Source organism: Camelus ferus, chromosome 10, assembly GCF_009834535.1.
Source record: "Camelus ferus isolate YT-003-E chromosome 10, BCGSAC_Cfer_1.0, whole genome shotgun sequence".
Lineage (NCBI taxonomy): Eukaryota > Metazoa > Chordata > Mammalia > Artiodactyla > Camelidae > Camelus > Camelus ferus.
Genome location: NC_045705.1, coordinates 34,417,493 through 34,560,841, shown reverse-complemented (window position 1 = coordinate 34,560,841; position 143,349 = coordinate 34,417,493). Strand labels below are relative to the sequence as shown.

The 143,349-nt window shown below is 42.7% G+C and overlaps 4 protein-coding genes, 1 long non-coding RNA gene, 7 other non-coding genes and 1 pseudogene across 12 annotated transcripts; 7 read left to right on the top strand and 6 right to left on the bottom strand.

The window, feature by feature from the left end:
* Positions 1–6,956: 6,956 nt before the first annotated feature.
* On the bottom strand, positions 6,957–8,088 carry LOC102518342 (annotated as a pseudogene).
* Positions 8,089–22,463: 14,375 nt separating this feature from the next.
* LOC102518090 (olfactory receptor 10V1) lies at positions 22,464–43,023 on the top strand. The gene is made up of 7 exons (XM_032490500.1): positions 22,464–23,393; positions 26,672–26,728; positions 27,075–27,138; positions 36,204–36,437; positions 38,190–38,256; positions 39,138–39,291; positions 42,784–43,023. Exons 1-7 carry the CDS (start codon positions 22,464–22,466, stop codon positions 43,021–43,023), a joined length of 1,746 nt encoding a protein of 581 aa, XP_032346391.1.
* Positions 42,978–69,769, top strand: PATL1 (PAT1 homolog 1, processing body mRNA decay factor). The gene is made up of 19 exons (XM_032488734.1): positions 42,978–43,145; positions 45,110–45,221; positions 50,877–51,094; positions 51,402–51,482; positions 52,076–52,270; positions 53,204–53,305; positions 53,770–53,859; positions 54,074–54,291; positions 55,549–55,638; positions 57,296–57,476; positions 57,979–58,102; positions 58,573–58,670; positions 59,227–59,286; positions 60,299–60,447; positions 61,767–61,926; positions 65,324–65,479; positions 67,501–67,592; positions 67,703–67,852; positions 68,173–69,769. The coding sequence occupies exons 1-19, from the start codon at positions 43,131–43,133 to the stop codon at positions 68,192–68,194; spliced, it is 2,313 nt and encodes a 770-aa protein (XP_032344625.1). The 5' UTR covers positions 42,978–43,130; the 3' UTR covers positions 68,195–69,769.
* Positions 69,770–84,213: 14,444 nt separating this feature from the next.
* On the top strand, positions 84,214–113,397 carry OSBP (oxysterol binding protein). Its single transcript, XM_032488733.1, is given in 15 exon segments — positions 84,214–84,816; positions 89,173–89,381; positions 91,623–91,792; positions 91,794–91,874; positions 96,511–96,709; positions 96,967–97,069; positions 97,396–97,450; positions 97,636–97,767; positions 101,380–101,625; positions 101,909–102,029; positions 107,845–107,948; positions 108,958–109,053; positions 109,713–109,894; positions 110,771–110,991; positions 111,081–113,397. Coding segments are annotated over 15 exon segments (2,436 nt in total). The 5' UTR covers positions 84,214–84,442; the 3' UTR covers positions 111,224–113,397.
* Positions 89,923–90,067, top strand: LOC116666715. Its single transcript, XR_004323617.1, has one exon. It is a non-coding gene; the product is annotated as a small nucleolar RNA SNORA48 (small nucleolar RNA).
* On the bottom strand, positions 106,224–106,295 carry TRNAT-GGU. The gene has a single exon. It is a non-coding gene; the product is annotated as a tRNA-Thr (tRNA).
* Positions 113,398–117,289: 3,892 nt separating the features above from the next.
* Positions 117,290–120,479, bottom strand: LOC116666391. Its single transcript, XR_004323211.1, has 2 exons — positions 119,864–120,479; positions 117,290–118,773 (listed from the first exon to the last, which is right to left on the bottom strand). It is a non-coding gene; the product is annotated as an uncharacterized LOC116666391 (long non-coding RNA).
* A 400-nt stretch (positions 120,480–120,879) lies between these two features.
* Positions 120,880–120,952, top strand: TRNAK-UUU. Its single transcript has one exon. It is a non-coding gene; the product is annotated as a tRNA-Lys (tRNA).
* Positions 120,953–123,160: 2,208 nt separating this feature from the next.
* TRNAF-GAA lies at positions 123,161–123,233 on the top strand. Its single transcript has one exon. It is a non-coding gene; the product is annotated as a tRNA-Phe (tRNA).
* An 843-nt stretch (positions 123,234–124,076) lies between these two features.
* On the bottom strand, positions 124,077–124,149 carry TRNAK-UUU. The gene has a single exon. It is a non-coding gene; the product is annotated as a tRNA-Lys (tRNA).
* A 5,357-nt stretch (positions 124,150–129,506) lies between these two features.
* On the bottom strand, positions 129,507–129,593 carry TRNAR-UCU. Its single transcript is given in 2 exon segments — positions 129,507–129,542; positions 129,557–129,593. It is a non-coding gene; the product is annotated as a tRNA-Arg (tRNA).
* A 284-nt stretch (positions 129,594–129,877) lies between these two features.
* On the top strand, positions 129,878–129,950 carry TRNAV-UAC. Its single transcript has one exon. It is a non-coding gene; the product is annotated as a tRNA-Val (tRNA).
* An 8,409-nt stretch (positions 129,951–138,359) lies between these two features.
* On the bottom strand, positions 138,360–139,301 carry LOC102517598 (olfactory receptor 4D11). Its single transcript, XM_006193641.1, has one exon. It carries the CDS (start codon positions 139,299–139,301, stop codon positions 138,360–138,362), a length of 942 nt encoding a protein of 313 aa, XP_006193703.1.
* Positions 139,302–143,349: the final 4,048 nt, after the last annotated feature.

Below are 143,349 nucleotides of genomic sequence, written 5' to 3'. Positions count from 1 at the left end.
ATACCTTGGGAAGCACTGAGATTGAACCTCTGAGAAACCACCCAGCACTGAGGGAAGCACACATCTAGATACCATTCGTCCTTCCCCACTGCTTCTTCTCAAGGGAAGAATGTGGGACTTTGGGACATGCAGAGACAGAATTCTGGGCTCTCTCTCAATTCTCACCCCTTCTCATCTCATTTCTGGAGAATTCCCTGCCTACTTTGGTTCAGCAAAGTCCCAAGAGGCTAACTTAGCTTTTAACTTGACTGTCCCCTGTAGGTCAATGCTGGAACACAAACAGCAATTGTTTGGGGACATGGTATTCTAAACTGGTTTAACTGCTGCTAGACTTAGCTATATTTTAATTATTGCCTACATTTTTACTCTCCAACAAAAAAAAAAAGAAGAAAAAAAAACAAACAAAAAAATTAAAAAATTAAATTTATTCTCTAAATTTGAGGTCGTTTAGGAAGATACACAGTTTTAATTTATCCAAGTAGAGGATAATTTTGTTCACTTAGGCAAATTCTAAGAATCCTTCAAAACTCAGCCAAGTGTTACCTGTTACATGAAGTCTTGTTCTGATGTACATCGTCCCCCACCCTCCTCCAAAAGGGAAAAATCACTCCCTGCCCCATGCTCCATGCTGGCTTTGTGCCCACCCCAGCTAATAGCACTTCTCACTCTCTATTGTGTTTATATTACTCATTATTTCACCCCTGCTAGGCTAGGTCCTCAGTGGGAGCAGCTAACTCAAGTCAACTGCATCACCTTGCCCCGTGTGGAGCGAAGCACCTAGCAGGTGCCTGGCATTCACCGATCGCAGGATGCTACAGCATCCTTTAGGTACTCACCAAATATTGTCCAACACCCGATCACACTCCCTATAAATGATGTGTTTTACGCCAGCAGCTGCTAGTGATTCTGGTCAAGGCCATTATAAAACGTAGAAACAAAATTTTTTCAAACTTTGGCCATTCACTAACACCCTTCATAATTCATGTTCTATCCGAGTTATCAGTATTATTAATGTTTTTCTTGACTTAAATTAAGCTCATTCACTTTTTTCTTAACAGTAACAATGTCATTTAACTGGTTATATTTTTTTATCCCTCACTTTTAAATAAATACAAAAAATGTTTAAATGCTCATCTGTGTATCACCTAAAACTTTCATTTCAAGGATGAGTAGCTCTGAAAACTCTGGAAAATTTTTTGAAATGAAAGCTTGTGTATGTGTGTGTGAATGAGAGAGAGAACTTGGCAGGAGTTTGTCAAAGCAAACTTGAAAGAAAAATGCAAAATAACTCCAGAAGAATCAATCACCAGCCCCTTGAAAGAGTAATTGTATATATGCTGAGCTGGAACATATTTCAGAAAGCTTCAGTGGTCCACTCAGAGCAGAATAAACAAAAAACCCTCTTGTCTTAGAGCAGAGTTTGCAAGTTGCTGACCCACCAGCTACCAACCGGCCATGGATGGCGTTTCCGATGGGTTGTGTTCAGCAATTCAGTTACACCGCTCAGCACTTTAGGACACAGCACAGCAGAGCAGCTGCCCTGCTCGAGCTGGAACCCAGCTTATTTGGAGCCTAGACCGTTTCCACTGCAGCCAGAGCCACGGTCATCTCTGAGTGACACTGCAGACCATGCTGGGCGGTATACTTTATTATACCAGCCACACAAAACATCTTTAACCTCTCTTCTCTAAGTTCTCCATTTTTATCTCCCGCCTCCATTTGTATTTCTTTCTCTTTTTTTTCCCTATTCCCCTATGATTTTCTACTTGCTGAACTTAATGTTCCTATACCTTATAGTCGCTAAGTAAATATTTATTTTTTAAAAGCTGCAGGGAGAAAAATCTACCACCTCTGAAACCGTGCCCATAGGGTTAACAGAAACTGGTGACTAAAAGAAACTCAAAGCTTGTCCTATAGCTTGCTAACACCCCCCCCCCAACTCCCAGCTTGCCTTCACTGAGCTAATTTGCCTTAATTATTTTGTTGCAAATCGTATACCTTTCAAGCTTCACATAGCCTAAACAATAAGATGTTTGCCCAACAGTAAGATGTTTGCCCGAGAACTTGGAGTCACCTGTGTCTGGTCTGGCTCAAGCCAGCTAAGACTACTTGGAACCACCAACCCTAAAACTGGGTCTGCACAGGGGTCTGATGAATGACTTTTTGATGCCAGAGGTCCAAAAACTCCACCTTCAGATCCTGCTAAGCACTGCCATTTTTGAACATACAGCCCATGAAGAAGCACGTAACTCAGATGCGCCTGCACAGAACACCAATTACCTCAGTTTTCCTGTACCTGCAGTCACCTTTCCCCATCCCTGAGACCACCCAGATTCTGCATCCCATGAGTATCTCAAGCCCCTGGCCTTCAGGGAGGCAGATCTGAGGCTAGTTTTCCCATCTCCTCACTTGGCTGCCTTGTGAATAAACCTTCTCTTTGCTGCAAACCTTGGCGTCTCAGCGTTTTGGCTTGCTGCATTTTAGGCAAGCAGACCTGGTTCAGTAACAACGCCTTAGCAGGTAGCACCAGCTGCTAGTCATCCTTCTAGAATCAGACTCCAGGGAGTTTGGAAGAGAAAGTGACTGTACCCAATGAGGCCGGGAGGCGATTTCAATGATCAATGCACCATTTTCTTCCAGGGTGCTCTCTCCACATTCCCCACTGGCTCAGAGTCCTTCCAGCTGTTACGGAACCAAAACTTGGGTCTGCTCGCCCACGCAGTGAAGTCAAGCTATTGACACTTGGCTGTGGTGAAGGAAAGTGCAGGATGTAATGTTAAGGTGCCATACAAGGATTCTGGGACAGCTGATGCCCACAAAGCCCAAACTTCCCAGTGGATTTCAGCAAAGCCTTTTTAAAGGCAAGGCAGGGGACAGGAGTCCCTAGATATGTGATCAGCTCGTACACAATTCTCTGGTTGGTGATGAAGTAGCAGGATGTCACAGAGTTATTATATTTTATTATTATTATTATTATTATTATTATTATTATTATTATTATTATTATTATTATTATTGTTATTATTATTATTATTAATTTCCCATAGCCATGAGGCAACATGCTCACGGTCATCAAGCAGGTAATTTCTTCCATTTGGTGAGGGTTTTAGCATCTGTCAAACTCAGGAAATGTGCATCAGATACTGTTATCTGGGTACTTCAGAGAGGACATGGGGGAGGGTTCTGTCCTGGCAAGGCCCCCTAGGATCCTGCCCACTTACACAGCTGACCCCAGCATTCAACCTGGTTCTCCCCAATGCAATTGCAAACCACAGTGGACATAGCTGGCAGGTAAGCGCAGTGTCTCTGTGGGCAAAAGGGGGCCAGCGAATCCTGCTGTTCATAGGTGAGGCCTTGACCTTTATCTTAACCCATATCTCACCTCTCCAGGAAGAGTAAGCTTCTGCTGTGTGGCCCCAAAGATCTTTGTTTTCCTTGCTAAGAGGAAAGAGCTATAGTGGCGAGCTCTGAATGTCACTACAAAAAAAAAAAAAAAAAAAAAATCACTAAATCATTTGGTTATTACTCTTTGTTCCTGAAATTTTTTTTAGTTCCCAGGTCAAACTTAGCTGGTTAACAATCAAATCTTAAAATGTATCTAAAGGGATTTGTATTAAGTAATAGGAAGAGGGTGTGGGTCTAACGGCTGCATTTTCAGTTTGTTCACGTGTTTTTCTTTCTCATAGCCTGGTTTCTGTTACAACACACTCAGTTCATCAAGACCCTGAATGACTGACTGTGTAGTGTCTTCCTGAAAGACGTGCTTGCCAATCAGGCTCCAACAGTTTAGGTTTATTCCCTAAAATCGAGTCAGAAAACTGGAGAGCTGTATTCTTTTGTTGACTGCGATCATCTCTTCCAGAACAGCTTGAAGTGACTTGACCATCAGGGCCACACCATCGACTTACATTGAGAAGTAGCCCTAAAGTTTCATTTCACATTTACTGTGTGTTATAGTGGTTAAGGTCACAGGCTGTGGAGTGAAACTGTGCCAGCACTTACTAGCTGTGTGATCTTGGGAAAACGACTTAACCTCTCTTAGCCTCACTTCTTGATGTGTAAAATGGGGATAATAATGGTACCTACCTCATAAGATTTTGTGGGAATCAAGTGAGTTAACATTCACTAAGCACCTGAAGTCAGGGCTCAATAAATGATAGTGTTAGGATTATAATTGTTGGTATGTTGTTAAATATGTTGTATTCTCTGTTGAGAAGTGGTGAGAAAAGATTCTTTTACATCAGAGATTTAACCCCAAAAGTGTTAGATTTCTCCATATATCTGTAAATTATTACATGACCTCTGAAATTCTCCAAATTAATTGTATTTATTCTGTACCTTGGCTACTAGGAAGCTCAGATACCTCTAGTGAACACAATACAAACTGCAGAGAAGCATATGGTTTGCATTTCTGCATAGAAATCTTACTATTGTGTTCTTCATAATTTTGCCTGAATCTTTTCTTAACCCCAATCTTCTTGACTATGTGCTTTTAACTTTTGTGTTTAACGTTATTTTTAAGCCACTTGACATCTTTTGTGGAAGGATATTGGGAATAGAACAATTTTAAATAGTGAGAGAAGTAACTTGTTAATTTCAGCAAATATCGTTATCAATAAAATATTTATTGAATCTCCACACCAGCACTATTCAAAACACTGTATGCCCCTGTACTTCTTAATGTTGCTGCCTGGCCAAGGGCAGGGCCCCAAGAACTCTTGCCATCAGGTTCCCATATTGTTTTTCCCCGTTCTCCTCTTTCTTGTATGTAGCACAATCAATAATGGAACAGAGTGGGTTTTATCATCTATTGCATTTGCAACATCAAGACAAGAATGCATTTATTTTCTTTTTCTCCTTTAAGGATAGTATCTTGGAAATGTATTTCCCCACTCTCAATCCTCCTTCTGGTCCTCTCCACCAATCTCCATGACAGCCCTGCTCATTGCCCGTTGCAGCTTTGGGATTCTCCTACCAGGGTCACAGGAGCCAATCTCCTGTGATGACAAGCAGCTGACTCTACTCAGATAGGCTGGGACCTGGGACCCTTTATTCGACTGCTTGCTCCTGGATAAATGTCTCCTTGAGCAACAGGATACAAAGAAACAGTAAGGGATGAAACATAACTGCAGGCAGGCACAGTTGGGGCAATTATGAACAACAGGATGCAAAAAGGCCACAAACCAAGTGCCAATTCTGAAATGCTGGGAGCAAAAACAGTCTGTGCATGATCCCTGCACACAACACCACCAAGGAGGTGAGCAGACCACCTAAGCTACGCTCCTTCCCAACCGATGCACCTGCCCCCACTGTTACCGCATTTAAGGACCCAAGCAGCTCTTTTCCGGGGAACGAGCAAGGGCACCTGTTACTTGTTTTCACTCCGTAGTGCTGCAGCACAAGCCCAAATAAAGAGTTGCCTGAAATTCTCATCTAGCCTCTTATCAATTTCCGTTGATTAAAGAGTCCAAGGGTCTGCCTGGTCAGTATATAATGCTATAACAGAGAGAACAAACCTGACTCCCTATTGGATCTATTCTTTTAGCTCTAACCCTTGTGTCCTGTTGCCTGTGCTCAGTTATGCTGGCTCTGTAACTTTGTAAAACAATGTTACCTATAGCCTGAAATATACATGATAGCCCAGCCTCAAAGCTCTGCCTCCCAGGTTTGACCTTGAAAAGTGTAACACTTTTTATTCCTATGGAGATTAAAAAATTACAGAACAGAATAATATTTGTCTTGTTGGAGGTTTACAGGAAAGTTATGACTAGACCTATATAAACAGTTGCAAGAACAAAGTATTATCACATCCACTCCAGGGTCTGCCTGGCACCAAGAAGTCTGCGACACCAGCTACCTCCCCTCCTTTTAGTATAAAAGAAGCCTGAATACCAACTACAGTAAGATGGTTCTTTGGGACACTAGTCCACCATCTTTTCGGTCTGCTGGCTTTCCAAATAAAGTTGCTATTCCTTGTCCCAACACCTCGTGTCTTGATTTATTTCTTTATTGGTCATGAAGCAAGCAGTGGGAACTTGGACTCTGGACTTGGTACTACTTCTTTGGGAAGGGCCAATATGGCCATCTGGAAGGCAGGATTTGAACAACTTAAAGAAAGCTGTTCAGTTGGAAGTAAGTAAGGACTTAAAAGAAATAAATATATGTCATGGCTTATTCTGTGCTATTACATTTGTACATATCCATCATCTCATTTGACCGTCGTTCCAACCCCTTGTCATAGGAAGGCAGCTGTTATTATTATCCCTTTTTAACATAAAGGAAAGATTAGGGCTCGAGTTTGTGTCTTGAGCCTAAGGCTAAGTATTTACTATATGCCCAGCAAACACAGGAATGCCAGAAAATACAAAGAAAAAAGAATCCATTTCTTCTGCTCCAAGGGGCTTTTGTAGACTTATTACAGAGGCAATACCAAAACATATGAAACTCAGTCATGTAACAAGAAGTATGATTTCGTGAAAAGAGAGAGATCACCGCCGGATTGTCTGGCCAGTGATTTCAAGATTTTAAGGCTGTGGGGCTTGAACAGGCTTTAAATGACAAAGAGAAAAGCCAAAGGACACCTGGATGTGTGAATCCCTTGGGCCTGCATGCCTTCAGGTAGACAGCCCTTAAAACAGGTAACAGGATGGCATCCACTGTATCAACCACCGTCATCATCTTACCCATCCACTCACTCATTTTTTTCTTCACTGACATCCTCGTGCTAGTCCTTATTCTAAGCACTATGATGAGAGAGAAGGCTGGTGACACAGGTAGGGACCAATCCAGGATTTCATCTTTGGAATCTGACTTAAAAAGTGGACGAATTAGCACCACTTAGCATTTCACAGGCGAGACAGCCATGGGACAGTCATTTCTCCATGCCCTCCCTTTTTCCTTTTGAGCATCCTGTCCTTCAGATCAGGTCCCTACTTCTGGTATTGGGAATATTTTTTTCAAGGAAGGAATAGTTCTGGTTCCCTGAACCAGCACATTCCTGCCATGAGTCTCCTCACTGCATCGGTCACTTCTTGATTCCTTATGCTGTAGATCAAAGGGTTCAGCACTGGTGAGAAAAAGGTGTAGACAACAGACAATGCCCGGCCCTCTTCTGGGGAGTAGCTGGAGCTGGGGCGAAGGTAGGTGAGGGTGCAACACCCATACTGCAAGAGAACAACCATGATGTGGGAGGAACAAGTGGAGAAGGCCTGGCGCTTTCCCGAGGCCGAGTTTATCCTCACAATGGTGGCCACGATGCAGCCATAGGAGATGCAGATAAGGAGGAAGGGGATGGCCACAGCGGCCACACCGATGACATAGAGGGCTGCCTCATGCACGTGAGTGTCTGCACAGGCCAGGCGCATAACTGCAGGCATGTCACAGAAGAAGTGGTAGATTTCGTTGTGGCCACAGAATGGAAGGTGGCAGATCAGAATGGTCAAAGGCAATGCCAACAGGAATCCCAGCCCAAAAGAACCTAAAGTCACCCTCCCACAGAGCTGCCAGCTCATGATGCGGCTGTAATGCAATGGATGACAGATGGCCACATACCTGTCATAGGCCATGACAGCAAGCAAGACACAGTCAGATCCTCTGAGAAGGATGAAGAAGAACATCTGAGCCCCACAGCCAGGGAGAGAGAGAAGCAGCTTCCCCATGGAATGGACACCAGCCAGAGTCAAGGGAGCAATGTTGGTGGCGTAGCAATCTCCAGCATGGCCAGTGCAAAAAGGAAGAATTACATTGGAGTGTGGAGGGAGGGATCTCGCCAGACTGTGAGCCCAATGGTGATGTTTCCAGTGAGGCTTCCTAAGTACAGCAGCAAGAAGGCCACGAATATGAGGGAAGCCACTGCCGGGTCTGTTGAGAAGGGGCGGAAGTGGAAGCACACCACTCCCGTCTGGTTTCGCTCTTCCATCAGCGCTGGTACGAGGAAGGAAGTCATGGGCAGAGTGACCGTCCTGCATCCTTGAGCCTGGCGCAGGTCCAGCTGTGTTAGAAACAGTCTGCAATCGCTGAGTCCCTACCCTTATTGCTTCCTTCGGAGTTGGGTTAACATTATCTTTCCTCCCCCATGACTTAACCTACTAGCCGTGTGACCTTTGACAAGGTACAGATGTCAGCATTCTCCTCTTAGATGTGGGAAGGGGGTGACACCCACCTTGGAGAGCTGGTGTCTGAAAGTGCCAAGCCCCACACCAGCCCTGCAGTAGGTTCTCAAATGGGTTTCCTTTCAATTTCATTTTTCGCTTGATCGCCACTTCTCTTTTTTTTTTAAGCAAACCCACCTGACCATTCTCAAACCTCTTCATTCCTATGAATGTCCAATCACCCCTAAGAACACCTTAAAAGTACGTATTTGTACAAAGAACCTATGATTCTCGTATCGAACCTGGAAGGCTGGCAACACAGTTGTTTCCTTTACCTGCTTTAGAAATGTGGAAACCAGAAGCCCAGATGCACTGCTATTCGCCCCATTCCCTTAACTCACAATTTTGGTATCATCTTTTTTTTTTCTTAAACCTTCAACTATCCAATTTTGTTCTGTTCTACCATATACCGACCCTACTCTTGTTTCGCTTTTCTTTCACATATCCGCCTTCATTTGCATTATTACCGTGTTCACCCTAAATAATGCCTTCATTCCCTCACATCTGGTTCACCCTTCCCCCTCCCCAATTTATCATACTTTTAGATTAACCACTTTTAAATACTTTAAAAATCATATTACTCTGACCCTAAACTTAAAAAAGCAAAGGCACCTCAACTTAAGTCAATTATTCCTCAATAAAGCTGAAACAAATTATAAGCAATCTCTTATTCTAGTGATATGACCTACAATTATCACAAAATATTTTTATAAGTGAAACTAACACAACTCGCCTGAGGTATAACTTCAGGAAATCCCTCAACAACCATGCTCCACTGCCCCACCTCAGCCACCCCAGCTTTGGTCTAAGCTGCTCAGTCCTTATGCACATGACCCTTAAATTGTGTTGTTTTAATTTGCTGCAAGGTAGACACAACTAGAGTCTTGTGTTTGTAGATTACCTTTTCAATGACGTTCAAATGGCCAAAGGTAGCAGCCTGCAGAAGGGTTTTTGCGTTGATCTCCTGGGGGGGTTCTCAGAGAGGCCAGGCCATGACAAAAACACTTTCCATCTTAAACAGAGGGATGGAGCCAAAAACGTGCAAATTGAAACATTCAACCACCATTGTTTTTTGGTTTAACAAGTGAACAAGTTTTAACATTGTGTTTTCTTTTGGTTTAATTTTTAACAATGATCCTCAGCACTGGCAAAGTCGTGGAGAAAGGAGCAGCGCCAGGCTCACTGGAGGAAAGGGGAAAGGCTCAACGCTGTAGGAAAATAATAATCTTTTTCAATGCTCACATTTTGTCAAAACTGATAGTTTTCCAGGCTGAGTAATGCATATATAAGCGTTCATTACACTAGCCTCTTAATTTGTGTACATTTGAAATTTTCCAAGTAAAACATTAGCGTTTGACTTTAGTTAGTAAACTTCAGGAGTCTAAAATTAGAAATGAGTCTAAAACAGAATGACAATGACAACAACAGAAATCTTTATACACAACATAAAAATCACAGCATAATTTTAATAGGTAATGTGAATGGAAATGAAAGAAATAATGAATAATAGGGAAATAATAGGGAATAATGAAAGATAATGACTTAGTAGAAAATGCTCAATTCAGTTAATGAAATAGTATGCAATTGTTTAAAATTATATTTATAAAGACAATGTAATCACATGAAAATATTTGTGATGTAATTCTAAACAGAAAGTGAGGTTTAAAAAATTACAATCACCATACTGCAGGGAAAATGTTGTCTTTGAGTGACGAGCCTGAAAGGTTTTTTACCCTGTACTGTATTTTCTAATATTCTTTATGTATATATTTTTTTATTGAAATGTAGTCAGTTTACAATGTTGTGTCAGTTTCTGGTGTACAGCATAATGCTTCAGTCATACATGAACATACATACATTCGTTTTCATATTCTTCTTCACCAAAAGTTACCACAAGATATTGAATGTAGTCCCCTGTGCTATACAGTATAAACTTATTTATCTATTTTATGTATATTATTTAGTATCTGCAAATCTTGAACTCCCAATTTATCCCTTCCCACCCCCTTCCCCCACTGGTAAACATAAGTTTGTTTTCTATGTCTGTGAGTCTGTTTTGTAAACAGGTTTGTCTTTTTTTTTTTTTTAGATTCCACATATAAGTGATATCATATGGTTTTTTCTTTCTTTTTCTGGCTTACTTCACTTCGTATGACAATCTCCAGGTCCATTCATGTTGCTGCAAATGGCATTATTTTGTTCTTTTTTATGGCTGAGTAGTATTCCATTGTATGACTATACCACAGCTTCTTTATCCAGTCATCTGTCAATGGACATTTAGATTGTTTCTATGTTCTAATATTCTTTAATAAATATCAATATTCTTACCATTTTAAAGTACAAACTTATAACATGATATAAGCAAGCAGTGTTGCTCTCAAACTGTGGAATACAATATTTTACAAATTTTTAGAGCAAAGTAAACAATTTATACAGAATCTTTTCTTAAGAAAAATCTTTGTCTAATCCCTCGATCACTATATTTTCAGTAAGAAAATTGTCATTCCAAGAATGCTAAGTTAGTCCTTCATTCAAGTAACTTATAATCAATCACTCCTGGAATGGAACTGAAGGAAGTCTGTTTTTCCAGCCAGCCTGCTTTCCCTGAATACCCACTGCAGCGCAGTCCCTGCACCAACTATTCTATGGAAGCATCTGAACCAAAGCCATCGTGGCCAGAAGCGCCACGCACCTCAAAGGAAAGTGCTGATTTGGAAGCTTGAAACTGGCTCTTTCACACTCGTAGTCAACACATTCCTTTCATTCTGCTCTATTCACTCTTGAGTTATTTGTGTATATGCCATCTCCCTGGCTACACAATACACTTTTAGGATCTTTGAGGGCAGCGTCTATATTTTGTTTGTCTTTACACACATACTCACACGTAGTTTCCATTTAGTAAATGCAATTCAATTTTTAAGAAAATTATTAAGCTAACTTGACAAAGCCAAGTATCCTGAGTCGCCGCAGGGGAAACTTGAAGAAAGAATAAAATTAAAATATTAGCTAATGTGTATTGAGTGCTTCTTGATGCCCACTGCATTACAAATAATAATAACATTTATTGGGTTTTAGGTATTTTCCAAGCACTTTATGCCAATTAACTAATTTGCTCCTCAAAATAAACTTATGAGGTAGGAGCTATTATTGCCCTAATTTGACAGATGAGAAAACCAAAGCACAGATTCCAGCTCTGGCCAAAAGACTGCAGATTTCACGCTCTTAATCACTACTCTGCGCTGGCTTGCCATGAGTATGTCCTCATATTTGTCTCCTTTGCATGTTTAAGCTTTATATATATGGTCTTGTGGGAAAATAATGATTTGCCACATTCTATCTATAAGAGACAGGGCATCGTCTCCTAGCTGGGAATCTTAAAGAAAAAATATTAGGCACTTAATATTCCTACTGCTGGGAATTAATTCTAAAGAAGCAAGTCAAAAGGAGGAAGAAAGTATTCCTATCAAGCTATTTCTAGTTGTATTGTTTCTGTAGCTAAAGGAAAGAAGCAAATTATATAACCTACAGGGAACAAAAATGTCTAATTGTCCAAGAATAATCAAATCATCTGGTGTATGAATTCAGTGTGCTAAAAGGTCTTCACCAAGGATCAAGAAGAAGTGGGAAAATACAGGAAGTGTAAATAGAGGAATGTGAAAATACGCAAAGCAAAGGAGGCTAAATCCTCTGCCCACCACCATCACAGCAACAGGAAACGTCTTTATAACCAGACCAAAGCAAGACCATAGACGGTTATAAATATGTATTAAGACAAATGAATATTTTTGCATGTTTTCTGTCAGCTTTTTATACATTTGTTTAATTGCCTAAACAAAAAAAATAGGAAGAAAAAAAAAAGGAGGGAACCCCTCAACAGAGAGGCTTTTTCTAAACAAAAGCCAAAACTTATCTCAGGCTCATTGAAAATCAGAAGGAGGCTAAGTTAGCAGAGTGATCTTTAAGCATTTATCTCCCTCAGAGCTTGAAAGCATCACCTATCATTTGGGGACCAGAGAGGCAGGGCTGCTGGAGTCTCCTGAAATTTCTCCTCTCTGAGGGATGCCAAAGCCTGACATTAACTGCATCATGTCCTTCCTTCACAAGGATCGCCATCGAGTTCATTTACTGAACATTTATTTACTGAGTACCTACTCTGTGTTGCTGACACTGATGTAGGGAGTGGAGACAGCAGTGAGGAAAAGCCCTAGACCTGATGATGCTTACGTCCTTGTGAGGAAGAACAGACAAAGAATAAAACAATAAATAGAATCATATAATTTTAGGTAGTGATAAGTGCTATGTGGAAAATAGTGTAATAGAGGGTGGGGTGGCTAACTTTAAAGGAGTGGAGGATGACCTTTCTGGGAAAATGACTTTTGAATAGAGGTCTGAAAAGCATAAATAAAAAGAGGAGGGGCAAGTATGTTCTGGAGATCTGCTGTACAACGTCATACCTGTAGTTAACAACACTGTGTGGTACACTTAAAAATCTGTTAAGATATTTCTTCTGTGTAGCACAGGGAACTGTATTCAATATCTTGTTATAACCTTTAATGAAAAAGAATATGAAAACGAATATATGTTTAGACATATGCATGACTGGGACATTATGCTGTACACCAGAAATTGATACACTGTAACTGACTGTACTTTAATTAAAAACATTTTTTGCTAAGAAGCTAGATCTCATGTAACGTGTTCTTATCACAATAAAAAGTAAAAATAATTTTACAAGGTTTCCAGAATGTGTGTATATGTATATACATATATATATGGAAAGAGCATTCTCAGGGGAACAAATTCGGCATGTGCAAGAGTCCTGAGGCAGGGATTATTTGGCAGGTTTAGTGAATCACAGGAAGAGCAATGTGGATGGAGAGATGGAGAGGAGTAGGCGATGGGGCCAGAGAGGAGGTAGTGGCAAATCATGCAGAACCTTAAGGACCATGGTTAGATGTATGGATTCCATTATAAGTGTTAAAAGTTTCTGCACAGCAAGGGAAACAATCAAAAAATAAAAATAAAAAGGCAACTGCAAAATGGGAAAAAATATTTGCGAACCATATATGCAATAATGGGATAATATCCAAAACATGCAAGGAAATCATATAATTCAAAAGCAAAAAATACAAATAACCCCATTTTAAATTGGCAAAAAAACTGAATAGACAATTCTCCAAAGAAGACATGCAAATGGCCAAAAAGTATATAAAAACATGTTCAACATCACTATTCGCCAAGAAAATGCAAATCAAAGCCACAATGAGATATCACACCTCATACCTGTTAGGACGGCTATTATTAAAAAGTCAAAGGTAAGTCTCGGCAAGGATGTGGAGAGAAGGGAGCCTTTGTACACTGGTGGTGGGAATTTAAACTGGTGCAGCCATGATGGAAAGCAGCATGGAGATGCCTCAAAAAAATTAAAAATAGAACCACTATATGATCCAGCAATCCCATTTCTGGGTATATATCCAAAGGAAATGAAATCAGAATCTCAAAGAGAGATCTGCATTCTCATCTTCATTGTAGCATTATTCACAGTATCCAAGGTATGAAATCAACTTAAGTGTCTATCGGTGGACAAAGGATAAGAAAGTTTTATGTATATACATACATATAAAATGGAATATTAGCCTAATGAAGAATGAAATCCTGCCATCTGTGACAACATGGAAGAACCTGGAGGAGATTATGCCAAGAGAAACAAGCTAGGCACAGAAAAACAAATAGTGATATCACATCCGTGTGGGAGCTAAACCAGTTGAACTTAGACAGTAGAAGGCTCGTTACCTAGTGTCAGGGAGTAGGGGAAATGGGGAGATGCTGGCCAAGGGGTACAAGCTTTCAGTTATAAGGTGAATAAGTTCCAGAGACCTAATGCACAACATGGTGACTAAAGTCAATAAAACCGTATTGTGTGCTTGGAATGTTCTAAGCAAGTAGATATTAAATATTCTCAACAAACAAAGAAAGCAACTATATGAGGTGAAGGATATATCAATTATCTTGATTGTGGTAATCATTTCACTATTATATATATATATGTATGTATTACAAAGCACCCCATTGTACACCTTAAATACATACAATTTTTATTTGTCAATTATACCTCAACAAAGCTGAAAATAAAATATTGGGAATGAATATCTGTAGTGGAAGTAAGGTTGAATAAAGTCAGCAGCTCTCAAGATTCTCTGTATGATACAAATTTTACAATGTTTTCTCCATAAACCCCACAATAATCATTGTAAAGCTAATAAAGGTTAGGTAACATGATAAACACCGCAGATGCATCATCTCATTCAGTCTCCACAGCTGTTTTGCGAGGGGGGAGCAGTACTATCATTGCCACTTTACAGACAAGGTAACCAAGGCTTAGAAAGTTTAACTCACACAAGGACACACATACAGTCAGTGGCTGAGCCAAGGTGTGAGTCCAAGTCTGTCTGAATTAGACCTACTCTTTTAACCATTCTTATATATTGCCTCCAACCTCCAAATTCTGAAAACTACTATCTGCCTAATGCTATCTTTTAAACAAACAATAGGAAAAAAAAAAAAACCCAAGTAGTGGTAGTAGTAATAATTATAATACATGTATAAAATTATTCCAAGAAAATATATGATATAAGTTAGGGCTTTTGAAATAGTAAAAGTACATTGAAAACTCCATTAATTTTCTTGAAGGCCCTTTGAGATATGGGGATTCAAGACGATGGCCACTAGACAATCTCTAAAATCCCTTCCAACTCTGTGATTTCATGAATGACCTTTAAAAAAAAGAAAAGAAGTTCTAGATGGTCCCTCATTTTCCCAAGGGACACTGAAAGAAAACCACCTCTTCAGATGTTCTATATGAAATTGAACAAAGAATTAGTTTCATTAATTTCAACAAATAATACTAAGAGATTACTTAATGCCATTTGCATGAACATGGATGGACCTAGAGATCGCCACTCTAAGTGAAGTAAGCCAGAAAGAGAAAGCAAAATACCATATGATATCACTCATATGTCAAATCTAAAAAAAGAGAGAAAAAGGCACTATGAACTCATCTATGAAACAGCAACAGACTTGCAGACATAGTAAACAATCTTATGGTTACTGGGGAAAGAGGGTGGGCAGGGATAATTTGGGGAGTTTGAGAGTTACAAATGTTAGCCACTATATATAAAAATAGATTTTAAAAATTTCTCCTGTATAGCACAGGGAACTATGTTCAATATCTTGTAATAAACTTTAATGAAAAAATATGAAAAAAAAAAGAGACTACTGTCAGGATTTGAATGGTCCAATACATAACACCAAGTAGATGGTGGGAGAAAAATTCTGGTTTTGATCTGCTAGATGTGAGATACTTAATTAGTAATTCAAACAGAGATTTCAGGTAGACAGTGGATATACAAATCTGGAGTTCAGGGACACAGTTAGGCTGGAAATAACATATTTGAGAGCTTTCAGCCTGCTGTTTGTATTTAAATCCAAACAACTAAATTGGATTGCCCACCAAAAAATATAAATAGAAAAGAGGACCTGGGACCAAAGACCCAGCTTGAGCGGGAGTTAGGGAAAGTAGAGAGGCCAGCAAAGTAGACCAAGAAGGAATATCAAAAATGTGAGAAGAAAGCAGGAGGAATTAATTTCCCAGAAGCAGAGAGAGAGGGGGATATTACAGAAAATGGAAAAAAAAAAAAGCAAACAAACAGCAAATGATGCTGAATGTGGAAATTTTCTTTATCTAAAAACGTGAGTTCCAGGTAAATCAAATGAAAATAATAAGTTTTATTTCCCCCAACTGACCCCATCATTAAGTTCATCAACAAGTTACTAAAAATATAAACCCCAGGGGAGGTAGACCAATGGCGTAATCCCGACGCAATTTTAGCTCTCAGGAACACTGTATTCAACCTTGTTGCTTCGTGCTTCCCAAGCAGACCTTCCCAAGTCATCTCAGGGGACCAAGGATGACACTTTAGCCAGCTTAGTTATCATGAATGTCATTATTTGGTGTTAATTTCAAGTCTGAATGTCAAGGGAACTTCAAAGGTAAGTTCCAGGCTACAGAGGAATGACAAGTAAAGCTGGACAGTACCTTATTCAAAGAAGAAACAGGATGGAACACAAACTCTCAGTCCAAGAGTTGATCAGAAAGGAGTCAGGTCTAGTTTGAGAAGTGCTTTACCACAGTGCCCTGAATCAGTGAGATACGTGAATCTAGAAGCGGTCAGCATGCCAGCCCGGAGATCCTCTGAGGACTGAGCACTGGGGTCCTCCGCGTTTAGCAAAGGATCCAAGTAAAATGATGATGGCTTGCAGTCCACGTGAGTCCAGTAAAAGGTAAGACTCTCCTTCTAGACTCTAGATTTTGGAAGAGGAAGGAAATCCCTAGCTTGTAACTAGGTCAAGCCTTGGGGTGGACATTGGCCAGGGAACAGAAACTAAGTATGGAGCTTTAAACAGAAAGAGTCAAAGATCAGTTTTGACTCAGAAGCAATGTCCTGTCTAGATCTTTTAAGGGGGAACTCAGGAATACATTCTGTGAAGTCCAGGCTCTTCAAATCGATGACCTGTAATAGGAGGTTCTGTCCAAGATGGTGAAGGGTCATGCTCTAGATCAGAGTAAATGAGTTCAGTCCTAACTAGCCTTGAACTACAGAGATAGTCCTTTCAACATTTCTCCAGTTTAAAAAAAAAAAATCCATCGTCACAAATGTCCAACTAAAGAAGTTGAAAAATTAGAAAAAGTCTACTTCTGTTATAAAATTAATGGCTAGAAGTTTCCTTCTCATTGAGACTCCCCTGTATGCATTAAAAAATAATTCTAATTGCCTGCTATTTTTCAACAGGCATTATTGCAAAAGGAGAGGATATGCCTTTGCTTTTCTAGTACACTGTCCTTTTATAACAGCCCTTAGTTGAATTTGACTTGTATTCTTCTTATTAAAACTATATTTCTTATCAGTTTTGAGATCTTTGAGCATTGACACCCTCTCTCATTCTCTACACTTTTTCCTCTTCTCCCAGAAACTAGAGCTATGCCTTACATGGAGTAGGGTCTTAATAAATTATTTTTTAAAGATTTATTATTGATTAAATGAGTAGTTGGTGAGAGAGGAAGAAAAGGAGTAAAAAGGAAAGAGAGGGAAATTACAAATTAGGGCACTGAGCACTGACTTTGTAATGACCTGAGAAAGGCTAGTGGTACCTCACTATTCAGTGAAATAGTCTGTTGATGAAGGACGTAAGAATGAAAGGATTTTGTCTTTCTGGGACACCCATCTTTCAGCCTTACACACAACACATTGCTCGGTAAGGTACACTTTATTTTAATGATGGAAGTTCAGACTTGCTTCAGACTGACCTAGGAAGTAAGTGTTACTTTGCCACTTACTAGCTGGGCAAGTTGGTTAAATCTTTAAGCCTGAATTTCTTCATCTGAAAAAAATATAGACAATAAAGTTACCTGTTGTCTAGGACTGAGGGATCACTCAAGTGAAAGGATGCTTGTAAAATGATGGGCACAATGTATGGTACCCAATAAATGTTACCTATTATTGTGCAGTAAGAGAATAATAACTTTTTGTTGAGTGTCTTAATACTTCCATTTTATATACTCAAAGTCTGCTTGTAAAAGTATTATGTTGAAAAGAATTATGTGAGATTGCCTATATGCAACCATTATTGACTTTCAGATGATTCCACAGTTTAGCAGTAGAGGGACACAACTTTGTCTTGCTTTCTTTTTGGATGCTTCTGACAGAAAATACTCTTAGAGTCTCTTTTAGAATGTAAATTGTCCCTTCAAAATATATCATCTCTTCAGATATACAGACATATGTAAAATTTGAATTTCATTTTATGAATTAATTTTATGAATATTTATGAATTCATAAATTTGTATATAAAATTCATTGTCCTATAGAAAATGTGACTCAAGAACATCTTGTAAGGACAGATATATCTTTTGTCTGGGTAAGTCTGATGTTGGAACATTTTCCTTGAATAGGCGGGAATACATCTTCCAGCTGGTATGAGTATCTCCAGAAGCCACCAATACCTGTGCTCCAAGCAGGGTTTGTGCCCTCTGAATGATGGTTATAACATTATTCTTTCCTCCCTGTTTATCCCACAGTCAAAACTCCCAAGTGAAGATTTTATGTTCCCCTTCTGGTGAGTCCAAATTTGATATAACACAGAGGTCAAGCAGGCCATGTAGATAAACCTAAAGTCAGAACATCTTATATAAACTATCTTCTAATGGTAACAACTAATTTATAAGTAGATGAAACAGTGGTCATGCTTCACTCTACTTAAGGAGGGATTCTGCAATATACGGTGATGTAAGAAACTAATGGTAGAGCCAGATGTGATGACAAAATTTCTCCCAGAAGACACTGGATAGGCCTGCCAGGCATTCAATCCACTCAGCAATATAAATCTTTTTCAGTCTCAGGGTAGATAATGAAGGAATCGATGAATCATTATACTTTATTGAGCAGTTAGTATGTGCCAGACATTCCTGTAGGTTCTCTTGTGGCTCTTTTTCATTTGCATCTCACAATCACCTTGTAAAGTAGTAAGGTGTTGTTCTGAGCAAATGGGGTCTTCAAGAGGACAAGTCAGCTAGCAAGTTCACAAAATTAGTAAGTAGCAAAAAGCTGGGATCTGAATACACATCCTTCAATTCCAACATAGCCTACCTTCTACCATCTTTCTTTCTCAGAATCGTCATCTCCCCCCAAATTTCTACACTTTTTCACATGTACATTCTCCTAAAATCAGATTGTATAATCAAAAAGACAGTTTATTGACTTAGTTAAAAGACCACCTTTTAACTACCCTTTCTCCCTTGTTATTAACATTGTCTACAATTTAAATTGAGAGAAACTGACAAGAGAGGGTAGGAAGATGTTGCAAACAGAACAAGAGTAAGGGAGGATCTGTCTGACATTGTCCCTATGACTCCATAAAGAAGATGGCATCTCAATCATCTTTACATCCCCTATAGTACCTTGCATATTTAAATGATGAATTTGAAAATGACCCATTTGGGCAGCCTTGGACACTCGAGGCAATCTCTTTGGAAGAGATGGATCAGATAACTTGGCAGAGCTCTCGTCTGTGGGTGTCTGCAATCTTCTCTGGCCACTAGTCAACTTGTACAGGGTTTCCTTGAAGGACAAGGAACTCACAAAGCTTTGTTCTTGGTCACATAATGGTAAACAGCCTCAAGAGATAATAAACCAACTTTCCAAAGACTAGCTATCTCCTGGGTGCTTTCTCTGGGCCATACCTATCTTAGAAAATGTTGACTACTACTTTAGTTGCGTTCTTTGCTATAATAAGAGAGGAACTGTTCCAAGTCAGGATTTTATATTTAGGAAGTTTGAGGGATTGTATTTTCCAGTGAGTAATAACCAATCTAGGGTCTAAATCAGCACTTCTAAATCTCTTCTATTTAGGTACTCTAGTTAGCACAAGAGACAATTTACATTCCTAAAGGACTTGGTGATCAGCCACCAAGAAATCTCTTGGAAATCTCTTGTCCTTCAAAATTCATGCAGATCTTTTTTTTTTATGTATACTATCTCCACTTTTGTCTATATCCAAATATTTTCAAGTTAAAATGGACTTTTTCAAAACGCTGTGCCATGTTGATACAGGACTTTGTCCTGATCACAGCTTTGTACCTTCTAGATTCTAGAATATATACATTCTAGTTCAGGAAGCACACATGGATCCAAGTAACCTCTACCATCCTTCCAGATTTACATAAAGAATGAAGTAAGCAAAGTACTCAGTTATTTGTTTTCATGATGCCCAACATTTGGCTCAATATTTTAGCATCACACAGAACAAATATCTGAGTGTTCTAGACTATCTTTTGAAACATGTGTCTGGTTAGTTTCTTATTTGCAATAGCAAAAGCCCTTCATGTAATCTAAAGGTGATAAGGTGATATAGCTTCCAGATAAAACCTAACTTCCATCCTTATCTTACCACAATAAAGAAACCACAATTAGTGAGAAACTTTTTTCATAAAGAAGTTAAGAGAATGGTTAGACGATGTAACGGATAATGTAATGCTTGGATTTCCTATACAGTACCCTGGATTTCACAGTATTTCTCTGTGTTTTATTTCCTCTTCCCTTTTCTAGATCATGTAATGAAATGAAGCCAATGCACTGAGAAAATTGAGACACAAGTGCTTTGAGGAGATTAGGTGGATGTATGCCCAAGAGGTAAGGTGGACTTTCTGAGCCCAAGGATGTGGTAACTAAGAAGAACACAAACACAAAGCACCACTGGGACTTTTTATCTCTAGTGTACTTATGAATTGAGTAACTCATTTGTATCACTGCATAGGCTTTGTTCAACCCAAAGCAACCCTCTTGGTTTAGGGGCTGGACTCTAAGCCATCAGGAAGCAGATTAAAACTGCAGGCACCTATGAAAACTCTTTGGGCTCACTCAGTACCTCAGGTCCTGGGTCACAGAGGATTCTGCCTTTTCTTTGTTCCTATAGTCTCTTTCATGAAGGATAAATTAAACCACTCCCCATCCATCCTCACCCAAAACTAGTTTTTAACCAAAAGGTTTCCCTCTGCTCCTTATAAGGGAAAGAAGGGAGATTTTGTTGTTGTTGAATTGGCAAGGGTGGCACTTACTAGATAAGCCACAGTCTGGATTATAATTATGCCTCAACAGTCCGGAAATACTGTAATCCAACATTTTTGGTCTCAGATCTTAGGTGCTCTTTTCCCAATAAGAAAAGAGCTCCTTAACCCATCTAGGGTTCTACCTGTGGCTGAACTATAAGAAATTAAGTAACAAAGCCACTTAGGAGACATAAAGTATAATGAGAGGCAGCGTAGTATAAACGAAGATTAAGCCCAAGAGTTCTGTAGTCAAATAGACTCTATTCAAATCCTGGCTCTCCCACTTTCAACTTAGGTGACTTCAGAACACTTTTTAATCTTTTTAAGCCTATATGTCTTCATCTATAAAATGAGGATGGTAATAGTGCATGCCTACGAAAGTGATTTTATGGATGAAGTAAGCTAACACATACCACGCACTTGCAGGATGTCCAGCACTTAAAACGGAATAAATGATCATTTGTCATAAGACAGAGAGACCCTGTCCTCCAGGAACCTAGACTGTAATTTGGGACAGAACACACAGATCCAGGAAAGACAGTGTATTAGCTCTAAAATCATAATGCTGTGAGCAACACAGAATTTCAGAGAAAGAAGAGAGAGATTTAGACTGGAATGACCTTAGATGGGGATGGTCTAGAAAGATTTCGCAAAAGAACATAACCTAGAGTTTTTAAAGTGGGCAGAATCTGAATTAGGCAAAAGAGAGAAGACAAGATTTCTAGCTGGAAAGAGAACAGAATTATATGAAACAGGACAGAGAAGATGGATAAGAGGCCAGTGAGCAGACCATATGGTACATAACAGGATAACTGAGGGCCACAGTGCAATTAGCCTGAAAGAATCAGACCCAAGAAAGACTGAAATAATCAGTAGAGGAGTGTGAAAGCTGACATTTAATAAATAGAAAGGCATTGAAAAAATGTTAAGCAGATAAATAATATGATAATGGAGAGCAGGATGAATTACAGAAGGAAAAGAAAGGAAATAGGAGATTTGATTAGATAGGAGAGCATAAGAATCCAAATGTAAGAAAACAGTGGACCAAAGCAACAGATAGAAGAAAGTTTTGAAGGACAAGCTATCAGTATGTAGGGAAAAATTGGGTAAAGCAGAAGAAGCAGAATGAATCAATAAAGTGTCTAGGTTTTGAGCTAAATTGCAGAGTTTGCAAGGCAGTACACGATGTACCACCAGCTCAATTTTCTCTAAATTATGATGTATACTTATGACATTCCTAAATTTTTTAATTTCAAGCTTCACATAATGAATTGATACCTTACTTTATCCATTTTGTAACTTTAAATTGACTTTATTCATTAATTCAATCAGCACATACTTCTTGGAAACCATTCCATACCAGGCATTGGGCTAGGCTCTGGAACTAAAGCAAAGATGATCAGAATTCCCACCCTTGAGGATTTCTGAATCTTCAGTACTTGAGGGTAAAGGAGGAAAGGTGAGGGAGGAGGTGGCAAATGAATAAATTGTAATATCACATGATCTTCTCTAAAACGAGAGTGTGCACATAACTGCTGACTTCAGAAAGTGCTCAACGCTGAATGGAGGAGTTGAGAAAGCATCCTATTAAATGAGAGACACCTAGAGAGACGTGTGTCATCTTTCCTTTAAATAGATCCAATGCAGTGCCCATGGAAGAAACAAATAAAACTGCAAGGATACAATTCTTTTTTCGTCCCTTCTCAGCGGACCCTAAGGTGCAGGTGGTGATTTTTGTGGCCTTCCTGGTGATGTACCTGGCCAGCCTCAGTGGAAACGCCATCATTGCACTGACTGTCCAGATCAACCACTCCCTCCGCACCCCCATGTACTTCTTCCTGGCTAACTTGGCACTTCTGGAAATCTCCTATACCTCTTCCATCGCCCCGTTGGCCTTGGCAAACCTCCTTTCAATGGGCAAAACTCCTGTTTCCATCACCGGATGTGGTACCCAAATGTTTTTCTTTGTCTTCTTGGGCGGGGCTGATTGTGTCCTGCTCGCAGTCATGGCTTCTGACCGGTTTGTAGCAATCTGTTACCCACTACGATACACCCTCATCATGAGCTGGCCCTTGTGTGTGGGGCTGGTGGTGGGGTCCCTGGTGCTGGGGTTCCTGCTGTCGCTACCGCTGACTATTTTAATCTTCCATCTCCCGTTCTGCAACAACAACGAAATCTACCACTTCTACTGTGACATGCCCGCAGTCATGCGCCTGGCTTGTGCAGACACACGCGTTCACCAGACCGCGCTGTGTATCATCAGCTTCGTCGTCCTAAGCCTCCCCCTCTCACTGATTTCCGTCTCCTACATCTTCATCGTGGCGGCTGTTTTACAGATCCGGTCAGAAGGAGGGCGCCACCGAGCCTTCTCCACCTGCTCCTCTCACGTCTTAGTGGTCCTCCTGCAGTATGGCTGCACCAGTTTTATATACTTGTCCCCCAGCTCCAGCTACTCTCCTGAGATGGGCCGGGTGGTGTCTGTGGTCTACACTTTTATCACTCCCATTTTAAATCCTTTGATCTATAGTATGAGGAACAAGGAATTGAAAGACGCCCTCAGGAAGGCGCTGAGAAAGTTCTTTGTAGGATGGTTCTATAACTTATTTAAATCAGAACACATGTGAGAGCGGACGCTAGTAATAATTATGCTGGGATGAGCTGCATGAGCCAGGAATGTCCTCAGCAAACTGAGACCTGGCTCATTATTCAAGGAAGTGAACACTACTGTCTAACTGAAATAAAGCTACATCACACAGGGCAACGTGATGTCCTGGGCATGGGTGAAGGAGCATCAACACTGACTGGACATCTGCTAGGTACCAGGTGCTGTGCGTGGGTTATCTCGCTTAGCCCATAACATGTATCACTGTCTTCATTTTTTTAGAAACGAAAACTAAAGGCTAACAAAAGACATTTCTAGGATGAGAACACAAGTATTTAAAAATCTAAAGACTAAGCTGTCTTCACACAATGCCCCTCTCCTTGTTCTAGGCTCACTCTGCCAGGGGGAGAACATGTTACCTTGTGCAAGTCTGGTCTCCCTAGGCTTCAGTTTCCTTATTTCTGAAGTGGCAAAGCTGAACTAGAAAATTCCACATGTTCCTTCCAAGGTCGTAACATTATGTCCTAAATATTGGCCAAATAGACCCTAAATGGGGGAGGAAAAAAGAGGCTTTGCAATTAGCCAAAGGAAAGAGACTTTTTTTCTTTTTTTACATTTCCTGTTTTGTTAGCCCAAATGAAAACTCGTGATTCTGTTCATAACACTTAAGCACAAAAAGGATAGTGGTAATGGAGGAAACTGTTACTTAATTTAATAAGGGAAAATCTAGGAAGGGAGGAAACTGGGCATCGCTGAATTTGGATTCCTCAAGAATCTCTTCCACAGCATGTCAGAGAATATTCCAGACTCTGCTTGAACTTCCAGGGAGAGAGGTCATTAACTTGTAGGACATTCCATTCCTTGTTGGACAACTCCAGTCGTTACAGTGCTGTACCTTTCGTTCAGCTGAAGTCTACAAACCCTCCCACTGATCCTATTTCTACCCTCTAGAGCTTTCTTCTACATGACAGCTCTTCCCAGGTGTTAAGACAGATGACGTACCTTCTGTTAAGTCTTCAGTCTTCTTTTCTCTAGAGCAAGTACTCCATCAGCTTTTCCTCCAGGAGATTATATTTGAACCCTCTCATCATATCAGCCACTTTCTGGATTTTCCCTAGCTCCATAACCTTCTACAAATTTTCACCTAGAAATAAACACAATACACTGGGAATATTTTGTTCTGGGGAACTATTACTTTTACCTGTGAACTATATTTGTATTAGTTCATCTCAATCATTTTAGCCTCATAAATTTGGTATCAGATAAAACCTCCAGATAGTTTCCATATGACTCTCAGTGCCACCTGACCATAATTTATTTTACTAATATGCATGTAGGACTTTTCATTTAACACTGATACATTGTGTTTTTATTGGTTTGGGCCAAAGTCATCTTCAGGATTTATATTATTCATCCTAGGTTTACGTTACGGTCAAAATTGCAATTACATTTCATTTCCTTTGTCCTAGTCCTTAACAAATATCCAGAAGCAGACAGGGTGATGAATGCAGCATCTATGGACGTCCTTCTCCTTGGGAGCTGTTGTCCAACTAGATGGAAATCTGCTCAGTTAATACCATCTGTGGTACTGTCACGATCATGACCTCCCCAGTGGAACCTACTGTCCTGTATCCACGCCTTTAGGTGGCCCCCTTCCCCCATGGCTATGTGACTTGCTTTGGCCAATGGGACATTAGCAAATGTGCTGCAGGCAGAGGCCTACCCTTACCTTTTGGTGCCTGTCCTCTCCCGCTGCCCTGAGACTGACATGTGAGGAAGGCAGGGCTAGGATGGCCCCTCTGGAGCACAAACAGGATATCTAGCTGAGCTCCCTCAACTAGCCCTAGTCAGTCCACCAGATGACTGCAGCCACATCAGGGACCCAGGGAAGACTGGCAGAAGAACTGCCCAGCGGAGCTAGGCCAAAATGCACAGAAACCTGGGCAAATAAAATGATTCCTATTTCAATCCATTAAGTTTTGCAGCAAAAAATAATCAGTTCACCATCCAACGCATAATAAACCATCTCTCCCAGAAGGACATAATGGGAAGCATATCAAATCCTTTCATATGATCAAAATACACCACAGCTCTTATCTAAACTCAACCATTTAGAAACCTTATTTTTTTTAAGTCAATTTTTAAAATTTTTTTTCTTGGGAGAAGATAATTAGATTTTACTTATTCATTTATTTATTTTTTGGAGAAGGTACTGGGGATTGAACCCAGGACCCTGTGCATGCTAAGCACTCTACCATTTGAGTTATACCCTCCCCTCTAGAAGCCGTATTTTTAAAGTGAGGTACATTTGGCATCATTTATCTTAAGTCACTTCCTATGGGCTCTTAGTATCCCCAAGTTATCTGCCAATTCATGCATTTCCAGAATTTTACAAGGGATTGGCATTGAGATCACGATCTTATTGTTTGGGATCCCACTAGTGGCTTATAATTTTTTTTTTTTTTTTTGGTATCTGTCGGTTCATCTGGACGGGGAAAGAAACATTTCAGTCGTTGTGAGTGCCCTGGGAATGGAGAATGTGGCATTCATCTTTGTATTCCGAGTACCTTGTACAGTGGGTAGCACTTATTAGACTCAGATGATTCACTGTTAAGAGACAAATTACATCTAGGGAGGTGTCTTGCCTCTCATAAAAATTGTACAAGAGGCCTTGTTTCATCCAAAGGGATCGTGTTTTATCCTTATTTCTAACACTTATATTCTTCACTGCTCCTTTCACAGTGATGGTACTTCATAAATATTTGTGGAATTGAATGAGACTTTCTTTGGAGATAACTTCTTTCTGGTTTTCAGATTTTTTAAATGCTATTAATAAATGTACATGTTTATTAAAGACCTTATTGAAGCATGTATTGCTAACACTATTTTTAATGTTTTATTCGATTCTATCTGTAAATCCTACATTCCCTAAGAACTACAGATAATGAAAAATACAAATGGGAACCATACAATATCCATTTCAAGGAAGTGAGCGCTATTATTCTTGCATATTAAAGAAAGATCTTATACTTTGCCATATTTAACCCAATTTTAGCAAGGATATTTTCAAACTTCAACCACTCATAGAGAATGTTGAATTTTGTAACTTTCACTTGCTGCAGAGTTGATGTTAATTGCTGTTGCTCCACTTTATCCCCAAAATTCTAGAGCGCTAAATGGACAGGCATACTCTGCAATTACACCCAGAAAAAAATCCCAGACTCTCGTTTATCTTGTTGTCCTTTTATGGTGTTGCAGTGTTTAGAAGCAGACAAGTTCTATTATCCAGAATGGAAAAGGGATAATGAAGAAAAGGTGAGTCAGAAGACACCAGAAAAAACAAATCAAGTGAGGACACGGGACAGGGCCGACAAAGGAAACCAGGATATTCGAGGAGTCTCTGAGACTCTGAAAAGATGAGGCGTTACGGGTGTTTGCAACAGGCAGCAGGGACTGGATCAGACATCAGAGGCCCCACCATCGCTTGTCTGGAAGGCACATCCTGAGATCCAGGAGACATGGTTTCTAGGGCTTTCAACTAGGAAGGCCATTTTCATCCTCTAATCCTCAGCCTCAGAATCTAGAAAACAAGAGGATTAAACTTGTTAATATCAAGCACTGACTTTGCTTCATCACTTCTCCCGTTTCTATTTTCTTCTAGCTACACTCTGGCCATTTCTTCTCACATTGGAAGCCTCACATTGTGCTGCTCTCCAACCACGACGGTAAGTTTCTTAGCTGCTTCTTAATCAGCAGGTGAAACAGAACAACTTGGGTGTGAACAAATGGGACACAGTCACCCTTCTCTTCTCCCAAGTAGGACAGAGAGACCAAGTGCTAGGACTCTGTGGGCGTCTAACTTGGGAAACAACCCCCCCCCGCCCCACGCTCCAAAGTGGTTTCAGCCTGAGGTCTTATGAAAGTCAAGCTGTTGCCCTGTGACTTTCTCATTATTTAAAAGAAACGAGTATTCACTTTACAGTACATATACTAAAAGAGGAACAAAGCGCTCCATGTTTTTAAAAACAAAAAAGCAAATTCACAGATACAGAGAACAGACGGGTGGTTGCCAGTGCGGGGGGTGGGCAGCAACATGGGTGCCCTAAGAAGACTTCACAGAAGATGTGGCATTGCCGCATCTGAGGAAAGATGAACTGGAGTTTCCTGGGGTGGGGGGGATGGAGATGAGCACTCCAGAGAGAGAGAGGTCGGCATTTGGACTGCCATGAGGAGCTAATAGAGTTGTTTATTTTACCATTGGGGGGAAAAAAGTGTATTTACTCTTCCCAAGGCATCAAGACTACAAGGAATAAAATAACCAAGATACTAGAGCTTTGTCAGACATGTGGAAGAGGGAAAAGAATATGAACTGTACACAGACTTAAAAATGAGTTGTGCCAATGCATGAAACAAGTAAATATCTCGGAACTACTGATCCCAATATTTGGGAACTGGCATCCTTTATTTAGATGTGTGCTGAGTCTTTGTTTCCAGTTATTATCCGAGTTCTCTTCGTTAACTTAACACAAATTCAATTTTATTCTTGAGTCTGATGATTATGCCTTAAGGTCACACTGTGTCATTTGAGCATTATTATAACATGCCCACATATATATCCCTAAAGGTTCTAACTTCATTTAATAGGGCTCAGGATAATGAATCTGAGTGGATAATTGCTGAACTGAAGCCCTGGTCTCCTGACAAATCTCTTGCTCCAACGTCAACATTCAAAACTCCAGCTTCCATTTCTGGTTCTTGTCCAGGTTTTGAAAACTAATTATTTCTTTTGTTTACTTTTTTTTTTAATACCCATAGCCTTTGTTTTTTTTTTTTTTCCTTTACCAGCTACATTCATTAAGATGAATAAAAACAGGCAATGCTATACTTCCAGAATACCTACCCCTTTGACCATCAGAGTGGAGACTTTGCATGTGTACAGTACTTTTATGTATGCAAAGCTCTTCAGAGAATATTATTATTTTTATCCTTTTAACAGAATCCCTATGAAGTGGACATTATAATACCCCTTTGTTAGAATGAGAAATGGTGCATCAAGACACTTAAGGGATTTGCCTAAGGTCACCCAGGTTGTAAGGAACAGGAGCAGAACTTCAACTTAAATGCCCTGATTCAGTCCAGCTCACATTGAAGGCAGCATACAAGTTCCCAAAATGATGTTTTGGTATATTGCCTGGTTCTTAATATGAAACTCCATGATCTACTCTGTCATCTGCTTTATGAAAACTTGGATTCCACATTTTAATCGGTCCATTTCCTCTCACCAGTTTTGCACAGATTTGCATGAGTATCAACCCAGGAGACAGCAAACAAATCAACCTAATGACTGTAAGCAAATGTTGGTATCCTGCCATCACTTGTTTGTCATGGATAGAGGATGCTTAAAGATCATCTAACCCAACTTCCTAAATTTTGCAAAAAAAAAAGGGAAGGAGGATTCTCAGAAGTTAGTGTCAATACCAATCCTAGAACCCAAGCCGAGCTCGTCATCAGCCCAGTGCTCTCCCCAACTGACCACATGAAACTAAAGAGCAAGACAATTTCCCACAGCCTGCTGTCTAGAATGTGCTATCATGTTTATCAACCTTCAGGTTCTAGCTAGGAATGTGGCCTTAAAAATAACAGTAATAGTTTACAATTGTATAGCAAGTTTCTGTTTAAAAAATGGTCTCACATGCACTTGATCCTCAAGACCAAACTGTTCTAGTTTGCTATTATATTACCCTCATTTAGTAAATGAGCAGTACATCTAAGTTCTATGAGTTTGAGTGATTTGCCCAACGTCCTCTGATGGCAAGTACACTGTTCTTTCTAACTTTTTATGCTTCCTTTTCAGTAAACTAGCAAAAGGAATATCAGGGAAGATTGCACATTCAAATAAGTAAACTGCCTTGCCTAGGAATTTAAGTTTATGTTTAAATCTAAATTTGACATCATTATTTTCATTATAAAAGTAATCCATAATTATTAAAGTGTTCAAACAGATAAAAAATTAAAAGTTCTTAAAAATCATCTTTATTCCCACCACTAAAGAACAACTGTTATTAACATTGTTAGATTTCCATTTGATCTGTTGTTACAGCATGTTTTTAACATATTTGTATTAATACATTAGCCTCCTTCACTCAAAGCTATATACACTTATGTCATTAAAAACCTATTGTTGATATATTTTTTGATAACTAAGATCCTGTCATGTTCTTAAGAAATTATTTGTTCAAGGTTTTAAGACTACACTTTAAAAAGTATATATCTCTATTAAAATTAGATCCTGAAATATGTGATATACAGATGAAAGGAGAGAAACCAGGAGGTGATTGTACTGAAGCTGACTGACGGGAACCCAGAGGTTTATGGAACTCTTCTTGCTCCTTGGACATTTTGACATCACTCAACAATAAAAGTTTAAAAAAAAAAAAAAGAAAAATCTCATTACATGATTGTAAAAGTGTGTGGTAGACTTAGATTGTCGTTCTCAATTCTTTACTCACTCTCTCTCTCCGCCAGGTAACCTGGCTGTAGCCTAGACTGGGCAGAGTGGGCAGAGTAAACTGGTCGGTTCCACTGACGCTGGTCTTGTTCATGTGACTCTCTCTGACAAATGGGATGTTAGCAGACCTGGTGGAGCACAGATTTCAGACATGCTCGCTTGGTTTGACTAATCCCCTTACATTCCTGTATCACAATGAACAAACCGTGCCCCGGGAAGCATGACTCTTCACTTTGATCCCCGAATGAGACATGGGATGTGCGGCAGACCTGAACACAGTCCGAAGCCTGAAGCCAAGTCTACCCAACCTGCAGCCTGAAACAGAGCTGCCTGAGCTGGCGCACAGTCACCTGCACAAACACGTGGAAAAGAATAAGTAAATAAATACATAAAATATATGCTTATTAGTCACTAGGTTTGGGATCAGGTTTTTATACAACATCTTTGCAGCAATAGCTGATTAATACAGAATCAAACCATTGTCACCAAACTGCACGATTTAGGCGTTTCCAGTTTTTTAATAATACAAATCATGAACATGCTTCTGTACATAAAACTTCTCCACTATTTCTGATCATTAAGTTCAGAGATGATGTTATGATGCTGTTTATAGAGGTAGGCTGAGAAAGTTTCATTGTGGATATTTTTCTTAAAAGGAATATTATGAAAAGAATTAGAACAAACTCATTCTTTGTTTTTTGATGTCAGAAAAGATTGTAAAGATAGTTTTTGTTTTCTTTCTTGATACCGTGGTCTCAGTTTTACTCCAGATAAGTTCTGCAGCAACTCTGGTCTCCAGTTCTTGGTCTCTTAGAGAAAAAGATAACATACATTCTTTATGGCTTTTGGCAACTCTATATTGACCTTATATTGACTTTTATCTCTACTGGCAGCTTCAATGGCTCTAGGCTCCAGAAAATCCAATTCTGAACCTGATTTGTTCAGTTTGCCTGCAATATATTTACTGTTTCTTTTTTAAGTTGTTGTAAGTCTTACTGTAATTTGACATGTTCATCCCTGGCTCTTCTACAGCATCTACACCTAATCTCCCTAGGTTTTCCTGTCGGCTCTCATGCTCTCATTAACTGATGCTATTTTCCTATGAAGTTTACTTCTTTTAAAATCTCTCCTCTCACTAAGAGCAGTCCCCAAATTTTTTTGTTTCAAAGTTCTGCCCCTTTGGGGTACAGTTCCTCTAGATTCTTGTTTACTGTCTCCACTTCTCGGGTCAACTGCAAACTTAAATGCTAATATATCACCTAGCACAAAGAAAACACTCAAAACAAATACTTGTTGAACAAAAATCTACTATGAGTCTCCAGATGTAGAGAAGGAACTAGTGTTTCCCAGTGGGAAGAGAGAAGCGGGAGGGACAAGATGGAAGGAGGTGGAGGATTAAGAGGTACAAACTATCAGGTATAAAATAAGTTACAAGGATGTATTGCACAACGTGGGGAATATAGCCAATGTTTTATAACTATAAATGGAGTATAACCTTCAAAAATTTGTGAATCACTATATTGTATACCTGTAATATATCATATTGTACATCAACTATACTTTAAAAAAATATATTGTAAAAGAAATACATAAATTAAAAAATGGAAAATAATTAAAAACATTAAAAATGAAAAAAAACTATTGAGATATAATTGACATATAACATTGTATTAGTTTTCAGTGTACAACATAATTTGCCATTTATACATGTTGATAAATGATCACCACATGTCTAGTTAACATTCATCATCACAGTTACAAATATTTTCCTTGTAAAGAGAACTTCTAAGATTTACTCTAACCACTTTTCAATATACCACACAGTATTAGCAACTGAAGTCATCATGCTATACATTACATCCCCATGGCTTATTTATAACTGAAGTCTGTACTCTTTTATTCCCTTCACCCATTTCACCCACCCCTCACCCCTTGCCTCTGGTAACCACTAATTTGTTCCACTTATGAGCTTGGGTTTTTGTTTTTGTTTTGTTTTAGGTTCCACACATAAATGAGATCATCTGATATTTGTCTTTCTCTGTCTGACTTACTTATTTCATTTAACCTAAGGCCCTCAAGGCCCATCCATGTTGTTACAAATGGCAAGATTTTCTTTTTCTTAATGGCTAACATTCCATTGTATATATACATCATGTTTAAAAAATCCATTCATCCATTGATGAACACTTAGGTTGCTTCCATGTCTTGGCTGTTGTAAATAATGCTGCAATGAACATGGGGGTGTATATATCTTATTGAGTTAGCAGTTTTGTTTTCTTCACATTAATATCCAGAAGCTGGATTGCTGGATCATATGGTAGTTCTATTTTTAATTTTTTGAGGAATCTCTGTAATGTTTTCCAAAGTGGATGCACCAATTTACATTCCCACCGACAGGACACAGGGTTCCCTTCTTTCCACATCCTCACCAACATTTATTATTTCTTGTCTTTTTGATGATAGCCATTAGTAACACAGTAGCAACAGGTGTGAGGTGATATCACATTGTGGTTTTGATTTGCATTTCCCTGATGATTAGTGAGTGATGCTGAGCACAGTTGAGCGTTCAAGCCCTTACTCCACTGAAACTACTCTCACCGAGGTTACCGATGTGCTGACAAATCCAGTGGATGGTTCTCCTTTCCTGACTCAGCAGCAGCGTTTGATGTAGTTGATCACTCACACCTTTAGCTTGAAACAGTTTCTTCTTGGCTTTCCCTGTTCCCCTCCTATAGCACTGACTCTCCTTCTCAGTCTCTTTTGGGGATTCTTCTGGTTTTCTGGACTTCAAATATTGAAATGCCCCAGGGCTGGGGCCAGTCCTCAGACCCTTCTTCTCTATTCCTGTCCTCATTCTTGGTGATCTCATCCCACTGTTGCTGAAACACAGCCTCCGTACCCTACTAACCAAATTGAGACTTGAGGACATACATAGAGAACTGAAAGCAGGAAAAAATGATCATGAGGGTTTTTATATTCTATTATATCAGGGTTTTTAATATTCTATTTTATACTCTATTATAAAGTGTATTGCATATTCTATTACACAATATTCTATTCTATTCTATTCTATTCTATTCTATTCTATTCTATTCTATCAGAATAAGAACTCATGTTATCCAAGATTACACAGGGCCACTAGCACAGCTTTTGTAAAATCAATTATGATAATAGCCAGCTTGTAATGGCAACACCAGCCACTGTACAAATCACTTTATAGGCATTACCTCACTTAATCCTTACGACAACTTTATGGGATAGATGTTAATTATTTGTACTTCGGAGTGCACAGAGATAAAACTGTCAAGGTCACACAGCTGGTAAACAGCCGAGCCAGGTGATGGCCCCAGGTCTGCTGGACTCCCGGACTCAAGTTCTTAACCTACTAGACTTTATCGCCAATTTTGTAGGCCTGTTGGCATGACGGTGTTTTCAGGAACCAGAGATTGGTGCTTTTGGTGCCTGTAACCACAGCTTTGATTCTGAGTATGTCTGACCCCTCCTGACAGGCTAAGCCAAGTTTCACCCATGTAATTTTTATTTGAATCAGTAGTATTTTTAGAGTAATCCCAACCACAGATGCCCTGTAGGTTCAGGGAATTCGCTAGAAATTCTGCGTGGAATTCTCTTTATCTTTTCCTCCAGCATCATTAAGGTCATTCTTCCATGTATATAAGAGACTTGACCTGGGAAGAGCCATTTGCTGGTTTGTCCTGTGTTCCCTGGGAGTTTTCAGTGACAAGATCACAGACGGTTCATGGCCTGGTGACAAGAATCAAGCCAAGATTTACGCAATCGTTGAGGAGTACAAAGAGATCTAAATGCTAGCCTCTCTCTTCCACCTCTAAGTCACTACAAGGTGATGAGTCAAGTCAATCACACTTTCTGTGCCCCAGCAGCAAGATGAAGGTGTTAGTAGCCATCTCCCTACCTGCTCAACATTTTAAGAATATTTAAAAAGCTAGTGGGACATAAATACAATGAAAAAGCGTATAGTGGTGTTTAACAAACTGTCCCTGAGCTGTTGGAAGACATCTAGTCACTCTCCAAGGTTTATGTCACTCTCTCCTCCCCCACACACAGTGCTCTAAAATGTTACCTCTTTCTGGGGCCCGAAAGAGAAGCTGAATTGATTCTGGCAAATAAAATCAGGTAAGGTACTGCTGACAGATACAAAGGTATGATATCTGACTCTCTTAAGTTACATTCCCACCCCCATCCATCTTAGTTCACATTTTCATTTTAGCTGGGTAAATTTTCTTCTTACCAGGGAAAAAAAGATAAATTTTATGAACGAGATTCTTTACGAGGCCCTTCAAATACACCCCCTTAAGTAAATGTCTAAACTCTCTTCCGGGAAGGATGAGCCTGCAGGTCTAAGCAGTAATTAACAAAACACATGACTGTTTGGGTGACCTATGTGATGACTGCTGGGTGGAAAGAATGTGTATGGGTATGACAGCAGCTACAAAGCATCTGAAACAAGACTCTCGTTGTTTCGAATTCTCTAGTTTCCCCTTTGAGAGTCTATTCTAGGCTGATCAATAGTCTAGAGAAAGCTGTTCAGCCAGTGTTCAGTCCCTTTTGTGGTGAGGTTCAGAGCAAGGCAGTGTTCAGATTAGAAATGCACATCCGTCTGATCTCCTTCAAACAGAGATTCAGGGAGATGGAGAGAGAGGATATTTTCCTTGCACACGAAAACAGTTGGAGATTTGAGTACTGAATTATTTTAAAACAAAGTAATGAGTGCTAATAAGATGGGCAAATTTTCAGTGACCACGTTTTCTAAACGCAAAAGAATTAAGCAGTACCAGGCTTGTAAGAGGAGTATTTTCCACCCTTGAACCCTAAGTCACCCTTTACAAGAGCATGTGCTCTGCCTAAATGAAAACCCACCAAGGCTGTGAAAAAGACATAAATTATTTATGTATTCAACTAACATTTAGGCATTAGAAGGGGAGGAAAAAGATACAGCCCTTACCCTGCAGGAGATTATGTATCTATGAGAAATAAGACATACATAAAACAGGTGATCATAAAAATAGAATAAAAGTTTATTTTAGAAAGGTATACAAGATTTGTACTTGATTGACCATATATAAGAATGCGGGCATTATCCAATTGTGATGGGGAGAAGAATTTTTATAAAGTCCCCAAAGCTAGAAGTCTGTACTGATGCTGTTTCTAAAACTGCTGTACTTCGCTTGACTCTGGTTAGAAGCATTTAAAGCTTATGAAAGGTACAGGGGTGTTGTGCCTACAGTTGAGGGCCAGTGTACTGGAAGGTTCAGAACTTCCTCTGCAACCACAAACCAGTAATGAAGTCATCATGCTCAGTGCTTCAGAACTGGCACAAGCTGACCTCTTTTTCTCTGTGGGACGATAAGCCTTCAGAGAAAAATGAAGCATCCTTTACAAGGGACACTATGACCCCGAAGTACATTATAGGGCTTGGGATCAAGATCACTAGGACTTTATATTTGATTGCCAGTATATTAATGCTAGGCAATGTATAAGTTTAGAGGCTCAGGGTTTTTAGCTCTGCTTGTTCCTGCAAAACAAAAATGAAGTCAAAATCCTGAGCTCAGTTGCCTCAGGGGGCAAATTAACTTGGCTCTTACAGTGATTAGACTTCATAGTTAACTTCAGCCAACTCTCTTGAAAATGTGAGCTGATTCTTGTGGTTGCCAAGGAGGGGTGGGAAGGGACAGACTGGGAGTTCAAAATTTGTAGATACTGACAGGCATATGCAGAATAGATAAACAAGGTTATACTGTGTAGCACAGGGAAATATATACAAGATCTTGTGGTAGCTCACAGCGAAAAAAAAAATGTGAGAATGAATATATGTATGTTCATGTATAACTGAAAAATTGTGCTCTACACTGGAATTTGATGCATTGTAAAATGACTATAACTCAATAAAAAAAAATGTTAAAAATAAAAAAAAGAAGAAAGAAAATGTGAGTTGACCGACAACACAAGTGAGAACAGAGAGTGGCCTGCCAACATAAACTCATCTCCAAATTTCTTAAAGCTTTAAGTGCTAAAACAGTATCATCACCTTCATCCTAAAGCACACAGCACTTTCTTTCCTAGCGGATTTCTTTCTTTGGTCCTAGAAAATCCAATGTGCCACTTTTATGGGGGATGAAAACCAAACTGCAGCAATCCAGTTCCACTTTCATCCATCCTGGAGGTTCAACTGTTTATTTTTGTGGCTTTCCTGCTGATGTATTTGGAAGTCTCATCGGTAAAGCCACAATCTTTCTGTCTGGGCAGACCGTTTGCGCCACACTCCCAGGCATTTCTTTCTGGCCAACCTGGTGGTTCTGGAGAACTTCTCCTCTTCCACTGTTGCCCCTGTGGCTTTGGTCAACCTCCTGACCGTGGGGAGAACACCCATCTCCTTTACTGGCTGTGGCACACAGGTGTTCTTCTTCGTCTTCCTCTTGGGTATCTCGGCTTATGATCGGTTGGCAGCCATCCGGGATCCCTTGGTCTTACACCCTCATCGTGAGATGGCAGCTATGAGCCCAGCTGGCTGTGGGAGCCCTGGACGTTGGCTTCATTCTTGTGAGATCTGACTTTTGTTTCCAGCAGTTTCTTAGCCTGTCTTATTTCAAAAGCCTTATCTCCTATTCCTTGGCCCTTGTAATGGATTGTATTTTCCAAAAATGACCTCAATGACATATTCTTTCCCACATGCTCTCCTCACATTATGATGTTGACACTCTTCCTACCCAGAGTGGGGTCCATCTTTCTTTCCCGTCAATCTGGGTGAGTCTATTGACTACAGCAGAAGTGATGGTATGTAATTTTCTACACTAGGTCATAAAAGGAGATACATCCTAGAAAGGTTTACAGCCAGAGCATTGCATGTGGGCTTTCTATGAGATTTCTTACTTCTTCACAGCATGGTGGCTGGGTTCCAAGAGCAAGTGTCCAACAAAGGTCAGCTGGAGGTGTATGACCAGAGAATGAGTAAAACTTCACATGATTCTCACAACCGGGTCACTCCCAGCCTTCAAGCAGTACCAGCTGAGGCTGCCTGGAGCAGAGATGAGATGTTCCCGTTCATGTCCTAGCCAAACTGCAGATTCATTAGCAAAATAAGTCATTACTGTTTTTTTTAACCTACTAAGTGTGGGATGGTTTGCCATGTACATTATATAATTTCAAGTCTACCATCAAAGTCCTAATATTTTGTGTTTTACATTTTAGATATTCTAACTCACTTAATAGGGAGGAAACAAAAGAAAACCATAATGCAAACATCTCCCCGATCAAAAATTTCCTGTCTTAAATGTCAGCTAATAGGTGAGGGAAGCCAAGTGTGCCTGAGTTCTTAAGCATCCTTGTAATTTTGCCAGGCTTCTGTATGATTGTTAAGAGAATACTTCCAGACTTTCAATAGTGTTTATGGAATTTTGACAAATTTTCAGGCTTTGTTGAACAAGCTTCTCCTCCTTTCGCAAGGTTTGCCCAAAGAAACACAGCCAAGGTCCCTCCAGTGTTGCAGTCCCAGGAAACAGTCTGAATCTGTTTTGTTTCTCCCAACTGCCCCAGGAAAAGGTCAGAAACTAGAAGCTAACCTCTCCTCCCTCAGTTGGGTGTGGGGAAATAACGGGAGTCTGACTAATGCCAGAAACAGAGCACCAGGAAGCCTCAGGCATAGGGGGTGCCAAGGTGTTGGACAGGGAGTGAGGCGGTAGGAGCTGTTAAGCTTTCCCAGGATTTCCTCCCTTACTCCTGACCCTTTTTTCTTGTCCTGCCCTCCCCACCCTCATTTCTTTAGTACCAGTTATTGCCAGCAAAGCGGGCAAGGATATATTTTTAATGGGATACTGCCAGCCAACCCTGTTTGGATGACTCTACAGGAACCACAAGAAATCAAGGTAAGAAGATACCTGAAGAGGACCTGGACCTACAAGGTATAGTGTGTGAAGACACTGCCTATGAACCAGCAGGTGGAGTCATTTTGCCACATCTTTTCTATATATTGGTTTAAAAGAACTCAGAAATGCTTGAACAAGTACTATTAAGTGCTGTTAAGTGTTGCGTAGAGAATGAAATGCTGAAGAAGAAATAGTTTCCGCCCTCAATCACTCATTCTCACGAGGAAGAGGCTGGAAAGGAGAAAACCATCATCCCTCTCCTGAATTGTGTAAATGATGAGAGGAACAGTTCCCAAGGCCCCCACCTCTGCTCCATGATGCTCAGTCAAAAGGAAATAATGGGGGCAACGGCCCTCCTCTCTCCCTTCAGTCATAGAAAAACGTGCAACGAACCGGCTTTCTGGCTCTGTCTTCCAGATCTACGCCAACAAACCATCGTACTTCCTCACCTCTACGTGACAGCCAATCACATACTAACACAGGAGCGATGTCCCTACAAACCACCTTTACTACCAAGGCCTGAGCAGCTCTGAGCTGCCCCTTCTGGGATCCATGGCAGGACGGTGGGCCTGTATGTTTTCTTACTCATTCTCGAGTCTCCCATAAATGGTCCTTCATCATTTCATCTAGTGAAATCTTTTTTTTCCATCTTTAAATAGTATACAAAACACTTAAACTTTAAAATGGTTTCTCATTATACTACCAAAAATCATTTTGAATAATCCCAAAGGGTCACACATATTACAGGCTGAAAAAAAATTGGTCCCCCAAGTCGCAACCCCCGGAACCTGTGCATGTTACTTTATATGGTAAAAGGGATTTAGCAGATGTGATTAAGGATCCTGAGATGAGATTATCCTAGATCATGCAGTTGCCCCACAGTTATCACAGATTATTTATAAGAGGAGAGAGAGGGGAGGGAGAGGAAAATGTGACAACAGAAGGAGAGTGAGAGAAGGAGAGTTTGGAAGATGCAATGCTGCTGGCTTTGAAGATAGAGGATGAGGCCATTAGCCAAAGAATGCAAGAAACCCCTAAAAAAACTAAAAAAAGTAAGAAAATACATTCTCTCCCAGTGCTTCCAGAAGGAACACAGTACCACAACCCATTTTAGATTCTGACCATCAGAACTATGAAGGAATAAATTTGTGTTGTTTTAACCCACTAAGTTTGTCATGATTTGTTACAGTAGCAATAGTAAACTAACATATGACAGTTTAGCACTTAACTCACCTAAGAAAGTACCTAGGCCCTGCCCAAGACATTTTACACAACAGATTCATAACTTCTTACAGAATAGACTCTGAAACATTTTTAGGAGATGTTGGAGGCAATCATTGAAAAGACAGGATTACTGGCTGACCCACAAACTGGACCCTGGCAACTGGACGCTCTTCACCGCCTCCCCTGTCTTTGCAATGTATGCTCCACCCACCATTCGCACAGTGCGAGCTATTCTCAAGGACAAGAAAGTAAGGTGTTAAGGCCACCTGTACAGTATACAAGCCTGGACCCTGTTAAGAGCTCTATTAAGATTCTGGCAGGTGGGTGCACAGACAGAGTTGTCTGACGGCGGCCCAAGATGTTCTCTTGCCTTGTTGGTTCTTCCTATCACCTACCAATCCGAAGTGGTTGCCTCTTCTTCAGTCTCCAACGTGAGTGTGTGTCATTTACTTATCTCATTAATGAGAGAGTCAGCAGGAGGCTAAAGCTGGTTCAAAAGAGGACACAACAAACTATGAACTAGGGAACTATATTCAATACCCTGTAATGGCCTATAATGGCAAAGAATATGAACAGGAACATATATATATGTATAAATGAATCACTCTGCTGTACACCAGAAATTAACACAACATTGTAAATTCACTATATTTTAATGGAAAAAAAGAATTGGAAAGCTAGCCACTTAAAAAGAAAAAAGGAAGAAGAAGAAGAAGGAGAAAAGAAGAAGGGAGGGGGGAGGGGAAGGAGGGGGAGGAAGGGGAAGAGGAAGAAGAGGAAGAAGAAAAAAGTATGAACTATACCTAGTGGGAAAAAGAATGCTGGAATGAGACTCAAATATTATGCCAGTTAATATCTGGCAAGGTAATAAAACTGTCCCCTTAGGGATTATCTTTTCTATTCAAAATGAAATCATATCAACTGGACAAAAATAATTTGCAATTTAGCAATCCACTACAAATTAACATCTGATTTTACTGAGTCTGGGATCTCACTAATAATAAATACTAAGTCAAATAAGTTGCCTCCTCCAGAACTTCAAATGATCCTTAAGCAGTCTTGTTAGACAATGGAAAGAACACACAATAATCCTTTTTCCTTACTTCCAAGTTGTGTATAATTTTTCTAAACAGACTGGTTCCAGTTACCTATTAGTGAGTAATCTACTACTCCAAAATTTTGTGGTTTAAAACCACAACCATTTTATTATAGTACCACAATTTTACGGGTCAGGGATTTGGAAAAGGCTCAGCTGAGTGATTCTTCTGTTCCACGTGGGACTGAATGAGGTCACTTGATGATGTTCCGTTGGTAGCCGAGCTGATCCAGAGAGTCCAAGACAGCTTCATTCATGTCTGGGGTAGCTGGTAAGCTGCATCCAGCCAGACCCCTCTCCTTCTCTGTGTAGTCTCAGGGCCTTTCCATGTGATCTCTTCAGCAAGGTAAGAGATCTTCCTTTGTGTTTCTTACATGGACTTATGCTGTCAATCTTCTTAAAGACCAGACACAGAAATGGCATCAGCTCCCGCATACTCTACCATAATCCAGTCCAGATCAAGGAATGGTGGAAATAGAACCCACCTGTTGCTGGCAGAACAGTCTGATATAAAAATGAAGACTGTATAGAATCTGTAACTATCACAATGGATTATTCACAACCTCTGGAGAAACGACAGACAATATCAAAGAAAGCACAGTGGCCTTCCCTAACTGATGTCCACCCTCAGCTGTCAAAAGCCTTTTCCATCTACCTGGCATGCAGGAGAGACCTTTCTCCCACTTACCCAAAGGACACTCTCCAGAGACCTCATACCTTAAAGAATGACTTGTGAAAAGAATTTGTACCCCCTCCATCTTAATAACAGGCCTATTACACAGCTGAAAAAAATAAATTATTCATTTAAAGGGACGCTCATTAATCTCCCTCGAAGACAGCTGTTGCATGAGAAAAACAGGTGATTTTATTGATCATCTCTAAGACACCTTGTTTTCTGTTTCTTTCATTTCTGCTCTTTATTATTTCTTTTCTTCTCCTTTGAGATTATCCTGTATTTCATTTATATTCAGTCTTTCCCAATTTCTTAAACTGCTTTAGCTGTATCCTAAAAGTCTTTAAACATTAATAAATTTATCATTCCGTTCTAAATATTTCCTACTTTCCATTATGTTTTCCTAAATAGTCCATTAGTTAGAGTGGAGTTTAGTTTTTTTTTTTTTAATTTCTGATTTCTAACATAATCATCAGCAAACATGACCTGCAACATCAGGAACCAGCAAACTCCTTCCATCAAGGGCCACACAGCAAATATTTCAGGCTTCGCGAGCCAAATGGCCTCCATTGTAAGTATTCAACTCTGCCTTTGTTGCCCTAAAACAGCCAGAGACAATATGTAAATAAATGAGGGTGGCTGTATTCCAACAAAACTTCACTTACAAAAACAGGCAGCTGGCCAGATTTGGCTGCGGGTCACAGTCTGCCAAACCTTGGTCTATAAGGCATCAATTCGTTGGTCATTGTTTGGACTTGCTGTTACCTAGTACACGAAGTTTTGTAATGTTCCACGCAGGCTTGAAAACTAATTATCATCTTACCCTTGGCCTGCTCCACTTCTTTAAGGTTTAGCCTTGGCCCATGTAAACAATTGCTTTTGTTAAACTGTCACAGTGATTAAGAGATTGGGTTTTTGGAATCCAAGAGACCTTGGTCGCCCGCTTCATCTACTTGCCATTGAGCGGATCAGGATAAATTACTTAACGTTTCTAATCCTCAGGTTCCTCATCTATAAAGTAGAGAAAACATTAGTACCTACCTCACAAGGGTGGCGAAAGGCACAGACATTAATCAGCCGTAAAAGTAGTATTAGAATCATCACGCCACTCAACCACTACTCTGTGAAGCAGGTATCATTAAACGCATTTTACAAAGAAATTAAGGCCCAAACATGTTAGATAATTGCCCCAACTCTGAGAGCCAGTGGCAAAGCACTGATTCCCACCCAGAATTTCTATTTCCAAATCCAAAGTCTCCACTACCCAGACTCTGATCGCACTAACACGTAAGGAATTTACTCTAGCCTTTCCTAGGCGAGGCTGTATTTTAAGACAACCGGAGAAAGGAGATGCGAAATGCACAAGAATTAATTCGTCGTGGTGCAAGCTTAGTCCTTAAGGGAAAAGAGAGTTCCGAGCGCTTAAGGGGTATGGGGAGCTGCTGGCGGAGGTTACAAACCACCAGACTTCTGGCACCTGGGTGCCGACACTTCTAAGGGCGTCACCCAGCGGCGCACTCATTCCCGAGGACCCTGCTGCCCACGGCTGGGCTGCCCTTTTTGGCCACTCCACATGCCTGGAGGGCCTGGGACCTAAAAATACTTCTCGGGTTGAACCTCCCGAAAAATGCTTTTTTTTTTTTTATTTTTTTTAACGGGCAACCTCATCACTTTGAGACACATAAATCACTGCCCTGACCTGCCGTTGACTCAGAGGGTGACTTGCCGCTGAATTCAGCCCCCCTTGGTGACCCGAACTTTTACTTTTTCCCGCCACTCGGCGCATATTGTGAGGACGCCAAGCAACCCGAAGACCGTGTTGGACGTTGGAAAAATAGCCCAGGAATTTACATTTCTCCCAGCCCAGCCAGGCATAACCTGGGACTCTTCAAAGCCATATCCTGTGACAATCACAAGGGTTTTCTCCGCCCCGTCGGTGACGGAAAACTCGTGACTCGAAACTGAGCGCAGGGCGGGCGTGGAGAAGCCGGGGGCGGAGCTACAAGTCTGGATCGCGAGGAAGCCCCCGACGGGCGGCGCGTGCGCAGTCTCTCGCCACGGGACCTCCTTCCCGCCGCTGAGACTAGGAAGCGGGACGCCAAATCTGTCCCCGCGCAGCCGCCGCCGCCGGGCGCCGAGCGGGGCAGCCGCCCTCCCCAAGTCGCGCCTGCGCACGTTCCCACGCACGCTCCGGCGTACGGCGGCGGCTAGGGGTCGCGAGCCGGTGGAGGACCCGTGCGCGGAGGAGCCCGGGGAGTCAGCGCTTCTTCCCTCCCTCCCCCATTCCCCTCCCCGCTCCCTCCCCCCCCTCCCCAAGAATGTTCCGCTACGAGGTGAGCTGTGGCGACCGGAAGTGACCCCTCCCTCCCTCTCTCCCGCGCCCCTCTCTCTTTTTCTTTCTCACCCCCCCCGCGCGTCCGTCCCGAGCTCCTGTGGGGGAGGGGGCGGGCGGCGGGACCCGAGGGACCGAGAGGAGTGCTTAGGGTCTGGGGTCACAGGTTTAATCCGAGGGCTGGGAGCTGGCTTCGGGGGGCGGGACTGGCTTATCAGTTGCTGCTGGGGAGAGCTGACCTCTGTTTTGGGGTAGGGAGGGCCGTTAAGTGCTGTAACCAGACCACCCCCCCACACCCCTGGAGGATAGCGGAGTGCAGAGCATTGCACCCACCTGGTGTCTCTCGAGGAAGAGTCACCCGTGAGAGCCCAGAAACGTGTTTCCCGCCCTGGACCCGAAACCACCTCCCCTCCAATTACTTACACCCTCTACACACAGACAACCATCGGGTCACGGGGGCCTGGACTTGCCCTTTGACTGGGGCCGAAGACTGTTTACTAAAGAGGCCTCCGAGTTGGGAGGGGGCGTGTCCAGCAGAAGTTCTTCTGGGCAAGTGGAGGGAGACGTGGTTTTGGTGCCGGTCCCGGGGATGTAGCAACAGTCGAGAGCCCTGACGTAGTCACTAGTTCGCTGTATGACCTTTAGCGACTCCTAATCACTGGACATAGTTTCTGGATTTGTAGAATTAAAGGGTTTGTCTAGATGATCCCTAAGAATCTTTCCAATTTAAAACGCAGTGCTTTGATTAAGTAGATCTTTGTGATTTGGGAGTGCTTTTGAAAGTTGCCTCTGATGTGAAAATAGTTGCATGCTTGCTTTATGAGTTTGGGAGGACTTCAGATGGGTAGAAGGGCCCTTTGGCCTAACCTTTCCTTTGGGAACAGCCTAGCTAAGAGGTAGCCAGGCAAGATACATCACAAATATGCCTGCAAAGAGGGTGTGGAATTCCTATTCTGTCTTTGAAAACTGGGGACACATATACTTGATATTTGATAGGGATGGCCCATGATTAAACTGACTTTATATATGCATGGAGAGAGGTGATGAGATGCCTTAGGCAAAGTTGGCAAAAGACAAGAAAACTGGAAAAATAAATCAGATTAAAACTGAGATGGAAGGGAGGGCATATTTAAAATAGAAAACACCTAAATTGTTATGGTGATACCTAGCATTGTTGAGCGATACACACTGCCTAAATATTTGCCTCATTTGATCCTCACAACAGCTCTCCAAGGTGGGTGGTATTGTCCCTGCATTACCACTTAAGAGGCTGTGGTTTAGAGCCTAACACAGAGCTTGAGATGCTCAAGGGGTATTTAATGAATTAATCAGAAAAAATGTGACTTGCCCAGGTTGGCACCACTTGTAAGAGTAGAGCCAGAACTTGAACTGGCCACAGCACAGCTTTTTAAGAATTCACTTAATTGTGATTGAAAACTTAGCTTTCTGTTTTATCACCAAAGTTTGGACCCATAGGAAAGCAGAAGGGAAGAAGAATGGAAAGTGAAAAGAAAGCTTTAAAAGGGAATAATAAAATAGTTGGAAAGATGACATGAATATGGGGAAGATGAGAATTTCATTGAAAAATACATATAAAACTCGAGCAAAATAGTAAAGTGTTCATTTTTCAGTTGCCATTACTATTCTAACCAATGATGGAAAGGAAGTTGCAGACCTAATTTCTTGGTTGCATAAGGAAATGCTATTATTAGTCTCTTGATAAAGAGAGAAATGAAAGTTTGGGGTGGGGGGAAGTTAACTGAAATAGGATAGGCTAGAAAAACTCAAAAGATACCAAAATCTTCCAATGTCAGAGAAATTGGGGGATGGAAAAAATGCCATCTTTACAAAAAGTCATAATAAAGCTATTGTGTTGACTGGGAAGGTAAGAATATTTTTATAACATTTAAAAAATGAGATTGTGAACTTCATAAGTAGCTAATAACCTCTTTCCCTTTGTTTTAGTCTTTGGAGGATTGTCCTCTGGATGAAGATGAAGATGCATTTCAGGGCCTGGGAGAGGAAGATGAAGAGATTGATCAATTCAACGACGATACATTTGGGTCAGGTGCAGTTGGTAAGTGACATATTTCTTTTCAGATGTCATCTTGGTCTCTTGCTCTTTTCAAATACTTCTTTCATAAGTGCTTTTGTCTTAGAAATAACCTTGTTCACAGAGTTGGCAAAACTGTTCTGTTCTTGGTCTCAGTCAGAATAGTCTAGTCTTGCGGGGGAGAGTAAAGCTCAGTGGTAGAGTTCAATCCCCAGTACTTCCATTAAGATAAACAAACAAATAAATAAATAAGTAAGCCTAATTACCCCTCCCCAACCCCCAAAAAAGAATAGTCTAGTCTTCACTCAAAACACCTACCCTGCTCCTCTGGCCTCTTTTTGCTTCACTTATAAAACCAAGTGTTTTCCAAGCCTTGACCCTTCCAACTTTGTGATCTATGGCTCTAAGTTGATACTATAGGAATTCAAATGGTTAGGGAAGTAGACATTTTACAAAGGCTTAAAAGAATTCTAAAAGAGGGATATTTTTGTTTGTGGAACATGTAACTTAAGGAAAACTAATGGACTAGGAAAAAGCTTAGATTCAGATATATATGTTTTAAAATTCAGTTGATCAATAGTATGTTGCATGACCCAGCTCTTGTCATATAATATATTCAGTAGAGTAAAGTTTTTTATTCCAAGAATTTTGGTGATGGAAAGTCTTCACGAGTTAGAAAAGTGCTATGCACAGATGAAATTTTCTCATCCCTGGATATAAATAAATATTCTGAGAGTTGGAAAAGTTTAAAAAATTAAAGATCCACACTAAACTAGAGGCCACAGAATTATAATTAGAGATGGGAGATTTAGGGAGCCATCTTACATGATAAAGATCGAGAATTAGGGATCCTAGAACAAGTATACTAATTAGTTAAAATTAAACTGTTCTTTTAAAAAATGAACAGGTGAGGGTGAATGCAAATATCTTTGACTTTGGTGTTGAAAAGCAGCAGTAATTGTGTTTATATTGGGTTGTGTGAATATGTGGGAGCTCTTTGGAATATGCAACAAATATTCAAAGTTAAGTAATAAGGAAGAAGAGGAAATTTAGCAGTAGTAGGGTATCCTAAAAGTTGAAATATCAAAAACAAGTAAGAGATCTTAAAGGTATTGTAATGGTTACTGGTTTTGCAGCAGACCTAAACAGTTTAAATTTATTAAAGCTTAGACTGAGTTGAATTACTTGGCAAAAATGAAAGTGTATACTATTTCCAATCAGGGTTTACAAAATTCAGTGGAGAGCTAAAACTGCCGCTATTGGGAACAGCAAGAGAAGCATTTAAGGTAGAAGCGAGACTCACTACAAAAGGGAACCAAAGACCTTTTGGATTACTGCCATAGTTTAAGAGATGAGATCGTCCAAGAGGATGACATGAGCTAAGATGCTGTTCTCTCTCCATGGAGATCACAGGGAAAGGGACGTAGAATAGAATTACAAAAGCAGGGAACTGATGTGAATTGCAAATGTATTTGAAACTTGAGTAATAACCTATAGAATACAATAGAAGCTTCAAACAGTGTGTGCTTCTTTCTTGAACTCTTTTTCTCAAAATACTATACTGAATGCTACCATTTTTCTAGTAAATTTGTCTGTATTAAAATGAAATTTGTTCAAATGGAATATATTAAGATTAGGCGACATAGTAAATGTCCTCAGTCTTGAGCCTGGACAGAAGAGGAATAGTCTTGCCCTCTCATTGACTTCCAGAGTGTTGCAGATGGTCTTTTTTTTCCCGAGTTTCCACGTTTCTCACAAGGTGGGAAAACTGTTGCCTTTAAAGGATTTTAGAGTGTGCAGAACTGTGTTTTGTATGATGGAAAAGAGAAAAGTACACATACATTGAAGAAGCCCCCTAAGGTTACATGGTAAAAGAAAAGGTGTTAAAAAGTAAAGGCGGTGAAATAGCATACGGTTGGCCCACTTGGTGGCCTAAGGCGTAAGGGTGATTAAGGACTTCTTGGTCAACAAAGTTTATAATGGAGAAAAGATTGCCCTTTCCATTGAGAGTATAATATACTTAAATTGTAAAGTTAAGATCTTTGTTTCTTACAACATCTTGATGTAAATACTATACAGATTTATAAAAAGAAAATTACTTTCTAAGCCACCTATAACTTGTGTAATATACCTCTACAGGTATACAGCTGGTATAGAGAATTTAAACCAGGAGGTCAAATGTCAGATGGATGACATATGTTTTGGCCTAATGGTTTTTAACTCAAGGAGTGAATGTTTAAATAATTCCTGTTAGAGCAGTAGTTATTTAAAGTCATTGCCTACAAATGCTCTTGTCACCTTTCCTTAAGAAACTAGTCACTGTCTTCTGCATAGAGAAGTGTTTGCATCATCTTTGAGCAATAAATGGGCCACAGTAATCTCAACTCATTTTCCAAAAATAAAAGCTTACACTTACGGGGTGCTTATTATATGCTAGGGACCATTCTAAATATTCTACGTATATTTTTAACCCTCATAGCAACCTTGTGAGGTAGGCACTATTATTATCCTCATTTTAACAAATGCAGAAGGAAAGTGCCAGAGAGGTTAAGTAACTATAAATGCAATCATTGTGAACTACCAGTTAAGTTTAAACAGTCGTTGAGGAATCTTTGGGAATCTCCTGCCTCTACTTGGAAGGGCTCCCTATTCTTTCTACTTCCCTTTTTTTGATAGCTACTAGAATCTTTGGGGACTGAGATTGCCATAAAATTAAATCACCTCTGCTTCTTTTTCATTTTGTTTTTATTCAGAAATCTTCCTGAGACAGACTTCAGGGAAATTACTGCAAGTTTAAGTTTATAGAAGCAGCCAGGAATTCAGTAACCCACACCAGGGTATAGGTTAATTAATTGAAGGAAAACAGGCATCTCTTTCCCTTCATATCTCTGTTATTTTTTTTTCATACCCTTTATCATTTTGACCAGTATGGGTTGAGATCAAGCATTGACATATCTAAGTAACTATATTTCTAGGTCATTTGAAAAAGATGGAGAGTTAAGTATCCTCCTATACTAAGAGCATGTGATCTCTGATATTATTGCTTCAGATGGTTTTTCACAAGAGCTAGAAGTACCTAAAATGGTGATGATGGTATTCTATGGCATAGGTTTCTTTGCTTACATTATTTGAAAAAGTAACAGTTCACAACAGAGCCATTCTCACAAATTATGGCTATTTAACCAGTATTTTTTAAATTAATTCATTAAGGACAAATAGATTACGCATCTTTGATAGGATCCAGTAAGGTTAGTAAACAGTACAAGAAGTGATGAATAAAGACAATGCAAATTAGAACTCTACTGCATTAGAATCACTCCATCAAAAAATAGATTTCTTAAATTTGGGAAATAAATGTTTTAAAAAAATTCCTAATTCAGAATTATAAACTCCCATTTGTTAGCATTGCTGAGTCAGTAAAATTGCAAAAAACAATTGATCCTTCAAAACGGGACTTCCTTAGCAAAGATGACACAAATATTAATGTCACAATTGATTTTTTAATTACACTGTTCTTTAAGAATTTTTTTTAAATAACTGATGATTTAAATTAGTACTGTAATTTTCATCTAAAGAAGGTTTTTTCCCTTTACCACAAGTAGTATATTCAAATGTACCACAGTGCCCAAAGGCTAGACGGTGGTTCTGATCATACCAAATTACAGATTTGGAAGTCCCACTTCCCTCACTTTTTGGATCACTATTGTTATGTGATACATTGTTGTGTAATAAAAATAGCAAATTTTAAATGTTTATAATCTGACCCTGAAAGAGACTTAGCCTACTTAAATATTTGCTTATGATGTTAAAATATGTATAATATTCATTGCAGTATTAATTATTATACCTGAAATTAATATACTGCTGTAAATCAACTATACTGCAATATAAAAAAATTAATAAAAATTTGCAAATAATCCAAATTTCCATCAGTAAGAGATAAGTTAATCAACAGAATAGAATCTTATATAGATATGAAAAAGAATGAGATAACATTATTAATAGTAGTTATGTGTTTGCACTGTAAAAAATTTAACATACCTGTAGAGTTATGGGGAACTTCCAGTTTCTGGGGTATGTATTTGTGGGATGTTTAAATTTTTTAACAAACATGTATTTGTAAATGGGAAAAAAGAATAAAGATAATTTTAACAAATTGTGCATGAGCACCTCAGAAAGCCTAAGTCTTTTTTTTTTCTAAGTGGCTACCGTTTATTACGCCCTTAATATACACCAGGCACTTTTTTCTTGTCTTGCTTCCAGTTCTTCCTTCTCCTTTAAATGAGACATACAGAAAAATTATATGGGAAGGATTGTCATGAAGGACACTTCTTCAGAATCCTGTGTTTCTATGTTAATTATGGAGGGAATTACCTGTTATCTCTCTCTGTTGAATTTTATAGGACGTACAAGACAAAACTAAAGTAAAAATAAAAATATGTAACATATACAAAGAATGCATGGGTTTGGGGTGAAAGGGTTCTGAAGATTTTCATCTGTCCTGTAGTGGGACTCAAAAAAATGCGTAATCAGCATTAAAAAACATTAGGAAGCAACTTAGTGTCAGTGCTTCTGACTATATCGTAAGTGTGTAGGAATAGCAAAGACAGTTAACATAGAGCAGGAGCTGACCCTGGTCGCAGTTACCTTCACCTTTCCCCTGGCAGACTTGCAGAAGCTTCCTAACAGACGTTCATGCTTCCAATATCGCTGCCTCTTTCCCCTAAAATTTGTTTCATCACAGCATCCAGAATGATTCTTTCAAAAAGTCAAGCCACATCCAAACCTCCAGTGGCCCCCATTTCCGAGTAGCTCTAAGGGCCTGAAGGAGCTCCCCCATTTTGACCTTATTTTTCTTCTGCTCTCCCCCCTTGATCATTCCAACCCAAACACAGTCCTTGCTGCTTCTCAAAATTGTCAGTCTCTGCTCTTAAGGCCTTTTTACTGACTGTCCCTCTGCCTGAGACACTCTTCTCCTAGGTATCCACATGGCTAATGGTCTTATTCTTGAATCTTTGTTCACATGTCACCTTCTAGGTGAGACATACCTCTGACCATCCTATTTAAAGTTTTCAATCTGCCTCTCTTCCCCCATAGTTCCTGTAGTATATCATCTTCTAATATAGAGTCTAATTTACTTATTCATTGTGTTTATTGTTTGCTATCTGTCTCTTCCCTGCTTAAAAGAAAGTTGTAGGAGGGCAGGGATCCATGTGTGTTTTGTACACTGAGATATCCCATGCACCTGAAACAACACTTGTCATGTAATAGATGCTCAACAAATATTAATTGAATGAACTGAATGAATTTAAAAGCTTGTGAAGAAGATGGCAATTATAATCTAAGAGAAAGTTGTGTGCTCATGCAGTGAGCTTTTGCCTGAAATGTTGCAGAATCTCAACCCAACAGGTTATAGCGTACTTATCTATCACCAGTTGAGAAATCGGTTTCAGAATATGGCTTGGACACCATTGATAATATATTAAGCTATTACTCTAAATGCCTGAATTTTATTCCTGGTGGAATGTTAGTTGTTCTCAATAGTGAAAAGCCCACTTTAAGTGTGCCCCTTAGTTTAAACCTTATTTCATGTCTCTCTTCATTTGGTTAACAGAAGAATTTATGAAACTTTTTCATTCCAATCCAACATGAACTCTGTTTTTTATGGTTTCCTTGTAGATGATGACTGGCAGGAAGCCCATGAGCGCCTGGCTGAATTGGAAGAGAAGCTGCCTGTGGCCGTTAGTGAACAAACAGGCAATGGAGGAAGGGATGAGATGGACTTGTTGGGTGACCATGAGGAGAATCTGGCAGAAAGGCTCAGTAAGATGGTGATCGAAAATGAACTAGAAGATCCAGCTATCATGAGGGCAGTGCAGACCAGGCCAGTGTTGCAAGTAAGTCACTGTGATTTGAGAACTCTAGCAGAATCACAGTCAGAGTGAAGTATTGAGCTTTGCCATTTTATTTAATCTACCATGCTGAGAGAATTACATGTACCCCATCGAAATTTGGTGATATAATTCCTGGTGGTATAGCAAATCTAGAGATAAGGTTGGGAAATAAGGTATGTTCTAGAACACTATGGTTTCTTATTCTCAAGCTATTAAGCTCCCTTGGGGCACTGTTCATCAAAAGCAGAGAAGTTGCCCAGAGAGCCCACACTGTTCCAGACTTTGTGTATGTGTTTTCTTTTCCTGTTAGCCCCAACCAGGAAGTCTCAATTCCAGCATCTGGGATGGATCTGAAGTTCTGAGGCGAATCCGAGGACCACTGCTTGCTCAGGTATTAAGTTTTTCTCTTTATACAGAGTTCCTAGTTTCCGAAAGTTGGCTCCTGTTTTACCCTGCCCTTACTGAAGCAACGTAGAGGTGAATGTCGTTTGCCAGTCTTAGGCTGAGTCCATCCCCCAGCACCCACAGGCGTGCCTGTCGGTTGTAGCCTCCCTCCAACTCTGTGGTGACGCTCACTTGACTGTGCTTTCCTTTGAATTGGTTGGAAGGGAGCCATTGGAACTCAAATTTGACAGCTTATGATTTGAATGACTTAAGGTCATTTTTAGGCAAAACTACAGGGATAGAGAACAGATCAGTGTCCACCAGCGGTTGGAGTGGTGGGAGAGGTTGACTAGAAAGGGACAACAGAGCGGGAGTTTGGGAGTGATGAAACTTCTGTATCTTGACTTTGGTGGTAGATCTATGACTGTGCATTTATCAGAATTCAGTTCTACATATCTAAAGAGGGTAAATTGTACTGGATGTGAAATAAAAATAAATGAAAGTTTAAAAAATAATCTCTCAAAATATTTGGCATCTGTTTTGGTTATTGAAACATTTCAAGCTAGCTAACTTTTTTTTTAACACTGCTTCCTCAATTAGGAAATGCCTACAGTGTCTGTATTAGAATATGCCTTGCCTCAGAGGCCTACACAGGGCCCAGAAGATGATCGGGACCTTTCTGAGCGTGCGTTACCAAGGCGGTCCACGTCGCCTGTCATTGGGAGTCCTCCTGTTAGAGCTGTCCCCATAGGCACCCCACCTAAGCAGATGGCTGTACCCAGCTTCAACCAGCAGGTACCTCTCATTAACAGGCACTCAGCCCAGGATATTGGGAATCTGGGCAAAATTATTTGGGAAATCGGTGATGCCGGGAGGAGGGTGGAAGTTTTCGGTAGGCATTAGATTAGAAAGAAAAATAGCCAACTAGAGGAGAAGTTAGAGCAAGTAAGAGACACATTCCCCGATGCCCTGTGCTGGTGCTGCTCCTGTTGCTGCTGCCTTTTAATTGGGGGAGAAAAGGGTAGTTAGCCACATTTAGTGTAAATATCCTTTTTAAAGTGTTCTGCTGGCTGCCCAAAACATCGGCAGAGAGGTAGCTGAAAGCCGGGGGGAGCGGGGACACAGCACTGTCCACGTCCCTTTTTACCTTGAAGATGTCCCTGCTTTCCCTAGAGCCTGTGCAGTCCTGTTCCATAGACTTTCCTCCACCTGAAACCAGCAGCTGAAAAGGAAGGCCAATTGGAAGGTATGGGGGGAGGGTGGTGTCGGTATGGCCTAATGAGGCTCAGTGTCCTCTCAAGTGGTGGAGTCATGATGTATCACGAAGAGCTGAGCATGGCGGCCATATCACAGGGGCTTCAGAATAGGGCTTAGTTAATCCTCCAGCTCTCTTATCATTCCATCTCCCTCGCTGCTACCAAAAGTTATCCTCTTGGAGAGAATTTGCAAGTCAGAATATCTGCTGGCACCTCCCTCAGATAGCATGGAAGGGTGGGGATAACTGGAGAATTAGCTAAATCTTCAGCCAGTTAAAGGTGGCACGTTGCTTGATACTCTTGAGAGGAAGTGACCAGAGGTTCTGTGTGTGAGTCCACAGTCATAGCAGTTTGCGTAGATGTAGGGCTTTGCATTGAGTTCTGTGTCTCTGCCAGTACTTGAGGGGAGGGAGTACAGGGAGAGAAAAACTCATTTCATTGAGTGTAGTTGTGTATATTTTTGTCCTGGTAGATTCTGTGTCCGAAACCTGTCCATGTTCGGCCCCCGATGCCACCGCGGTATCCTGCTCCCTATGGTGAGAGGATGTCTCCGAACCAGCTCTGCAGTGTCCCGGTACGTCTGTCCCTTCACAGCCTAACGAAAGTTAGGTGTGCAGCACCTGCTTTCTGGTTGCTACCGTGTGATCACTATTAGTATACAGACATCTCCCAAATTATACCTGTTATTTACAATCTCCATACTCGAGTTTCTGGATCTTACAGTCCCCAGGTCAGAAGACGTGGTTCATCCTGTTCAGCTGTTTCCAACCTCAACTCTTGTCTTTAGAAATCCAAACTTGAGGCAATCGTCTGGTTTCCTGCTACTACAGTCCCTCATTTTGTTGCTTTCTTTTTCGTGTTACATGATCATTGTGGTTTATAGCATCTAGCGTTACTCTCCTTCATATTCCTTTAGTGGGTGGCTCAACCGCAGTTTGAGAATTTTTCTAGCCAAGTTTATTCTGCATTTCTATTGCGTTCCCCTATTACATTGATTCACCTGTTTTCATAGTATGAATACAATTTTTTCTTTTCTAGAATTCTTCCCTACTGGGTCACCCTTTCCCCGCTAGTGTTCCTCCTGTTCTCAGTCCCCTCCAGAGAGCACAGCTTCTTGGAGGAGCACAGGTAAGCCCATGAAGAGCTTAACCCCTAAAGCACTTTCTTCCTTTCCTAAGGGTCACCAGCTGATATCCCTTTTGTTGTTGTTAATCAGTCACTGCTGCCTCTTATGTTTTAGTTTCCTGAACAAAATTATTGATGGGAACAGTATTTGTTTATCTGTGGATAAAAGCAAGGGGGCCTGCTGATTAACTAAATCTAAGAACTCGTCCCTCTCTAGCTACAGCCTGGACGAATGTCTCCCAGCCAGTTTGCACGGGTCCCTGGATTTGTTGGCAGTCCACTGGCTGCCATGAATCCCAAGTTGCTGCAAGGGCGAGTTGGGCAGATGCTTCCCCCAGCACCAGGCTTCCGTGCCTTCTTCAGTGCTCCACCCCCTGCTACACCGCCTCCTCCGCAGCACCCCCCTGGCCCAGGACCTCACCTGCAAAACCTGAGGTATATGGAACAAATGCCACTGTTTATCCATTGTCAGCCAAGTCTCTTGATCATTGACATTTAGTATTACAACATAGAAGTCCCTTGATATCTGCAGGTGATATATTTTGAAATGTTATTTGATCCTCCAGTTACCAAACACAGAAATGTTTGACAGTCTCCAGCTTTCTTATGAATCACATTTCCCTTGAGTCACATGCTTCCTTTGTACATTTGCACATTGCTAGTTAATCACCTTTTTTTATTTCTTGTAAAGTTTCTTATGTCTCACTTAAATCCATTTTACAAACACATGGATGCTTACATATATACAAAGTACTTATCACATAACAAGAATGATCTTGTACTAAGGAACAGAGATGCAGGTGCTGAGTTGTCAGCTAATCTCAGTGCTGGCTAGTTGCTTGCTTCTACTCTCATTTTATAACGGGGGTTCACATTCCTGCCTCAAAGAAATTATGTTTTATTACGTATCATACTGTATCAGTCAGGGTTCTCCAGAGAAGCAGAACCAATAGGATATAGATAAATAAAAAGAGATCGACTTTTAGGCATATGGGGCTGGCAAGTCCAGAATCCATAGGGCAGGCTAGCAAGTTTGAAATTCTGTTATAAGTTGAAGTTGCAGTCTTGAGTCTGAAATTTGTAGGGCAGGCAAGCAGGCTGGAAACTCAGGCCCGACTTCTGTGTTCCAGTCTTGAGGCAGAATTCCTTCTCTGGGAAACCTGTTTTTCCTCTTAAGGCCTTCAACTGATTGGATAAAGCCCACCCACACTATTGCTGGTGATGTTTTCTTAAAGTCAACCAATTGTAAATGTTAATTGCATCTACTGAATACCTTCACAGCATCATCTAGACAAGTGATTGTCCAAATAGCTGGGCAGCTTAGCCAAGTTGACATATAAAATTAATCATCACACATATATTTTCAATGTCATTCCTATATAGTTAAAACTAAGTACATTAAATCTATTTAGAGACTTCTGTTTAACAATTAGGAGCAAAAAGAAAAAGAATTTAACTGCTTTACTGCTGATTCACTCAGATTTTATGATTGTCCTGTTAGGGGTTGAGAATCAGCATTTTTGGAAGACATTAAAAATACAGCTCTGTCTTCCTTCTGAAAGATCTCCTTAGAGTAGACTTCAGCATTCCTTTTGGGTGAACCTGTATGAAATCGCCCTATATTGACAACATTCTTTAAAACTGCAAATCATCAGGACAACAGAATTGAACATCTTTTCCCTTTTTTCTTAGATCTCAGGCCCCAATGTTTAGACCAGACACAACTCACCTTCATCCACAGCACCGTCGACTCTTACATCAGAGACAGCAACAGAACAGAAAGTAAGTACTTTTCTGCTCTTTTGTGGTTTCTTCATTTAGCTTTCCATTTTGACACTGTAACTGGGTGCTGATTTAGCTTACCTTTTTTAAGATTAGTATTGAGTTTATTTTAATTGGTGAAGTCAGATCATATATGCTGTTGCTTTATGATTTTGATGCACAAGCTTTAAATGATGAGAGCTTATCAACTTATTTCCAAATTACTAGAATTCTGAAATATAGTTTAGATCTGATTTTTTTTTTTTGAGGGATTAACGTTTTTATACTCACTCCTTATCAAGTCCTTACCATACTTTTAACTACCTTTGTTTACCATCTCAGCTCACAGGTAATCTCGAAATAGTCTCTAGCATTACATTTGGGTCTTATGTAAAGCCTGTCTTTAGTTTTACCTCTAATTATTTAGTCCTCATTCAAATATGTATTTATATATGTAGCCCCAGCTGTGTACCAGGCACTCTGGTCAGTTTTGGGGATTGAAAGAATCAGACATATCAAATCCCTGCCTTCTTGGAGCTTGTAATCCATCAGTCATTCTTATATATAAGATAAGATTTCTTCAACCTTCAGTTTTATGATACTGAGTTGGAAATTTGGTAGGCATTGGATATGTCTGTTTATGCTAATGGTATCGCAAGTGTTTGCATACATCCAAACTTAACCAAATTCTACACATTAAATATGTGCAGTTCTTTGTATATCAATTACCATTAAATAAAGGTGTTTAAAAATATTTTTTATAAAATTGTAAAAATATATTGAATTTCTATGCAACAAAAGACATCATACACAAGCATGCAGTTTTCAATAGAGGAAGCCTACGTGGCTCATAAAAATGAGAAGATTTTCAAGCTCACTTGTAATCAGAACAGTGCAGATTGAAATTAGATAACCATGTTGCATCATCAGACAGGCAGAACTTGATGTGTCTCAGCACTGTCACTGCTGGCAGGAATAGACATGTAGCCTTTTGAGAGAGAATTTGGCAGTAAATAACAGAGTTTATCAACACTACTAGGTTACACCACTTCCTGACAGTTCTCCTTCTCAGTACATGCTTGAGTATGTTGTCAGAATGATTAAATATGGAAAACATGATGCTGAGTAAGAAGCAAGGAGCAGAATTGTATGTCCAGTACCATTTATATAAAACTTAGAGGCATGTGGAAAAGTTCTGTTTAATATTGAAAGGTGGATGCACAAGTAATAAAGATATAAAAACGTGTCAGGGAGCAAGCATACCGAGGCCAGGATAGTGGTTCCTGTAGGAGGGAAGGGGAGCTGGAAACTGGGATCCAGGAGGGCATACGTAAGCAGGCTTTCAGCTGTAAACCTAACACTTGCTGCTTTAATATTCCCTGTTAGTATCTGAAGCAAATTTGACCAAGTAACCTTTTTTCATTAAGTCTAGATGATGAGTCAATGGATGTTTTCATAGTATTTGCTGGGCTTTTCTCTATATTTGAAGTACATCATGATTTTCAATAGATTTTTAAGAAGCATATAGACTTGGAGTCAAATTGGCCTGTGTTCAAATCTTTAACAGAAGCAAAGGAGAATCTTCTTTTTTTTAATTGGCCTGGTTTACTCTTGTATCGTTACGAGGCATAATTCACGTATCCAGGGGAAGTGAATGTGGCATGTGCGTCTCTTTCAGTCAGCATCGGAATCTCAATGGTGCAGGAGACAGAGGAAGTCACCGGAGCAGCCATCAGGATCATCTCCGGAAGGATCCATATGCCAATCTCATGTTGCAGCGAGAGAAGGATTGGGTCTCTAAAATCCAGATGATGCAACTGCAAAGCACTGATCCCTACCTGGATGACTTTTATTACCAGGTAAGTACTCTGTGCCAGTTTTGAGGATGATCGTCTAGTCCCTTACCCTGGTGAAGACACTCATTTAAGTATTGGTAGGATTAAATATTGATGGAGTTTTCTTTTGAGGCCGTCTTCAAGTGGGTAAGAATTGACTGAGCAAATTCTGTCCTCTTTTCAAGCTGGAGAACCTCACACTGTTCGCTAGAAGGTCTGAATGTATGCCTTTTGTTTCTTACATACAGAAGCTCTCAGACCAATATTTTCAAATCCCTTTGTCATCAGTAATCTGGTTCTTTCAGTTCAGAATATTGGCAGCCTAACATTAATGGTATTTCTGTTGATGATTACTTTGAAGGCTGGGGTTTTTGATTAAATTTATAGCAATCTGACAAAAATTAGAAGTCAGTACATTTGTAGAGTACAAGTAGTGTTACTACCAGGGGTATGAACTAATTATTCAGTGATAAGGGGCAGCCGTATTCGGTGCCTGTTGCAACTGAAACATCTCCTCCTGTGGTAGAATTACTTTGAAAAACTGGAGAAACTGTCAGCTGCTGAAGAAGTGCAAGGCGATGGCCCTAAAAAGGAGCGCACCAAGCTCATTACCCCTCAGGTGGCCAGACTGGAGCACACCTATAAGCCAGGTAAGGTCCCCGTCCCCTCGCCCGTAAAGAGAAGTGTGACTGCTGCTGACAGGATATAATAAAGATGACTGTCCAGACAGTTGGATGGAGATGTTTGAAACTGATTTATAAAGTCCCATTGTCCTTGACGAATGCAGAGATCAGCCTGTTCAAGCCTGGGATGAATGACTGGACGGATGGCCTTTTGATCCTTTTCTACCTAAGATTCCATGACTTTTTAAAACCTTGTTAAAATTTCCAGTATCCTTAAAATGGCTTAGGGGAGAATACTTCAGGCTTTTATTTGGTTATTATTGCAACTCCCCAAAATGGGAGAGGATGAATTTTGATAAGAGATTGCTTTAGATAATACACATTTTTGTAGTAACTTGTTAGCTATGAGTAGAGAATAGAGACTCTCAAGATCTCATTTGAAAACTGCCAACTTGTGTTGCTGACTGTTCATTTGTTGTAATTTTTTGTCCTTGCAGTGCAGTTTGAGGGCTCTTTGGGAAAGCTTACTGTCTCTAGTGTGAACAACCCCCGAAAAATGATTGATGCTGTTGTGACATCTCGGAGTGAGGATGATGTAAGTGTCCACAGGATGGTGTGTTCAAGCTCATCACTGCTTCTTTTGGGGTCACTAGAATCAGGCGAGGTAGACTTGTCTTTAGTCTAACCTGGACCTTCCCACCTGGCATGTCACACCTCCTGGGTTTCCACAGATGTGCTAAGATATTAACACCTTCATGCCTAAGGCAGCCAGGCAGGACCAGGGGTGGCAAAAATTTTTGAACTGGGCCACTCGCTGCAGACAGCATCAGCTTTTGGCTCCGGTTTTTAAAATTACCACTTTCTATGTGTTTTAAGATTTTCCTGTATGTGCATCTTCTACAGCATTCTGCATTATCTTTTGCCTATCTGTGAATTCAGTTCAGTAGTTTGTATGTGGGTATGTAGGTTGCTTCAGTCAACTCTGTGACCTTTGTCCACATTAGTTTGTTTTAGATTATTGACTTTCACAGAGTCAAGATTCTCAAAGTATTATCACATGTGGAATTACATATGCACACTTAGTAAATTACTTTTAGCATGGGTGAAGATTTCACACTGAATAGTCTTTTTTTTTTTTTTTTTTTTTTCAGGAGACAAAAGAAAAACAGGTTCGGGACAAAAGACGAAAAACCCTTGTCATAATTGAGAAAGTAAGTTGTGGAATATGTTGCTATGGTTTCGAGTAAGAAACTGTTAAATGTATGTGTGCCTGACAAGTAAACAATCGGTGTTCTATGATTTTAATGTAATGGATGCATTCATGTTAAGTGCCTATTGTGTACAGGGCACGCTAGAAAGAAAGGTGGTGTTTTGTACCTATGGCCTCACGGAAGGAACTTCGCAGTTACAGTTAGACGTCCTGGGGTTTTGTCCAGGCTTGTTCAGTTAACAGCTGAGTGTTTGGGGGCAGGCCACCTTTCTAAGAAAACAATAAAAATTACACTGTTCTGCCCATGAATTTAAGGAAGTCTATTAAATAATCAGTTCACATGTATTTATTGGACACTCGCTGGGTGCTGGGCATTGTCCTCGGTTCTAAGGAAAATGAGGTAATGTATAGACTGTTAGTTTATAAGGCATAAGGACCACTTTGCCAGGCCGTAGAGCGTAGACTTTGGAACCAGGCTACGAATCATGTCTTCCATTTCTCACTGAGTCTGTGAACTTAGGCAAGTTACTTAACCTTTCTCTGCTGTCCTCAGTTTCTTCATCTGTAAAAATGAAAATGATAGAGTCCCTTTCCCACTGGGCTGTGGTGAGTGAGTACTCAGTAAAGGAGTACTTGCAGAGTGCTTAGATCAGTGCCTGGCACCCAGGAGCAAGATTAACTGTCACCATCTTTGTAGATGTAAGGCATCACTTGGAGCAGTGGTGCAGATTGTTTGTGTTATGGTGCTGTTGTTGCAGCTAGAAAATTTAGAAAGTGTGTAATCATTTCCCTGCCACTGCCTTCTGGCTTTAGAGGTCCAGGAGGGACAGAAAACGATGTTTGAAGAATTTTTTAAGTTATTTCATTATGTTTTTCTGGGTTCAAAAGAACACCTTTTTTTCTCTCCATCCTTATGAGTTTCACTCTCTTGTCTTTATCTGGTAGTCCTAAACTGCGAGGTGGGTTATATAATACTCTGGGATGCTGACCCACTTGCTTTGTCTCTCACTTAGACCTATAGTCTCCTCCTCGACGTGGAGGATTATGAAAGGCGTTACCTCCTAAGTCTGGAAGAAGAGCGACCTGCTCTGACGGATGAAAGAAAGCACAAAATTTGTAGCATGTATGACAACTTAAGAGGGAAATTGCCTGGACAAGAGAGGTAAGAATTGTGCACTTAGGTGAAAACCTGAGACTAGCTGAACTCCTTCCTCTGCTAAATTGAGCTTTATACATTTCTACCCTTTGGACCTCCTTTCTGACCCTCTGAGTAAGCTCAGAGTCTTTCAGTTTGGCCTAATAACTCAAATGCCACTTCATATAAAACATTTCATAATTCCTTCCAGCCAGGAAAAAAAAAATCTATTTATTCTGAATTTATTTATTCAACCAGTACATATTCAGTATCTACCAGGAACTGTGCTAGGTGCTGGAGATGCCGGGGGAACATTATTTCATTTCTGTTGTTGAGCTGACAGATTGTACCTGGTTTGTGCTTGCTAATGTTCAACCTTGTAATCTTCATGTTTTCTTTCCTACTAAGAGAAAAGTATAAACGCTTATCCTTCCTTGGGGTTTCTATAGAATGCTCACTTGCTATGGAAACCAGTCAGTCGTCCAGTGGAGACTAAGCTCCTTAATACATCATCTTCTCTGTATCTCTGTCATCTCTCTCCCACCCAGTTTCTGGAACAGAATTTTGCTAGTGGTAAATGTTCTATAAATCCCAAATATTTATTTGATGAATGCAAGAGGATTGTGTCTCCTGATAGCTCCCTTTTTTTCTTTCCCTATTCAAGAGAATTGGTGATTCTTCTAAGCCAGGACATACACAAAACAGAACATAAGAAAAAGCACCTTCTTTTCAACATGCTTTTTCCAGAGATGGGCTGACAGGGAACTGGTTGAATAAATTTGGGTTTATCCATAGATTGGAATTTTATACCACCATTAAAATGTATGTAGTTAAAGTATATTTATAGTCATGGAAACGTGTTCACAAGAAGTTGTTGAGTGAAAAAAGTCAAGTAGCAAAGCCATATGAATTATATAGACCCTATTTTGTGAAAGATAAAAATATCCAATACACAGCAAAAATATCTTCAGAATGGTAACTAATAAATTAACTCTGAGATTATGAATATTTGTGTCCTTTTTTCTTACATTTATTTTTAGATTTTGCTATATTAACCATGTCATTGTGTACTTACTGAAAAGTTAATAAAGGAAATCAGTACATACAGTTTGATTAAATTTTTGATACACAGTTTTTGAAATGATGATTTTTAATACTTGTGAAACTTGAAAAATTACTTTGTGTTATTTGATTGAGAGTTAGAAATGATTCTCACTGTTTTATAGTACAGATTATTGTAGGAGCAAAAATAAATGCAGTATATTCATTCAGTAACATGTAAGAGGGAAAAGGGGACTTTTCACATTGTTCTTGCTGACCTAAGTTAGCATTGTCTTCCCCTGCAGGCCGAGTGATGACCACTTTGTACAGATCATGTGTATCCGAAAAGGGAAGAGGATGGTTGCCCGTATTCTTCCTTTCCTCTCCACAGAGCAAGCAGCTGACATTCTCATGACAACAGCCAGGAACCTCCCTTTCCTTATCAAGAAAGATGCACAAGACGAGGTGATCCACCGTGTGGGGGACATCTTTCCTTTGGGTCTTCGTAATTGATAAGATTTCTAGAACCCAGATATCTTTTACTCCCCTTTTGTGTTGTTTTGTCTAACCTCTGGCAGAATGATCTGATTATTTAAAGTGAAAAGCGTACTCCAGGCCTGTATTTTTAATGTCATTTTTGATCCAACAGATCATGTTACAAAGTATAAGGAAAGCAGTAATTCTGTCGTATTTGACATAGTTGTAAAGCTGTGGTCTGTATCAGAATTGCTTGGAAAGCAGATAATTCAGCCCTACCCCAGACCTGCTGAATCAGATTTTACAGAGGAAAGATCAGGGCTTCTGTGTTTGTAAGAAGGTCCCCAGCTGAGTCTGCTGTTCACTCAACTTGCAATTTAGGATCTTGGTTACTTTGTTGGATATAAAGTATCACTCACTGGGCTGTTATTAGTAGCTTAACATTGACCTGTGGACTTCAGTTGAATGGTGTCCCACAGGAGTTGGGCCAATACTTCTAAATAATTTTATCTAAACTGGGCTGGAAATTGAAACATGACCATCAGGTTTACAAGTTATCTCTTGGTAAGAATTGCTCTCTGCTTATCCCTGTCATAACACTTGAAAGATTAGCGATATTTAGAATAGCCTTAGAAGTTCAAAACAGGAAGTCGGTAAGGTTAGCACAAAGGGCTAGTATTATTACGTGTGCAGTTTAGAATAATAGAATTTATGAGAGTGAACCTGAAAGAATTGAAAATTATTCCTTCTGAAATAATAATTGAGTTAAAAGAACTTCTTGATATCTTAGCTTCTGCAGAAGAAATGCAGAGAAGTGTAGGTCTCATTGAAAAAAGTGAAGTGAGTTGAGACAAGTGTGTGTGTGTGTGTGTGTGTGTATATATATATATATATATATATTATTATTTTTTTTTTTTTTTAAGATTTCAAGAATGAGTAATGGGTGGGAGAAAAGTTTAAGGATTTAAGGCTAATCCCAGAAAGCAGAAGCCAAGACTAAAAGTCACAGCTACCTTACAGCATATAAAGTGTAGGAATGAGGCAGGTGCTCACCAGTTACCCTCAGAGGATCTCATCAGCAGAAAGAAGTCTGGGAGAGCTTTATCCATTCAGCAAATATTTGTTGAACACTTCGATGTACTAGGCATGGTTTAGATCCTAGAAATACAGCACCTAGTTCTAGGTGCTAGGAGGTAGGAATCCAAAGATGCCTGCTTCAGTGGAGCTTACATACCAGTGAGGAAAGCTGGGTTAAATATAGGGGCTAAGTTTTTTACCTATAGATGTTAAAGAGTAACAGACCACATGTAAATGCCATTTCTTTGAAGTAATAACAGTCTCTAGGTCTGAGGCATAAAATATACAAGATAATCCTGGAATATCTTGTGTCAGAAGGCACGGAAGCTGAAAGATTGTTAAGGTTCTATGTAAAAGATGTGCAGACCAACTTGAAGGGGCCTCTTTTTGGTCACAAAGGGGTAATTTGCATCAGAAAGAAAAATTATAGCCATGGATTGAAATAGATCAAATACATTTAACTTAATGAATTCATAATGATACAAAAAAATATATTAGTCACCTTCAGAGATTGCCAGGCCATCAACTCATTATTCTAAAAATTGATATATAAAGAAAGAATTAAGCATTTAGCCTGCCCCATTACAACCAAATGTCATCATGACCAACGAGTTGATAATAGAAAATTCTTAACAGAAGAATATCAGTTAATAAATTCAAAAGGAAATGATAAAATTAGAAAATTGCTGTTTTACAACTCTTAACTGAAAAGCAGTCGATCTCACCAGCAACCATTACTGGTACTAAAAGCATTAAGTAAAAGCTGAATGGAGCAGGCTGACACCACCTGAACGCACTGATGACTGCTAACAGCACTAAGCGGGAACAGCCAGGCACTCGGCGCATGTTGATCTGATGCAGCAGGAGCACACAGCACCACCCTGACCCTCCAGTGAACTTGAGTTTAATCAAACCCTAACCCTAACCCTTCTAATTGTCAGTTTTTGTGGGAAGAAACACAGGATACTGGAACCTGTTGAGTGACACCACAGAGGTGCAGTTAGCCAGATCCAAACTATGGGATGAATGACCCAGTTTCTTCAGCAAAAATAAATAGCGTGAGAAAAGGAGATGGGCAGTGATGAAGGACTGTTAACAGACTTTAAAAGGCTTACCAGCCAAGTGCAACGTGTGGGTCTTATTTGAATTATGGTTAAAAAACATCAGCTGCTAAAAGACATTTTGAGACAGTTGGACAAATAAGAATTTGGAAAGGATATTAGATGATATTAAAGAATTACATTTTGTTAGGTATGATAATATTGTGAGAGATTTTGCTAAAGAAACAAGTTGAAGTTTTTATGGATGAAATTATATGATATAGGAGGAACACAGATTTAATAAGATTGGCAGCCTCTTGATGGAATTGTTGTTGAAGTGGGGTTATGGATACATGGACTTCATCATACTGTTCTTTGTACTTTTTGTGTATGTTTAAAGGTGCTTTAATTTTTTAAGCTTTGTTTATGTAGAGCAGTAGATGATGAAAAGGAGTCCACTCTCCATCCTTGGATGCTACTTAAAGTAGAACCAATCATCACTTTTTATATACCCTGGGCATTTGGTGCTGGAAGCACTCTTGATTTCATGTGTCGAAACCTAGCTGTATTGGTGGCTCTGTATTGTAACTTCCCAGTCAGCAAGGAATGAGTGGACTAGCAGGCTGGAATCCAGCAGCCGTGGAGTCTGGTTCTAGCCGCTAGCTTTGTAACTGAACGCTGATCACTTAGCTTTTCTAATACTCTATCAAAATTGATTAATCATTTCTCTATTTCCTCATTGAGCTTTTATAAAGGTAAAACAAGATACAGTTAAGTCTGAAGATGATTCTCCGACTCTGTAGCACTCAGAATGGACCTGTGTTGGAGTGCTCCTCACGATGTATCAAAATTGCAGTTTACTTGTGGCTCCTCCACTGTACTTTAGATCCCCCAGGGTCTGTCCTGTTTACCATTTATTTTTAGCCCACGGTGCCTGGTACATGGCAGGCATTTAAATATTTGTGGGATGAATACAGATGTCTTACCATCCACCTGGCTGTATTGGGGAAGTGATTTTACACTCTCCATCCTTCGTTCACACAAGTCATGACATTTCCTGTGCAAATTGAGTTGGAATAATTCGCAGATGCCGTGAGTCCGTTGTTAAGACACTAATAGTATCTGCAGAACTTGTCTGCCCTTCATCGTTCAGCCTTGCCGCGGGCAGCAGAGTGTGCAGCCGAGCATCCCTCCCTCCGTGCCCGTGGATCGAGGGGACCGAGGGGACCGTTGCCAGGCTGTGATGCTTGCTGCTTCTTTTTTTGTAGGTGCTGCCATGCTTATTGAGTCCCTTCTCCCTCCTTCTCTATCATCTTCCGTCAGTGACCGTCACCAGCCTTCTGCAACAGCTAATGAACCTACCTCAGAGTGCAGCTGCACCAGCGCCCTCCAATCCTCACCTCACTGCTGTGCTCCAGAACAAGGTGGGCTTGCCTTTTATCTCCCTGAACTTGGCGCGGCTTCTAAATGTGAATTATGTGTGAAAATAATGGCTGCTGTGGCAATTGTTTAAACAAAAAAAAACGTTTCTTTCAGTTAGGAGTTACGTTAAGCTCATGGTGACACAGGCTAGAAATAACAGTGATTTCAACAAAATAGAATGTCCTGTGCCTCATGTGGAACAAGTCTGGTATCGTGACTCCACAGTGTCAGGGTTGCAGCTCCTTCAGTTTCCCTTCTCCGCCGTCCAGCAGTGGCTGCAGGCTCATGTCCTCTCAGGCCCACGGTGGTGGTGGAATTCAAGGCTCCACTTTGCATCAGAAAGACAGGCGTGTGCAGAGGGCCAGAAGGTGTAAGGACCGTCCCATCCTCCCTATTTGGACCTTTTCCAGGTGCTCTAACTACCAACTTCCACTTAATCTCAATGGCCAGGTCTTAGTCACATGCCACAGCTAACTGCAAGGAGGCTGGAAAACATCTTTTAGTTCACACCAGTGTTACCACAAGTAAAATCAGATCTAATACGAAGAAGAAAGCATGTTGAGTAGGTAGGTAGTGGTCCCTGTCATAAGATACCGCATTTCATATTACATTCGTATTTTATTTCAATCACAATAGAACATCCCATTTCATGTTTCATTTATATCAGGTTAAAAATCCAGAAACCCAAGGGGAAAGGATAATATGGAATAAAGAACATGAGCTTTTTAGACAGAGCAGGTTTCTACTCCTTATCTGCCACATTCTACGTTTGTGACCCTGAGTGGGTTATTTCACTCTGCTGAGCCACAGTTCCCTTATCTACAAGGTGGAGGTGATGATGTCGACTTCAGATTGTCCTGTTACTTAGATGAGAGAACGGTTGTGAACGGTTCAGTGTAACAGCTGCTACAGAGTGGGCATTGTTAAGGGCCGTCTGTTGCAGTAGATGACAGCGTAGACCCAGGGCCTCTCCTCTTGCACCTGCAAACCTGCCAGCATGGCCCTAAAGGGCGGGAAGTACGTCAGAGGCTGAGAGAGGGGACAGAAGACGGGGGTTCTGGGGTGATTAGTTATGTGCCTTCCGTGGTATGTGGTCTCTTAGCTTCAGTTTTGGTAAAGGCAGTGGACGAGCATGAAGTCGGACAAGATTCTGTAGCTGGTTATTTTTCGGACAGCGACATGAAGGGCACTTTGGTGGAAAGGCGAGGTCAGCCTCTGCAAGGTGCTCTCGGAGAGGAGGGGTGGAATCCCCGAATGCCCGCAGCTTCTCCTTGTGGTCCGCTGTAGCTGTGATGTATGCACTGAACCTGGTTCTTGCCCGTTTGTGTTTGCATCCTGTGCTGCTTTAGGCCACATGTTTTCTGCTGTTCGTCCCCACTGAGTAAAACAAATCTTTACATGTCTTAGTCTGTACGGCATGTTGCTATATTTTAATAATCCTAGATACGGTGGCTATATCTTCATCCTTCCTCTCTTTCTTTTCCTTTAGACTCTTACTAACATACTTTCTAAGCCTGTATTTCCAGATAGGTGTGTCCTTCTTTAAGGAGATTTTCTTTGTACCCTGATCATTCGTTACTGTTTTTGTACATTTTCCCACAGATCTTAACACCTTTTTTCTTAATTTAAACTCTTTATTTAGTGTTTATTTTTTCTATGAACTTTAATTTTCTGTATCAGAGTTTGTCTTCGTTTAACTTTCCTATTTAATCCATTTCTGTTGTATTAAATGGGAATCCCGCACTATCCATGGCAGGGAAAAGCTGTCTTTCCCCTGCAGTGGGTGGGGAGCAGAGGCCGGCGGGACGGAGGGGCTTCCCGCTCCCACTGAGTGTGCTTGCTGCTGCTGTGCCGGCAGCAGCCCTGGCCTCAGCTCACGGGTGTCTGATCCTGCCTGGTTTCGCGGAAGAGCACAGCTGTGGGGTTGTTCTGATTCTGTGCCGTATCCCGTCCAGGGCTGGGACCCTCCGCGTGGGGCGGGATGAGATGAGAATTGTCTGATGCCCCCTGTCTCCTCCCACAGTTCGGCCTGTCACTGCTCCTTGTCGTCCTGAGCCGCGGGGAAGACCTGCAGAGTTCAGACCCCGCAACAGAATCAATGCAGAGCAACCAGTGGTCAGTCTGGGCTGTGTTTCTTCTTTTATTTTAAGTTGTGTTGGGTAATCTTTTCATTTTTTTGTTTTTTTGTTTTTTCTTACTACGTTGTTGTCGGCTTTCCCTGTCAGGACGGAGGTGATGTTCATGGCAACCCGAGAACTTCTGCGGATTCCCCAGGCAGCCCTAGCCAAGCCAATCTCTATCCCCACAAACCTAGTGTCCCTCTTCTCTCGTTATGTTGACCGACAGAAACTGAACTTGCTGGAGACAAAACTGCAGTAAGTTTGAAACAGGACAGTTCACATCTCACTGAAGTTGGCACTTTAGAAGTTACGTTGAGGAGATCTGGGGGCATAAACCTGAATTTGGTGGAAGAGACGAAAAGACTTCTGTCAGATATATGAGTATCATCTCCCCGATGTAAAGCACTGTGCTGCTTGCAGCAGAACCCTCGTGGCTGAATAAATGCTACGGGTAGAAATATCTTAGGTGTTTTGTTATGAGAGTTCATACAAGGATGTAACTCTAATACAGGAAACTGCTTCTTTCTGTTTTAACTCATTCATACAGGTTTCCTTTCTCTCTCTCTACATCGTAGGCTAGTTCAGGGGATACGATAAAAGACCTCCACGCGTGTCCTGTTCGTCCTTCTGGCTGCCGCCTGCACTGCTGCCGTCACCGATGGAGTGTTGATTTTAATGAGGGAGGGAAGGTAGCTTATTCCCCCAAAGCGTCCTGTTCACAGGGGTGGTCATTGAATGCTAGGTGTTTCCCCTCTGCTCTGGGAGTTTGGCTGGGTGGTACTTCTACTGTTTTCTTCTTACCGTCTATGTTACAATTCTGCATGTCCTGCTTTTACTCAATTCTTCTCAATTTTGCATTTTCTTTGCCCTAGAGACACAAATATAATCTCTCCCTTTATCCCACCACCACTACTCCAGTTGAGAGTAGATTGTAGCCTGCCAAAGGATTCCTTTCCTCATCCTGTTGAAGTCTTTTTTCATTGCCCCGTGTTAATAAGACTGTAGGAGAGCCGATTACTTAGAGATCAGTTTATATATAAGCGCACCACACACCCCTATACGTACATTTATGTGGTCTCCAGAGGGTTCTTAAAGAACGAGTTTTAGATTAAGAAATATTTAGTTGACACATCCCTTCTCTAACTGCAGACTAGCTGATGTATTTTTAATCTGTTTGTTGTCCATCTTGTAATTAATTTGGTGGGTTCTACTTACTTTAATATAAATATAGGGTATGCAGCACGTTTAATAAAATTGGAACTCTTAATTGGCTAATGCCCACTCTAGGCTGCGAAGTCCTGTATCTCCTCGCCACTTACCTTTCCGCTGTCTCTGCCCGCCTCGGCGGGAACAGCACGCGGTTAAGCCTTTTTCCTGCTGCAGCTACAGTGTACTTGAGCCTGTCCCCTCAAGTGCGTGGAGGATTGCCCGAGAGGACCCTAACTTGGAGTCTGTTTCACAGCATAGCTTTCGCACACTCACTCCGTCTTCCCGAGACTACATCAGTAAGCCATGCTCTTACTTCTCTCTTCCCTGTTTTTATTTGGCATCTTGGGTAGAAACCTCCAAACCTAGCCTTGGAAGCCAGGTTCGGCCCGCGTTGCTCGTCAGTCTCGTCCATGCTGTGCACAGGACTGCTGTCCTCGCTGCTTCGCCTCACCCGGGTCCCATTCCCAGGCAGCCGGGGCCTGGGTTTGAACCTAGCAGGGACAGCCTGCCATGAGCCTTTTCGCTCAGCCCTCTCCCGTTCAGCAATCGACCAGAATATGGGGTTTTCATCTCTAGTGATTATGGCCCTCAAGAATATTAAATCAGAATTAACTGTCCATGGCTGTCCCGGTAGACATTTTGCTATTCTCACCATTTCGAATGTAGTAGGGGGGACAGGTTGTGATATTTAAGGAGAAGCATTTTGCACATACACGTATTGTACAACAGTGAGCCCTCCCTGACAGCCAGCTGTCCTGTCCCCCATCTCCGCTTCTTCCCGTCTGTGGCCCAGGCCCCACCGGTGCCTCCCTCTGCCCTGATCTACTGACTGTGCCCCTGCGCGCCTTTCCTCCCTCCCCTTCACAGCCGATCAAGTGAACACTTGATTATTATTTCTTCCTTTCTGTGCTTTATCTTTTTTGTTTAGTTCTAATTAATAAAAATTAAAAGTTTCTAAATTTACATTTTTATAGGGTATTGTAAATAAAAAATTGTATACTTGAAAAAAAAAGTGCGCCTACATTTCTACTTGTTGCTTCCGAACACGCTTCTTCGTGTGTTTCTCGATCTAGGTGGACCGCAAACCTCCTGCTGTTGGGAATTGGTAAGGATATTACTACTTGATGGCTTTACCTTTTTTATTTTGTCGTAAGGGAGACAGGAAAAGATCTTAATGTTTACATGACAATTTTCTTTTAAAAGTGGACCTTCAGTCTGTTTCCGACCCCTTCCCCCTACCCGGCATTTTAACTGCAAAACAGAATGATAGACTTTAGTAGATACACTACACTTCATCTTCTTCATCTCCAGGCATATGAAACTTTTTAAAGAAACTTCTCGTAGACCAGTTTGACCTAAAGCTGCCTTCATGGTTTATATTTCCTTAGTTCTCACATCTCAGAGGAGATGGGGAAAAGTTGGTCACTCTTTATTGTAAATTCATGTTAATTGTTTCAAACTTGGGTATCATTGTTACTCTAAAGTGCTCAAGATGAAAGTCAGCTCTCCCTCCCTTTCTTCACCCTTGTGGGGTGTGCAGTTAATTCTTTTCCCCGCTGTGTCTTCTCATAAGTCTCACCAGACTTTGAGGATCAAGCGATTGCTCGCCAAAAAACAAAAGCAGAATCGTCCCCTTCCCCAGTGGGTTCTCATGAAAACTGGTAATGGAATGAGGTACAGCTCCAAGAGGAGACACTGGCGAGGGGCCGAGCCAGGTCTGTAAGGACTCACACGTGAGGTGACACACACACACACGCTGCGTCAGGTCACTGGCATCTTCCTGTGTCAGGCTGAGGCCTCACCACCATCTGGACAGTTAGACGTGTTTTATTGGGAAGATGATTTTCTTCTTTGTTTCTATGCTTCACTAGTATGTCGGATTGAAAATAAATACGTGAGACCTTTTGTTTGAAAACTAAAATTCAAACAAGTAGAGAAAGGCAGGAAAAGAAAGTTTAAAATGATGAAGAGGGAAATAATTTAACATTACTGGGTGCTCACTGACACAAAGCTCAGTTTTTCCTGATGAGTGGACAGTCTCCTTGAGGTGACGTAGCTCTCCGGAGGTGACACAGCTAATGAGCAGCAGGGCAGGAGGCCCACTTGGGGTGTTCTTACTGCTCTGAGGGAGTAAGACTGTCTTAAGGTGGAAGATTGATTCTCACACTTACGTGAAAAACATAGGTCTCATGAGAGCTCTGTTTCATTGGTGGGGGAACTGCCCCTGCACCCCCAGAAGACTAGATTCAGAGGGAGACCAGAGATCCCGTGGACCAGCACCGCAGGTGCGAGGGAACGGCGGCCCTGAGGGCAGGGACAGCTGGCTTGTGCCCCTCCCTAGATAACAGCCCCCACGACAGCTTGAGAAATACCAGCCCTAGTCCAGAAAATCTAAGTAGTATGTTTCTTGTGAGGAAAAGACTGAGTTTAAGAAGTAAGTACTTCTACAACAACTACCAGTCGGTTTTTTGAGTCACATAGTGCATACCAGATCATGCTGTTCTAGGTGCTTAAAACGTCATTTGAAGACTCAGAGTAACCAGTGAGAGCAACATTAACCTCCCCGCCAACTGTATGTCAAAAATAATCAAATTAGGTGACGCACTAAAATCGCTTATAACGGTATGGCACAGTTGTAAACTGACGTCAGTGTGTGTAATCTCTGTGTAAGAAAAAGACGACCCTGATAAGTAACAGGTAAGAGACTTGTGAATAATAATTTTCACAAAAGAAAATGGAAATCAATGTTAAAATTGCACTAGTAACCAGAGAAATACATCTTTAACCTATCAAAGTAAGAAAAACTTCTAAAGGAATTCTCTATAAAAGATTTGGAAGTGAGGTTTGGGGACCGCCTCACTCTGGTGGGGTAAGTGCGTACATTTCTGGAAAATGCTTTGGCAAAGTAAAGAGCTTCAAAAGTGTTCATAGTCCTTGACTAGTTTGGCTTTAGAAATCTCCTAAGGAAAGATTCCAAAGTAATTATACTTATCACAGCATTATTTGTAATAGAAAAACCAGAAATAACCTAAATGCCCAATATTGTAATAGTTAAGTCAATGTTAACCCATGTGTTGTAGACAATTAGAATATTTAATCATGGATGGTGAGATACAGTATAGGGGGAAAGCAGAAAGCATATATGCTTTGAATCCAATTCTTTTTTTAAGAAAATGTATATATGCTGGAAAAATATAAGGTGTCCATCTCTAGGTGGTGGGATTATGGGGGACTATTTTCTTTTACTTCTCAGTATTTTCCAGATCTATAGAGAAAATGCTTATCTTCTTAGGAGACACTCTTCTTCTACCAATTTTTAATTTTTTTTTAATTTTGAGGGAAGAGGTAATTAGGTTTTTACTTACTTGTTTTAATGGCAGTTCTGGGGATTGAACCCAGGACCTCGTGCATGCTAAGCACATGCTCTACCACTGAGCTATACCCTCCTCCCGCTTAGGGGGCATTTTTAAGGGGAAAAGTTGTGGAGGATTTTGAGTGTAGGTGAGTGTTTCTGCTTTTCCATAGTCCAAATTGTCTTCAATGAGCATGTACTGCTATTACAACCCAAAGGAGGTTATTTTCTAAAAAACTGCTAAAAATAAAGCCCTCTGCTTTATTAGTGAGGAAGTAAGTTCTAGCAGGGCAAGAATGTCTGATCTACCTGTGCTTGACTTCAGAGCCAGTGCCTTTGACTTTGTAGGAGATGAATCTGCTTGGAGTCTGCAGAAGGCAGTTATCCTGAGAGATGTGGTCAGGCAGTCCATTATTAAACATTTTAAATGATGTACCAGTTGATGTACCAGTTGAGGGATCAAAGAACCACTTTTGATAAGTCCAATCTATGTCTCCCAGTAAGCTTCCATATTTACACTAAATTGCATCCCCCCCCCCCCAACTGACTGCTGAATCAAGATGAATGGATCCCAGCTCCATCTCCAGAAAAAGCTGCTCAAGTCCATTTTGGCCTGAGTGTCTGTCGGGTGGCTCTCACCAAAGTTGCCTTATCAGTCATCAGGAAGGCCAAGGTGACTTTCTGAATTTGATACAGATCACTGGATGTCATCCACCAATCATCTCCAGATGGAGACCAATAAAGTTCATTGGGTGAAGAATGCAAGTAGGGAGGTTGAAGGCATCTTATGTTTTTCTTCACCCTACTAAGTTTAAATATATTGATATTATGATTCTTATGTGATTTTTATTAATCTCTTGAAATTAATATGTGGGCTTCTAGGAAAAATGAGTCTTTAATCTGAAAAATCAGTATCTTAAAAATCACAAGTAGCATTGTTTTGACCATTTACCTTCTAGAAGCGGAGGCGCGGTTATGAGTAGACTGCAGGTCTCATAACAACCTCTGCTTTGCTTTTTATTTTGTGAATGTTGTGAATGTTGCTCATAAGGCTGTTCCAAGGAGCTTGTCATTTATTATTCAACATGATTCTCTAAGCTTCCCAATTCAGCCAAGTTCATTCTCCAAGGGAATGTTAACCAAAATCAGACCTGAGAGCTGGGAAACATCTAGAAGGGGGCTAGGCCATCAGCGATGTGTGCGTGTTGCCAGTTGTGAACAGACTACCTCTCAACTTGCTTAGATTTTGTAAGGATTCCACCCCCAGCCCCCCAGAAAAACCACAGCTCACAGTTTGGTATGTTGTCCTCCAAGTGATCTCTCTATGCACATGCATACGTAAATAGAATTGTAGATCTTTTTTCATAATACATCATGGACATCTTTCTATGTCAGTATATAGAGAGGTACCATTTTTTTCATGGCTGTATGGTGTTCTACTGTGGACCCTTTTGCCATAATTTAACTGCTCCCTATTAATAGATTTAATCTTCAAATACTTTGTGCCAGTCATTACTGTTCATCCAATAGTGAACAGAGGTAAACCCACAATATCACCTTACATTTCTATAGCTATTTTATACTATACAAAGAAAACTGACCTTCATTTTCTAATTCAATCTTCTATATAACCTTTTGATATAGAATGGGCAACTATAATTGTGCAGTACCAAAACTAGGCCAGCAAGACCATCCAGCTAGTAAGAGCCAACGCTAGGATTTAAACCGTAAGTTTTAAGCTCACATCTAGCATCCTGGCTACAAGAAGTCTCCCGCTCCTCCACCCAAGCTTCACATAGGAGCAGCTGAAAAGCTACAAGCACTTGCCACTTTTGCAAACTCTTCTGATTGGGTTGCAACGCCTTCATTTTCAGTAGGCAGATTAAACAAGTCCCTCTCAGTAATGTCCAAAAAAAAAAAAACATACATACTAATTCAAGTTTTGATTTTTGGGGCCAACTGCAACATAGAAGGATCAGAGTTACAGAAAGGCAGCTGTCAGGCATCTGTTTGGTTTTCATTTAAACATTTTGAAAAGGAGGGAAAAAAAACTTGCTTCGTCACTTCTCTACCCCAATATTTTGAAATGCACGTTTATCTTAGACATATTCAATCGCAGGAGGTTAGTTCACTAGTTCACTGCATTGATATGTGAACTCCACAAATGTAGCAATCATTTTGCTCACAGCTGTGCCCCAAGGCCCAGCACTGAGGCAACACCTTGCAGGCATCCAACCTGTTCAGGAAATAGCTGGGCCATGAAGAAACAGCTTAAAGGGGTTACTCAGAGAACAGGCCTTAATGTAACAGATTAGTTTGCGTGTACAAGGCCCATTTCAAAATACCTTGTCGCTCATTTTTTAAAAATTTTTTATTGAGTTACAGTCAGTTTACAATGTTGTGTCAATTTCCAGTGTAGTGCACAACTTTTCAGTTATACATGAACATACGTATATTCATTGTCACATGCTTTTTCACCCTGAGCTACCACAAGACCTTGTATATATTTCCCTGTGCTATACAGTATAATCTTATCTATTCCTTGTCGCTCATTTTATCACTACTAGATCAGGCACAATTTGATAAAGGAAATCAGGTGAGCATTTGTTCAATGTACAGCATTACTCCATTCCTGACAAAAACAAGGGCTCTGCTCTGGTGCCGCTTGCAGTCCAAGGGGGATACCTGGTGATAAGTGCTAAGGAGAGAACAGAAGAGGGTAGAGGAATGAAGAGTGATGGGGTGATTCGTACTGTTGACACAGAGGCCAGGAGAGGCCTTGATGTGGCATTTAAGCAGAAATGTGAATAATGAGAAGACAGCCATGCAAAGTTCTCAGAAGAGCATCCGAAGCAATGAAGAAGGGAGCCTCTCTCCCTGAGATGACAATAAGTGAGGAGTTCAAGGGACCACATGGGGTTAATGTTGCCGGAGCGAAGGGTGCCTGTAGACTGACCACCCAGGGCCTTGAAGGGATTTATTCACATCGCAGTGGGAGACTTCGCGGAGTTTTTAAGGAAAAAGTACAAAACAAAACATGGGCTGTATGCTTTTAAATATCACTTTGCTGCATGGAGAAGGAAATAGACAAGAGAAGGGTCACCCCTGAGAGGGTCTCACGACACTATTCCTGGTCTACAGGATGAGGAGACTGAGCCTTTAAAAGGCAAAGTGTCTGAGGGAATAATTTTTAAAAAATAAATCTGGGAAAGAGGTTACCTTTGGTGAGGGAAGGGAAGGAGAATGGGATTGCGATAAAGATGTAGGAAACTGGTCATTTCACATTTCTTATGCCGAGTGGTGGATTGATGGGTATTTGTTTTATTCTTGTGCTTCATAACTTTTATATACCATGCGCTCTGTGTATATTATGAGCTGAACTGTGTCCCTCAAAACTCAAGTCGAAGTCCTAACCCCCAGCACCTCAGCATGTGACTGGATTTGGAGACAGGGCCTTTGAAGAGGTATTCAGTTAAAATGAGGTCATTAGTAACACAACATTGTAAATCGACTCTCCTTCAATTAAAAATAGAAAATTAAAAATTTAAATGAGGTCTTTAGGGTGGGTTCTAATCCAAAATGACTGGTGTTCTTACAAGAAGTGACGATTAGGACAAAGGCACAGAAAGGAGACCATGTGAAGATGCAGGGAAGACAGCCGTCTATAAGTCAAAGAGACTTCAGGGGAAACCAGCCCTACCGACACCTTAATCTGACTTCTAACCTCCAGAATTGTGAGAAAATAAATTTTCGTTGTTTAAGCCACCTCATCTTTGGAACTTTGTTATGGTGACCCTGGCAAACTAATAAATATACGTGTCAAATATTTCATCATTGAATTTTTGTTTAATTTTTAAAAATCCATAAGGAAGTAAAAGAATATGGATCAAAGTGTTAACAATGGTCATTTCTGGAAGGTGCGATTATGAAGAATTCTGATTTTCTATATTTACATTTCTGAACGCTTTATATCTTTTATGAGTATATAATTGGTTTGTATTTGAAGAAAGGAAGAAAAGGGAGAGAGAGAGAACATGGATGTGATCTGTCCAATATTGCAGAAAAGGAAAAAAGAAAAAGAAAACCTGCATTACATTTACAGTCATTTTGCAACATTTTTCCATCTAACAGAGAAGTAAGCAGACATGTGGTATGGAACTTCCAAAAACTCTCCTTAAAAAGAAGGAATTCCCTTTTGTTCTCCCTGCTTCCCTCTTCTTGCTGCCTAGAATGCAGGTGTAATGACTGGACCTCCAGCAGCCATCTTGGAGCGGAAGGTAATTTCAACAACAGTAACAATGCACAGTGGAGGAGAAAGATGCAGGCTGTGTCTCTGAAGACTTCAGTGAGCTACCATTCTAAAACTAAGCTGCTTACCTCTGGATTTCTTTTAGATGTGAGAATACACTTTTGCGTTTAAACCAGCATAAATTGGGCCTCTGTTACTTGCAAATAAACCAAATCCTGATTATTACAAAGGATTTTTTTTTCAGTCATTAGAGTTCATTAAGTGCTATTGAGGAAAAAATTTTTATGTATAACAGTTTTAAAAATTATTACAAATATGAGGGAATTGTTCTCCCACAGCCTCCATTTTCTCTGAAGTGCAACACGTGGTTATCTGGTGTGACCCAGGAGGGTTTGTAAAGCCTAAAGAGGGTGATTTAAGATGTTGGTCTAGTTCCGGGGAGGAACGGGAACAGAGGCAGGCTAGAGATCCTTTCTAAAAATAAAATAAACTGGTTTTATTTTGTTACCAAATTTAAACCAAACATCAGTTCATTGTGTTGATGACACCTGATTTAACTCTTCGAATTGTTTCTGTTATTAAGGAAAAATAAAAAAACAGTCCAGGGCACGAGTAATATGAAGGACAGCCTGCCAAAACTAAGTAGATTCATATCTGTGTTTGAAAGCTCGCTTTGCTTTTACAAGTTACTTTACTTTTCTGAGTCTCCATTTCCCCATCTGTAAAAGGAATGGTGGAACCCCTTCCATATGTAAGCGATATCATATAATATTTGTTTCTCTGACTTACTTCACTTAGTATGATATCCTCTACGTCCATCCATGTTGCTGTAAATGGCATTATTTCATTCTTTTTTATGGCTGAGTAGTATTCCTCTGTGTGTGTGTGTGTGTGTGTGTGTGTGTGTGTACACCACATCTTTATCCATTTATCTGTTGGTAGACTCTTAGGTTGCTTCCCTGTCTTGGCTACTGTAAATAGTGCTGCTGTGAACATTGGGGTACACGTATCTTTTTAAATTAAGAGTTTTCGTCTTTTCCAAATGTATGTCTGGGAATGGGATTGCCGGATCATATGGTAGCTCTATTTTTGGTTTTTTTAAGGAATCTCCATAGTGTTTTCCAGTAGTGATTGTATCAATTTACACTCCCCCCAACAGTGTGGGAGGATTCCCTTTTCTCCAAACCCTCTCCAACATTTATTATTTGTAGACTTTTTCATTATAGCCATTTTGGTTGGTGTGAGGTGATACCTCATTGTAGTTTTGATTTGCATTGCTCTAATAATTAGTGATGTTCAGAATCTTTTCCTGTGTCTGTTGGCCATCTGTATGTCTTCTTTGGATAAACATCAATTTAGGTCTTCTGCCCTTTTTTTGATTGGGTTTTTGTTCTATATGGAATTGTATAACAGCTCCTTTTTAAAAAATTTACTCTCTCTCCCTGCATGATTGTTTACAAAATACACACAGAATGCTGTCCTTGATCTCTCGGAGCAACCATTCCCCTCGTAACCCAAAAATAGAGGATTCAATTACCTCTCCTGAGACCCTGTTGGAGAATCTGTTCTGAAGTGTTGGCAGTTCCCACCTCACCTTTGTGTCTTCCTATTCTCAGCGAATTTCATCATCATCCTGCTGCACAAACTTGAACACAGGAGGAAGACGAGGCTAGGACGTAGCTCTTGCTCCAGGAGAAATGAGACAGCAAGCAAGGGACACCAGGAAGACCACTCCTTGCTGATCACAGAGATAGAATTCATTCCCATTCTGCTCAGGGCAGCGCCTGGAACAAGCAGGCTTTAAGAATTGTTTGGGGAAAGCACGAATGAGTAACGACAACCCTAGTGTCTCTCTGGCAAAATACAACAAGCTGTCACCAGTGTCACCAAGTACAGTATCTACCAGGTGTCCAGCCTGCTGTTACTTCCATGTAGGTTAAAGGAGGCACATGACATAGGTCCTGACCTCCAAGGAAAACATGGTTTAGTGTTGTAGTGGACACTGAAGTGCTGCCAAGGTCCCCTCGCTAGGACGAGGTACTCAGACTCCCAGTGCCAACAGTGTGGGTGGCTGGTGGCCCACAGCTGAGCCTGTCTCCCTCTGGCAGCTGCCCTCTCCCAAAGGGAAGTGCCTTGGGTTATGCCTCCTTCTTCCACGCACCCTGCATGCACTGACTGACCTGTATATGGAACAAGTGCCCGGCTACGTTGTCTCAGGTTTGGACACCTGGGACAATCCAACCCAATTCTGGACCTCCGCACAGCTGAGACCTCACGCGCATCTCAGTTCAACTGCTCCCTTACCTGTTTCCTTCCCCCACTCATAGGTGTTGTCCCTGTGAGCACTCCTCAATAAGCTTCCGAGGCAAACCAGACTTAAACAAATTTGATTTTCTTCTTAATTCAGTTGAGGGAGACACCCTGTTGTCCTTTGAAACCACAAATTACTTTTTCCAAGAAGAATTTTTGAATTGATGACACACACACAGTTAGAGTAAAACTGGGAAACCAAATACCTGCCCTACATTACGTTGATAAAATCTGCACTATTAAACTATTATTTGGCAAAAGTCAGGAGAGTGAGCCAGGGCCAACGTGGAAAATAATAGGAAAAAAAAAGCATGGGGTGGAGGCAGGGTGGGAGGGGGAGGGAGAACATGGGAGCGAAGAAGTGGGAGGTACAAACTATTGGGTGTAAGACAGACTATAAGGATGTATTGTACAACACAGGGAATACAGCCAATATTTCATAATAACTGTAAATGAAATGTAATCTTTTTAAATTGTATAAAAAACAAAAGTTTTTTTTTTTAATTGGGGTCACTTACCCTAATCCCTTCAGTTGCTTCATGATGTGCTTGTAATAAACCTAAACTCCTCTGGGGGGCCTTGCAGGCCTTTGGTAGCTGCCACCTCTTCCTCTTATCCCTCCACCTCAGGTTCTGCCTCCCTTTGTCCTGCTCAGGTCTTCACACAAGAAAGACTGTCTTCATTCTTCACTTTTCTAACTCCTCCCCAGCCCCCAGACTGCTTAAAGAATTGTTTATCCCTTGCGGGAGGTGGAGGGTGTAACTCAGTGATGGAGTGTGTGCTTAGCATGCACCAGGTCCTGGGTTCAATCCCCAGGACCTCCATCAAAAGAAATGATTAAATAAACCTAAAATATTTGTTAAATAGATGAATATGCTAAGCGTCATGAGGATACCAAAGATGAAACAGATACATGATCACGCCCTGGAGGAACTCACCCTCAAGAAAGGGTGAAATGTCAGAAACATAACATTAGGGCAAGACATCCTGATGCAGGGCCATGATTCTAGGCAGGGAAATCGCAGACCCTGGAGGGAGAGTGGAGGGCAAATGTGGATGAAGACACACGGGTCAGCTTAACTGCAGCACAGAGTACATCAAGACAAAGAGAAAGAGACAGGCTGAAAAAGAGGAGTTGCACCGGATTGTCAAAGGCCTCATTTGCCAGGCGAGGAAATCTGGGCTGCATTCTGGAGGCGGTGGTGGGTAACAACATTAACTCAACTCAACTCAGCCTCTGAAAACCTTTAAACAATGTTTTCAGATATACCAGAAAAGTAAAAATAATAGTACAAAAATACCCATATACTCCTCACCAATATTCAGCAATGAACATTTTGCCTAATTGCTTTATAAGTAGATATACAGATACATAGATTTAAATATATAGATATAAATGTGTGTATGCATTTCAAAATTTGTTCATTTTTTTTGGCTTTCTTTCTTTTTTCTTTCTTCCTTTCCTTTTCTGACCATTTCAAAAGAAATTTAAAGAATCCTGACGTTTTTCCAATTTAAAAAAATTATTTATTTATTTATTTTCTTCCAGTTTTATTGAGATATAATTGACATACAGCGCTGTGTAAGCTTAAGGTTTACAGCATAATGATTTCACTTATATACAGCGTGAAATTACCACAATAAGCTTAGTGAACATCCATCATCTCATACAGATACAAAAGTAAAGAAATAGAACAAAAATATTCTTTCCTTGTGATACGAACTCTTAGGAGTTACTCTCTTAACAACTTTCATATATAACATACAGCAGTGTTAATTGTATTCATCAGGTTGTACATTAAACTCCTAGTACTTATTTATCTTATAATTTATCTTGACTGCCTTCTTCGAACTCCTCCTCCCTTACCCCTAGCCCCACTTCTGGTAACCACAAATCTGATCTCTTTTTCTATGAATTGTTTGTTTTCGAAGTATCATTGACCTACAACACTGCGTTAGCTTCTATTACACAAGATAGTGATTCAATACTTCTATTTCAAAATGTTCACCACAGTGTCTAGTTACCATCTGTCACCATACAAAGATATTGTACAATTATTTACTATATTCCCCACACTGTATATTTCATGCAACTAGAAGTTTGTACTTCTTAATCTCCCTTCCCTATTTTCTCTCCTCCTCCCCTCCCCCTCCCCTCTGGCAACCATCTGTTCTCTGTATGACTCTGTTTCTGTTTTGTTATGTTTGTTCATTCGTTTTGTTTTTTAAGATCCCAAGTATAAGTGATAATATATAGTATTTGTCTTTCTCTGTCTCACTTATTTAACTAAGCATAATTCTGTCCAGATCCATCCATGTTATTGTTGTGGCAAATAACAAGATTTCATTCTTTTTTATGGCCAAGTAGTATTCCATTGTATACATATACCACTTCTCCTTTATCCTATCATCTATTGATGGACATTTAGGTTGCTTCCATGTCTTGGCTATTGTCAACAATGCTGCCAGCAACATGGCAGTGCAGATATCTTTTTGAATTAATGTTTTCATTTTCTTCAGATAAATACCCAGAAGTGGGATTTCTGTATCATATGGAAGTTCTATTTTTAGTGTTTTTGAGGAACCTCCATGATGTTTTTCATAGTGGCTTGACCAATTTATATTCCCAACGGTGAACAAGAGCTTCCTTATAGCCATATCCTCACCAACACTTGTTACTTGTTGTCTTTTTGATAATAGCCATTCTGACAGGTGTGAGGCCATATCTCATTATGGTGTTGATTTGTATTTCCCTGATGATTAGCAATGTTGAGCATCTTTTTCTGTGCCCGTTGGCCATCTGTATATCTTCTTTGGAAAAGAAGATATTCTTTTCAGATCCTCTGCCCATTTCTTAATTAGGCTGTTTGGTTTTTTAAGGTTGAGTTGCATGAGTTCTTTGTATATTTTTAGATATTAATCTCTCATTGAATATATCGTTTGCAAATATCTTCTCCAATTTAGTGGGCTGCCTTTTCATTTTGTTGATAGTTTCTGTCACTGTGCAAAAGCTTTTAAGTTTGATTAGGTCCCATTTGTTTATTTTTGCTTTGTTTTCCTTGCCTGAGAAGACATATCCAAAAAATATTGCTAAGACATGTCAACGAACATACTCTCTGTGTTTCCTCCTAGAAGTTTTGTGGTTTCAGGTCTTACATTTAAGTCTTTAATCCACTTTTAACTTATTTTTGTATATGGTATGAGAGGGCAGTTCAGTTTGATTCTTTTGCAGGTAGCTATTCAGTTTTCCCAACAGCATTTCCTGAAGGGACCGATATTTCTCCAGATTTTAAAGTTGCTTTCCTTCATATTCATCATACCAATATTACACTGAAAAAAGGTAGTTAACTGCCTAACATCAACTATCACCAGTCCATTTTCAAATTTCCCATTATTCCCCAAATGTCTAAAAGGCTGGTTACTTTTTTTTTTTTTCACAACCAGAATCCAATCAAGCATTTGGTTGTGGTTTTTAAGTTTTTTTTTAATGACTCTTTGTTATGACATCACTTTTCTTTAATCTTTATATCTTATCTTCTATAAAACCAGTTGTCTTATAGAATGTCTCACATTCTTGATTTATCCATTTGTCTCCTTGGGAGCGTTGTTTAACTGGTTCCTCCAGCTCCCGTAAACTGGAGATTAGATCTAAAGGCTTGATTGGATTCAGGTCCAACATTTTTGGCAAGAAAACTTGATTAAGTGAAGCTATATACTTCATGTTGCAGCACACCAAGGAACTCAAAAATGTTGACTGTCCAGGGTTAATGATGCTAAATTGGATAACTGGGTTAAGGTGGGGACAGCCAGATTTCCCCATTGCAAAAGTCTGTGCTTCTGCTTTGTGGTTGGCATGTAAACTGAGGAATGTGTTTGGCATCACAACTCCCATTTTTGTTGCTGTTTTAGTTTACCAAAAATGTTCATTTGCATTTAATAGCAACAATATCCCTGTAAGGTTATATTCCTATTTAACAGAAATGAAAACTGAGGCTTGGAGTGCTTAAATGACTTTCCCAAGATCAGAGAGCCAGTAAGTAGCAAAGGCAGGACTCAAACATAAAGGGGTTCATTTCAATTCCGTTAAAACAACAACGACAACTAATCCCAAGTAGCCTACAACTAACTGCAGATTTTCAGTATATTCTCTCTCCAGAATTCAACAGCTATTTCTCTTCTTTTAAAAACGTTTTCTGAAAAAGCGTATTTTTATTTTGATACCATGAAGCATATTGCCAGGAAAAAAAAGCAATGTTTTTTTTTTTTTTTTACAATGTCTAACAGCTATTTCTATTTTCGGGCAAAACTAGCAAAATGTTAACAGGTGCCGGGTTTCCCAAATCTCCATTTGTAACAATAGTTGACAACATCTAAATGTTACATGAGTTACTGAATTTGTGACTTTCGCAAATGTGTGAACAAACTCAATTTATTTAACGTAACTGTGTGTGTGTGTGTTTGCAAAGTTAAGCATACACATGTGCGCTTATGATGCTAAAACCAGCAAGGGCCTTTAGGACTGTTGGAGACACCGGACCAAAGTACCCGTAAAGTCAGGTCCTATTTTCTCCTCACAGCTAGGTCAGCAAAGCTTGGGACAAAATTAGGATAAGCATGTGACAGTCTAGAATCAAGAGATACGGGGTGTGGTGCGATGATGAGCAAACCAGGGAACGGAATTAGGATGGTGGATTCAGGGGGAAACTAGGGAAGCTATTTCTGGGCTCCCCAGGAATTCAGGCCTCCAGTTCAGAGCCAGCTGCTAGAAGAGGGTCTTAGAAAGGAGAAGCTCAGGCAGGCGCTAACTACTGAGAATCATTCTTGCTAACAAGAAACCATGGAGATGTTAACTCAGAAAGGGGGACTGAAACACCGCCCGTTCACAGAAAAGCGCTTTTGAGAAGCTGACCCGCTTTTGCCTCCCACAAACTTCCCCAAACGTGGAAGCAGTTTGGCACGCCCCTCAACCGCACTCCGGGACTTTATTGGCTGCCCCAGCCTGCCCCTTTCTCAATCAGCCTCTTTCATTGGTCAGCACTGCCAACCTCCCTTTTCACAGACAATCCCAAGAACCAATCATCTCTAATCACCGAGCCTTCTCTCCGCCGGCATGTGAATGATATTCATCCCAACCAATAAAAAATGAAAGTGAGAGGCCCCTTTCTCCTCACTTCGTTCAGTAAATGGTAGAAAAGGTTGAGCAGCTGACATCAACCACCAATCCGTAAGGGCGGAAGAGGGACGAGGAGAAGAGTGATGGGAGGGGTGACGTGGCGGTGACGGGAGCATAAACTAAAATGAGTGGCAGAAATACTAGCCAATCGGCAATCAAACTAGCCGGGCCGTCTGCCTCCTAGAGTCCTCCCTGACCGCTAGAGACTTCGGGAAAGCACCAATAAGCTTTACAAGAGTCTGATTGGCCTTCGCCTGCACCAATCAACGGTGAGTCTGGCGGAAGCGTCCCACCCCGGGCTCTCACTGGGCGGTGTGGAATGACAGGCCCCAGAGAAATGCCAATGTCCTGGGGGTCTTCAGCAAGTGACACTCAGCGGCGCCAATCGACTTCTTCCTTCCCAGCGGCCGAGCCCTCCTCCCCACGGCCGGCCTGGCGGGGCGGGGACGCTGCGCGGCGGCTGCTGATGCGCTAGCCGTGTGGGGCCCTCCGCGCGGCGACGGCGGCTCTCGTAGGCGGTTCCGGTCCTGTATCTCCGGGCGGCGGCGACTCATGGCGGCGACGGAGCTGAGAGGAGTGGTGGGCCCGGGCCCGGCGGCCATTGCGGCTCCGGGCGGCGGCGGCGCCGGTCCTCCCATGGTGGGAGGAGGCGGCGCCGGCGGCCGCGGAGACTCGGGGCCAGGCTCCGGGGCAGCTCCAGGCACGGTGGCCGCGGCGGCGGCGGCGGCAGGCGTCCCGGGCCCGGGAGCCGGGGGAGTGACGGCGGCGGGCGCGGCTCCTGCGCCGCCGGCGGGGGGCTCAGGCGGCTCGGGCTCTGGGGGTTCCGGCTCGGCTCGTGAGGGCTGGCTCTTCAAATGGACCAATTATATCAAAGGCTACCAGAGGCGGTGGTTCGTGCTGAGCAACGGGCTCCTGAGCTACTACAGGTAACTGCTTCCGGGGCGCCGTCCCCCACCGCAGCCCGCAGCCCCCGCGCCGTCCCCCTTCTGCCCGCGCGGCAGCCAAGGTCGCCCCAGGCCCCTTTTCGTCACCTGCGCGCACTGACAGCCCTCGACGCGAGCCCAGCATCACAAAAGTGAACGCCCCACGACTTAACCCTCCACCTGCGGACCCACCCTCGGTGCCGTACCTTTCTCTCGGTCCCTGGCTCTTACGATTGTTTGGAGAGCGTCTCCTCTTCCATTGTGTTTCCAGCAGCACCTCGGCGCAATGATTAATTCTGCAAGGAAGGCGCTGTTGTAGATGCTAAGGGACACGTATAGGAGAGCAAAGCCCAGGCGCCGCTCCCGAAGAACTTACTGTGAAAGTCCCAAGGCTTAGCTATCTGTGCCCAGTCTCCAAAATTCAAGGTTATTAGCAGCCCTTGATGTACCCGCCTTTTCTCCCTCCACATTCAGGCACAAGGACACCACGCACAGGGTGGCCTCGGTATCTGTCCCTTGTCTTCTCTATCTCCCCAAGACTTACGTATGCTTTCGCCTTCTGGACAGCCCAGAGTGGACTTGTGCACTCCCGTGTTTCTATTATTTTTGCTTGCCCCATCTCCCATGGGAAGTGATTAAGTGTTCCATCCAGTAATTCTGGGCTATCTGTGGTTAGTTAATTCAAAGAAGATTCCATGTCCTTGGCATGATTACATCTGTTCAACAATACTTGTTTTGGAATGTTTCATATATATTTATGGTAACTCACAATCTTGCCATAACATAACATGCTTTTGGCTGCTCATCTTACTGTAGATAAATAGGTTAAAGTACTGGATTTGAGGACAGGACATAAACGTTTCCTGAGGGCTGGGCAGTTTGGATAGATGTTCTGCATACAGTATTCTTTGACTCCCAGCGGCAACCAGGGAGTTAGGAGATTCTCTCACCTTAACCATGAGGAAACTGAGACTTCGCTTGGGTGACTTTCACAGGGTCTTGAGTCAGGATTTGAAACTAATTCTTTTCACACCAACATAACCTAAAACCCAGGTTAGTGTTATGTGAATCAATCAAATACAGGGATAAATACCTACAGCAAGTAAGTTTATAGATCGTGGTTACTATGTGTGTTTTATACAAAATGTATAGAAATCTCCTTTAAGGGAGATATTGCTTAATATAATGGCATTTCTGAGTGAAGTCTTTTTATAAAGACCATTCTACTGGGGATCCAAGACACTGCTGTTAATAACAGCTCACTCTGTATCTCTTTTCCTCTGCCAATAGCCACTCTGCCATGGGGACAGTTAGGGTGAACGAATCTCTTTTCCATCAGCTCCACTGTATCATCTCTTAAAGAACTTTTGAGAGGAAATTGAAGATGGGAGTTGGAGGTTGATAAAGGCGGAACACATTCTTATCTGGTCTCTAACACAGTGGAAAATACCTTAGTGCATCCTCCCTGCTTAAGTGACATTAATTATGAACATTTATGTGTATCATTTGCGTTATTATATTCAGAATTGATTTTAATTTTAACCCTTTCTAATTACTCATCCAGAACCATCAGTTTAAGGTTTAATCACAAATCTAAAATTTTAGTTTGCTCCAAAGTTTTTCCCTTACTCACATTCCTGTTTTCCGGTTACACTGAACATCATTCTGATGTTCAATTGATTCATGTCCTGACTTGGCTTTTAAGTCATTATTAACACTGATACCCTATTTTCAAAAGTTGTATGTCAGCTGAAGGCCTTAATGTGTGGTCATTTTTCCTCATTCAAGTTCTTAATCAAATCCACTTTCCAGGCCAGTTGAGTCTTTGATCAGTCCCAGTCTTGATCAGTATTGATGTCGGTTGGATGTTGCTGTCTCTTCACGTACTTATAACCACTTTTAACTTCGCTCTTACAAGAGCTAGTGGTACCTGTCTGACTACAGCTAAAACTCCTTCCAAAACATACGAAACCACATATTGGGAAATACGCCATTGGCCTGTCCTTGCCAGCTAAGATAGTTCCACCCACAAAACCAACCAAGCAACAGGATCCAAAGTTATCAAATCTATGCACTATCCTCAAAATCACATTGAAGTACTTCCTACCAACCGATCAGTAGTTTATTCTTTTGAACAGGTTCTTTGGGTCCCCATCTCCTTAGAGTTATTTAGCCACATTGTTGTTCGTCCTGCTTCTCATGACTCCAGAACCTGTCATCTCCTATATATGCCTCTTACAAAATACTATTTTCTTTTTAACTGAGTGCTTCCTAGACCCGTCCTCTGAGGGACATGCTCATAGGCTTTGGCAAGCCTTCTATTTTACCTATCCTGTTCTTCCTTACATGCAAAGCTACACAGATGTCCTGTTACTCAGAACCACATGTGGAATCCCAGCCCTCTCAGATGCATGGTGACAAGCCCATAGTATTAGTTTTCCTGGCTAGCTTCTAGAGATTGAGTTACTGTTTTGGCTGGCCTTTTCCGGAAATAACTTTCTAACCAGAAGATACCACCTAATACCGAAGTGTGAGAAGAACCTATCTTGCACCCTGAACACCACCTCTTTCCAACTTCTGCATTAATCATTTATAAGCACAGGTGTATCTGCCCGAACCCACGAGCTCCGAGGTCAAGCCTGCCTTACGCCCAGGGTTCCTTGGCATTTTAAAAACTGCTCCAGGCTCTTGTGATTTGGGAAACTTTCTTTAGTTCCTGAAGATGACGCAGATGGAAGAGAGTCCTAGGAAGTGGCTTGTGAGAAGTAGAAACACATTGTGAGGAATGTGGTAGAAGGTCCAAGTAGCACCTTTGGAGTAGAAAGCAGGGGCGAGCTGGCCTGTCGGCAGTGGGTCTGTAGTTCGCTTGCATTATTCATAATGTAACTGAAGCTGGGGGGGACGGGGGAGGGGAGGTAAGAACAGAAAAAAACAGGGATTCACGTTACAGCGTGGCAGGTGCAGGGGATGGAAAATGGCCCGGTCCACTGAGACCCTGTGGCCATCCCATACTGCTCGTTTGTGCATTTGAGGAAGAAAAACCAGTTTCATGTGACAAACCAAACAATAGCAAATCTGTCTTCCTAAAACACAGTGAACAGCCTCTCTCAAACCTCTGAAATCGCAGTTTCTGGAGATGGAGTGTGTCATTTCTGGCGTGCAGGAATTCTGGATGTGCCCGGTGTGTTGGGCCACTTGGCACGAGCAAAAGGGAAATGGCTCTGATGTGCACGGTGACAGTTGGCAGGGGACTTTGACCTCTTTACGTTCCAAGTTGGTCAGGAAAAACTGCAGCCTCAACACACAGGTCCCCGCGCCCGACCGGCCGGGGCTGGGGGGAAATGAGCACGGTCGGCCCCGTCCCCTCAATTACTCTGGCAGCTTGATTTTTTCACATAAAGTCTCTTGTAGCTTGTTGTCACCAAGCAGTGCTGCAAAGTTCAAAAGTGAGTCTATTAATAGAACTGTCAGTCAAAAGAGATGGGGAAAATTTTTTACACCCAGTCCTCTGAGAACAGATTTGCTGAATCTTTCCTAGCTATTAATAGAATGGCTTAGGAGTTCCCACCAACAGAGGTCAGTGGACCTGAGGAAATATATTCTGGAAAGATTATACTACCTGGTGATTCTTAAATGATTATTCTTTCTTTATGCCCACAGAAAGCAAGTTATCCCTGTTTCATATCATTTGAGCTGCAGTCAAATACAACTCTAAATGCACTCTAAACATCTCAGCGTGCCTTGCACTTGTGCACTGTAATTGTGAGCAGAGTGTGACAATTCTCTTTTGGACTGAGTTACAGTTGTGGGGCTGGGCTGTTTAATATATGTAAAATGGAGCTCTTCTTTCTCTCAATAAGATTATTCTACAAAATTTTGTTACATGAGTTTATAAAGCGCCATTTCACAATTATAACTTGCTAAATAGAAGGTAACTCCTGCCGGCAGAAGGGCACAAAGGAACCCTTTGGGGTGGTAGAAATGTTCTATATCTTGATTGCGGTGATGGTTGCACAATCGTATACGTTTGTCAAACCTCACTCAGTCGTACACTCAGAGTTGCTGAATTGGTATTATATGTAGTTACCCTTCAGTGAAACCTAGTTTTTAAAAGCTAAGGGAGCAAGAGGAACAGCAGAGCAATACAGCCTGACTCAGAGACAACTTATAGGCTCTGGAAGGAAATCCCTACTGATGGTTTTTGGAATTTTAAGGAGCCATTTGAGGGAAATAATAAAACTTACGCCTGAGACTACTGGATTTTCGAAAGGCTTAGACTTAGGAAAAGAAATGGAATATAAGGAAGAATAAACCACCCATCCACTTTCTACTCGGCTTGTCTTTGTCTCGTTATTACAGGTCAAAGGCAGAAATGAGACATACCTGCCGGGGTACCATCAACCTCGCCACAGCCAACATCACCGTGGAGGATTCCTGCAACTTCATCATTTCCAACGGGGGTGCTCAGACCTACCATCTGAAGGCCAGCTCGGAAGTGGAGCGGCAGCGCTGGGTGACAGCCCTGGAGCTGGCCAAGGCCAAGGCTGTGAAGATGCTGGCAGAATCAGGTAGGAAGCGAAGAACACCGCATCTGCGGGACATTCCGTTTGCCCCTCTTAGGCACAAATCTTACTTTGTCCCTCTTTATCGTTTGGTTATCAGCTCTCTCCTGAGTGTGTCAGGTTTCTCCCCATCATGCGGCATTTCTCCTGGCTTGCTGGCTTCCGGCTGGGGGCACTTCTGCCCTGAAGGGGACATTGGTTACAGCTGAGGGGCGGTGGTGCTACTGGCATCCAGGGAGTAGTGTCCTCCTCCACTGCACAGGACAGGCCCCCACAACAGGGGTATCTGGCCCAAAATGTCAGAATTGTTGAGGTTGGGAAACTCTGTCCTAGAAGCGTGACAGTTTTCCTTTCGGCTTTTAATGTCAACTGACTACCTTGAAATTTTGTGAAATAATTATTTTATTAACAAGTTGGTCTTCAGGTTATTACAACTCCCAATTTGATCTAGCCTTACTTTCTTCTTTTCTGCTGACGTCTTCTTACTATTTGCTAGTTGAGTTGAAACCAGCAATCTTCATCAACTGCCAGAAACTTTATATGTGAAACCCCCTGGCAGTGGGCAGAGAGACACCTGACTGGTGGTGTTGCTCTTACATCGGTCAGGGGGAAAGCAGGTGTACAGTCCTTTGTTCATCCTAGCTTGATGCCGGAGTTGGGGGCCAGAGCTGTTTCATTCCTGGAGCACATTAAAAAAAAAAAAAAACATGATATGTGATATCTTTTGTGAAAAATCTTTATTTTGCTACCTTAGTCTTCCCAAAAAGAGCAGTCTAATTATGTTTTGATTTTTCTTAAAGGAAGATGGTAGGATTTCCCTCCAAATACTGATAGTTTAATCACATCGAGTTTGTTCATTTAGACTGACCAAGATGGTCACCTGCTAACTTTTGTTCAGCTCTTGTTTTTCTTACCCCTTGTTATTTCCCACCCTGTATTTAGTATCTACCAAAAGCAGTAAGAGGAGAGTTTACTGCTTTGTAAATTTTGGGCTCACAGGTTCTGTATTGACTTTGGCCCTACCTCCCTGTCTAGCAGATAGGGCAGGTCTTTCCTTGTTTCTTTTGTTCCGATTTTAGTGCTGATTTTAGCTCCCCCAAAGGAAGTGACACTGCTGGAAAAGCACTTTGCAGCTACAGAGTGTTAAGTACAAAGCCGACAGCGAGAGGTACAACAGCTCCCTGCTTGACTTGCTATTTGAAAGTCATGTAACAGAAGACCATGCATTGCTTTCAGTGCAGTGGTGGCTTTGGTGTCAGATGAACTCATCCTGAAGGTCCTGAGTTCTCCTTTAGGAAAGAGAAATTAATGAGTCTCTCGATGATGCAGACTTGGTTTACAAAGGCCAGACAGCAGTTCTCAACCTGTTTCATACAAGACCCACCGATCGCCTGGCAGATGATAGTGGCTTTGCAGTGATACTCAGTGTAACTAGATTGGGACCCTCAGGCTAGGGTTAAAAGGCTCAGTAACTCATTCCCAGTCCCAAGAGCCACTTAGGTCCACCCTGTCCTCTAGGTCACTGGTTCTCTAACCACGGTGTGCAGCAGAATTACCCACCCAAGCAGCTTATTTGAAATGCAGATTCCTGGGCCTTACCTTACAGCAGCCAAATCAAAGTTTTGGGAGGGGTGGAGCCAGAGACTGCACCTTGAAGAACTCAGGGGCGGGACATGAGGGGATCGGATGGAGGGAGTCAAAAGGTACAAGCTTCTAGTTATAAGGTAAGTGGTACTGGGGATGCAGTGTACAGCATGATGACTGTGGTCGACCACTGCTGTGCGGTGTATTTGAAACTTGCTAAGAGAGTAGATCCTCAAAGTCTCATCACAAGGAAAAAAACCTTTTTTGGTATCTATATGAGATGATGGATGTTGACTCACTTGTAATCATTTCACAATATATGTAAGGTGTATATTTTGTACACCTTAAACTTACAACAGTGCTATATGTCAATTATAGATCAATAAAACTGAAAGGAAAAAAAAGCATGAGTTAAAAAAAATGCTTATTGTTGTGCGCCCCAGGAAAAAAAAAATGAAGTACCCTGGGTGTTTGTCATGCAGGTGGGCAAGTGGGCTGTGGACCACACTGCAGGAGAATTACCTCGTCGTGGCGAGCCCTCGGTGGGTCAGAATACACAGCCTGAAGCGTGTCAGGCTTGGTTGTGGGTAGAGCTGGTAGGGTTCCCCCCCTCAGCCCTGGGCCCGGGAGTCACAGTGACTCCCCCTTTCTTCGCCCCTCCAGATGAGTCGGGAGATGAAGAGTCCGTCTCCCAAACCGACAAGACTGAGCTGCAGAACACCCTGCGGACCCTGTCCAGCAAAGTGGAGGACCTGAGCACGTGCAACGACCTGATAGCCAAGCACGGCACTGCACTGCAGCGCTCGCTCAGCGAGCTGGAGTCCCTGCGGCTGCCCTGCCGAGAGCAACGAGAAGATCAAGCAGGTCAACGAGCGGGCCACGCTCTTCAGGATAACGTCCAATGCCATGATCAACGTGAGTACACGTGGTGCCCACCTCGCTTTTCGCTTCCTCTCCTCTTTGAGATGTAATTCTCCCCAAGCGCTGGGAAATGAGTTAATAAAGCCTAGAAGGACCATCAGGTCCTGCTGTGCTGTTCAGGGGGTTTAAGCCACGTGGTTTGTTGCGTGAAACTGGGACAGGGCGCACGGGTGCAGTGACTTTCACGCTCTGCTCGAATGGTCAGGGGGACACTGCTCCAGCCCGCGAGGTAGTTAGGAGTCCAGGGTTCTAGCCCTGCTTTTGCCGCCGGCAGGACATCTGATGGGGATGTTAGTTGAGTCCCTTCATCTTTCTGGGTTGAAGTTCTGCTTTATTTGTTTAGAGTTCTCTAAGCTTATTTGTTGGAACTGAAAGGTCTTCATGGGTCCTTTCCACTGTCATGTTCTTTGAGTTTAGGCTTTAGGTTGGAGTCTGAACCCTCCTTTGCTAACACATTCTGGGCTACAGTGTGGTAAGTGGGTGCCGAATCTAGTACTAGTGAGAACCCTACAATACTGCTTAGTCCCATCTTGAGTCTTTGATTGGAGGGGTAATGCTGGGTGATGAAATACTCAACATTAAGCACTTCCGTTTTTAAATTTTTCTTGCAACTTTTTTTTTTTTAATGGAGGTACTGAGAACTGAACCCAGGACCTCATGCACTCTACCAGTGAGCTACACCCACTCCCCTGGGCCCTTTTTTTTTTTAAAAGGAAGGGGCCAGCGCTTCTGCCTCCTTCTGACTCCTGCCTCGAGTGGCTGTTTCTGGTTTGTGGAATGCTTCGGCTGCTCAGGTGCACGGCTCTAGGTAAACCCAAAGCACCACTGGCGTTAGTGAGTTGTGTCACATACCAGGTGACAGGGATGAAATGAGAGCATGGTTTAAGCAGTGCTGGGTGTCCTCTGCCGGTAACCGATCCTCACCTGGCAGGGTGTTTTAGTTCACCCCCATTCCACGTCAGAACATGAGAGGACGTTGCACAGGGCATGTGAGAGGCTTCTCTGTGAGACAGGGCTTAGGCAGGTGTGGTGGTGTTTTTCCTGTCTCATTAAATGGTTTGAACTTTCTTCACTGGGGCCAGATTTCTCCTCGTTTCAGGAGTGATAAGACGTCTGCTTAGAACTAGTTTAGATAACGAGGCTCCGAGAGACCGAAGTTCTTTTCCTATGACCGAAGGAAAACTTAGTTTTTCGCATCTAAGGCTCTTTTGTTTCTTAATATTTTCATATCATTTTCCAAAGTGTTGAACACTGTCGTCAGTGCTCTGATTCACACAAAGTAGAAAAGAGAAAATCTTCTGTCCACTTCAGGACCGCAGAGGGGTCAGCCTACTTCCAGTGCCGCCCTGCACATCCGCATGGACGCTTAGGTATCTGAGCTCCAGTTGTCTGCTGTTTTTCCAGACTGTCACCCTGCTTCGTGCCTGTGGGCCTGTTTTTCTGGTCCTCCTGTGATCAGGAAAGCCTCATAAATCATACAGGTCATTTAATCAATAGTAAATACATAACCTTTTAAATAGAGCAGCTCAGGATACAATGGTCTGTTGCCTTTTATCCATGTCAGGTGAGCACCCTTCTCTGTGGCAGTGTTTTTACTACTCTGAAATGAAAAAATTGCTAAATGATATGCCTCTTGATTTAGAAATTTCTCATAGAACTGAAACTTTAGTTTGGACTTTTCTCTTGAAAATACACTTATCTTGGTTCCTCGGGGTGATTCTTTTCCCCTAAGTTCTAGGCATCCAGAGTTCGTGTCGGTTCTCATTCTCCCCTCCCTGGGTGCACTGCCTGGGCCCCTTTCATAGCCGTTTATTGCTGGAAATGCATTTCTTATCCCTGTGTCATTTCCTTTGTACCTTTCAGTGATGATGGTGAAGCCTTAAAACTAACATGCCAGCACATCACATCTCTAAATAGGCAAAGTTGTATCAAAGGAAGAATGCATTCATTTCACTCAACTGCCTGGTTGCTTGGGATATAGTTTTTCTTGCTACCAAAGTGAATCTGAGCAGGGGAGTGCCTCTGACGCTGTGTTACTGTATCCATTGGCTAGTTCAGTGGCCGTCTGCCAGGGGATATGAAACTAGTGTGGATGAGGGCCCTCCCCTCGGGGAGATTACTCTCCAGTGAGGGGACAGAGGAGTGAGCAGATGGTCGTGGAGTGTGCTGAGTCCCGTGAGAGAAGTGAGCACGGGCTGCTGTGGTGGGCGCGGCAGGGGTGTTTAGCTCGGACTGGGAGGATAAGGAAAGGTAACACCTCATCTAAATTCTGAAGGACCTGAGAGAGTCTTCCTGTGACAAAAAGGCAACATGGAGCTTGGGACCCTAGGTCCACCTGCCTCAGTTAACTACCTCTGTAACCTGGGCACCCCTCCTTCCTCTGTGACCCCAGTTCCTTTTCTGTAGATGGTGAGGACACTAGTAGCTGCTCACAGGGTGGCTGAAAGGCTTTTACTAGATACTTGATATAAAGTGTTGAGCAAAGTGCCTGACGGATAGTCACCTGTCACTCACTTGGAGTCATGTTCAGCAAACATCAGAGGAAGTGATGGGAGAGGGTTGATCCAGGTGGAGGTGTGCATATATGGACTCCTCTCTTTCTCCCAAAGTCTGGGAACGCACGCAGTTAACTGTTAGTAGAGCAAGGAAGTAGCCAGAGATAAGGCTGAGGAGGAATTAGTGTGGGGTAGGGTGGGGTGGGGTGGGGAGCGGTGCAGATCCTACTAAATGGACTTGGTACTAGTGGATTAGAAGAGGATGAGACCGATTTTGACTCAGGCTTAACTGTAATAGCTAACACCTTATTGAGTGATTATGTGAGCGCAGTATTTCTAAGTAACAACTTTGAGGTACTCATTCTTTGTTTACAGATGAGGAAGATGAGACACCGAGAGGTTAAATAACTTGCTAAAAATTCCACAGGTAGACAGTAGGATGGAGCTGTGATTTGAGTCCCAACGGTCCGAGTCCAGAGTATGTCCTCTGTGCTGCGTGAGTAGGGAGGGTGGAAGGAAGAGTACAGTTCCCAGAAATATTAAAGAAAAATCGATAGGACTTGATACTTGGATGTGGGGAGGGAAGAAAACCAAAAATCAAGGATTCCTCTTTGTTTTCTGGCTTAGGCAGGTGGAAGGGCCCTGGGACTGTTCTTGGGATGGAGAAGCAGAATCAGAAAGGGGATGTGGTGGTTGGGGACCCACAGATCCTGAGATCACCTCGAGCTATTGAGTGGGCAATTGGCCAGTCTGGTCTGCAGCTCCGTGAGCGCAGAGCTGGAGCTACTGACTTAGAAGGCACTGGTCCGTAGGCAAAGGTTGAAACTGTGGGAGTAGATGCTCTGTTTACCTTTTAGTTTCTCTTTAACAGGGCATAGATTTTAAAGCTTACATCGCTTCCTTCCTTCGTTTATTTATTAAGCAAACTTTGTACAGGCTCCCACTATGTACAAAGCAGCTAAGGTAGGACCGGAGAGAAGTATGTGAGCGCACTATAAATGGTGTCTTCCAGTCACTTACAGTCCATCTGGAGAGGAAGAAAGTCAGTCACGAAGCTGCTGTGGCTGGTGTGAAACAGAACCATGTGCACGAGCGGAGGAGAGACTGGCGGCGGCTCAGATGGGAGGGATGGAGGGTGTCACAGAAGAAGGAACATTTGCCATAGATCTTAAAAGCGTGAGGAGGACCTGGCCAAGTAGAGCAAGCGGGCAGGAAGGCATGCTCGGCAGAGCAAATGGCACGTGCTGTGGCAGTCAGGCCTGAGCGAGCCCTGCGTGTCTGGGGAGTGGTGAGCCGTTCGGTGCGGCAGGCAGGTACCGGAGCCTGGAGAGGAGGAGGCCCGGGCCCCTTATGTCCATAACCGGTAGTCGGGGTTTGGTCCTAGTCTCAGTGGGGAGGCCGTGAAGGGACCAATATGATCAGGTTTGTGTTTTGTCTCTTTCTTTGATTCCACAGGTAGGCTTCTAATTTTTGAGGTTGGTTGTTTCTCTAAGGGACCAAAATAGAAACCAATTTAATTTCCTCCTGTTTGGTCTGATTCAGAGAAGACTCTGTTCTCGATGTCTGAATTTCTCAGCTTCAGGTGACTTGAGTTTAGTCAAGAACTTATTGAAAGTTGTGCGGGTGGGTGTAGCTCAGTGGTAGAGTGTGTGCTTAGCATGCACAAAATCCTGGGTTTAATCCCTGGTATGGTACCCCTATTAAAAAATAAAAATAATAAAAATATTTTTTAAAAAATTTATTGAAAGCACTTACCCTACACTTTTCCTCGTCTTTCCGTCAGTAGGTTTCTTTCTTTGGTGCAGTTCACACAGCTGCCCTTTGTGATGTGGCCACAAATACTTTGTCTGGGTTTACTGCTCACTTGGCATTTGTTTGGTCCTCATGAGCAGGAGAATAGAAGAGAACCGTGACAACCACGTTCACCTTTTCCCCCTGGGGTTGACCATGATTACTTCACAGGGCTGGCTGCCCCCGGATGCTGTGGAAGAACAGGAAAAGCCTTTCATTGTAATTTGCGTTGTAATTGTTACAGTTCCCAGAGTGAGGTTACTTGATGAGCTTACAGAAGCCTGGGGGGACATCTCTGACAAGTTGGGTGGAGGTGACACACACAATGACTCTTTCTCATACAGGCCTGCCGAGATTTCCTCTTGTTAGCCCAGACCCACAGTAAGAAATGGCAGAAATCCCTCCAGTATGAGAGGGACCAGCGGATCCGGCTGGAAGAGACCCTGGAGCAGCTGGCGAAGCAGCATAATCACCTGGAGAGGGCCTTCCGCGGGGCCACGGTGCTGCCGGCCAACACCCCCGGCAACACCGGTTCGGGGAAAGGTGAGACGCCACCTTGGTTCTTGGTTGGCCTGTTCTGATCTGTGCCGGGTGGTGTTCTGCAGCGGGTAGAAGGAACTCCTGAGTCTCCGCAATCAGTGACTCATGGGAAATGGAATTCGAGCCGTTTACTTCTTCTGACTTGTCCACGGCTTTCCACCATTTGTTGCTATGTTTGTGGTCAGTAGTGAAAAAAGCCTGTCATGCCAGGTTGTGGTCAGTGTAGCCAAAGTAAACAGAAGAGGCTTTCCTCCTTGTAGACCAGTGCTGCTCTGGCAAAGGAGACATGAGTGACGAGGATGACGAGAATGAATTTTTTGATGCTCCTGAGATCATCACTATGCCCGAAAACTTGGGCCACAAGTAAGTTACTCTGGACTCCCGAGAAACACGAACATCATCGTGTCTGACCGTCAAAGGGTTGGAAGTGCTCTCAGTGAGAGTATCGTAGTGTTTCCTGAGACCTGGACTCATTTCCTTAAGTAAGTAGAAGACTGTCAGCTGTTTTACATGAGCAAGTTCTCCAAAGATGTTTATTCATCTATATCCTTTTCTAAGTGTCATCGTTTGATCACTCGTTAGTAAGTTTGTGCAGCGTGCTTATTAGCATTCTGCTTTGTAAACACATGGTGGGGACCAAACTCTAGTTCTGAGCTTTACTCTAATTCTCGTGTTTCCCATCCGTGTAGACGTACTGGCAGCAACATCAGTGGGGCCAGCAGTGACATCAGCCTTGATGAACAGGTAACTCTTATTTGAAAGTTACCAGGAGTGAGGGACTTAGCTGTCATCCCCAAGGATTTGCTTGTAAAGTACTAAAAGAAACAGAAAATACTGATTTTTTTTTTTAGCGTGGGGGAAGGGAAGCTTGTAAATACTGGGTTTTCTGTTCTTTGTGGGTGATTGAATGGCTTTGTCTTTGGGCTCAGTACAAGCATCAGCTGGAAGAGACCAAGAAGGAAAAGAGAACGAGGATCCCGTACAAGCCCAACTACAGCCTCAATCTGTGGAGCATCATGAAGAACTGCATAGGGAAGGAGCTCTCCAAGATCCCCATGCCGGTGAGGGCCCTTTGTTTTGTTGAATGGAAGTCTAGTCGACTTACAATGTTGTGTTAGTTTCTGGCATACAGCGTAGTGATTCAGTTACATGTATATTCCTTTTCACTGTAGGCTACTGGGGAAAGGAGTGGGTGGAGAGATAAATTGGGAGTTCAGGATTTATAGCTGCTAACTATATATATATAAAATAGGTAAATGAGGCCAGTGAGGTTCTTGCACGTCCAGGCTGCTGCCCAGAGGGCCTCTCAGGCCCCAGTCAGGAGAATGCAGCCAGGACAGCCCCGCCCACTTGTGTGGCAGTTTGTGGCGTGGTCCTTGTTACCTTTATAGTCATAAACTATCCCTTCAGGCTTTAAATTTGGCTGTGGATCTCACACATTTCCAGATCACCTAGAATCGGATGCGTTTGTTCAGTAACAGTTATTTAGGAGCAAATTCCTATGCTAGATGTAGGGGGGACATGCAGAGATAAATACAGCATAGTTTCTGTTTTCAGGAAGCATGTAATGCAGAGGAAACAGACATGAAAACAGGTGAAAATACTCCTTTCTTGATGGGGTTGTGGGAAGCGCTGTACACACAAAGGTTCGGGGAGTGCAGAAGCAAAAATGGTTCTTTCCAACCAGGAGGATGTGGACCGTATCCATGGTGAAGATGGTGTGTGGTCTGACCTCCCTCCCTCCCGTCCTGCCCTCCTCTAGTCCGTCCAGTTTTAAAAAGTGATCTTTTTAAAACTGCAAATCTAGTTATGTCATTCTTTAGCTTAAAATTCTTTACTAGGTCCTTCATGCTTTGAGGGTATTCCAGGTTCCTTAGTGGGCTTGGTACTTCCTCCCCAAGGACAGGGTGCCACCCAGATGCATGCAGTGTTCCAGTCCCTGGAGGTTCCCTTCAGGTGCTTACCGGCATCTTGGGTTTTTTCCTCCTCAGGGCATTTGCACACGCTGCTCTTCCCACCCAAACTTTCATCAACTCCCCACCCACCCGTGCCACTTTCCATTTGCCGTAGCTGGTACCCTTTGCTTCAGGATTCAGCTGTAGTGTTGTCTCTTTCAGCAAACCTTCACCCATGTGTGTGAGCAGGGTGTGTTCCCACAGTACCAGTGTTGATTCCCGGGTGGAGGCTCACACGTGCTCGTTCACACCACAAGCATTTACTGACGGCCTATCTGCCTGGGGTGGTATCAGTGTATCAGTCAGGTATAGGTTCAAGTTAAAGAAGCAAATCCCAAATAGATTGGTTTAGACCAGGGGTCAGAGAACTGTGGCCTTGGAGCCAAATCTGGCTGCCATCTGTACAGCCTACAAGCGAAGAATAGTTTTTACATTTTTAGATGGTTGAAAAACATCAAAAGGGAGGGTCATATTCTGTGATGTGAAAATTATATACAATTTAGAGGTTAGTGTCCATGAAGTTTATTGGAGCGCAGTAAATGCTCATTCACTCACCAGTTGTCTGTGGCGCTTTCATCCTACAGCAGAGCAGTGTTGAGTAGGTGTGACAGGCCACATGGCCCTCAAAGCCTAAATATTTACTGTCTAGCCTTTTACAGAAAAAACTGGCCAATCCCTGCCTTAAGTAAATATTAGCTCACCTCATTATCATGTTAAAGGCCAGACATAGGTGGTCCTGGGCTGGTACCCTTCTCCACAGTGTCAGGACCCGGCTCCTTTCTGTCCTGTTGCTCTGCTGCCTGTGGCCCCCATTCCTCAGTCCTAGGTGGCTGCTCCAGCTCCGGCCATCAGGTTGTCATTCCAGCCGGCAGGAAGAGGGAAAGGGGAGAAGGGCATGCCCTGCCTTTTAAGGGTGGCCTGGAAATTGCATAAACCGCTTTCCCTTCAGTCTCTTTGGCCAGAACTTAGTAATATGGCCACAGCTGGCTGGAGAAGAGGCTAAAAATGAAGACTTCTGTTTTCAGTGGCACGGCCTAGTTAAAAATTGGGGGTTCTGCTGCTTGTAGAAGAGGGGAGAATGGGGAAGGGGGGTGGCTGCTGGCTCTGCCCACAGCCGGGTACTTGGCCCGCAGAAACACAGAAGGCCATCTCCCAGCCTCCTGGGGTTTATGGACCAGTGGGTGGGTTCTGCCACTCCACAGACCACGTGGGCAGAGGCTGTTTTATATATTGGTTCTACACCCTTGTTGCTCAGCCAGTTCCTGGCACATACATATCATTAAGCAGATATTGAAGTTATTAATTAACTGGGTCTTAGAAGACAGATTTGTATGTAAGTGTGTAGGATTTTTGTTAGACAATTATTGACCTCCAGACAAAAAAGGCTGTGAGTAAGCACACTGGCAAAACGTAAACCAGTTGGTTCCCTGGCCCCAGAGAAGCCCCACATGTCTGCTTCCTTGAAGGGAGTGGCGGGGAGGTGGGCTGGAAAGGCAAACTGCAGCCTCAGAACTGCAGTTCCGCTTAGAGCCTAAGTCTAGGTGACCTGTCCGTCCTCCTCTGCCATTAGCTCTGGTTGACATGGTGACAAGGAACGTGCCACCCTGGGCCTGTTTGCCTGCAGAGCTAGTCCTCGCCCTCCCCCTGCTCTGTGCTGTGTCATAGGAAAGCCGATCCCTCCGGGCTGTGTGTCTCAGGCTTCCAGGTCTGCCGGTGCTGGCTGGGCTCCAGGTGTGCCAGGCGCCAGGAGGAGCTTCAAGCTGGGAGGAAGGGAGACACCCCGGGGTACTTCCCAGGGCTGCATTCTCTTGGGCAATGCTCTGGCAGCAGCTGGGTGGCTCTGGTTTCACTGGCCAGGCCCCCCACCCCCAGGGTTCAGCTTCTGCCAGATGCCTCTGGGCTCTGTGCTACAGTGACATCACTGCTTCTGTCTCTCCAGCATCCCAGCGTTTATGGCTTCTTGCTGTCACCAGTCTCCAGGGGATCTTCTTTGGCTGTCCAGCTCTCCATCAGCTGTATAACTCGTTCCCTGCTCCCTTCCTCTTTACCTTAGTTGGCTTCAAAACTTGAAAGGCAGGAACACTCACAGCCATCTCTCAGCCCCCAGCATGAGCACGGCAGGTCCAGGAACACAAGGTCCAGCCTCAGAGAAGAACTCAGAGTCCTGGCCTGATGTCGAGCTGACCTGAGACTCAGCCATCATCCAGTCCAGGAGTGGGAGTTAACTTTTGTAATGTTTTTCCCACTAATCAGGGCATGCCTGCACTTAGAATTTACTAGCCTTTCTTCCCTCCCTCAAAAAATTTAAATATCTTCCTTCCTCTCTGGATATACTTACCCTAAAGTACATCTCCTCGTTTATGCATTCATTCAGCACCCATTTTGATGACAGTCCCCTACGGGCCGGGCCTCAGTGGCTCTTGGATATGCAGTGGGGAGCTGAAGAGGCCGGGTTCCCATCTCTGAGAGCTTACAGTTGGTCAAATAGATGAAAATGGTGATTTCCACCGCTCAACGACATGAGCAGTTGATCAGGGAGAACAGGTTGCTTTTGGATTAGATCTCAGTGTTGCTCAACTGAGCAAAGGCCGTGTCTTTTCCCAGTGATTGGCTTTATCATCTTGACATCTCGATACGTGTCTCTACCTGCAAAAAACAGTAGCGCTGTCTCATGTAGATGTGTGGGCACAGTTTTCATACCTGCTCCTTTCCTGACAGGTGAACTTTAATGAGCCCTTGTCCATGCTTCAGCGCCTTACTGAAGACCTGGAATACCACGAGCTGTTAGACCGAGCTGCCAAATGTGAGAACTCTCTAGAACAGCTCTGTTATGTTGCAGCTTTCACCGTGTCCTCCTACTCCACTACTGTCTTCCGTACCAGCAAGCCATTCAACCCACTCCTTGGGGAGACCTTTGAGCTGGACCGATTAGAGGAGAACGGGTACCGATCCCTCTGTGAGCAGGTAAAGGGGCCTCGGGACGGCGACCTGTTTCCTTTTTGAAGAAAGGGATGACTTTTGCATTTGAGCCCCCTGGGTATTACATTTGCAGAAAATTCCAGTCCCTGTCATCCCAGACAGCCTTCTTTTCCTTCAGGACTTCAGCACTGGAAGCCCTGGTGTTCAGCTACTGCCGTGGGTGTGCAAATGTCAAATGGAAATTTGGGGCGTTTATCATCAGTTCATAAGGCAGTAGCTTTTCCCTTCTCCTTTCTCCCTTGTAACGTGAACCGCTGATTTCTTCAAGGTGAGTCACCATCCCCCGGCGGCTGCACACCACGCTGAGTCCAAAAATGGCTGGACGTTGCGTCAGGAAATCAAAATCACCAGCAAGTTTCGAGGCAAATACCTCTCCATTATGCCCCTCGGTAAGGCCACCATCTTGTAAGAATTAGTGCTCCGGGAAGGAGAGCCCTGCTGGCATGATGGGGAGGTCACTGCTTCAGGAGTCAGGAGCCTGGGGGTCTGATCTGGGCCCTGAACCTTCTCCACTAGCTTTGTGCAGGTCATTTCGCGTCTTAGTTGTCAAGTGAGTGAGGGGGCGTGAGACTCTTTAAGGACCCATCCAGTCATAAATCCTTTGTCTTCTTGGCTGTATTTAATGCATCTTTAAGTACTATTTTAGAACAAAATTTTAGCTTGCATTTTTAAAATTCTGTCTCTTTGTGGGTGCTGTTTCCCCCACTGCCCTAGCAGTCAGGTTCTCTATAAATCAGAACTCTTGTGACTGCAAGGTTAGGTTTCTTGTGAAGCCCCTCCCCCTTCTCCTCTCCTTTCTTCCCTCTCTCTTCCCTCTCTAACCTCTACTGGAGAGGTTAGGTATCATTTATGTAACAGCTGAACTCCAGGTAAGATGAAACTTTATTTTAAAAGATCTTAATCTGGATTACAAGTTGATTTTGCACCAAGATCAGAAAGATCAAGCCTGGGAATAGAAATCCTAATATGCAGTGTTAGAGTGTCTATGCTGTAGGGGAAATGACATTATTCAAAAAATGTAGTGGAGATTCTCGACACTCTTTATATTTTTGGCGGGGTTGGGGGTGATGGTAATTAGGTTTATTTATTTATTTGTTATTGGAGGTACTGGGGATCGAACCCAGGACTTCATACATGCTAAACATGCGCTCTACCACTGAGCTCTACCGTCTACCCCACCTCTTGATGCTCTTTTGAACTAGAGCAGCCACATTTGGCCGTGTGTTTACTAAGAGTGAATGCTGGTCTACAGAGAAAGAAACACAAAGTAGGTAGAGAGAAACCTAGTAGCTCCCTAGAGACGGAGCTGTTGGTGATCGCCTGCGTCCTGATGGCTTTCCGTTTCCTGGTCCGAGTCTTTCATGAGTCGTTGCTACAGTGCTGGGTTATTGCAGGGTAGTCTTCTTCTTTAGTAAATCCCCCTTTCTCTCAGAAACACAAACCAGTAGCAGGTACAGGTGCACACCAGAAATTAGCCAGAAGAAAATCCAGGGTTGTTAGTAATACATTAAAAGACAAGAAACTGGAGTGTTAACGCTATCATTTCATGCTTAATGTGCAAGAGGCCTTTAGATGAAAAGGAGACTAAGTGATTTTGGTCTTGATCTTTACTGAGAACCATTAATAAGATTCTAATTGCTTAATTATCTTTGAAGCTAATAATTTCAGAAGTGTCAGCTTAAGGATAGGAAACCCCTGGGACGATCACACCTAATTTGCAGAACTAGGGTGTTGGTGGTCACATTGCATTGTAACTTTCATCCATGGAGAAGCATTTCACAGGCCCCCTGAGGATCTCTGAAAGGATGGAGTATTTGTATTTAATTCTAGCGACGATTATATACATTTAGAAAGAAAAATAACAATAAACCTAAATTACCAGTGATGTGCTGTACATTTTCTCTGTAATTTGACTAATCTAGAATTCTTTGAGGGGTAAATAACTATACAAACAGGGAAGAAGTGGTGGATCTAGTTTTTTTAGAGTTAAGAAAATACCTTTGATAGGGTCTCATTCCTATGGGTATTTAACCATTTGGGTTAAATGTATTCGGCCAGGATGTATTATCTCAAGTCACCCCATCTACTAGATACTGAGTATCTACCACATGCTAGGCATCGTTCTAAGGTGCTTGGGAAATGTAAGTGAACAGGAAGTCCCAGCCTTTGTAGGGAGAGTGAACAAAGAATTGACATACTGGCAGGAAACTGAATACAGAAATATGAAGAGTGGGATTTCCAGACATTAGCCTTTGAGGGGACGGCTGTATTTAATATTTAGTTAGTTCCTTCTTTTGTCTTAAGTAGATGGTTTTCGAGTTTACCATTTTAACTCCCTTGTTATTTCTTTTACTATATTTTTTAACATTATTTTTGTAGCAGTTACCCTGGGTATTAACGATTCTCTCTTACTGCCTTCAGGATTCTCTCTCTGTCTTTGTCTTTCAGTAGTTTGATTATGGTGGGTTTCTGTGTGGTGCTCTTTGGGTTTATCCTACTTGGCATTCATTGAACTTCTTGGATGTGTAGATTAAGGTTTTTCATCAAATTTGGGGAATTTTTGGCCATTATTTCTTCAACAGCTCCAACAGTTATCACCACCGCAGGCAGCTGTTGTGTTAAATAATTGCCACTGATTATTTTGATAATCGCCGCAGGGAAAGGGTGTTTGAGGTGAGCAAGTGCCGAGTCAGATCAAATAAAGACAAGCCGTGTGAGTGGGAGTTTACAAGGAGGCACCAGAGAGGTGAGATATGACTGTTCTTTGGGGCTGGAGCTTTTGAGGCTGTTCGGTTTCCTCCACTGTTTGCTAGACTGCCTGCTGGTTTTCACGGCTACTTCCAAGCTCGGGAGGTGGGGATGGGGATAGGGCAAGTTCAAATGCCTCAAAATTCATTTTTCTTACCGAGATTCAGCCCTTTTTCCTGAACAAGTGCTTCTTGGATCATTGGAAGCCTTTGGTTAATTTCCGGCATTGTGAAAACGTGTGTCCTGGGCACTTTTGCTGTGTCCTTGCTGGCATTACTGAGGAGCAGACACGTGGATGTCCTTACCCCACCATCCTGCAAGCGGCTGTCTTCTGTCCACATTTTAAATGGCTCGGTTTTGAGATCTTGAACTTACTGTCAGGTTTCCAAGACACAAATAATACATGAGGGAAGGCAGTCATAGGCGTTCTTTGTTTTCCCGCTATCCCTGTGAGCCGGCAGGGACACTGCAGAACAACAGGTCCACAGTGGGACACAGGGTTATGGTGTTGGATGGTACAGACGTTCTGCTCTTATTTTGAACTTCAGCTCCAGTGCTTACTAGCTGTGTGACCTTGTGCAAATTATTTGATCTCTCTAAGCTCAGAGTCTTCACTGGTAAAATGGGGGTGCGGTAGGCTGGATAATGCCTCCCCTTCCCCAAATATATTCACGTCCTAATCTCTGGAACCTGTGAATATGTTACTTCACATAGTGAAAGGAACCTGCAGGTGTGGTTAAGGCTCTGGAGATGGGGAAATAGTCCTGGATTATTCCGTGGGCCTCCTATATGCACAAAGGTTTTATCAGAGGGAGGCTGGAGGATCAGAGTTAGTGACAACAGAAGCAGGAAGTCTGAGTGATGCTATGAAGGCACCACAAGCCAAAGAATGCAGGTGGCCTCTAGAAGCTGGGAAAGACAAGAAAATGGATTCTCCCCTAGAGTCCCTGGTGACAGCTTGAGTTTAGACTTCTGACCCCCAGAACAGAAAGAGGATAAGGTTTGTTATTTTAAGCCACAGAGGTGTCGCGATTGGTTCCAGCAGCCATAGGAAACAAACGTAGGAGATGATAGTGCCTGCACTGGGGGCCGCAGATAACTGAGTGCCCACTATATGTCGGAAACTGTTCTAGGTATTATGGGTATACAAAGGTGAACAGAAGCCGCTTGGCCCTCATTTAGCTTGCATTCTTAAGTAGACAAAAAAGTAAATGAAATGAAAATAATTTCATTTTATATGGGGTGGTTCGTTGGAAAAAACAGAGTAAGTGGAGATAGGGGTTAATGGTGGAGAACGAGCGTGTGTGTTTCCTTGGATAGGGGAGTGAAGGAAGTTCTCTGTAAAGGTTCCCTTTGAGCAGAGGCTAGGTAACAGAAACGAAACCAAAAGATGACTTGGGGGAGTGTTTTCCATCCAGAAAGAACCCCAAAAATAAGGGGTCTGAGGGGGAGCGAGCCTAGCATGCTTGAGAAACAGTAAGGCCACGGCCGCTGCTCAGAGTAAGTTGAGGAGGGCGGGGCGGGGGTGGTGGTGGATGAGATGGGGGGCAGCTCTTGTAGGGCCTTGTACACCAGGGAAAGAAGTTAAATTTTATTCTAATTGCAGTGGGATGTAACAGAGATTTTTTTTAGTGTGGTAAGTTGATACAACATGTTTTAAACAGATCACTGTAACTGAAGACTTGAAGGGGGAAAAGTGGAAGCTGGGAGACCAGAAGTTGTTACAGAGATTCCAGCAAGAGCTGCTGGTGGCTTAGACTGCGGTGGTGGTGAGAGAGCTATTGAACAAGAGATTTAGGACATAATTAGGCAGAGTCAATTCCACCCCCCCTTAACGGAGGTCCTGGGGATTGAACCCAGGACCTCGTGCACACCAAGCACATGCTCTACCGCTGAGCTCTACCCCCAGCCCCCAGAGTAAATAAGTTTTGAAGATGGTTGTGAAAATTAAATGAGGTGACAGGTGAAGAGAACACAGCACAGTGTCTGATACACAGCAAGTGCTCGCAGCAGAGTGGCTGTTGTTACTAATAGTGTCATTGTCACCATTTTTATGCTCATCAGCCATCAAGGCTCCTTTGTACAAGAAAGACACACCAAAACGACATTTAGTGTTCTTGTCATTCGTCGTTACAGAGGGAGCTTAGACTTATACTGTTACTGGAGTTTTATATATATGTGTTATATTAAAATTTGATATTAATTTTAATATTAATATTTAATGTTGTACATTATTTATATATGAATTTTTGATAATTTTGAATCTCAACTCACCTCTGTTCAAACGACTGATTTGGGTTTGGTATTCATTTAAGATTAACTCATAGGAACAGGAGAAGACTCCCTACTGAGAGCTATAAAGGGTACAAGTCAGGACCAGCCACAGATGAAGGGACACGTAGCATGGGGTGTGGGAGGATCCTGAACGTGGAGTTTCCATGCCTTCTCCCCCTGAAAACCAGAGCACAGCACCTGCCTGGCACATTGGTGTATTTAACAGCCTGGAAGCTCCACCAAGCTTCACTGTCTGGAGATTTTATTGCAGTTTCCTGGTGTGGGCATGATTGCTTAATCTGGAAGGAAGGGAATATCATTCCCAGGAGGTTGGGAGGCCCAGGTCCAGCCCATATCAGGCAGCCCGAAGCACCGACTGCCTAATGACGTGGTTGGTCTTTCTGGTCCGCCGTCCTCCTGAGCCGTTTGGTCGGCGTAATCTATCCAGGGGCCCACCATGTGGCACCTCGTTGGCGTAAACTGCCGGGGCCCTCAAGAGTAACAAAGACACTGCCATCACATGGGAACTCGCAAGGGTTTAGAGGTTTTCTCCCAGGGACCACAGACAAAGACCAGACAAATTCTTTATTACACAGCAGACAGGCTCACATGTCTAATGAGTGGTGGAGCCAGTGAATCCAGTTCTGTCTGATTCCAAAGCCCCTGCTCCAGCCACTCCTCCTCTTTTACTGTTAAGGTCGTAGACGGGTGGTTTGCTTAAGGTCACACAGCCAGTTACTCACAACAGGGCTTGTCCCCAGTACTAACTACCGGTGTGTGCTCTTTTCCGCAGTGCAGTTTTGTCTTCTCATGTTGGGACAGATTTGACCTGTTCTGTAAATTTTGCAGCACGTATGGCTACAAAATTTCACAGTTAGTGAAAAGATTGGGGCTTTTGCTTTCCTTTTTGTTTCTACAGTTGCAGAATATCACCCCCTGGCAAGCTGTGTCAGTTGTCCATGTTTGTCATCATGAGTTATATTTTATTCAAAAATGTGAAAATCAAGTGAAAAAAATTGAGTGCTTCCAACATTTAAAAAGATTATAAGTCCTCTTTGACTTGTTTTCTTTTTAAAAGTAGGAAATATTGATAGAAGGAAATCAATGCATCATTCTTTCTAGCTGGCATGGTGCTGTCTTACTAATATTTGACTTAATTTGCGTAACGCTCTCTGCTTCTAGGTAGCATCCACTGTATTTTCCATGCAACTGGGCACCACTACACCTGGAAAAAAGTTACCACAACAGTGCACAACATTATCGTGGGCAAGTTGTGGATCGATCAGGTGAGGAAAGGTTCTCCAAGGGCTTCTAAAGTTCCAAAAAGTACCTCCTTACGTCCATCTTTGTAGTATTTAGGACATGTGTACCGGCCCGAGACTGCTGTCACAGGTATATCAGTTGCCTAGGGAGTTTCTCCCAGGCAGTAGCCCCACCTTAACCTCCCCAAGTTTCTATACCACAAATTACAACATTCATTCAGTGACCACTCTACTAGGACTGTGTTAGGCACGATGAAGGATACAAGAAAATAATAAACATGGCTTCCATCCTCCATCCTTTCGTTATTAGCTAGCATTTATGGCCAGGCAAAGTGCTACGCCCTGGGGATGCAAAGTCAGATGAGGCATGGTCCTTCAGAGAGTTATCGCTGGAGATAGGTGACAAATGGGTGTGCGCTAAAAAATATTTGAGAAAATAGACGAGTGTAAGAGATGTACTACGATAATACCGAATTCAGTGTCAGTTCGCTCTTAAAATAATGGTTGCAGTAAATTCAGGAAGGAGAGGGAATACTGTCTGAGCAGTCATGAAAGGCTCCAGGCTGATGTGGGAATTAAGCTGAGTCTTAAAGAGTGGTTTGGGATTCACAAGATAGAAGGGAGGAGAAAATGAAATGAATAACGTGTAGAAAGGCCCACCATATGTAATCCTGAAACTGAGTAGAATACTTTAATTTAAGCACAGAGTTCATGAAGGGTACCAGCGGAGGACTGGTTTGGAAAGGTAAATTATTACGTGAATATCAGTTTATGTGCTGGAAGTCGAACTATGCCACCTAACATGTGACACACAATTTTAGAAAAGAAGGGTCATTTGGCCTTGATTCCAGCCTGGAGTACCAGGCTTACAGAGGAATCCCAGTGTCTCAAGCTTGGCTATAGCCTGGATCTTAAGCAAGGGAGTGCTAGGGTGTAAGACTGAAAAGTAGAGAATTATGAGGCATGGGGCTTGGCACTCATGCAAGTCATCCGGTCTTAATAAAACAAACCCATGATTCTTTTCATTTTATAGTCTGGTGAAATTGACATTGTGAATCACAAGACGGGAGACAAGTGCAATCTTAAATTTGTTCCTTATAGCTACTTCTCTCGAGATGTGGCAAGAAAGGTAAGAGAAGCTGGAATTAAAACGTTTTTCACTTAGTGTGTATCCCTTAGAAAGGCTACTCCTTTGGAGCTGGCATAGGTGGATGGATGGATGGATGGATGGGTGTGTGTGTGTGTGTATGTATTTTTTAAAAAGAGAGGTAAAGGAGAAAGTCAGCAAAAGACAAGTTAGAAAGTAAAAGTTAAGAGCGAAGAGAGATTGCAAATGGGAAACACTGAGGAAGGACTAATGAAAGGGTTACAGGAAGAAGGCACGGGCAGTTTGACCCCCGTGAGATCTGAGCAAGAGCCCTGTGTTACCACTGCAGTGGAGCTGTGCCGTGAGTTTTGATGGGGGAGTAAAGAAATCTGTTTGTGGCTCTCTGATCTCTGGAGAGAAGAACATAACATAATTCTGGGAACAGTCAGGTCCTTTTTCTCCATACATCATCAAACAAAAATCCCCATACAGCAAAATGGTAATGAAACCTCCAGCTCCTGGTTCTGTTCTCTTAAGCAGCCCAAGAAAATATAACAAAATAATCTGAATGGCTCCATGGTGTTTGTCACAGCAGGATTTAACCTGTCTTTACCCTAGGACTTTAGTTTTTGGAATTGTCAGGTGAGCTAACCCACAGTGAATGCCATCATCCTCCAAAGCCCTGCTCTCCACCCTTGTAGGTGACAGGAGAAGTGACAGATCCATCAGGAAGAGTTCACTTTGCCCTTCTGGGGACGTGGGATGAGAAAATGGATTGTTTCAAAGTACAGCCCGTGGTTGGGGAGAATGGGGGCGATGCTCGGCAGCGAGGCCACGAAGCGGAGGAAAGCCGGGTCATGCTGTGGAAACGGAATCCTTTACCGTGAGTAGCAGTCTGCCTGCCACCCAGTACGGTGGCGACCTCAGCCTCAGAGCAGAGTCGCCGGCATTTCTGCCTGCCTTCCGCTTAATTATGTGAGCAACTGAGTAGGGGAAGTCAAGACCCGGAGAGATGACCAGAAGGTTGTCCCGGTGTGACTGGGGCTGTAACATGCCTTGTCCCGAGAAAGTGCAGACCACTCAGACCACGTCTGCCAAAAATTGGTGCTTTCTAAAGGTCCTTTGGATTGGATTCAGGAGATTTTTTTTTTAAATAAAAATTTTACTTTTTATTTTTACATTGCCATGTGCAGTATGACATCTCAAAATAACACAGTGAGTGCAAATACAGGCAGGATAAGGATACAAAGACAGAAGGATATTTTTCTATAATTTGGAGCACAGCTATTCAGAAGTGGCCAGGGGAGAGCGATGCCTACTACCTGTGAACGACTGAGCCGAAAGGCCTAGCAGCCCCTGTGTAACGCACAGGACTTTGGAAATAGATGAAGATGGAGGCCATTTGTCTCCTGTCATTTCATGTGTTCAGTCCTTAGTAGTAGCCCAGATTATCCAAGAAAGAGGTTAAAAAGAAGGCAAAGTAAACAGAAAGAAAGTTTTGTTTAGTAGGATGTTTCATTCTTCCCAGTTTCAGCTGAGCAAAAACAGGCCCAGAAAGCTATCAAATTGAGTGATCCTGGGGAGAGGGGGTGGGGAACAGGTCTCTCAATTAGGGGACCCTACATGGTCCCCGAGTCTTTCCATTGGTCGGACAGCCTTGGTGATGTCGTCCTTGGCAGTGAACTTAGTGGTTGCTCCTTAACTAATGAGGGTCGAGGCCCTGGCATCACCCTGTCTCTTTCTCATCCTTCACTTTTAGGAAGAACGCAGAAAACATGTACTACTTCTCAGAGCTCGCTCTCACTCTGAATGCCTGGGAAAGTGGGACTGCCCCCACAGACAGCCGGTTACGGCCCGACCAGAGACTGATGGAAAACGGACGCTGGGATGAAGCCAATGCTGAGAAGCAGCGCCTGGAGGAAAAACAGAGACTCGCCAGAAAGAAGAGAGAAGCGGAAGCTATGAAAGCGTCGGAGGATGGTAGCGAACCCGCCTTTCCCTCTGTTTCCGGACGCATGGAGGATGGCGCTGTGTTTTCAGCTCTAACCTCAGTTTTTCTTTACCTTTAGGCACACCCTACGATCCCTACAAGGCTCTGTGGTTTGAGCGGAAGAAGGACCCCGTCACCAAGGAGCTAACCCATATTTATAGGGGAGGATACTGGGAGTGTAAAGAGAAACAGGACTGGAGCTCGTGCCCAGACATTTTCTGAAAAGGCAGTAGCAAAAGGAGGAGGATGCAAAGGAGAAGAGGACAGAGGACGCGCGGGAAGGCTGGCAACGGTGACTCTCTTACCGCGTGCTTTCCTCCGGTTTGTCTGTCTTAACCAATCATTTTTTCCAAATCAATCACCAGAAGCAGACACCGTTGGTGGTGATTGGCTGGTTGCCTTAGCTGATCGAAACTGAAATCAACATACTAGATACTGTGTTCGCGAGGGAGAGGGTTAGTGGCTGAAAGTTAGTGTTGTTCCACTTCTGCAAAGTCAAGTACTCTTGGCTCTTCTTTCGCCCTCTGCCCCCGTTTAAGATGATGTCATTCACCCCCCTCCCTCACCCCCCCTTACAGTGTCCTGCTCAGCCAAGATCTACAGACGATGACGAGTCAGGAGCATTTTGGTGCTGTTCAGAGCAAGAGCTGAGTTTAGAAATTCCTTTAAAAAGAAACATGTAAGGCTTAAGCAAGGAGGCATCGTGAATGCTCGTGGGCATAACATTATGAAATGTTTCCAAAGGGGGTCAATTTAACGGGGTGTCCGGGTGGAGAAAACCGTGGTATTGGAACACTTTGTGAGAGAACCGTTCCGTGAGACTGGAACGTTCAGAGTTAGATTCTTGGAAGTTTCTATCTTCACTCGCGTAAAACCCCCTGCTGCTGTTCTCCGTCTTCTTTGACAGCAACCAGGGCCACTTGGATGGTCGGTAGGAGGGCTGCGTGGTCCTCGTGATCCTCCTCGCAGAGGGGTTTTACGGACTTCCTCAGGCGGAGAACTTCTGAGAAGAGGAGGCAGGATGGAAAGAGACTGCTGGCCACTTTTGCTGTCCCCCTCCCTCCTCACCCCCATCCTTCACTGCCCTTCTTCTCTCTCCCTCGGCACAGTACCGACGTGGTTTTGTGCCCAGAATTTGGGTTTGTGTGGAGCAAAGCATTACCCGTCCTATTCGAGACCCTTCAGAACCTGAGAGAAGGAGTTTGTCTGGAATAAGTTTTCACCATCTCTCAAGCCCCCTGGACTGGAGCCACCTCTGGAATAATGTGTTAAATATCTGTATATTATATATATGTAGAGAAAAATCTAATTTTTTTGTTTGATTTTCCTTCCTCCCATTAAGAATCTTGGTTTTTGATATCACTTGTCTCCCTGGGCCTCTCTCAGACACACTGACGTGGACTGGAGTCTCCTTTGCTTTCCACGTGTCAGGGGCAGACAGATTCCAAACGTAAGCAGTTACTGAACAGGGACTTGATCCATGGTTTGTGTCACGGGCTGTCTAAACCTCGCTCTCCTAATTCCCTGACTCTTGAAAACGAAATCCTAACCTCTTTCCTACCTTTTTTCCTTCTTTTGCTAGGAAGGGTATGGGTAGAAAGTCAGGAGGGTAATTTCCAGTTTAAGCCTGCCTCTGTCCAGATCACAGCACATACAGCTGATTCCCAAAAGAGCCTTCTTCCTGGGAGATGGGGCTAAAAGCACCGTCCCAGGGAGCGGGCGAGAGAACTGCTCCTGTTGGGCCCTGGTCTCCTTCCTGTTTTGTCCTGTGGTTGTTTTAAGTTGTCTGGTTCAGAAATCTGACCCCTGTGCCACCCACCCTTGGTTGAGGATCACAAATTGAGGTGCCTTCCTTGTATGCTTTTTGTTAGTGTCTTTTTGTTTCTGTTCCTTAACTGCTGAGCCTCAGCCCAGGTGGGTCCTCAGGGGAAGTATCATTCCAGAGGAAGCCATCCCTGCAGGGAGATTGCATTTGTACTGGGTAGATGAGTCCTCATTCCTTCCCACCGGCCCTCCCGTCCCAGCTGTGCTGAAACTTGAGACAGGGGCAACTCCTGGGGAATTTCCTGCTAAGAACCTGATTTTCCATAAGCAAAGCATTATGCCGGGACTTCTTTTCCAGGAGGCCCAGAACAGCAATGACCTAATCAGGGGGCTTTAGACAGAGTGGGAACTCCCTGCTTTATTTCCCCCCACCCGCTTCCTTCCCCCACCATCTGCACTACATTTCCATCCTGATTCCCCAGTCAGATTCCTGCTAATGGAAGAAGCTTCGAGTCCTTCAGGTGAAATAAAGTCACATGAAAACGAAACAAAACTATATATATTTTCGGTTTTTTTGCCTTATTGTTTTTTTTCCAAGAAAACTACTAAATTAAATAATTTTTAAAAAGTCATATGGTGTGTCTGAGTCCTTTCTACCAGGTAGGAGGTGGTGGGAGGAAGGGGAGGATTGGCTCAAGGGAGAATTGTTCTCGGGGAAATTGAAAGAAAACCTGGGCATGGATTTCCAGATTTTGACCTCTCAGCAACATTCTGGAGGGCCCGTGAACAGAAGAGCGGCTTTAACAGCCTGTGATGCTGCAGTGGAGCGTCATCAGTGTCCCACCTTGGCTTAGGGCAGTATTTTCTAGTGTTTTTGATACTGGGCCTGTTTTCACCTCAAAAAAATAAAAGTTTTGAATTTAATTTCTCTTGCCCATTTAGAATCTCAGAATCTTAGCTATTCCATGTAGGGATTCAAATGCTGTATTTTCAAATAAGCAACTGAGTATTTTTTTTACTGTTTACTGAATAATGTATTCTCCCCCAGTAATTTAAATTTCCTTCCATAAGAAGGTATGTGTATGTTTGGGCGCTGTACTTTTTTTTTTTTTTTCAGTTTTATTGAAATATAGTCAGTTTCCAATGTTGTGTCAATTTCTGGTGTACAGCGTAACCAACTGAGTATTGATTTGAAGAGCCTGGAGAGAAGGACAGCAAAAATGCTTGTTTAAGTTCTCTCTAACGTTAAGGGAGGGAAGAAGGTGGGCAAAGTAGTCAAAGGGGCCTGGAGAGGCCTCAGATGAGGGCAGGTGCCAATTCCTGCCCTGGTTGTGGGGGGAGGCCATATCCTCTGAGCATCTGCTTCCATGTCTGGAGGGCTGAGATTGGCGCTCTGAACATTGGCTTCCACTTAAACCATTTTAAGAGACGAATGTTACAGTCGTCATGTTGAATATGAAGAAAGGCTTTCAAAAAATTGCCTAATTTGAATAAATTCACTCAAGGTCACATGGCTGATAGGTTAGTCACAGTGTTGGAATTCAAAGCTGAGTTTGTTTAACCCCAGAGTTTGTGACCTTTACAACCTTGTGTTCTGTGTGAAACTGGGTTGGAAGGCAGCCGGTAGCCAAGTCATTTCCTCCTGGGTTATAAACATCACCCAGAAATGCATTTTTCTGTTTCCAAGAAGCTTGTTAATGTGGATAATACCATTTTGGGAGTCCCACCTGAAGGAAGGCCCATTCTTGAAGGTCAGCCTCCTGGCTCCTAGATTCAAGACTCATGCCCACAAAATTAGCTATGTTATCAAGTTCTGGCCTGGTTCTGGGGAAGGCCACTTACCTGCTAAAGTCACTTGCTCGATTCCCATTATCGGGCTTCTTGTTAAGTTTCAGCAATGTTTTTTTTTTCTAGCAAGCTAAAAACCACTGTAGTAGACCCTTGACACTGGTGAGAGCTGCATTCTGCAATCTTGAAAACCACATAGTATGTGATTTCCTCCGATAGGGGCCGTCAAATTCTCCTGAGACATTTCAATAATCCCTCCTTCAATCCTTTAATGGGCTACTGTGACTTGATGGGTTGGGATCTGGATCCCAAGGAGTCTGTCCCACTCATGATTCAAAATTATGATTCAGCAACATTATAAATCAATACACCCATCAGGGCCCTCTGCATATATAAATGTTAAACCTATACATTTCAAGGGTCTGCTCTATTTTTGGCAAAAGAAGTAAAAACCAAACTATAGAATAGTCCTAAAAAATATGTAGAAAAAGCCTTGAAATTTATACACTATAATGCAAATACTTTGTTAAACTCTAAGGTTGTTATCAAAATCGAGAGCTTGCTTCTAAAAGTTTATAACACTTTTGCCCAGTAGTCTGCCCTGCCCTGTGGGAAGCCCTCCCCAAGCCTTTCATGGCTGTCCCTTCCGAACCTCATAAAATCATCTGTGGTTCTCAAGCTTTCCTCCCTACTGTCTTCAAGTAGCATGCACCTCTTGGGGTTCACATTGATCTCCCAGGGGAAGGAAGCACACTGCTCAGATGAGGCATCTTTTAAAAGTAAGGGCTATATGGTGGTGGGGTATAGCTCAGGGCTAGAGATGTGCTTAGCACGCACGAGGTTCTGGGTTCAATCCCCAGCACCTCCATCAAACAAAAACTGTTTAAGCAAAAAAAAAAAAAAAAAAAAGAAAGAAACAAAAACTAAATATTCCACTCATGCATTTATGAAAATATTAGTAAGATAATGGGTGCCACTGTTAATTCTAAAAAAAAAAAATAGAAAAATAAAGGCAAGAACTAAAGAGCTCAGAATCTTCTATAAATAGCCTTGCAGAGGTCACATCTTCTGGGTTTGACCAGGCGATTTTAGAAGTTAGTAAAGAACCAGTTGGCCCTGAGATAGATATGACTAGGAATTTCTTCATTCATTCATTCATTCATTCACTCATTCATTCGCTCATTAAACATTTACTTCCAGCCTGTTATGTAACATACATGAGGGATACAAATGGCAAGAAAGAGCTCAGATAAACAGGCAATTACAATCTAGTTTGATAAGTGGTGTGAAAGCACTGTAGGGGGCAACAAGCCTACAGGGGGTGGGGAGGGAGGGGATAAAGACAAGTCAGAGAAGGTTTCTGGAACTCGGAGAATGTATCTGAGTTGAGAGTTGCAGGTCTAATAGGGGTTAAGGGAAGAGCAACGTATAAAATGCTGCATGAAAAAAGAAAATGCTGCATGGACAAAGATGAAGAGCAAAGTCAAGGAAAGCATCCTGAGTTTGGATGGCTGCATGAATGGCTCAAATTTAGGGTCAAGGAGAGAGATCTGATACAGTGCTGGGGAGAGGAAGGGCCTAAGTTATGGAAGTCTTTATCTATCATATAAAGAAACCTTGGTTTTTGTTTTCAACCAGTGAGCCAGTGAAGGACTTTCTAAGCAGGATGATGAGTTCCAGTTTGGAAAATGATTGATAGGTATTAAGATCAAGTAAGAGGTTGGAGAATTTGTGAGAAGGAAGTGCAGGGATTCCAGTAATACTGAACTGGGATGAACAGCACTTCAGTAAGATTATTGGTGGAGAACGGAGGGAGGGAGAGAGGAAGGGATTTGTATTTTTCTGGTCTGGCTTGGAAAACTTAGATGGAAGGTGGTAGTAAGCTAGCAAGTTTAGAGGGGAAGATGGGTTCATTTTTGACATTCTGAGTTGGAGATGCCTGTGGAGAAGTTGAGTAAGCAATTCAAAATATGGGTCCAAGTGTAATGGCTACATTTTTTAAGAACTGAGGAATGAGATGAGAGAGGCTGCACATTAAAACCACCTGCAATTTAAAGACTATATAATCCTGAACCCTAACTGCAGAGATTCTGATTCAATTAGGGCTAATGCAATGGAATAAATATAAATATAAATATAAATATAAATATAAATATAAATATATGAATGCAAGGGTTTCAAGATTATGAAGTAGGAGGAGGAGGTGGGATAAAACCAGCATTTTAGGGGCTATTGTTAAACCACAGCTTGCTTCTCAAAGTTTGAGAGAGGTCTGAGCAAATACCACTTTTTGACTTCTATGTATTTAAAATCTCTTAAATGCCAAGAGAATCCAAAAATTGAGGGGTATTTTAAACATTTAGGTTTAGCTGATCAATGTTTTTAATATACAGTGACTTTATGTATACCTACCTCATAGGAGGTAGCATTGAAAATTCACATTTGAAACATTTACAAATGACCTTCCTGTCTGTCCTCTTCCATACGTTTCTTGAATCCAACGTGACAATATCTGAAAAATTCAAAATGTTCGTATCTTTTGGCCTTGCAAAATCTGCCTTCTCACGGGAAAAACAAACACAAAAGGATAGTCGTTGCAGTACTGTTTTTAATTATGAAAACTGGGGGGGGGGATCAGAATGTCCATCATTAGAACTTTGATTAAATGGATTGTATCATATCCATACCATCCAATACTGTGCGTGGGTTAAAAACAATGAAATAGGTCTACATAGCTGACTTTAGAAACTCCATACTTTATTTTTAGATGAAAAAAGCAAATCGCAGGCAGTTAAAAAAAACAAAGCTGATAAATAGGTTATAAAGAGGCCTCAACACATCACCTCTGTAATATTTGTTAAATGCTTACATTTAACAAATGCATATTTGTTACAATAGGACAGACATTATTTCATTACACATTTGCTCAAAATGCTTCTTGAAATAGCTCAGTTGGGAGAGCGCTAGAGTAAAGATTGAAAGCTTGCTGGTTCGATTCCCGATTTTGGCAACGGTTTTAAACCTCAACCTCAAGGGTACTTAGAGTTAGGGTTCCCTGTCTACCTTCCTCTGGATGAGCTCCGTGTACCGATCTCCCCCTGTTCAGTGAGAGTCACAGATTGCCCACCCTATGTTCTCACTCGCACTTGTTTTGGATGGCTATGGAAAGACTGGTCCGGCCTATTTGTTCCCCTCTGGGAAGGAGGAAACTAGAAACCGTACAGAAATTGATGGTGTTGCGTTTAAACTGCTCAATATCAAGCCAGTATCCCTTCTCCGATCTTGGTCTGCCTGGGACCACGCTCGCTCCACGCACTCGCGCCGCTCGCTTTCTTCTTCATCCCAGCTCTCCCTCTTCTTTCCTGTTTCCGACGACGTTCCAGGAGCTGCCGCGGCTGGACCATTAATCAGCTGTTCAGAGGGACAGGCACGCCCGTCCCCCGCTGGGGGATTTCGTGGCCACGGACCCGCCACGTGCGGGGCGCGCGGGGCTGCACAGCTCCCGCCGCCCGCTCGTCCCCAGGGCGGACGTGGGCTCGGAGGGGATGGCCACGGCTGGGTTCCCTCTCGGCCGGGCCAAAGGAATCCTCGATTTTGACTCAGCCCAGCTGGTTTAACAATATCAAGGACCCAGGTCAGCTTTTGGCGATGGTGGCAGTGGCGGGGGTGGGATGGGGTGGGATTGGAATTCCTGTCTGGTTTATGTCCACACTAGGGCTACCGAATCAAATACAGGACGCCCAGTTACGTTTGAATTTCAGAGACACCATTAATATTTTTTGTATAAGCATGTCCCAAATATCCCATGGGACATTCATATTCATGTTTTTTCGGAAATTCAAATTTAACTGTATTCTTACTGTTTTCTTCCTTGCTAAATCGCAAACAACTATTGTACGTCATGTGCTCTCACTGTTCTGAACTGGATGTTCCCCTCACCCCAGCCGCGTTCCGGCAGAGATACTCAGAAACTATATTCAGGACTACTGGGTTTCAGAAGAGACTGGTGATTTCTTATTTTCAGCATCTCACAGGTTTCAAAACGCATTTGTGTCAATCAGCTGATTTTTTTCTCATTACCAAGGGCAAGACTTTGGTGGGGATCACCAGGAAACACGCCAGGAATCAGCCAGCTCACCAGGTCCCAGGCTTCCAGAGTGTCCACACTGGCTCAGCATGCTGGTAGAGGAGAGGAGGATTTAGACACTCTGGACTGGATCCTAAAAAAAAGAAAACAAAAAACCACTAAAAATCTTGTTAAGATGATGAGCCATTCCATTTAAGGCAGTGCAATAGAACACACGCTTGGGGAATGCCTTCTTTTCCGTCAGCTCCCAGGCTGGGATCTGGGGAGAGAGGAATGAGCTCTGGTCCTCACATTCTAAAAATTCGAGGTGTGGTAAAAGGCAAAATGGAGAAATACTGCTGTTGGACCTGTTATATGCCCTCTTCTTTCTGTTACTCTGTACCAAGATGCCTGCTGATGCAGGGCTTCATCCCCCAAATCTTGGGGCTCTTGGGTGGAGGGAGGCATTTTGATAAAGGACTCTGAAAAATCCAATGTTGATCCAAAGGAAGGAAAACAAAGAATAGATAAGGCAGTTCAGACTTTTGAGTGATGTATGTAAGCATCAGTGTATGTCAGTGACGGTGGATTTTACGTGTCACCTTGGCTAGCTACGGTGCCCAGTTGTTCAGTCATAAGCCCGTCAAGACAGTGCTGTGAAGGTATTATTTAGATGTAATTAACATTTGAATCAGTAGACTTTGAGTAAAGCAGATTACCCTCCACAATGCAGGTGGATCTCATCCAATCATCTGAAGGTTTAAGAACAAAGACTGGGGTTTCCTGATGAAGATTCCTCAAGACTCTAACATAGAAGAAACTTCCTGGACCACCAGCTTGCTGCCCTGCTGAAGGTGGACTTAAGACCACAACATCAACTCACCTGAATTTCCTGATTATTAGCCTACCCAACAGATTTTAGACTTGTCAGCCCCCACAGTCCTCTGAGCCAATTAAAAATAAATTTCTGTCTATTGACCCCAGATAGCATGCTTTAAAGTGCTACACACAGGTAAAAAGGAAGGATGAGATTGTTATTATAACTCACGGGGAAAAAGTGCTCTGAATTGAAGGTCAACCACCTGGAGACCATGAAGGTGGGCACCAGACTCCTAGGAAAGGTAAACTCTTCTCAGCCTGAAGAATCCCTTTGGGAAATACTTGGGATACAAGCAAGGATCTCCAAGAAGACAGATCTGTCCTCCTGATTCACCAGAGATTGATGTCTGGCAACTCCTACTCACCTTTCTAGGCACAGTTCCCACGTCTTTTTTCCCAGCCAGGTTCTGCTCTGCCCACCTTCTAGTCGTTCCTCCGTGTTACCCAAACAATTGTATGTTTCTCTATTAAAGCACTGATTACGCGGTGTCAGAAAGGTTTGCTGCCTGCTTGAGAGTAGATCCACACTACAGGGGAGGCGAAGACCAGGGATGGTGCAGACCACCAAAAGCTTCCCGGGGTGGGGGATGGCGGTGGAGCTGAGTGCTCAAAAGTGCTTTGGGCAGACGAGGGAGAAGAAGTCAAAGGGAGGTGGCAATAGGTTAGAGGGAACACCACGTGCAAAGGTCCAGAGGATTGAAAAGGCACGGCGAGATCTGTTATATGAAAATAGTGGCTTGTAGGGGAGAGAAGTGCTAGGAGGTGGGTTCAGCCAGCAAAGAGCAGAATGAGCGCGCATGCGCAGAAGCCAGGCCCAGGGGGCGGGGCGGGCAAGGGACGCGGGGGCGGGGCGCGCTCTCCAAACCCAGGGTGGTGGCCGTTGCCACCGCTTCTGGCCGTATCCCAGATTGCCTCTTTCAGCTAATCTGTTTCGTAGGCCATTGGTTTGGGGACAAGGAACTGCGAAGTGGTGCTTCGCGGGAGAAGCGGCAGCCTGGTACATTTAACACGAAACTGTGGTCGCCGGCCCTGTGCGCTTTGGGTTTAGGGCAAGGAAACGCGGAGGGGTGGGGACAGTGAGTAAATGGCTTCTCCTTCCTCTCCAGGGTTTTGCGGACTCAGGATTCACGTTTGCCAAAGGGTCTCTAAAAGGGGACGTATTTTATTTTATTAAAGAAATCTGTAATCAGCTGCCAAAGTACGACTTAGTCACCTTCTTTTTCCCTTACTTCGCCTCCCCGCCCCCGCGGGGTCTGTGGATTGGAATTGGATTGAATCACACACAAAGGAGGAGTCCGGGAACTCGTCCAGCGTTGTGCTCATTAGCTAGCAGCACACATGACAGAGCTTTCAATCAGCTGAATGAAAAACGTTATTGTGAGCCCGGATAGCTCAGTCGGTAGAGCATCAGACTTTTAATCTGAGGGTCCAGGGTTCAAGTCCCTGTTCGGGCGCAGCTCGCGTTTTTTAACAATTATATTTAAAAGTGAGAACCAGTTTTAGGGGCATGCGTTTGTTAACCGGTTGCTTCAGAGAAGGAAGGAAATGCTGGAGCATGTACCCTGCGAGTCCAACCACTTGCCGGGGAAAAGCCGGGCAGACAACACGGGCCTTCGGGCAGAGGGCCCCGGGAGACTCGCAGCGCATCGCTCTGGAATCTCAATAGACTGGGTTACTCTGCAACAGCCGACTGGGCAGCTCGGTCTCAACCACCGCTCTAATTAAAGAAAGGGGAACGGATGCCTCCAGGAAGTCCCTGGGACCCCCGCGGGCGTCGCCTCCCGTCGGTCACCTGCAAATGGCCGCTGAAGACCCTCTCTCTTGGGTTCCCTCCGGCTGGGTGCCTACGGAACATGGGCCGGATCCTGCACCTTTCCACCCGGACTTAACCACTGGTAAAGGAGGAGGTGGCTATCTAAGAACTGAAGCTCCAAGCAGGGCCGCTCCCCGTCTCTAACGAGGTCAGATCTCTCCCCTGACCCCCAAAGTGTGACCCTGAACTCAGGGAGAAGTTGAAGTTCAGATGCCAGCTTCTGCTGGTGGAGGAAAGAGGGTACATATTAGGAAAGAGTGCATTGAAGGAGCTGGCGTTCGAAAAACAAACAAACAAAAAAAGGTTAGCTTCCACCAACTACGAATTAAGAAGGAAAGCATTTGGCTCCTGCGAAGTTTTGAGGAAGTTGGGTTGTGGTCTCCAGAACTCAGGCACAGGGTCACCAAGTCTAAACTAATGTTCCCTGTGAGGTGAAGGGAGCCGGTGCATCCTTGCTTACCTGAAGGCGGAGCCTTCCTTGCTTCTGCCAGGCGACAGAACAAAGTCAATCTTGAGGTCATGAACACGGTGGGGATGTGGGCTGATTGACTCAGACGCCCTCTTAGCTAATGGACCGTGGTACCCGAAGAGTGCTGATTGGAGGGCAGGGCCAACACCAACTAGTTCTCACGTGGGCGGCAGGGCCTTCACCCTCCCAGCGTGAATGCCTTACCCCCGGCCTACACTGACCCACGATTACCTTCTTCTCTCCAAAGCACTCCTCAGGAGAAAGGGAGTAACAGTAATGGCCTCCCTCTCATAAACTTGCGGTGATTAAGTGCGGTAACGATGCATGCACAGTGCTTAGCAGAGTCTTTGCCCCAAAGTGAACATTCAGTTCGTTGAAGATATTATTATTATTAAAGATCTTTCGATCTAGGGAAGAAACAAAAGAAGCATGGGAACAGGTAAGGAACCATTTCAAAGAAATATGTTCCCGACATGTCCGAGATCATAAACCCATATTCACTTGACTCGTGTTGCTTGGTATGTCATGAAGGGACAGCATTGGTCACCTGCCCAAGGAAGAACGGGCTTCTTTCTTGAAGAAAGTGAATCATGGGGCATTTCAGGGAGAGAAACAGGGTCAAGGAGCCATGGCAAACGCTCTAATTTTCCCACTTTTTCCTGAAGGAGTGCTCTGGAAAGTGATCAAGTCCATTTTTGGCAACCTTGAAAAGAGGAGCCTCCGCTCCAATCATTTCCTGACTGAACAAGAACAGACCAGGCGCGGGCAGGAGGGGACGAGGGTGGAGAGCACTGAAATCTTCTGGTTCTTTCCAGCTGCTTCTCCTCAATTTCACGCCCTCCTCTCCCTTTCACCAAGAGATGAAAAGCGAGAAAAGCCAAAACAAAACCAAAAATAAAAAACGAAAAAACAAATCAAAGTCTCTCTCCAGCAAGCCCTTTCGGGCTTTGAAGTTGGATGGCTCTGCTTTAGTTCTGATGATCTGGGGCAAATTAGTTATTTCATTTAAAAATGATCGTATTATCATATTAACCTTAAGGCAGGGATGGGGGGGTGCAGGGATGGAGGGACACCATGTAGATCACGTGCTGGGCACACAGTTGCACTTCGGAAGCGGCTGTCTTTACTCTTATTAGGGTCCTGGGGAGAGGCAGAGAAAGCCATAGGAAGGCAAGGAAAGGTAGCCTGGGACAAGGCAGAAAGTGAAATTTTCCTCACGTGACAGGAATTAGTTATATCCCTCATGATCTTGAAACCTCCGAGCTAAAAAAGGTACAATTTGGAAGGTGAATTTAGGAACTGAAAAGGTGTAGATGGGAAAGAAAGGAATCCCCACTCCCTTAAAATTTCCTCAACAGGATAAAAAAGGTCGCTATCTTCGCCGAAATAGCTCAGTTGGGAGAGCGTTAGACTGAAGATCTAAAGGTCCCTGGTTCGATCCCGGGTTTCGGCAGGGCTTTTGCCCATGCAGCATCCGGGGCTCACCACCCTCCCCAACCCCTAAAACACGAGCGCGCGCGAAGCAGTATTTACAGGTTTTGAACCTCTTAAAGAAATTACAAATGATGGAGTATCTGGACCTAGTCGCATAATCGCTTTCATACACTATTGGGTATTAGGCAGCAGCACGTGGCATGACATTTCACAGTATGGCCAACACGTCTGGCCTTGGGGTTAATCTCCAGTGTAATCAACACTGGGTTTCCAAGTTTTTCTCATCGACAACAGACACGAAGGTAGTTCAAAAACGTTGGTCTAGACAGCAAGACTTGCAAGTCAGTGTCCCATGAGCGCGTTAAAAATCCGGCGAAGGATGGTTCCCAGCTGGAGAGGTGACACAATTTATGCACGTGTCTCGATCAGAACTATTTCTTGGAACCTCAGTTTTCTCAGCGCGCTTTTAATAAACAGTTCGTGATTACTACTCAGTGCCAAAATTTGGACATTTATTTCTAGGAGCTTTACTATCGTGATGACAGCGATGCAATTTTCTTGGCTATATGTTTATTGATGTTTTGAATATAAAATACTACTACATGTTAGTTTTAAGGAAAACATCCGAAGACCAAGAATCCTACAAAGATTGGAAGAGAAAAGACGAGGCTGGAAATCGAAGTTATCAGGTATTTTCCTCACTTTTCGCCTTTTCTGCAAAACCCAGCGTCGCTAGGGCCTGCCCTCTGGGTTGTAAACTCCCCGCGAGGGAATCCAGCTAGGTTTTGCACAACCTCACACCAGCTCAGCACAAGTGGTGTTGACACACACTCAAATTTATATTGGAGTTTAAAATAACCTTCGCCCGAACAGGGACTTGAACCCTGGACCCTCAGATTAAAAGTCTGATGCTCTACCGACTGAGCTATCCGGGCTCACAGAGGAACCCTTTCTCTCTGTCTATCCGCAGAAAACAGACCATGTGGCCTTATTCTTTTCCTACTGGATTAATTAAAACCCTGAGTCCTTTTGTCGATTCCTTGAAAAACTGCAAACTCAAGATAGAGCGGGAGATGGGCTGAAGAGCCTTTTTGGATCCCATCACAGAGAGACTCTAAAGAAAATAACTGCCTGCCAGACCTCGCTCCCACCCGGGAAGCTCCCCGACTCCTCGCAGCCTAATGGGAGCATTCCAGGGGGCATTCTCCAGATTCAAGACCTCTGGGCGGGCCTCTGGCTGAGCAGCGGGATTTCTAATCCCAGTCCTGGAGTGTCTTGTGGGTGGGGCATCGTGAATAATTCATTAGGTTTCCAATCTTCATTCGTCCAATCCCACCCAGGACCAAGACCCAGATCCGGTCCTCAGTGGGGCGGGCATACACGCAAAACAGAAGCACCCAGTCAAGAGCTTTGTTGGTGGGAATCCGACCAACAGTAGAAGCATGGGTCTGCCAAGTCTTCCAAGGGGTGGTGATGCCCAACTGAAGAGCAAAGGCTTGGGAGGAGAATTCTGAGCAGAGGGAACAGCTAAAGGGAAAGGACATCGGCTAGGGAATCTGAACATTTTCCTTCAAGAGAAACCAAGCAGGATCCTGTGGGGTCCTCCTGGGCACAAAGGCCTTTCAATGTCCCCCCATTTCTTATTTGCAGGAAAGAGGCTTCATTCAGCCTCCTAGACCTTCCTGAGTTCCAAAAGGCTCATTCAAACAGTTGCTAGTCAGGGAAGTGAGGCAATGCAGAAACAAAGGAGGAGTAGTCAGGTCGAGAAATGACAGTGCAGATATTAAAGCAGGATCCTGGTTCCACCTCAAGGATGTACAGAACAATATCTTTGAATTCTGCAGGAAATAAGACCCACCGCCACGCCCCCCCGCCCCAGCCCCACCAGGTGGAGGATGGTAAATGGAGGCTAAGCACAAGATTCCTGGAGCACTGCCCTGTTAACTCACCACCAACCAATCCGAAGGAAGTCACACACCCTGCAGCCCTCACCCCAAATTTTGCCTACAAAAACTTCTCCATGAAAACTACAGGGAGCTGGAGTTTTTTGGAGCACAAGCCACCATTCTTGCTCAGCCCTGCAATAAACTTTTCTTGGCTCCAAACTGTCACGTTTCAGTTAGTTTGGCCTCCCTGTGCATTGGATACAGAAACTTGTGTTTGGTAACAGAAGCTCCCATTGAAAGGTTTTGATCAGGCTGGATTTTATGTTTTTAGGAAGTTCTAATTACCCTGGCATCTCATTCCGGAACATAACTAATGTGGACCCAAAAAATGTTACCTGCAATTTCAGTAAACAAAGCCATCAGCCACTGTATCCTCCCCGAGAGGAATTCAGGAGGGGGAAAAACAGAATACTGGCCCTAGATAGTTAAGATGCATGTCAAAGGAATAATTTCAATGAGCCCAGACTCCTGTTTTTTCCCCATTTTTCGAAAACCACTAAAAGCATTAATCTGAGATGTCTGTTTTTTGTGATTAGCAGTAATCTGTTAATGTTCTACTACGTGTTTTTATTTTTCTTGTTTTTGTTTTTTTGTTGCTGTTATTTGTTTTTTAAGCAAAGAAAGTCCTATATATCCTGGCTCCTCCCTTACCTCCTTGGAAAAGTTCCTCAGAACCATCTGAGAGGCTGATTCCCAGGCTATAGTTCTCTGTGAGATCTCCAAATTAAACGTTATTCCCAGGTTTTAGGTGGTGTGGTTTTTATTTCCAGTCCTCACTAATGAGCCCATTTTTAAATTAGTCCTGCTCCTTCATTGCCACGTCCTCCCTTGAGGCATTGAAAGGAAGGGGATCGTATGGGGTGGAGCCTCCTAACTGTTTTAGCTGTCCCTGGAGTTCAGGGACACTTCACTCTGTAGGGGAACAATGACGTTTGCAGTCTTTTATGGATAAATGTATTGATGTGACCAAGCAGGACGCTAGGGTGCCTTCCTGGGACAGACCCCCCACCCCCAATCCATCATGTCCTCCGCCTGTTTGTGGAAAAGCTTTAGTCTTCCAGGCCTCCCAAGAGTCACAAAAGGTTAGCTCAAGAGTTAAAGATCGGAAATGTGAACATGAGGAAGGCAGGGGCCTAGTGAACCAAAACTCGAACACATTAACTAGAGATTTCTTTAAAAGTTTAAACTTAAAGAGCCTCCTTGAGGGGGAGGGGATAGCTCAGTGATCCAGTGCAAGTTCAGCATGCAGAGGTCCTCGGTTCAATCCCCAGGACCTCCATTAGCGAACAAATCTAATTACCTCCCCCCCCAAAATAATAATAAGGAAAAAAAAAAAAAAAAGCCACCTTGAAGGAACAGAAAGCCCTGAGTTGATCTACTTTATGTGACCACATTGTTTAAGGGTCTTGCTTGCTCAATCTAGCACAATAAAGAGTAGGGTTCCCCCCCCCCCTTTATTCTTTGCCTCCATTGTGAATTCTTTCATGGTAGAAAAGCAAGAGCCCATGCTTTGGGGTGGTTCTCCTTGGTAAGTCCTCTGCCCACTTACAAACATACGGTAACAAAAGCCAGCAGCTGGTCCTGGAGAACTGGTAACAATGTGAACAACAGATCAGCCATATAGCAGTCACAGAATCTTCAGTTCCTCTCTGAAGGACATACGTAACAGTGTCTGATGCACATTCCTGAGTTGTTGTGTAGGTACTAAAACCATCACCAGATGGGAAAAGCTGACTGCATGATGACCAGACTGTAGCCATGACACAAGCTGCTCCGTCTGGAGCAGTAGTGAATCTACAACTTGCAGAATTCCAGGAACTGGCTTCAAGGAAGTGGGAACAAACTGACCCTGGAGTTGAAGCTGAACCGTGCCTCAAGCACTCAAGGTGACGCTGACCACCACATGACCAGCTAGTTTCACCATGATTGTTGAGGCTGATTGTGCTGTTCTGCATGTAGCTGCCACCTGCATACTCCTGTAACGGCCCGGAGTTTCCCTGTGAAACACTCCTTGTCCCTCTAACCAGCAAGCTGGAGATGGTTTTGGCGACCTTGGTCCACCATCTTCCAAGGTTGCCAGCTTCCAGAATAAACCATCTTTTCCCACCAACCCTGGTCTCTCCAACACTGACTTTTGAGCAAGACCCTCTGAGCTAGTCTGAGCTCGGCTCCGGCTTTTGCTGGTAACATTGGAAACTATGAGAAAAGTTTAAAAAGTAATCCACTACGGAAGGATATTCATGCTGTGCTAAGCAAAAACAACAGAAGGTGCTAAACAATATGTATGGTATAATATTTGTGGAAAAGTCAAAGGACATGTATATGAATATGTACCCTATGGTCATACCTATCTGTATATTTGTTGTTTGCAAATGCGTAAGATATTTAAGGATAGAAAACAAACTGAGAAAAATGACCACCTTTTGAAGAAAGGCAATGAAGTGTTTGAGAAGAGTCTCTCACTGTTTGTTTTCTCTTTTTTTAAAAAAAAATTATTGTGGTGTAGTTGATTTAAAATGTTAGTTTGGTGTACAGCAAAATGATTTAGTTATACATATACATACATATATACTTTTTCTTTTCAAATGCTTTTCTCTCACTATTTTCTGTATTACTAGAGTTTAAAAAAAGCATGTATTGTTTTCATAGTAAAATCAATGAAGAAAAAAAATGTAGACAGATTGTTCCATCCTTGTGGGGTCATAAAGGCAGCCCTTCAGATCAAAGCATCCCTGATTCTCTGTTTTCTACAGATCCCAGTAGAGAAAGGTTAAAAGCAAATTTCCATCCTGGTTAGAGTGGAGTTACTGGTGTGTATATGTGTGGGAGGGGTGGGCAGACGGGGAGGACTTTTTTTCCCTCTATCCTTCTTAGTTCCTCTGGCTGGTCTAAGAATTGAATTGACACGAGACAGACTAACTGGAGAAAATCAAACAAAAGTTTAATGCCATGAGTCCATGAAAGAGACCCAGGAAAACTGAGTAACTCACCCAGATGCCTGACACCCTCACCTGAAATATCATCTTCAGCTAAAGCCAGAAGAGAATGTTGGGGGTTGTGATTTGGGAACCTCAAAGGGGAAGAAGGCAATTGACACAGAGATGGAAAAGCAAACGTATGGGAAACCGATGTTTGCTGAGCCATGCAGAGACCAAGGGACACAGAGGGGAATTCTCACAGACGTTGCCGGGTTCCTCCCTGCCTACACACCCAGGTCATACTGTAGTGATCTACGGGGCTGCTCCCTTCCAGGAACAGGTCCTCCATCTGCAGCTAAGAAGAAGGTCAAAAGTCAAAGTTTTTTTTTTTCTCCCAGGCTTTTGAGCCTTAGTTGCTTTCCGCTCTAAATAATCCACATGCCAAATAGACATTTTGGAATGGCAAATTTTTGCTCCTCTTCACTGGTATTGAAAAACCACCCATGAATTAGATGCAATTCTCACAAATGAAGATGTGGAATCATTAACTCTTACGAATCATATGACAAGTTGGGATTCAACCAAGAAAAGTAAAACCAGTGCCCCTTGGAAAAGAGCTGCCTGTACCATGAAGTTAATCCCAAGGGAGTTAGTGAGCCTTTGGCCCAATCTCAGCTTCTTACAGCAGTTCCAGCTTCAGGAGGGCTGCTGAGTACAGCTCTGAATGCAGGAGAGCTTAAGATCCGTGTCCTGTACTCTTAGGACAGACTAGATTGATAGGCATTGAACACAGAACCAAAGCCTTAAACTGTATATTTACCAAGCGTCAACGGTGTGGACCTGGGCCGCTTCTATGTCTGGCATAAAATTTCAGATTAAAATGTCATTGGCACTTTTCTATTTAGGCTGGACGCCTAAGTCTGCAAAACGGACAGCAAACATCGTTAGGACCTCAGAAGTTCGGAAGAGCAAGTATATTAATACCAGAAAGGGGATTTGAACCCACAGAGAGTAGAAACTCACTGGGTTTTAAGTCTGAGGCCTTAAGCTGTCAGCCATTCTACAACCCGTCTACCAAAAGCCTATTGTTGTACAACTTGAGTAGTAACTGAGCTACTGAAAAGTTGCACAACTATTTACAAACTTTCATCCTGATATAAAAGAGCAAAGCGAATTAGAGGGGGGAAGAGGAAACTCAGCAGTTTTCATCAGACTCTGCTTGCTCATTTCCTCATCTCCAGTCACCAGAAACTCTGGAGCCACAGGAAAGTGACTGAGAAGGCTCAAGTAGCGAGATTCCCAACACATTCACACCTTAGCGCACAACAGGGAGCTGGGATGAGTTTCTTTTCACAGTGGGCGAGTTGGATTGGAAATTGTATATTGTTGCTAACTGTTTTCCTAGTTCTCTCCTTACCAAAACAAAAGCGACTCTGGTGGGACTCGAACCCACAACCTTTGAATGCCTCCATCATGTCTAGAAGTCCAATGCGCTATCCATTGCGCCACAGAGCCCGATGCGGGGGGTCTTGTCCGCGTTGGTTACATCAAAGGAGGGGTGGTGTCTGTCTGGGAGACTCTCGCCGGCAGGCCTGGCCATGCTTTCTTTCTTGGAGAAACAGTGGAGCCCGTCGCTAAGGAGAAGCGTGGATGGGAGTTAAGCTTGAAAGTCTGAAATCTGTTTGAAAGTTTCCCTCCGTGAGCGATCGCCCGGCATCAACTCTCAGCCTCCTTCTACAGCGAAAGCAAAAAGTCTTTGTGTGGCTTTATAGTATTTTGGCAAAACACTTTCAGTAAGAGGTTCCATAGTGTAGTGGTTATCACGTCTGCTTTACACGCAGAAGGTCCTGGGTTCGAGCCCCAGTGGAACCACAACGGAATGGTTGCTTTTTTTCAGGGCGTTTTAAGATTTCTTTTTACCAGAACAAACCTTGAGTTTTACTCCTGGGAAGCGGGAGACTCTGCGGTTTCCAATGCAGCTCCGCGCTGCGCCACGAAGCGCAGGCTCCCCTCGTGTGGCGCCCGCTCAGGTAGGCTGCCAAGGCTGCCCTCTCGTGGCTCATCTAGGGAGGTGCAGCCGGCCCCTCCCAGCTCAGGTCACCGCGCCGCTGCGCCTGCGCCCTCCTGGCTGCGGGCAGTTGAGCCTCCCGGAGCTGGGCGGGATGCTGGGTCCACGTCCTGTTCCTTTTAAACCCTGCTTGGCTTCTAAAATTTGCTGCCGCCGCTCAGTTGAAGAATATCTCGGAAGCCACCTCCCTCCTCTCTTCATTAACTGCAAGTCTCCTGACCTCACGTTTTATTTATTTGAATTAAAAATACTGTCTGAAAAATGATATGAACACAGCATTGAAAACCAACTACACTTCAATTAAAAAAATTAAAAATATTATATGCAGCCCCACGTGTTTTGCAGAATTTCTGAAGACCCCGCCCCTAAAATGACCCTAGCTCCAATTAAAGTGTCTGCCTGAGAAAAAGGAATGCTGACTCGCTCCCCCTCCCCCCGGCCCCGCCCCAGCCCCACAATTTACTGTTTGTTCCAGTTAACAGCCCAAGATAGGGCCTCAGTCTTCCAGCCTTTGTGAGAAGGTATGAGCCTAACTTCCATGAGCAATAAGGGTCACTTAGCAAACCTTGTTGGGTTTCACAGGGACCTACCGCCCCTACCCACCTTTCCAGGTTTTTCTAAGTTTTCACTTCCCTGGCTCTCCTGAGCCCCCATCGCTCCCTTCTCTTTTCCCTCAGTCTCCCTTAAAATATCCAGTCACTGTGGACAAGTCGAAGTTCAGGTCGGTTCATACTGGACTCTTTTCCTTATTGCAATAGTGTATTTCTGATTAATATCTGTGCTTTCAAGATAACTATCGTTTAGCTTTGTTTATCTTTGACACCACCTGCCTTTCAACTGTCCAAAGTTTCAACCTTCTAGAGATAGTCTGTGCATTCACCAGTAGAGCTGTACCTGTTTATAAATCACTTACGATTTTTGTGCAAAAGGGAACGCGCCGTAGGGACTGCTTTCTTACCCGGATAATATTCTAGGCATCGTTCTATTCCCTTTATAAGCCTTCACGCATCCTTTCACTTCCAGGGTTTGGCTAGATCACAATTCTTTAGGCTGCGCTTTTTATTTTTATTTATTTTTTTGAGGGGTGGGGAGACAATTAGGTTTATTTTTTATCTATTTCTTCTAATGGTACCGGGGATGGAATTCAGGACCTCAGGCATGCTAAGTACGCACTCTACTACTGAGCTACGCCCTCCTCCTGATCCGTGCTCTTTGATCAACAATTAAATTGTATTTAGTCTTACAGACATTGCTGTAGTGAATTTCCTTGTTCACTGGTTTTGGTGTGGATCTGTGTGTAGAATAATAATAGGAAAAAAACCTTGAATAGTCATTATCGTCTACCCTATTTTACAAATGAGGAGGAGGAAGCACAGAGAAGTAGTTGCCCAAGGTCGCACCACTGGTCAGGGACAGGATGGGGTACCAACCCAGGCAAGCGGGATATTGCCTTTTTGTCTTAGAAAAGGAATTGCTAAGGAATATGCTATATTCCTGCAAAGTTGCTCCTTTCACTTCCAAAGGGCTTGCACCAAATTACACTCCAACCAACACCAGGGCCCTCCTTTCTCCTTGGTCTCTTCCAAATGAAAACTATTAGTTGGCTTTTGGATCTTTGCTTGTTTGAAAGCCAAAAGTGCTTTAATTTATCTCTTTCATTGTAAGTGTGGCTGTTTTTTCCATAGGCTTAAAAACATTTTCTCTTCCCCCCTTCCTTCCTTCATACTGTCTGCTCACTTCTTTTGTCCAGTTTTCTACTATATTGTTAATGTTTTCTCATTGATTTTTACATAGTATTTGTAGATTTAGATAAATCTATGTCATAATCCTAAAGGGTATGTTTTGCCAATGCAGTTTCCCGACTCACCATTTGCCTCTTAATTTTATTTTTGATATTTTGTGCAATGCAGAAATTTAAAACTTTTAATGTAATCACATTCATCATCCATATATACATATATATTTAAATTTCTACTGGTTTTTTTTTTTTTTTTTTTTTTTGGAGAGGGGAGATAATTAGGTTTATTTTTTCATGGAGATACTCAAGACTGAACCCAAGACCTCATGCTTGCTAAGTATGCACTCTACCACTGAGCTATACCCTCCTCCCCATCATTCTTATATTTATTTTTTTTTTTGAGGGGGGAAGGAGATTTTAAAAGTTCCCGCTTAGAAAGTGCTTCCCTAGTCTGAGATCATATTCCAAAAATTATACTATGCTTTTTTCTGATTATTATTTAGTTACAGTTTTTCTAATGTTTATCCTTGGTCCACTTGAAATTTCTCTAAATAGGTGCTATGGGCTGAATGTTTGTATCAACCCAAGGTCATAGGTTGAATCCTAACCCCAAATGTGATGGTGTTTGGAGGTGGGGACTTTGGGGGTGCTTAGGTTATGAGGTGAAGCCCTCATGATGAGATTATTAGCCCTTAAGGAAAGGGTCCCAGCGAGGTCCCTTCCTCGGTGTGAGGGCGTAGCTGGAAAGACAGCCGTCTATGAACCAGGAAGCGGTCTTCCACCAGACGCTGACTCTGCCTTGATCTTGGACTTCCCGCTCCATGACCATGAGAAAGCAATTTTTCTTTTTCCTTCCTTTCTTCCTTTTTTTTTTTTTCTTTTAACGGAGGTATTGAGCCCACGACCTCGTGTATGCCAAGTGTGCGCTCTGCTGCTGAGCTATACCCCAGAATGAACTTCTGATATACGTATGCAACAACATGGATTAATTTCAAAAATGTTAAGTGAAATGAGCCATGTACAAAAGGTTGCACGCTGTATGACTGCATTTTTTGACTTTCTGGAAAAGGGAAAACTATAGAGACAGAAGACAGATTAGTGATTCCATTCTGGAAGCCTGAGTAGGATTTGACATGATGCCCCAAGATCTCAGAGAGCGGAGGATATTTTTTGCTTGCAAATGAAGATGGCCGAGTTGGGTAAGTATTACTGCAAAGTGTCGTGATGGAAACATTCTGTATCTTGGTTACAACGGTGCTCACGTGACCTTATGTATTTGTCAAATCTCCTAGAATTATACACCTGAAAAGGGTGAACTTTATATAAATTGTACCTCAATAAACAAACATCAACTACACTTCAATAAAAAACAAAATTAAAAGAAAACCCAAACAAAGAAAAATGTTAAGATTTACAGCGCATTGCAGGCTCCTCAATAAGAAAAACATAATAAATAAGTAAATACATAAATATACAAATAAATAAGGATTTGTCGGAGAAATGATGGGATGAAGCAAGAACTGGATTTCAGATTGAGGTAACAGTCTTACTTGATCACAATTTTGTGAATAGTATTTTTTTGGTAGGCATTTCCTATTTCTAGGGGGATAGATGCACAATACAAACTGGTCAATATATCAGCCTGAATCACAACTATCAAACCCCAAGACGCTCTCCTCTTAGAGAAGTGGTCTCTAGCCCATTGTGTTTAAAATGTAGGAAAAAACAATTTCTCTTGTAATATTTAAGAAGGAAAGCAGCAGCTCGGCGAGGGGGTAAGGAAAAGAGATGCATTCAAGGCATCAGAAATGGTATCGTTTTCCAAAATACCCACGGGGAGTTAGGACTCAAAGACGGACGGTGAAGTCAGAACTGTCAGGCAGTGAGTGGCTGCCGGTCTGACTCCCACACAGCGCCGCGGGGAGGCGGCGCCAGACTCCTCTTCAGCTTGAGAGTCCGTGGTCCGCAGGGTGACTTCCGGCAGGGCAGAAAGCAGAGGAAAAACCAAACACAAAGAAAAGATGAGGCGGGAAGGAGGAGAGAGAGAGAAGAAAAAGAAGAAGGAGAAGAGAAGGAAAAGAAAGTGAAGGAGAAAAATGAGGAGGAAGAGCGGGAGGAAGGGAAGGGGCAGAAGAGACGTCCAGTGCCCCCGGCCAGTCCTTCAAGGTCACTCACTGGTCCAGTTGAACAACTTGCTCCGCTTCATCCACCGGCCTCTGAGCCTTTGCTGTTTAGGGATGGCCTCCCTTTGGACAGATTCTATGTTAAAAAGCATGTAAAAAAAAAAAACTTTTGAAATGGTTTGGTGCACGTTTTCATTTCTTTAGCAAAGCGGCATGTGGCCTTTGACTTCAGTTCTTTCTCAGACGCTGTTTTACGGTGTGATTTCTCAGGGCCAAGGGGTTGGTTCAACACCTGGTGCTGATGAAGGTGTGAAGACCCTCAGGCCTTGGACCTCATATCCTGTTTCAGACTTGCTGAAATCTCCTGTTTTTTTTTTTTTTTTTTCAGAGAGACCCACTGACCTTAGGATCTAGGACACGGCTCTTTTTGGGGCTGTTCCGTGTTCACTGAGTCTTGACATTGGATGGGTGCCGGAAGGGGTCGGGGGGCACGTAGCTCCATATCAATGGATCTGAGGGTTTGGTACCTGGACCTGATGGGTCAGAGGCTTCACTACGTCCAAGCAGAGAGTTCATCCTTGCCTAGTGGCTTTCAGACTTTTTTCAATGAAACATGTGCTAATAAATATATTTTACTTACATCAAGACTTGTAGACTCCTGTACATTAAAAAAAAGAATATGGAATTTATTAGATATTGAATATAAAAATAAACCCATCTAAATAGGGACCCAGAGAGCTCCCTTTATTTCTCTCCTGAAATAACGATTCCAGGAAACAATACTTTTCATTATATGAAGAATTCTGTGATTTTTTCTGTCCCACCCTAGACCATTCAATTTCATTAAAAAAAAAAAAATCCACGTCCAGAACCACTGATGACATCACACCTCTTAGAGTTTCAGGATCTGCAGTTTGAAAAACACTGACTTGGACCTTTGAGTGTTTCGCAAATTCTGGACACACACAGAACATTCCATCAGAATCACTGGGACATGCTGGTTAGAAATGAGACTCCTGGTAGCCCCGAGGGAACTACTGAATCTCTTAAAAATAGTGCTTGGAATTTTTTTTTTTATTTAATTGCTGGGTGATTCTTATGCCCACTGAGGTTTGGGACCACTGGCCCCATAGCCTACAGGATGCCTGAACAGAGGTTTCCAGCTCTCATCTGAGAGGTCCAAGAGGTCTACCTGAGATGTCCCTCAGGGAACTGTCTACAGAGCCGCTTCTCTTGATCCGTGTGAGAGGTCATGTGTGCATATGTTCCTGCTCCTGGGAAAAAGGTCTGAGACTTTTGGGAGAGAAAGTGAATATGATATGGCTGTGGACTCAGACTGGCACCTGCCACTTCAGTAAACGAAGGGTTTTGCAGCCATCAAGCCATCAGCCACTGCAGTGGCTGGGTCGGCGCACCCAGAGGGAAGCTCAGGATGCAGATAAACAGGACACTGGCCCTAGACAGCTAAGGTGCACATCAAAGGGATAATTTCAGTAAGCCCAGGCTTTTGCACCTTCCCATACACAGAAAAGTGATAAATTCAGTAACCTGAGATGTTTTCTTCTTTAAATAGCAGTAATCTTTTGTTGTTTGACTATGATTTATTTTAGTGGAGGTACTGGGGATTGAACCTAGGACCTCATGCATGCTAAGCATGTGCTCTGCCACTGAGCTATACCTTCCCCCACTATTTCATTTTTTTTGCAAAAAAAAAAAAAAAAAAAAAAAAGCCTGTATAACTTCTCGCCTCCCTTACCTCTTTGAAACAGTCCCTCAGAGCTACCTGAGAGGCTGTCTCCCAGGCTTAAGTCCTCAGTAAGTCAGCTGAATACAACATATTTCTCCACCTTTAGGTTGCGCTTTTTTTTTTTTTTTTTTTTTTTTTTTTCAGTCGACATGGGTTTTGAGGCTTCATCTCTGGAAATAAAACAAATCTCAGTTAACTAATTCTTAACCAGCTGCCAAAGGAAGAATCATGGAAAGGAATGGCTCCCCCTAGTGGTAAGAGGACATTTTCCTGTGAAGACACTGCTCCTAATTCAAGGGCAGGTTCTTTAGAAACGCAGCTTTCTTACCTCCCCTCTACTGAAATAAAATAATTGAATAATACAATAATAAAGAAGATTAAGAAAAAGAAATACCGCTTTCCAAGGTGGTAGATGTTGAACAATTTAGCCAAAATGCAAATACCCTGTATTAGAATTTGTATGTTAAAAGATTATTGTCAAGCAAAACGTTCACGTTATTTCGAAGGAGAAGGAACACATTTTCGTGGAAATAGATTTTAATGTGTACTGGTTGTCTCCAAAGTACTTTCGGGATATACATCCCAAACACACACACATATTTATTATTTTTTTTCTGGAAATAGTCTCTTGTGAATCCTGGATTCACTATTTGCCTCTAGAAAGTAAAGACTAAATGTGAAAAAAAATGTATAAGAAAAGGAATTTTTTTTTTTTGTAATAAAAAATGACTTGCAAGGAAGGAAAGAGCTGCTTTGTTGATATAGGAACATACTGGTTGTGGCAGAATGTGACCCCTTACTCTGGTTCAATGGGAAGGTTGAATTGTTCTTGACATTTTTGTTATACGGGTAATTAGGTACAAAATTCATGGCTGAAGTCAGAAGTGTGGTGAAGAATTTTAATTCTAGGTAACAACCATCCCAAGAAGCAAATGTAGATTTTTAAAAGCTCTCCCACCTTTAGCAAGGCACCCATGCATCCAGGACCAGACATGAGCAAATGAGAATTTTTGTCAGTAGTGTCAGGTTTGCTTTGCCCTGCCGCCTTGCTGAAGTGTTCCATCCTTCTCTGCCTTTGACACCCTGGGCTGGGATTTATCCCCTTCCTGTGCACCCGGTGCAGCTTTCCTGTTCTGCACCTCCTCCACTCCAGCACGACCCCTGGTGCCTTTGACTAGTCCAGCGGACCATCTGAGATGAACCCCTAGCGAGATGCTACTGAGAATGGGCTTAGAGATGGCTTCTCCCCTCGGTCACCACCACCAGATGGCCATGGCCTTCCAGGGAGGTATCTAACTTTTGCAGCGGTGGCATTGTATCTGGCTTGAACCCCATGGATTACGTCTGCTTTCTGAAATATCCCAAGAGGAGGAATTTCAAGCCAACACCCAGGGAGCAGCAGTAGGCAAGGACGGCGCTGGCTGGGGTGGGCTGGGCTTGGGAGCAGGTCTCCCTTGCTTGTGTTTCCCTCCTAAATCATACGATGGAAATGGCTCTTTCCTTCCCTTACATCGGTCTATCAGCGCTTGGGTGGGAGAGAGGCACATCCAGTCCAAATTTTAGTTGACTGCCATTCTCATCTACTTACTTGACAAAATCATAGGTTGCCAGGAGACCAACAGGTATTTATTATTGTTTTCTAATCTCTTAATGAGGAAGCACTCAAGAAAATTGCAGAATGAAGAATGAGGAGGAATTTAGAATGGGCTGATTTATAATCCTTTAAATAATCAGTCCCTGAATCATGGAAAGTCAATTTGTTCTTAAGGCTTTGCATCTCGGAGACGTGTGACTCAGGCACATTCTAGTGATGCAGACAGGCTGGTATTCCTCTCTCCCCCGAGGGCTGGCCCGGAATGAATGGCTGGAAAATGATGTTGAAATTTTTAGAGGGACCTGAAGCCTTACCCTCTGAACTTGATCATATAAAGACAACCAAGTGCCTTTCGTAACACCAGAATAGAGGACGCATTTTTATAGCTGCGCTTGTGTTAGACGCCAGCAAGTCCTGCCCAAGGCAGCAGCACCAGCACAAGCAATGCACTGGGTGGAGGGTCAGAGCTCTCAGATCCAGCCTTGTCTCAGCCACTCATCAGCTGTGAAAACTTTGATCAAACACAAAACTCATCTCAGCTTCTGCAAGGGAAACCCAGAGGTTTCCTTAGAAAAACAGAACTCATATTCTCCAAGGTTGGCAATGGAAAATTTCCACCTAGGGAGTGGTGGCTGGATTTTATAGCCTTGACTCCTGCTCCCTGGAGATCATTTTACTGATTGTTGCTTGGGTTACACCTGGTACAGCCACAACTCAAGAACTGAGAGGTAGTGTTTTTCAGATTCATTTTCTCACCTGTAAAATGAGGCGTTTGAGTGATCTAAGATTTAGAGTCCTTTAAGATCCGACAGTTCACAGATCTGAGACTCTAGGCTGCCGACAATTTCGCCATGAGAAAACCTCACAGAGATGACTGTTTCAGGCCATCCTTATGAGAGGATTCTTCTGTGGGGCAAAGGGAAAGCTCTGGCCCCAAGATGGTCTGTTGGTTGGGATTTTCTATTGTGCGGTGAGAAAATACGTTTCCGTTCTGACTCTGCAATCTGGGCTTCACATCTGTTCCTTTTCAGAAGGTGCAAGTCTTCTCTTCAGCCTCTTCATGGCTGACTTCATCTCATGGTTCCTCAGGGTGTAGATCATGGGGTTCAGGACAGGAATGATGACAGTGAAGGTGATGGAGACAGCTCTGTCCATGGGGAGGGCGGTGAAGGGCCGGGCATAGACGTAGATGCAGGGCACAAAGTGCAGGGTCACCACCGTGATGTGGGAGGTGCAGGTGGAGATGGCTTTCCTCCCGCCCTCCCCAGTGTGGGACCTCAGCATCGTCAAGATGACTGTGTAGGACACAAGAAGGAAGGCGAACCACAGTGTAGAGATCAAGCCATTGTTGGAAATCATTAAGATCTCGAGGTCAAAGGTGTCAGTGCAGGCGAGTTTGAGGACCTGAGGGACATCACAGTAGAAGCCATCCACAATGTTAGGTCCACAGAAGGGGAGTGGGAGCACCAAGGAAATCTGCACGATGGAGTGGACAAAGCCCCCCACCCAGGAGGCCACAATGAGGGCAGTGCATCGCCCCCTACTCATGATGGTCACGTAGTGCAGGGGCTTGGAGATGGCCACGTAGCGGTCAAAGGCCATGACAGAGAGGGAAAAAATATCTGCCCCACCGAGGAGGTGGAAGAAAAACATCTGTGTAATGCAGCTATTGAAGGAAATGGTCTTTCTCCTTGAAAGAAGGTCCACGAGGACTTTCGGAGCCGTGATGGAGGAGAAGCAGATGTCCAAGACAGAGAGATTGCGGAGCAGGAAGTACATGGGGGTGTGAAGGCGAGGCTCGCAGGTCACGGTGACCATGATGAGGAGGTTCCCCATCACGGTGGCTGTGTACACCAAGAGTAGGAAAAGAAATAAGAGCAAGCTCAGCTCTTGGGACTGGGTCAGTCCTTGAAAAATAAATTCTTTCACCCTGGTGTGATTTCCCTGCTCCATTGGATCACGTTTCCTCTTCAATTACCTGGGGAGAAAACAGAAAGTCAAACGTAGAAAATAAATTGTTAAAAACAAAAGCAGTGTGAGTTATGTGATTGGGGTAACTTGGGGGTTATGTTTATGATCCTTTTCCTTTTGGGCAGGGGTGCCTAAAATTTAGTAAGCTATCCCCAGCAGATGGTGGTTTTCTAGTTCTCTCAGAGTAGATTTCCAATGGTAACCCACTGTAATTGGGTGTAATTAATGGACACACCTAAATCAGGAAGTTATTAAGTTCTTTTTAAAAATTCTTACAGACTCATAATTTATATATCCTAAATCCCTCTTAAAAAGTCACTGAGTGCTTTGAGAAGTGAAGGGACTGTTTTTGTTTTAGTTTTCAATGAACACTCATGTATCTATTGTGGGAAACACATGCAGGGGAAAAGATATAAAACCCAGTCGGTGGCTCTAATGGAAACCTGTAGTCTCTTCTTTCACCCCCTTCCCCAGCAGACAACCTGCTTGGCATAGTCTGGTCAAAGTTTCATGATGCCAAATGATTAGCACTGATGATACTGAAACTCAGGTCCGGCTGCTCACTGCTTGGAAGCCAATACAAGAGAGGCAAGTGTTGGTAGAAAGGAAAGTTTGCTTTATTCTGGAGGCCAGCTACTAGAGGAGGGTGGATTCATGTCCAGAGGCCAACCCCCACCCCTGCTGATCAGTGGGCAAGACATTTTAAAGGGGGATTTCAGGGCGTACAGGAGGAGGGAGAGGGCTATGTGCAGAACAGCACAGTCAGCCCTGATGGTCATCTTGAAATTAGTCATGAGGTGGTCTGGTCAGTGTCATCTTGATTGTCTTAAGTACAGTTAGTCTTCAGTTCCAGGGTCAGTTTGTTCCCATTCTTTTGAAGCCAGTTCTGGGAATTGTGGCAGCTTCTGTCATTCTGTCATGGCTACAGGCTGGTCATCCTGTAGTTAAATTCCTCAACCTGGTGGGGGTTTCCGTATCCACAAAACAGCTCCAAGGATACCGCTCAGAGTATTATCTATAGCTCTTGAGGAGGAACTAAAGGTCCTTGACTTTGTTTAATGACTCTACTGTTAATATTTTGTTTTGCTTGACTCTTTCCCTTTGTTTCTGTATTTTATTATTTCCCTGATTAAACTGATTGTTTGACTAAAGTTTTCCCACAGACAAAATGCAGGCAGAGCACACGGGGTGGGGGTCCTGCTCTGTTTCACAAATTTAAGGCCAGAAAAACCATGTATGGTTTACTTTCCCCCAGGATAAATAGCTTTGCAGCGACTAAGACAATGTAATTGAGCGCATCACTGTTTCTTTCCTTTTTTTCCCCAGTCTTCCTTCTCTTTGGTGTCTTAGGTTCTTTTTATTTCTGTGGCCCAAGATCAGGACCTGGGAGCTGAGAGCTGCAGCCCCTGCTCCTCATGACCCTCTCAGCAAAGACTTCATCGTCCAGGCCCCTGGACAAATGCTTTTCCTTTCTCAGGCTCCTTCCCTTTCACCATCTACATGTGCATGTCACTCCCTCTCCCCTCAGTGTTGGTTACAGCTTCAGTTCTGTGCCAAGAGCAGAGATGTTAATATCAGGAGACCTGAGTTTGAATATTGACTCTGCCACCTAATTGGTAGGTGATGCTGAGCCTCAGTTTATCATCAGTAAAAATGGGTATAACATGTTTGTTTGATAGGATTGTGAAGCTTGAAGAGACTTTTTAAATTTACTTCATCTGAGTTCATCGCACACCACAATTCCCCCCACATCGATAGCACAATTAACATTTTCCAGAGCCAGTCTTTACACACGTTACTCAGGAAATGCTGACCAAAACTCACTTTTATACTTTTCTCATAAAATATAATTCTTGGAAATAATTGCAACTATTAGCAAAGCTAGCATTTAAAAAGCAGTTATGTCCTGTATGGAGGTTCCTTAAAGACTAAAAGTAAACTTACCATATGATCCAGCAATCCCAATCCTAGGCGTATATCTGGAGAAAAATAATTCAAAAAGACACCTGCACCCCAATGTTCACAGCAGCACAATTTACAATAGGCAAGACATGGAAACAAGCTAAATGTCCATTGACAGGTGACTGGATAAAAAAGATGTGGGGTGTGTGTGTGTGTGTGTGTATATATATATATGCAATGGAATACTACTCAGCCATAAAAAGAATAAAATAATGCCATTTGCAGTAATATGGATGGAACTGGAGATTGTCATTTTAAGTGAAGCAAGCCAGAAAGAAAAAGAAAAATACCATATGAGATCACTTACATGTGGAAACCAAAAAAAAAAAAAAAAAAAAAAAAGACAGAAGTGAGCTTATCTACAAAACTGAAACAGACTCACAGATATAGAGAACAAACTTATAGTTACCAGTGAGTAAAGGGAGTGGGAAGGGATAAATTGGGAATTCAAAAATTGCACCTCTTGGGGAGTGATGGAAATGTTAGCTATCTTGATTGTGGTGGTGGCTTCATGGCTATATACATCTATCAAAATTCATCAAATTGTACATCTAAAATACGTGTAGTTTACTGTATAGGAACCACACCACAATAAAGGTGTTAAAAAAGCAGATTTTTTTGTACAATGAAATACTATTCAGTAATAAAAGGGAATGACCTTTCAAGCAATGAAAAGACAAGGAGGAATCTTTAGTCATGTTACTAAGTAAAAGAAGCCAATCTGAAAAGGTACATACCATATGATTCCAACTATATTACATTCTGGAAAAGATAAAACTATGGTAAAAAGAGTAATGGTTGTGTGGGGATGGGATGTGGAAGTTGGGGGTTGAATAGGTGAGACACAGGGGAGTTTTAGGGCACTGAAACTAATCCATATGATGCCCTAATCATGGACACATGATATTCATGCATTTGTCAAAACCCACAGGAGGCACAGCGCTGGGAGTGAGACCTTATGCAACCTGTGGGCTTCAGTAAATAATAATATATCAGTATTGGTTCATCAGTCGTTAACAAATGCAAGATGTTAGTACTAGAGGAAACTGGTGCTGGCTGGGACAGGGTGTGTGCGAAAGAGCTCCAGACCTTCTAATCTTTCTGTAACCCTAAACCTGCTCCAAGAAATAAAATCTCTTACTTAATATGAAAACGAATATATGTGTATATATGCACGACTGGGACATTGTGCTGTACACCAGAAATTGACACCTTGTAACTGACCGTATTTCAATTAAAAAAAAATATGAAAAAATCTCTTGCTTAAAAAAATGCATCCCAAAGGATGAAATGACTTAGAACATTTCTAATTTGCAAAGGAGCACACTTTTTCACTTTTTAAAATTTCCTATATATCCTAATCGGATACTTTTCTCCTGTTTCCCACCCCGTTTTAAAGAGGACATTTACAGTAAGTACTGCTTTGGGTGTTGGCAGGCATCTGGCTACTGTGATTTCACCAACTGCTTAAAACAAAATTGCCCTGTGCAGCCTTTTTTAAAAATCAGCTTTGTGGAGTTGTCACTTGCATACAATAAACTGTACACATTTAAAGGTAGAATTTGTTGAGCTTTGCCATATGGCATATGGGTACACCCTTGAAACCATCACCACAATCAGGATAGGGACCGTCTCCATCACGCCCCAGTTTCCTTGTGCTCCTGAGAACTGCAGAATCTAGGTACCTAACAACTCCATCCAAACCTGCACCGAGAGATGAGCAGACTGTGGCTCGGCTTCCCAAGGCGTAAGGCGGTGTCCCTGGGATGACCCCAGCCTCATGAAAATGTCCGCCTGGGGAAGCACAAAGCTGCTGGGAGAATTTACTGTTTGTCCCAGCCAACATCTGAGATGCCTGACTGCCTCTTCTTTAGGCATTTACAGTAAGGGGCTTGCAATTGTGAACGTAGATCTCTTGCAACTGACAAGTGCCTGCCTCCAGGACCCAGAGCCGTTCCGTGATTGTACTCATCAGGAAGGATGGGGCCTCTGTTGTCCCGTCTCCGTGGGGGGATAGAACCCTACCATCCATACCTGCCGGCTGGCGGACACGACCAGCCCGATCGCA

What these genes read in the sequence shown, in the direction of transcription:
- LOC102518090 (XM_032490500.1), top strand. Translation starts at nt 22,464, where the DNA reads ATGGAAGAAACAAATAAAACTGCAAGGATACAATTCTTTTTTCGTCCC. An exon ending in AGGCGCTGAGAAAGTTCTTT is followed by an intron (nt 23,394 to 26,671) that starts GTAGGATGGTTC and finishes ATGGTGTTGCAG; the next exon opens with TGTTTAGAAGCAGACAAGTT. An exon ending in AAAGGGATAATGAAGAAAAG is followed by an intron (nt 26,729 to 27,074) that starts GTGAGTCAGAAG and finishes ATTTTCTTCTAG; the next exon opens with CTACACTCTGGCCATTTCTT.
- LOC102517598 (XM_006193641.1), bottom strand. Translation starts at nt 139,301, where the DNA reads ATGGAGCAGGGAAATCACACCAGGGTGAAAGAATTTATTTTTCAAGGA.
- PATL1 (XM_032488734.1), top strand. An exon ending in GAGGACCACTGCTTGCTCAG is followed by an intron (nt 51,483 to 52,075) that starts GTATTAAGTTTT and finishes TTCCTCAATTAG; the next exon opens with GAAATGCCTACAGTGTCTGT. An exon ending in CTGCTGTGCTCCAGAACAAG is followed by an intron (nt 65,480 to 67,500) that starts GTGGGCTTGCCT and finishes CTCCTCCCACAG; the next exon opens with TTCGGCCTGTCACTGCTCCT.